This window comes from Mytilus galloprovincialis, chromosome 10 (assembly GCF_965363235.1).
Source record: "Mytilus galloprovincialis chromosome 10, xbMytGall1.hap1.1, whole genome shotgun sequence".
Classification (NCBI taxonomy): Eukaryota; Metazoa; Mollusca; class Bivalvia; order Mytilida; family Mytilidae; genus Mytilus; species Mytilus galloprovincialis.
In genome coordinates this window covers 375,304-519,482 of record NC_134847.1, presented here as the reverse complement: position 1 = coordinate 519,482, position 144,179 = coordinate 375,304, and the positions used below count along the sequence as shown (strand labels likewise).

The window sequence follows — 144,179 nt, the reverse complement described above, 5'->3', positions numbered from 1 at the left end:
CCATCGACAATCACTACACGTGTAACAGGTACATGGTTTTATTTATCAGTGTCAGAGACAGCAACCAACGACAATCACGTCACGTGTAACAGGTGCATGGATTATTTATAAGTGTGAGAGACAGCAACCATCGACAATCACTACACGTGTAACAGGTACATGGTTTTATTTATCAGTGTCAGCGACAGCAACCATCGACAATCACTACAGGTGTAACAGGTACATGGTTTTATTTATAAGTGTCAGAGACAGCAACAATCGACAATCACTACACGTGTAACAGGTACATGGTTTTATTTATCAGTGTCAGAGACAGTAACCAACGACAATCACTACACGTGTAACAGGTACATGGTTTTATTTATCAGTGTCAGAGACAGCAACCATCGACAATCACTACACGTGTAACAGGTACATGGTTTTATTTATCAGTGTCAGAGACAGCAACCATCGACAATCACTACACGTGTAACAGGTACATGGTTTTATTTATAAGTTTCAGAGACAGCAACCATCGACAATCACTACACGTGTAACAGGTACATGGTTTTATTTATAAGTGTGAGAGACAGCAACCATCGACAATCACTACACGTGTAACAGGTACATGGTTTTATTTATCAGTGTCAGAGTCAGCAACCATCGACAATCACTACACATCTAACAGGTACATGGTTTTATTTATAAGTGTCAGAGACAGCAACCATCGACAATCACTACACGTGTAACAGGTACATGGTTTTATTTATCAGTGTCAGAGACAGCAACCAACGACAATCACGTCACGTGTAACAGGTGCATGGATTATTTATAAGTGTGAGAGACAGCAACCATCGACAATCACTACACGTGTAACAGGTACATGGTTTTATTTATCAGTGTCAGCGACAGCAACCATCGACAATCACTACACGTGTAACAGGTACATGGTTTTATTTATAAGTGTCAGAGACAGCAACAATCGACAATCACTACACGTGTAACAGGTACATGGTTTTATTTATCAGTGTCAGAGACAGTAACCAACGACAATCACTACACGTGTAACAGGTACATGGTTTTATTTATCAGTGTCAGAGACAGCAACCATCGACAATCACTACACGTGTAACAGGTACATGGTTTTATTTATCAGTGTCAGAGACAGCAACCATCGACAATCACTACACGTGTAACAGGTACATGGTTTTATTTATAAGTTTCAGAGACAGCAACCATCGACAATCACTACACGTGTAACAGGTACATGGTTTTATTTATAAGTGTGAGAGACAGCAACCATCGACAATCACTACACGTGTAACAGGTACATGGTTTTATTTATTAGTGTCAGAGACAGCAACCATCGACAATCACTACACGTGTAACAGGTACATGGTTTTATTTATCAGTGTCAGAGACAGCAACCATCGACAATCACTACACGTGTAACAGGTACATGGTTTTATTTATTAGTGTCAGAGACAGCAACCATCGACAATCACTACACGTGTAACAGGTACATGGTTTTATTTATCAGTGTCAGAGACAGTAACCAACGACAATCACTACACGTGTAACAGGTACATGGTTTTATTTATAAGTGTCAGAGACATCAACCATCGACAATCACTACACGTGTAACAGGTACATGGTTTTATTTATCAGTGTCAGAGTCAGCAACCATCGACAATCACTACACGTATAACAGGTACATGGTTTTATTTATTAGTGTCAGAGACAGCAACCATCGACAATCACTACACGTGTAACAGGTACATGGTTTTATTTATCAGTGTCAGAGTCAGCAACCATCGACAATCACTACACATCTAACAGGTACATGGTTTTATTTATCAGTGTCAGAGACAGCAACCATCGACAATCACTACACATCTAACAGGTACATGGTTTTATTTATAAGTGTCAGAGACAGCAACCAACGACAATCACTACACGTGTAACAGGTACATGGTTATTTTATAAGTGTGAGAGACAGCAACCATCGACAATCACTACACGTGTAACAGGTACATGGTTTTATTTATCAGTGTCAGAGACAGCAACCAACGACAATCACAACACGTGTAACAGGTACATGGTTATTTTATAAGTGTGAGAGACAGCAACCATCGACAATCACTACACGTGTAACAGGTACATGGTTTTATTTATCAGTGTCAGAGACAGCAACCACCGACAATCACTACACGTGTAACAGGTGCATGGTTTTATTTATCAGTGTCAGAGACAGCAACCAACGACAATCACTACACATCTAACAGGTACATGGTTTTATTTATCAGTGTCAGAGACAGCAACCAACGACAATCACTACACATCTAACAGGTACATGGTTTTATTTATAAGTGTCAGAGACAGCAACCAACGACAATCACTACACGTGTAACAGGTACATGGTTTTATTTATTAGTGTCTGAGACAGCAACCAACGACAATCACAACACGTGTAACAGGTACAGGGTTTTATTTATAAGTGTGAGAGACAGCAACCATCGACAATCACTACACGTGTAACAGGTACATGGTTTTATTTATAAGTATGAGAGACAGCAACCATCGACAATCACTACACGTGTAACAGGTACATGGTTTTATTTATAAGTGTCAGAGACAGCAACCACCGACAATCACTACACGTGTAACAGGTACATGGTTTTATTTATTAGTGTCAGAGACAGCAACCATCGACAATCACTACACGTGTAACAGGTACATGGTTTTATTTATCAGTGTCAGAGTCAGCAACCATCGACAATCACTACACGTGTAACAGGTACATGGTTTTATTTATCAGTGTCAGAGACAGTAACCAACGACAATCACTACACGTGTAACAGGTACATGGTTTTATTTATCAGTGTCAGAGTCAGCAACCATCGACAATCACTACACGTGTAACAGGTACATGGTTTTATTTATCAGTGTCAGAGACAGCAACCAACGACAATCATTACACGTGTAACAGGTACATGGTTTTATTTATTAGTGTCAGAGACAGCAACCAACGACAATCACTACACGTGTAACAGGTACATGGTTTTATTGATCAGTGTCAGAGACAGCAAACAACGACAATCACTACGCGTGTAACAGGTACATGGTTTTATTTATAAGTGTGAGAGACAGCAACCACCGACAATCACTACACGTGTAACAGGTACATGGTTTTATTTATTAGTGTCAGAGACAGCAACCATCGACAATCACTACACGTGTAACAGGTACATGGTTTTATTTATCAGTGTCAGAGACAGCAACCATCGACAATCACTACACGTGTAACAGGTACATGGTTTTATTTATCAGTGTCAGAGACAGCAACCAACGACAATCACAACACGTGTAACAGGTACATGGTTTTATTTATAAGTGTGAGAGACAGCAACCATCGACAATCACTACACGTGTAACAGGTACATGGTTTTATTTATAAGTGTGAGAGACAGCAACCATCGACAATCACTACACGTGTTACAGGTACATGGTTTTATTTATCAGTGTCAGAGACAGCAACCACCGACAATCACTACACGTGTAACAGGTGCATGGTTTTATTTATCAGTGTCAGAGACAGCAACCAACGACAATCACTACACGTGTAACAGGTACATGGTTTTATTTATTAGTGTCTGAGACAGCAACCAACGACAATCACAACACGTGTAACAGGTACAGGGTTTTATTTATAAGTGTGAGAGACAGCAACCATCGACAATCACTACACGTGTAACAGGTACATGGTTTTATTTATAAGTATGAGAGACAGCAACCATCGACAATCACTACACGTGTAACAGGTACATGGTTTTATTTATAAGTGTCAGAGACAGCAACCACCGACAATCACTACACGTGTAACAGGTACATGGTTTTATTTATTAGTGTCAGAGACAGCAACCATCGACAATCACTACACGTGTAACAGGTACATGGTTTTATTTATCAGTGTCAGAGTCAGCAACCATCGACAATCACTACACGTGTAACAGGTACATGGTTTTATTTATCAGTGTCAGAGACAGTAACCAACGACAATCACTACACGTGTAACAGGTACATGGTTTTATTTATCAGTGTCAGAGTCAGCAACCATCGACAATCACTACACGTGTAACAGGTACATGGTTTTATTTATCAGTGTCAGAGACAGCAACCAACGACAATCATTACACGTGTAACAGGTACATGGTTTTATTTATTAGTGTCAGAGACAGCAACCAACGACAATCACTACACGTGTAACAGGTACATGGTTTTATTGATCAGTGTCAGAGACAGCAAACAACGACAATCACTACGCGTGTAACAGGTACATGGTTTTATTTATAAGTGTGAGAGACAGCAACCACCGACAATCACTACACGTGTAACAGGTACATGGTTTTATTTATTAGTGTCAGAGACAGCAACCATCGACAATCACTACACGTGTAACAGGTACATGGTTTTATTTATCAGTGTCAGAGACAGCAACCATCGACAATCACTACACGTGTAACAGGTACATGGTTTTATTTATCAGTGTCAGAGACAGCAACCAACGACAATCACAACACGTGTAACAGGTACATGGTTTTATTTATAAGTGTGAGAGACAGCAACCATCGACAATCACTACACGTGTAACAGGTACATGGTTTTATTTATAAGTGTGAGAGACAGCAACCATCGACAATCACTACACGTGTTACAGGTACATGGTTTTATTTATCAGTGTCAGAGACAGCAACCACCGACAATCACTACACGTGTAACAGGTGCATGGTTTTATTTATCAGTGTCAGAGACAGCAACCAACGACAATCACTACACATCTAACAGGTACATGGTTTTATTTATCAGTGTCAGAGACAGCAACCAACGACAATCACTACACATCTAACAGGTACATGGTTTTATTTATAAGTGTCAGAGACAGCAACCAACGACAATCACTACACGTGTAACAGGTACATGGTTTTATTTATTAGTGTCTGAGACAGCAACCAACGACAATCACAACACGTGTAACAGGTACAGGGTTTTATTTATAAGTGTGAGAGACAGCAACCATCGACAATCACTACACGTGTAACAGGTACATGGTTTTATTTATAAGTATGAGAGACAGCAACCATCGACAATCACTACACGTGTAACAGGTACATGGTTTTATTTATAAGTGTCAGAGACAGCAACCACCGACAATCACTACACGTGTAACAGGTACATGGTTTTATTTATTAGTGTCAGAGACAGCAACCATCGACAATCACTACACGTGTAACAGGTACATGGTTTTATTTATAAGTGTCAGAGACAGCAACCACCGACAATCACTACACGTGTAACAGGTACATGGTTTTATTTATAAGTGTCAGAGACAGCAACCAACGACAATCACGTCACGTGTAACAGGTACATGGTTTTATTTATCAGTGTCAGAGACAGCAACCATCGACAATCACTACACATCTAACAGGTACATGGTTTTATTTATAAGTGTCAGAGACAGCAACCATCGACAATCACTACACGTGTAACAGGTGCATGGTTTTATTGATCAGGGACAGAGACAGCAACCATCGACAATCATTACACGTGTAACAGGTACATGGTTTTATTTATCAGGGACAGAGACAGCAACCATCGACAATCATTACACGTGTAACAGGTACATGGTTTTATTTAGTAGTGTCAGAGTCAGCAACCATCGACAATCACTACACGTGTAACAGGTACATGGTTTTATTTATCAATGTCAGAGACAGCAACCATCGACAATCACTACACGTGTAACAGGTACATGGTTTTATTTATAAGTGTCAGAGACAGCAACCATCGACAATCACTACACGTGTAACAGGTACATGGTTTTATTTATCAGTGTCAGAGACAGCAACCACCGACAATCACTACACGTGTAACAGGTGCATGGTTTTATTTATCAGTGTCAGAGACAGCAACCAACGACAATCACTACACATCTAACAGGTACATGGTTTTATTTATCAGTGTCAGAGACAGCAACCAACGACAATCACTACACATCTAACAGGTACATGGTTTTATTTATAAGTGTCAGAGACAGCAACCAACGACAATCACTACACGTGTAACAGGTACATGGTTTTATTTATTAGTGTCTGAGACAGCAACCAACGACAATCACAACACGTGTAACAGGTACAGGGTTTTATTTATAAGTGTGAGAGACAGCAACCATCGACAATCACTACACGTGTAACAGGTACATGGTTTTATTTATAAGTATGAGAGACAGCAACCATCGACAATCACTACACGTGTAACAGGTACATGGTTTTATTTATAAGTGTCAGAGACAGCAACCACCGACAATCACTACACGTGTAACAGGTACATGGTTTTATTTATTAGTGTCAGAGACAGCAACCATCGACAATCACTACACGTGTAACAGGTACATGGTTTTATTTATCAGTGTCAGAGTCAGCAACCATCGACAATCACTACACGTGTAACAGGTACATGGTTTTATTTATCAGTGTCAGAGACAGTAACCAACGACAATCACTACACGTGTAACAGGTACATGGTTTTATTTATCAGTGTCAGAGTCAGCAACCATCGACAATCACTACACGTGTAACAGGTACATGGTTTTATTTATCAGTGTCAGAGACAGCAACCAACGACAATCATTACACGTGTAACAGGTACATGGTTTTATTTATTAGTGTCAGAGACAGCAACCAACGACAATCACTACACGTGTAACAGGTACATGGTTTTATTGATCAGTGTCAGAGACAGCAAACAACGACAATCACTACGCGTGTAACAGGTACATGGTTTTATTTATAAGTGTGAGAGACAGCAACCACCGACAATCACTACACGTGTAACAGGTACATGGTTTTATTTATTAGTGTCAGAGACAGCAACCATCGACAATCACTACACGTGTAACAGGTACATGGTTTTATTTATCAGTGTCAGAGACAGCAACCATCGACAATCACTACACGTGTAACAGGTACATGGTTTTATTTATCAGTGTCAGAGACAGCAACCAACGACAATCACAACACGTGTAACAGGTACATGGTTTTATTTATAAGTGTGAGAGACAGCAACCATCGACAATCACTACACGTGTAACAGGTACATGGTTTTATTTATAAGTGTGAGAGACAGCAACCATCGACAATCACTACACGTGTTACAGGTACATGGTTTTATTTATCAGTGTCAGAGACAGCAACCACCGACAATCACTACACGTGTAACAGGTGCATGGTTTTATTTATCAGTGTCAGAGACAGCAACCAACGACAATCACTACACGTGTAACAGGTACATGGTTTTATTTATTAGTGTCTGAGACAGCAACCAACGACAATCACAACACGTGTAACAGGTACAGGGTTTTATTTATAAGTGTGAGAGACAGCAACCATCGACAATCACTACACGTGTAACAGGTACATGGTTTTATTTATAAGTATGAGAGACAGCAACCATCGACAATCACTACACGTGTAACAGGTACATGGTTTTATTTATAAGTGTCAGAGACAGCAACCACCGACAATCACTACACGTGTAACAGGTACATGGTTTTATTTATTAGTGTCAGAGACAGCAACCATCGACAATCACTACACGTGTAACAGGTACATGGTTTTATTTATCAGTGTCAGAGTCAGCAACCATCGACAATCACTACACGTGTAACAGGTACATGGTTTTATTTATCAGTGTCAGAGACAGTAACCAACGACAATCACTACACGTGTAACAGGTACATGGTTTTATTTATCAGTGTCAGAGTCAGCAACCATCGACAATCACTACACGTGTAACAGGTACATGGTTTTATTTATCAGTGTCAGAGACAGCAACCAACGACAATCATTACACGTGTAACAGGTACATGGTTTTATTTATTAGTGTCAGAGACAGCAACCAACGACAATCACTACACGTGTAACAGGTACATGGTTTTATTGATCAGTGTCAGAGACAGCAAACAACGACAATCACTACGCGTGTAACAGGTACATGGTTTTATTTATAAGTGTGAGAGACAGCAACCACCGACAATCACTACACGTGTAACAGGTACATGGTTTTATTTATTAGTGTCAGAGACAGCAACCATCGACAATCACTACACGTGTAACAGGTACATGGTTTTATTTATCAGTGTCAGAGACAGCAACCATCGACAATCACTACACGTGTAACAGGTACATGGTTTTATTTATCAGTGTCAGAGACAGCAACCAACGACAATCACAACACGTGTAACAGGTACATGGTTTTATTTATAAGTGTGAGAGACAGCAACCATCGACAATCACTACACGTGTAACAGGTACATGGTTTTATTTATAAGTGTGAGAGACAGCAACCATCGACAATCACTACACGTGTTACAGGTACATGGTTTTATTTATCAGTGTCAGAGACAGCAACCACCGACAATCACTACACGTGTAACAGGTGCATGGTTTTATTTATCAGTGTCAGAGACAGCAACCAACGACAATCACTACACATCTAACAGGTACATGGTTTTATTTATCAGTGTCAGAGACAGCAACCAACGACAATCACTACACATCTAACAGGTACATGGTTTTATTTATAAGTGTCAGAGACAGCAACCAACGACAATCACTACACGTGTAACAGGTACATGGTTTTATTTATTAGTGTCTGAGACAGCAACCAACGACAATCACAACACGTGTAACAGGTACAGGGTTTTATTTATAAGTGTGAGAGACAGCAACCATCGACAATCACTACACGTGTAACAGGTACATGGTTTTATTTATAAGTATGAGAGACAGCAACCATCGACAATCACTACACGTGTAACAGGTACATGGTTTTATTTATAAGTGTCAGAGACAGCAACCACCGACAATCACTACACGTGTAACAGGTACATGGTTTTATTTATTAGTGTCAGAGACAGCAACCATCGACAATCACTACACGTGTAACAGGTACATGGTTTTATTTATAAGTGTCAGAGACAGCAACCACCGACAATCACTACACGTGTAACAGGTACATGGTTTTATTTATAAGTGTCAGAGACAGCAACCAACGACAATCACGTCACGTGTAACAGGTACATGGTTTTATTTATCAGTGTCAGAGACAGCAACCATCGACAATCACTACACATCTAACAGGTACATGGTTTTATTTATAAGTGTCAGAGACAGCAACCATCGACAATCACTACACGTGTAACAGGTGCATGGTTTTATTGATCAGGGACAGAGACAGCAACCATCGACAATCATTACACGTGTAACAGGTACATGGTTTTATTTATCAGGGACAGAGACAGCAACCATCGACAATCATTACACGTGTAACAGGTACATGGTTTTATTTAGTAGTGTCAGAGTCAGCAACCATCGACAATCACTACACGTGTAACAGGTACATGGTTTTATTTATCAATGTCAGAGACAGCAACCATCGACAATCACTACACGTGTAACAGGTACATGGTTTTATTTATAAGTGTCAGAGACAGCAACCATCGACAATCACTACACGTGTAACAGGTACATGGTTTTATTTATAAGTGTCAGAGACAGCAACCAACGACAATCACGTCACGTGTAACAGGTACATGGTTTTATTTATCAGTGTCAGAGACAGCAACCATCGACAATCACTACACATCTAACAGGTACATGGTTTTATTTATAAGTGTCAGAGACAGCAACCATCGACAATCACTACACGTGTAACAGGTGCATGGTTTTATTGATCAGGGACAGAGACAGCAACCATCGACAATCATTACACGTGTAACAGGTACATGGTTTTATTTATCAGGGACAGAGACAGCAACCATCGACAATCATTACACGTGTAACAGGTACATGGTTTTATTTAGTAGTGTCAGAGTCAGCAACCATCGACAATCACTACACGTGTAACAGGTACATGGTTTTATTTATCAATGTCAGAGACAGCAACCATCGACAATCACTACACGTGTAACAGGTACATGGTTTTATTTATAAGTGTCAGAGACAGCAACCATCGACAATCACTACACGTGTAACAGGTACATGGTTTTATTTATCAGTGTCAGAGTCAGCAACCATCGACAATCATAACACGTGTAACAGGTACATGGTTTTATTTATAAGTGTCAGAGACAGCAACCATCGACAATCACTACACGTGTAACAGGTGCATGGTTTTATTTATTAGTGTCAGAGACAGCAAACAACGACAATCACTACACGTGTAACAGGTGCATGGTTTTATTTATCAGTGTCAGAGACAGCAAACAACGACAATCACTACACGTGTAACAGGTGCATGGTTTTATTTATCAGTGTCAGAGACAGCAACCAACGACAAGCACTACACGTGTAACAGGTACATGGTTTTATTCATCAGTGTAAGAGACAGCAACCAACGACAATCACTACACGTGTAACAGTTGCATGGTTTTATTTATCAGTGTCAGAGACAGCAACCAACGACAATCACTACACGTGTAACAGGTGCATGGTTTTATTTATTAGTGTCAGAGACAGCAAACAACGACAATCACTACACGTGTAACAGGTGCATGGTTTTATTTATCAGTGTCAGAGACAGCAACCAACGACAATCACTACACGTGTAACAGGTGCATGGTTTTATTTATCAGTGTCAGAGACAGCAACCAACGACAATCACTACACGTGTAACAGGTGCATGGTTTTATTTATTAGTGTCAGAGACAACAAACAACGACAATCACTACACGTGTAACAGGTGCATGGTTTTATTTATTAGTGTCAGAGACAGCAAACAACGACAATCACTACACGTGTAACAGGTGCATGGTTTTATTTATCAGTGTCAGAGACAGCAACCAACGACAATCACTAGACGTGTAACAGGTACATGGTTTTATTCATCAGTGTCAGAGACAGCAACCATCGACAATCACTAGACGTGTAACAGGTACATGGTTTTATTTATCAGTGTCAGAGACAGTAACCATCGACAATCACTACACGTGTAACAGGTACATGGTTTTATTCATCAGTGTCAGAGACAGCAACCACCGACAATCACTAGACGTGTAACAGGTACATGGTTTTATTTATCAGTGTCAGAGACAGCAACCATCGACAATCACTAGACGTGTAACAGGTGCATGGTTTTATTTATTAGTGTCAGAGACAGCAAACAACGACAATCACTACACGTGAAACAGGTACATGGTTTTATTTATCAGTGTCAGAGACAGCAACCATCGACAATCACTAGACGTGTAACAGGTACATGGTTTTATTTATCAGTGTAAGAGATGATACAACACATCATCAAAACTAACTGTAAAAATTATTTGAAAAAATTAATAAAAAAAGACAATTGACACAAATCACCTATCTAGTATCAATAAGCTAATATAAAGAACACATTCAATTAATACATAAACTATTTGAAAATTGAATGTGTTACTATTGCCACTACAGAACAAATAACGTAGATATGTTAGCCTCTATAGCTAGGTCCATTTGGATTTTGGTCATTTGTTAAGGCCGTATGCGGTATGGTCATCTAGCTATAAATGCTTTTTTTGTGTCCATTTTGGTCTTTTATGGATAGTTGTCTCATTGGCAATCATACCACATCTTCTTTTTATATTACATATCTACATACATCATATAGTGAGCTATAATAGGCCCTGACATGACAAAACATAAATCAAAAGAAAAAAATACGTTATGCGTTTTGACGGTAACTTATACATTATGCTATGGCATAAACACTTTCTAAAAGCAACTATAAATGTTTTACACAATGCAAAACATATTCTGATTATATGTGGCGACATGAATCTTTCTGGTAGTACTGCTGAGATGTTTACGGTATGACCTGGATCTTTCTGATTGTAATGTTTTGTCAAATTGTGTGTGTGATGACCTTGATAGTTCTGGTTGCATTGACGAGTTGTTTATGTGATGTCCTGGCTTATTCTGGTTGCATTGATGAGTTGTTTGTGTGTTGTCCTGGATTATTCAAGTTGCATCGGCGAGTTGTTTATGTAATGTCTTGAATTACTCTAGTTGCATTGACGAGTTGTTTATGTGATGTCCTGGCTTATTATGGTTGCATTGATGAGTTGTTTGTGTGTTGTCCTGGATTATTATGGTTGCATTGACGAGTTGTTTCTGTTTTGTCCTGGTTTATTATGATTGCATTGATGAGTTGTTTGTGTGTTGTCCTGGATTATTATGGTTGCATTGACGAGTTGTTTCTGTTTTGTCCTGGTTTATCATGGTTGCATTGATGAGTTGTTTGTGTGTTGTCCTGGATTATTATGGTTGCATTGATGAGTTGTTTATGTTTTGTCCTGGTTTATTATGGTTGCATTGATGAGTTGTTTGTGTGTTGTCCTGGATTATTCAAGTTGCATCGGCGAGTTGTTTATGTAATGTCTTGAATTACTCTAGTTGCATTGACGAGTTGTTTATGTGATGTCCTGGCTTATTCTGGTTGCATTGATGAGTTGTTTGTGTGTTGTCCTGGATTATTATGGTTGCATCGGCGAGTTGTTTATGTAATGTCTTGAATTACTCTAGTTGCATTGACGAGTTGTTTATGTGATGTCCTGGCTTATTCTGGTTGCATTGATGAGTTGTTTGTGTGTTGTCCTGGATTATTCAAGTTGCATTGACGAGTTGTTTCTGTTTTGTCCTGGTTTATTCAAGTTGCATTGACGAGTTGTTTGTGTTTTGTCCTGGATTATTCAAGTTGCATTGATGAGTTGTTTATGTTTTGTCCTGGACTATTCAAATTGTATTGACGAGTTGTTTATGTTTTGTCCTGGATTGTTCTGGTGTGAATTGGTTATGGGATGTCCTTTGATTTTTCTGGTTGCATTGATGAGTTGTTTATGTGATGTCCTTGATTATTCTGGTTGCATTTACGAGTTGTTTATGTGATGTTTTGGATTATTCTGGTTGTTTTTACTAGTTGTTTATGTGGATGTTCTTGATTATTCTAGTTACATTGATGAGTTAAAAAATGTGTTTGAATGGTAAATTAGGACGGACACATTCAAACAGACGACATTAAGATATTAGAACAAAAGTTGATAAACATCTTTTGTTAATTCAGTTGTATTTTTCAATTAATTGCAAGTTAGGACGAATAATCCTTTAAAATTTACTCAATCGATGAATAACGAAATTGAACATGGAAATCGAGAAAAGGTCAACAACCCGACCGAATAGCAGAAAACAAAAAAATCATCTTTAGTGCAAAGGATTAGCGGCCCCTTTTAGGGCCATCAATATTTTGCAGGAAGAGTCCTGTGACGGATCCAGAACTTGTTATAAGAAGGGGAGATAACGTTGACTGTCCTAATTTGGGGGTGGGGTGGGGGTCCCGTCATGCTTAAGTGATCCCCTATGTAATCAACCACAAACGAGGGCCGCTCCCTTGATCCGCCTATGGAATCTACCATTGTTATATATACGGGAGATTCTTAGACGCAAACTATTAAAGGAGTAATTTCAGGGTCATCTGACGAAAGATTTTGACCACTTTTTAAACACTTAAGTGTCTATTTCATTTGAATCAATTAAGTTTATGTGAACGATTTTAACTGATTTAATCATAAAAATCGATCCGATTCAAGCTCAAATATGAAATATCTACCAAATATGCCGGAAAATGTCACTTTTCAGACGGTTTTGGTAAAAAATGAAAGTGGCCGCATCCGTGTTCATCCTCAACCTTTATAAATGTTATGTATTATCATAAAATACAACTTACATTTCAATATTAAGGATGAACACGAATGCGGCCACTTTCGTTTTACACGAAAACCGTCTAAAATTAAACTAAAATGCTAAAATTGTGAAGATTTCAGTTATTTAGCATGACTTAATGGTGCTAGTACCCGATATATGTGTATTGTATTGGCAAGAATAGCCCATATTTATGTAGCAGATGCACTCATCTGTCTAATAAATAACTAAAAGTTTACATTTTGACGATTTTGTAAAACTGCAATATTTAGGGGCCAAAAAGGGGTCTTACTGGACCTACTCCTTTCTGACGTAAGTGTCTTCTGATCTGTTACAGGCAAGTTATTTGTCAATGCTCAAATGACAATTCAACTTTCCGTTCGGCATAATAAAACAAATGAGGTTCTTAGAAGCGATGCATATCTAAAATTGGCAACGCTTAAAAGTTCGTCGTGCAACAACTTTTTTGGATTGACAATTTTGGATATCCAACTTTTCTATGCCATAATTGTATAATATACCTGTCGTTTAGTTATTGAAACAGCTTTCCCACGAAAAACACTTGTTTCAGTTTTAATTATTGGAATATTTGAGATAGCATTCCATCTTTTCATGTAGATATACAATAAAGTAACAACTGTACGAAGTTTTAATTAGTACTTGTTTCCAATAAAATACCTACATACATAAAAGATCAAGGGATACGGATTACAGAAAGTAATCCGCATTCCGATCTGGAGTTTCATACAGGATATTTTTATCATTAATGAACACATAACGTTTATATGGAGACATATATTGACCTATATAAGTACTACGGCTGTTGAAAATCTCTTAAAAAAAGAATCAACGTAAAGTATAGAAAAAGATCGAGAAATTTAGATCGCTTTCTAAAAGTATACATTAACATGTCGAAGTACACAGTAACATGTCATTTAATGTATATATATTATGTTTTAAGCCATTTGCCTATATGGGCGTAAAGTGATTTTCAATCAAGTAATTAAAATCACAGTGCAGAAACACTAACAAACTGGCAAGTGAATTCCCCTTTATTTTCGAAGTGAGACAGATAGATGTATCAGATTTATAAAGAAATCTAAAAAGGAATATAAATGAAGGTATGAGTTGTGGTAAAAAATGATCTTTAAATTAAAATGTTACAAAATGATATTTTTTTTTCACTAAGAAATATACACATTTAAGTTGTGCGCACACTATATTATTTTTCTTTGCATGTCCCTAGCGGGGCTATATTTGCACCGTAATATATATAATGCTGAATTTTCTTTTTTTTTGTAAAACCAACAGCTTTCGGCTAAATTAGTCAAAAGAATTATCTTGACTTGACATGGCAATGCAATGATCAGCAGACGGTCTTCTTTATGGAGATTATGATGTTTAAATGGCGATTGTCTAAGCTAGACATCAAAGATCGAGCTGAAGCTGAAGTGTCATTATCAATACAGACAAATCAAATGATATATAATGGAGGGATTATATTCATAACGGTATTTAAATTTATTATTTTAAGGAGATAAATGTTCAATGCTTAAAATGAGAGCGTGTTAGAATCGCCCTTTAAAGATCACTTAAACAGCGTCCACCTGAGGCATTGAATTCTCAAAATACCAGTTTGTGCACCTGAAGTGCATGATTAATCTGCTGGATATTCACATGTCACTTAGTGCAGTAAAAAATGAAAACTAAATTGACTTAATGCCCCTAAATCCCGCGAGAATATCGTCTTTTCCTTTTCACAAATGAAATAGGGAGAACTTAATTACTTATAAAAAAAAGGGGGGGGAGGGGTGAATGATTTTTGTCCGAGTAAGATTTTTTTTTATATATAGTTTTTTCGACGCTATCAATCAAATTATTTTTTTTGTCATCTGCTTGGCCACATTTTTTTTTATTTCATGAATATTTTTTTTAGCAAAAAAACCCATAACCCCCTCCCACAATTGAAGTTAAATGGTCGTTCCCTTTTACAGTTTTGAAACGAAGTTAGGGTAATGGAATTTATGTAGTCACAAGAAAGAAAAAGAAAATGAAAAGGAGATGATCAAATAATTGTCAACTGGTGAGTGTAAAGATATATATTCGTTCTATTTGATGTGAATTACATTACGTATTAGTAAAAAAAACTATACGGATAATCAACGCTAAAGTGCGTCTAGAGCATTATTGAACATGTTGAAGTCATCGAACTTCTTTTTTATCATCACTTAGTTTATATATAATTATTAGGACTAAGTTCATTCTTCTAACATTCTATACGATTCTTTATTTAGCCGGTTTTGCAGTTTATAACAACACAACTTAGTGTACAGCATTCCATCGAGTATATCCCTGTTTTGCCAGAACCTAATTTGTATTTAAAGTGTTTGCCATGACTTGTTAGCCTCTGAAAGTATCGTATTTTGCAGCAGAATGTATCGTGTACATGGAGTCATTGTATATTTCAATTTGTGTGTGTACACGTCATCTTATAGTATCACCATAATGTCATGCGGGGCCCAAGTTATGATTAGTTTTCTAACAACCGTTCATCATTCTAATCATAATAAAAAGAAAAAGATACATCTGGAAATAATTTTAAACGGTTAATATATTTTTTTCAAATTACCTCTAATTGTCTCTTTAACAATTAACTAGCAGGTGGTGATTATATCTTGGTATTAAATTTGTCATTGTTATAATTTTGACATCGCATGTTTAAGGTTCAATGTCACTTTTGTGAAGTGCAACACAAAAAATATGAAATTGTTAGATTGGTAACTTGAATAATTGGTGCCAGCCTGTGGCAATTTTGTCGGCCAGTAAAAGTAAAATAAAGCTCTAATGTATTAGCTTTCTGTCCACTTGAAATTCCGTGTCTAGAAATTTATTTCTTATTCAGTACATGAATTCCTTTTTCTCGACAAATCAAGCCTCAGTTACAAAGAAGACTTTGATACACAAATACTTTCTCTGAGTCTAAGGATGCTTTGACTCCAATAATTTACTCCCTTTTTTCATGGAGACTTTGATAAATTTTCTGTCTCTGTCTCCAAGGAAGCCTCGATACACACAATGTGCATCTGTCTTCGAGCATCGTTTTATTCTTACAAAAATACAACAACCCGACTGACCGGTGAGCTGAAAATCCCGAGTCCACCAATTAGTCTTCAACACGGCGAACAAATCCCAAGCCCGGAAGTGGAATACAGCTGACCCCGTAACAATAAAGTTTACTGGTTCAATGGAAAAGGACGCAAACTAAACTCCGAAACATGATTAAAAACATACAAAACTAACAAAGGTTACCAACGTAGATACAAGTATCTTGTCTTAGGGAGGGATAAATCCTACTTTGTAAAGGATCACTCTGATTCAAACAAAAAATTCTCTGAAACTGATATTATCCAGAGTCTTGATTTCTTGATTGACAACATATTTGTTACATTCGGAGGACTTGTTTTTCAACAGACTGTCGGCATTCCAAAGGGAACAAACTGTGCCCCTCTACTTGCCGACTTGTTTCTTTATTATTACGAGGCTGACTCCATGCAGGAACTTCTTAAGAAGAAAGACAAGAAGTTAGCAATATCCTTTAACTCTAATTTTCGCTTTATAGATGAAGTTCTTTCACTAAGCAATTCAATGATCGTTTTATTCAGTACCTCTTGCTAGCTTATTTCTTATACCTTTCTTTCGTTTTTTCACCTCAGAAATGTGAGAGACCTGGCCTGCTTGCACACTGGCGTCGTGTAGTGACAGTCGAACATATGTTCAAGACTTTAAAGCTAGTTCACGAATTCGAAGGAACTCGATCTCATACAGGTTATCACAAATTATTCAAAGATGTTGAGGATACTTTTTACGGCGTCCCGAGAAGCCTTTGTAAGGAATTTATTAAAGGATGTGTAAAATGTGCGTGTAAGAAACCTAAAAAAATATATCTTATCATGATATTGATGATCTAGAGCTTCTGAATAACACCGTAGATACATCAAAGTGGTCCAAGACCTCAATATCTCTGCACGCAGCTGCAAGGAAGGCTAGCTTTTCACTTGCTAGTAAACGGTGTAATTGCAAAGGTTCATGCACAACTAGGACGTGCAAATGCAGAAAAACTACGGTACCGTGTGGTAGCAAATGCCATCCTAAAACTACATGCAAGAACACAATTAGTGAAGATAACTAACTCGTGTAACTGTGGCTTCAATATGTAATGTTTATGTAAGATCATGTAACCTTTGAATCATTAAATTCATCTATTTTCATGTAACCAAGGTTGTGTTTTTTTTTAAGGTAAAGTTTATTGTATTATTTCAACGTTTCTTATGCATATTTGTAAAATACCTATATGGTCTAAATACGCATATGGTCCGACCCGTTAATAACCAAACGAGTATATACTCATATGGTCATGACCATACGCGTATGGTCCAGATACTCATATGGTCCGGAACATATATATTAACCAGGGAATCATATAATACGCTTTGATGTTTTCTACATCCCTTCAGACCCGTATAAGTATTTGTTACTTGTTACAAAAATTCCAATCAGTATACAGATATATATTTATTAACACTATAAATGTAAAAAAAACATTAGTGAAAAATCATTTGAACTTCTCATAAGAGATGTTAAAAGACTCCTTTTCGTCACGAACTATAGTATACAATACATTCTACCAGATGTAAAAAAAAACATTTACACCAATTAAATTGATTTAAATTTACCCTTTATTCTAATAGATGTATTGTTCTGATCCTAACCAGCTGTAACAAAAACTACTACTCTCTTTTCTTCTGGATCAAAGGTCAAATTCTTAAAAATCTGAAAAGCACGTCGCGTGCCGAGATATGAAGTCAAAGTTTCTTTTAAATAGTTTAACCGATGATGAATAGTTAATCAACTTCTTTGAGCATGTGATAAAGAGAAAAACAGCATTGTTAAAAAAACGTTTTACGGATCCATTGTCTGATCTTGCATTCAGTATTCTATGTCCTACCCACCGTGAAGGGATTCAAAACAGAAATATATCAAAGCTTATTGAAATAAGAAGTAAATTAAAAAAAATTAACAGTTTCAAATCTTTCAGTAACTTTATTTGATTTTACAAATTTGTCAAAAACAAGTATCGAGTGGTTTCTTTTAAGGAAACGGCCAATCAACTTCAAAAAGGGGTGGGCAGTGTGCTTGGGTATGTTTTTCCCTTAAAGTATACTCGAATCCCCAATAAGATAAAAAAAAAAGTGTGGTCCAGTAAATAATAAAACAAGAAATAGTCTGAATCCAGATTTCCCCAATACCTTATAGTGTTTAATTTCGAAAAAAAGAATTCATTGATAGCGTAAATACTTAGAAAAAGATTTCCGGCTGAGGCAAAACACCATAACCCCCACCTTAAAGTTAAATGGTTGCTACCTAAGAAATGACATGTATACCAACCAATAATGGAGGAAAAAATTGGGAATAATTAAGACAACCGGAACGCAGACATTGATAATTTATTAAGAAATTTCGCAAGAGTTTATAAACTGAAGTTAACCCAGAGTTCTGTTAGTGATATTATTTAACACATATGACAAACTATGAATTGATACTTAAACGCTAGCACAGACGCCACCCAAAGACAGATAATGTACTACAGTGGTACAATCTAGCATATTAACGGTTTGTTAGCAATACTTAAATGTTTAAACACCTGTTTCGGACAAGGCTTTCAATAGGCATGTTTCTCACAAAACCTTCAACAGACACGTTTCTTACGAAAACTTTAACAGCATGTTTCGAACATTACCTTCAACAGCTATGATTCTAACACAACCTTCATGTTTCGGACCTGTCGTTTAACAGGCATGATCAGACATGTTTCTTACCAAACATTCAACAGGAATGTTTCTGACATTACCTTCATCAGCTATGATTCTAACACAACCTTCATGTTTCGGACCTGTCGTTTAACAGGCATGATTAGGCATGTTTCTTACCAAACCTTTAACAGGCTTATTTCTGACATAGGCTTCAAAGGAAGTGTTTCTGACCTAACCTCCATCATGAATATATATAGGCCTTACTAAAAAGGAACAATAACCGAGTCTTGTTTAACAATTGTTAATTTCTCGGTTGCTGTTTGTGAATCAACACTATGAATCAACATTAATTTTGATTCTGTCTAAACAATCCAGCAACATTCCTTATATCTCTTGTCCAACCCTAGAGCCTGTGATTCAGTGGCTGTCGTTGGTTGCTGTCTAAACAATCCAGCAACATTCCTTATGTCTCTTGTCCAACCCTAGAGCCTGTAATTCAGTGGCTGTCGTTGGTTGCTGTCTAAACAATCCAGCAACATTCTTTATGTGTATTTTCCAACACTAGAGCCTGTGATTCAGTGGCTGTCGTTGGTTGCTGTCTAAACAATCCAGCAACATTCTTTATGTGTCTTTTCCAACCCTAGAGCCTGTGATTCAGTGGCTGTCGTTGGTTGCTGTCTAAACAATCCAGCAACATTCTTTATGTGTCTTTTATAACCATAGAGCCTGTGATTCAGTGGCTGTCGTTGGTTGCTGTCTAAACAATTCAGCAACATTCCTTATGTGTCTTTTCCAACCCTAGAGCCTGTGATTCAGTGGCTGTCGTTGGTTGCTGTCTAAACAATCCAGCAACATTCCTTATTTCTCTTTTCCCTCTTTTCCCACCATAGAGCCTGTGATTCAGTGGCTGTCGTTGGTTGCTGTCTAAACAATTCAGCAACATTCCTTATGTCTCTTTTCCAACCCTAGAGCCTGTGATTCAGTGGCTGTCGTTGGTTGCTGTCTAAACAATCCAGCAACATTCCTTATTTCTCTTTTCCAACCCTAGAGCCTGTGATTCAGTGCCTGTCGTTGGTTGCTGTCTAAACAATCCAGCAACATTCCTTATGTCTTTTTTCCAACCCTAGAGCCTGTGATTCAGTGGCTGTCGTTGGTTGCTGTCTAAACAATCCAACAACATTCCTTATGTGTCTTTTCCAACCCTTGAGCCTGTGATTCAGTGGCTGTCGTTGGTTGCTGTCTAAACAATCCAGCAACATTCCTTATTTCTCTTTTCCAACCCTAGAGCCTGTGATTCAGTGGCTGTCGTTGGTTGCTGTCTAAACAATCCAGCAACATTATTTATGTGTCTTTTATAACCCTAGAGCCTGTGATTCAGTAGCTGTCGTTGGTTGCTGTCTAAACAATCCAACAACATTCTTTATGTGTCTTTTATAACCATAGAGCCTGTGATTCAGTGGCTGTCGTTGGTTGCTGTCTAAACAATCCAGCAACATTCCTTATGTCTCTTTTCCAACCCTAGAGCCTGTGATTCAGTGGCTGTCGTTGGTTGCTGTCTAAACAATCCAGCAACATTCCTTATGTCTCTTTTCCAACCCTAGAGCCTGTGATTCAGTGGCTGTCGTTGGTTGCTGTCTAAACAATCCAGCAACATTCCTTATGTCTCTTTTCCAACCCTAGAGCCTGTGATTCAGTGGCTGTCGTTGGTTGCTGTCTAAACAATTCAGCAACATTCCTTTTGTTTCTTTTCCAACCCTAGAGCCTGTGATTCAGTGGCTGTCGTTGGTTGCTGTCTAAACAATCCAGCAACATTCCTTATTTCTCTTTTCCAACCCTAGAGCCTGTAATTCAGTGGCTGTCGTTGGTTGCTGTCTAAACAATCCAGCAACATTCCTTATGTCTCTTTTCCAACCCTAGAGCCTGTGATTCAGTGGCTGTCGTTGGTTGCTGTCTAAACAATCCAGCAACATTCCTTATGTGTCTTTTCCAACCCTAGAGCCTGTGATTCAGTGGCTGTCGTTGGTTGCTGTCTAAACAATCCAGCAACATTCCTTATTTCTCTTTTCCAACCCTAGAGCCTGTAATTCAGTGGCTGTCGTTGGTTGCTGTCTAAACAATCCAGCAACATTCCTTATGTCTCTTTTCCAACCCTAGAGCCTGTGATTCAGTGGCTGTCGTTGGTTGCTGTCTAAACAATCCAGCAACATTCCTTATGTGTCTTTTCCAACCCTAGAGCCTGTGATTCAGTGGCTGTCGTTGGTTGCTGTCTAAACAATCCAGCAACATTCCTTATGTCTCTTTTCCAATCGTTTGAACTGTTTTACATTGTCATATTGGGGCCTTTTATAGCTGACTATGCGGTATGGGCTTTGCTCATTGTTGAAGGCCGTGCGGTGACCTATAGTTGTTAATGTCTGTGTCAATTTAGTGTCTTGTGGACAGTTGCCTCATTGGCTATCATACCACATCTTCTTTTTTTTATATACATACCACATCTCATTATTTTATTATTTCAGTATTTCTTAAAACATGTATTTTAGTTGTTTTCGAATTCAAATATCACACAAAAAATCTCAGATCTTGCATCACCTGTTTGTTTTTAATTGAATAAACCATTTCATTATTCATTCTGCAGCATTTGCAACTATTCAAACTAAAATAAAAAACAGAAATGTTGAATAACATTTGGGGTTGTTAAATGAAAAAAAACCACTTCCATGTTGAGCAAGCGGTAATATGAATATTTCTGTTTCCAAACCAGTTCATTTTTGGGTCCACTTCACGGTCCGCGTTTCAACGATGTCGATTTCTTTGAGAAATCAAAGACAATGTTTTTGATTTTATTAACTAAAGTTTCAAGTGTTGGGGGTAATTTCAGGATAAAAACAATATATGTATATTGCCGGAAAATATGAAAATTACTTGTTCTCGCTACGAAACAGGGGAAAAGCTCGACAGAGCCTCGCTTTTCGTCCTGTTTCTAAAGCTCATTCAAATTTTATATTTTCCGACAACATACATATATTGTATATTTATTGCCTGCTTATATCGTGTCCATTTGCAATTTTTTCCTGCATGATGCTTACTTATTAAGGAAAATCGGTCCTCTTCCTTTATAGTGTAATTAGGAATATAGTTTGGTATCAAAAGTCAAGAACTGACCTGACTAATGACCACGAGTCTGGTCGTATTAATCTTTGACCTAACAATACCACTTAACAAAATCTTTCCACTTCAATTAACTGTATAAACGTTTCTAAGAGTATTAACGTTAACTAACCGTAAAATACTTTGGAATTGCATCTGTTCATTTTTTATGGGAATTAAAGAAAACATGATTTTAGTCGTATTCATACATAGGATAGCTCTCAAATTATGTTACGGTAATTAAATATAGAAAACCTTGTTGCCTCGACCAGATATACAGCATAATAAATGCTTTCACTTCGCACGATTTGAGTGTAAAGTATTACCGATTTTGTAAATACATTACTGGCTTAGACAAACTTAAAACAATAATTACCATTGAATGTATGGAACCATATTAAATAGTATGTTTTTATTAAAAAAAATCGTATATCATTATACATTTAATTTGTATAATAGTTGATCATTGTAAGAAAAAAACCATTTCATCATTATCATGACAAGTGTTTTTAATCAAAATTGTATATACTACAAGAAAGCTTAAAGGTTTCACTTTGTAAATACAGCAGTTTCTCAAACCACGCTTCTTTTGGGGAGAATATTCATAGAAAATTAATTGTGTTTACATACTGGTTCCCAGTTATGCTATCTGTGTTCCATCTCATAGAGACATAACTTGGGAATGTTACCAGTAAATATACATGTGCATATTGCCACGGTTTACATTGAAATCTATGGTAATCCTTCATTCGAGGATGGGGAAGTTAAGAAAATAAGTGTTAGTTTAAACTCTGAAAAGTTCAGGGCATATAAACGTTAAAAATATGCCGCACAGCCCTATATTTTGACCTTTGAATTTTTTTTAGTGCCTATGAACTTTCAATTCTAGGATAAGATTTTTTTCAAAACTTCATAGTAAAAGTGGTACAGTTTTAGCCGTAAAAGGAGTTCCTATGGGAAATTGCATTGTCAATATTTACAGAAATGCAACCTATAGTTGAACAAATAAATGTACACAACGGTGTAATTTTAAAAAAAAGAGACTATGTTATTTATTGACCTTAATATTTTCACAGAAAGTTCATAAAAGATTATCGTTGATTTCAAACAAGAATTAGATTGTTTAACTGTTCCTTGATTAGAGAAAATTGAAAGATATTGTTACAATTTGAAAATCTACATTATTTAAGATTATAGAAAATATAGATGATCATTAGGGTATAGAATAATATGCTGATTTGGCCGAAACCTCCGTATATATCACATTAACACATATCTTATTGTCCCCGTATACTATGCATAACGTTGATAAATTCGTTACAAAGTGTGCTAGTGACGAAATACGGTATATATGGGGTCAGTAAATTGTATATGAGGGCCCTCATGGGGTTTTTGATTATGTGATTACTTGGCCGTTTTTTTAATGATTATTTGATTATTAAGCCAAATATTTCATGATTATTTGATTACCTAGGACTGTATTTTTAGTTTATGATTATTTGATTACTAAAGATAAGCAAATATTTAATGATTATGTGATTATATTGGCAAAAAAATGGTGATTATGTGATTACTAGGACCCCCCCCATGAGGGGCCTCGTATATGGGGATCCGAGCTTCGCTCTCACCCCATATGGAATTTACTGACCCCATATATATACCGTATTAGTTCACTACCACACTATGTAACTTATAATATTGAACGGAAATATTTTTCGGTACTGATTAAATATTCAGTAATATTCCGAAACAGATCACGTTTATTGAATCTGATACCCCGAAGTTTCCCGAAAAACACGTAGAACGCGACAAATTTATTAAGAGATATTTTCATTTTCTGGTATTTTCGTAGGGTAAGAAGGGGACAAAAAACAGGGCTCCACAAATATAAAATAAGGAGATGGTATGACTACAAATGAGGAAGGGCTCCACAAATATAAAATAAGGAGATGGTATGACTACAAATGAGAAAAATATCCACTAAAGAGTGATGAAGTACACAACTATATATTGTTGCATTTGTTGAAAAGGTATTAAAAGGTGTATTAACGATCCGGATAAAACGAAAGACCTGAATACGATGATAGCAATCTATATTTTGAAATACTTTATATTTCACGTCGTGGTTTGACCTCAAAGTTACCAGTATATGTTAAACATCCGTTTAAAGAGCTAATTAAACAAAATTGAGAAGGAATTAACATTTTAATTTGATTTTTAACATTGGAAAGTGTCACTTTATCTAGAATTAACGTGTGTGCTGGTCGTTTAAATGAAATAAGAAATCCCAGTGGCGAATATATGGATATAACTATAAGAAATACTTAACACACTTGGACATGCAAGAAGTGTCCACCAATGGGCGGTTTCGAAACTGTTATCTAAAAAGACTTAGAGGGGGTATATACCGTTGTATACAATTACAAAAAGTTGACCATTGATATTTGCTTATAAATGACTAATAGGTAGATCAAATGATATATAAGATGTAAAGAATTTTATCACAATAACTCCTTATATTCAAAGATAATTGTAGATGTTAGACCTATACAGAAAAAACCCATACTACTAGCTATATAGTTTCTCTCTCTCATTTGTAGGTAAAATGACCTAAGGAACTAAGGAAATGAAAATAAGTACGTATTGGGTACTAGTAATTGATTTGTTGGGACATTTGGGAAAATACAAATTTGCATATTTGACCACCAGAGAGAAATAATTAACTGACAGAAATAATTCCAATATTCCAATGTTTCAACTGCATGTTAGATAGCCAAAATATGTTTCATAAATCCAAGTTTAAAGACAATAATATTTTCCTTTTTCAGTGGTAAGGCAAATACAAATTGATCGTGTATATATGTAAGACTCAGATCAACGTCCAGTCTCTAATCGACGTCCGTTCCTCCAAATCGACGTCCAAATCTGACGTCACAATAAAATATCTTTCCAAATCGGTGTCCAATTTTATTCCTATCTGATCGACGTCTATTTGTGGGGTTCTCTAATCGACGTCCAATTTCTAGCCTTTCTAATCAACGTCCGTTTTGGACACATAATACAAAATTGACCAGAACTGACAGTAGCCGAAATTTTTAGACCTTTAAACAAATTATGTGTGACAAATAGGATCTATTCAAACAAAAATGTTTTTTTTTATATTTATAACATACTAAATATGTAAATAGGTTGTGATATCACTTTTGTTTTAATTTTAGAGATTACATGAAAATAAGGAGATGTGGTATGACGTGAATAATGTAAACAAATCAAATTAGAAAATTTCGGAGCTAGCACGCGAAAAAGAGAGTCTTATTTATAAAAAAAATCTGAAAACACATATGACAGACATACACCAACGACAACCACTAGACTACAGGCACATAAAGAATATGACGGGGTTATACACATGTGTTTGAGCACTCAACCTAGAACAGTTGTGTAATAGCACAACATAAAACATGATGCCAATGTCTTGCGTATATGTTTCCCGCAAGGTGTAAAACTCAGAAATGTGTTGCAAAATATTTTAGAGAGTCCAAATTATAATACTCTCAAAACGATTGTACTTCTTTTTTGGTCTATTGTTGAAGATTGAAAATGCCCTCTAGATGTCGTTTGGTTGGGTTTTTTTGGTTTTTTTTTGTCGTTAGGGTGCTTTCTCCTTGACATCTATTTACATGCATGCCATTTATTTTAAAACATGAATAGGAATAACACGCTTCTATGTAGATAGATTCGATTATTTTTTTTATCAAGATAAACTTTAATAATATGCATGATTAAATTGAGAATGGAAATGGGGAATGTGTCAAAGAGACAACAACCCGACCAAATAAAAAACAACAGCAGAGGGTCACCAATAGGTCTTCAATGTAGCGAGAAATTCCCGCACCCGGAGGCGTCCTTCAGCTGGCCCCTAAACAAATATATACTAGTCCAGTGATAGTGAACGCCATACTAATTTCCAAATTGTACACAAGAAACTAAAATTAAAATAATACAAGACTAACAAAGGCCAGAGGCTCCTGACTTGGGACAGGCGCAAAAATGCGGCGGGGGTTAAACATGTTTGTGAGATCTCAACCCTCCTCCTATACCTCTAACCAATGTAGAAAAATAAACGCATAACAATACGCACATTAAAATTCAGTTCAAGAGAAGTCCGAGTCTGATGTCAGAAGATGTAACCAAAGAAAATAAACAAAATGACAATAATACATAAATAACAACAGACTACTAGCAGTTAACTGACATGCCAGCTCCAGACTTCAATTAAACTGACTGAAAGATTATGATTTCATCATATGAACATCAGGCACAATCCTTCCCGTTAGGGGTTTAGTATCATACCATCATAACATATATGAGAAGAACATAACCCGTGTCATGCCAACAACTGTTTTTAGAATAAATGTGTTTAGTTCCGATGCAAAGACCTTATCAGTGACTCAATATTAACGCCAAAATATGCAATCTTTAATGACTTGACAACAGTATCGTAATTATATCCCTTCTTAAGAAGTCTATTCAAAGGTTTTGTAAGTTTCTGAGGTGAATACTGACACCTTTGTGCTTTATAAAGAATATTTCCATAAAAAATTGGATGTGAAATACCTGAACGTATTAGAAGTCTGCAAGTTGAGCTATATTTACGAATGATGTCTTTATACCGATGATAAAATTTAGTAAATGTTTTGACTAGTTTGTGATATCGAAAACCCTGGTGTAATAATTTTTCAGTAATACATAAATTTCTCTCGTTAAAATCTAAAACATTGTTACATACACGAGCGAATCGTACAAGTTGAGATATATAAACACCGTAAGATGGTGACAAGGGAACGTCACCATCTAAAAACGGATAATTAACGATAGGAAATGAAAAATCATCCCTTTTATCATAAATTTTAGTATTCAGCTTTCCATTAGTGATATAGATATCAAGATCGAGAAAAGGGCAGTGGTCATTGTTAGTATTAGCTTTATTTAAAGTAAGTTCAACAGGATAAATTTCATTAATATACATACTGAAGTCGTCATTATTGAGAGCCAAAATATCATCCAAATATCTAAAAGTATTATTAAATTTGTTTATCAGATGTTGTTTCGATGGGTCTTTGCCTATTTTTGTCATAAATTGTAACTCATAACAATACAAAAACAGGTCCGCAATAAGTGGTGCACAGTTAGTCCCCATTGGAATTCCGATAATCTGACGATATACGGAATCCCCAAAGCGAACAAAAATGTTATCTAGTAAAAATTCAAGGGCGTATATAGTATCAAAGCATGTCCAATTAACATAGTTTTTTTGTTTATTGCTACTAAAAAATGACCTAAAAGAGTTTGAACATATATATTCACATTCTGATTTTTTGAATGCCCATTTAATTAGGTGTGTGAATTTTTAAGTCTCCCAAACAAAGTTTGGAGACTTATTGTTTTTGCTCAGTTCTTATTATTTTTATTATTCTTTTTTTTCTTCTTCTTCCTCTTCTTCCTCTTCTTCCGCCACTTTAAAAATGAACTTGTCCGCAGCGTTTCTCCAAAACCGCTTGTCAGATTGACCTAGAATTTCATCAAATGGTAGACTAATATGTCTAGGTGAGCCATCAATCTTTCGTTTGTGCATTGCGGTCTATTAAGGGGTATTTTTGGGGGGTGGGGGGTAGAAAGGAGGGAGGGGTTTACTATAGAACCCTATGGGATTTTATTTTCTAAAATTTTCAAATGAATATAACTTGAAAACTATAAGTGATAGATACATGCAGTCTTCAAAATTGATTATAGGACAATTAAACAAATCACATGAAATATAGGGGGAGTCCCTTGGAGTTCATCCCCACCCCCTTCAATTTGAGAATATGCTTATATCTTGTAAATGGTCCAGATCCCCACCCCTAAACCATATATATTCTTAAATGGGACGATAAAACAAATCAAATGAAATTAAAGGGAGGTCCACGGGGGTCATCCCCACCCGTTCAATTTGAGAATATGCTTATATCTTGTAAATGGTCCAGATCCCCACCCCTAAACCTTATATATTCTTAAATGGACGATAAAACAAATCAAAGTAAATTAAAGGGAGGTCCCCGGGAGTCATCCCCACCCCGTTCAATTTGAGAATGTGCTATTATCTTGTAAACGGTCCAGATCCCCACCCCTAAACCATATATATTCTTGTAGGGGACAATAAAACAAATGAAATGAAATTAAAGGGAAGTTCCTAGAGGGTCACCCCACCCCCTCCTGTTTCAAACCTGGTATCGGTCAACATCCCCACCCCTAAACCATATATATTCTTGTAGGGGACAATAAAACAAATGAAATGAAATTAAAGGGAAGTCCCCAGGGGGTCACCCCACCCCCTCTTATTTAAAAACTTGTAAACGGTTAACATCCCCACCCCTAAACCATATATATTCTTGTAGGGAACAATTAAACAAATGAAATGAAATAAAAGGGAAGTCCGGAGGGGGTTACCCCACCCCCTCTTGTTTGAAAACTTGTAAACGGTCAACATCCCCACCCCTAAACCATATATATTCTTGTAGGGGACAATAAAACAAATGAAATGAAATAAGAGGGAAGTCCCAAGGGGGTCACCCCACCCCCTCTTGTTTGAAAACTTGTAAACGGTCAACATCCCCACCCCTAAACCATATATATATTCTTGTATGGGACAATAAAGCTAATCAAATAAAATTAAAGGGAAGTTCCTTGGGGTAGCCCCACCCCGTTCAATTTGAAAATGTGCTATTATCTTGTAAACGGTCCAGATCCCCACCCTTAAACCATATACATTCTTGTAGGGGACAATAAAACAAATCAAATGAAATGTAGGTAAATTTCCTGGGGGTCACCACCACCCCCTCCTGTTTGAATACTTGTAAATGGTGGAGATCCCTACTCGTAAGCCATATATATTCTTGTATGGGACAAAAAATCAAATCAAATGAACAAGGGACCATATGAATGGCGAGTTATGGGAGCTTTGTTTGGGAGACTTCGTAACAGCATCCTGTTACAATTACTTCTTGTTTCTTAATGAGAATGTGAGAAAATGATACCTATTTTGGGTTGAAAAAATCTATATGGAAAGTATGTATAAATGTTTAAACCCTACAAAACATATACATGTATAAGTGTAAACAATTAAGTCTACTAATTTATCAATTATTGACATTGGACATCGATTAAAGACGACTACAATCAATCGGGCGTAGTTTTGTAAATATATGCCGTCACATTGGACGTCGATTGGGGTATTAAAATATTGGACGTGGATTTGAGAATGTAACGTCAGATTTGGACGAAAATTAGAGAAACAGCCGTTGATTTGAGAGACGGACGTCGATTAGAGGCCGGACGTCGATCTGAGTTTAACATATATATTTGACAATTTGAATCCATCTTTTCCGAACTAACTTGAACCTAGGAGTATGGTCTCTAATTGTAAATTTTATTTTATTGAGTTTAAATCGTTATTTAACCTGAAGGTTACATAGCCTAAGCGTAATTGAATAAGCAAGAGTAGAGAGAAGATGCCAAAGGGAAATAAGAATAAGGACGGGAGTTTAAATCCATAAGTCGACGAAAAGCAAAAGCTTGTATATACAGTGTACGTTTTGTACTACATGTTTTTTTTTAATAAGTTTCTTATTGTGAAAATGTCAGCATTGTAAAATTACTGGATACTTTATGAATAATTAAGTGTCATCATTTAGATAATTTATATTTGACTTGATTGTGATGGAAAGTCGGTAATGATTAGCTTAATACCGCAGGCAGTATTGTAAGTCATTGTCCGAACTGGTAAAACCAAACAATGTATCAACAACCGATACGGATACACTGAACGAGCCAGTAAAACCAGCTTAGGGAAACCAGTGCATTTTAAAAACATGTATATATGTGAAGTTAAGTTCGTTATTCGATATTCCATATTCAATATCCAACCGGCTCGATATTCAAATGAATATAATACAAACATCTAGTAACATTAAAAGTAATATAGTATATATATATATATTTATTATTTTCCAACTAACAAATGTGAATATCGAACTGACTGCTAACAGGCGGGTAGTTATTGAATATTGATTAACATTACTTCATATACAATTTCTTAAACATATCTAAAATAAATAAACAATCTTCTTTGCTTTTTTACATAGATTAGGCCGTTGATTTTGCCGTTTGAATGGTTTTACACTAGTAATTTTGGAGGCCCTTTATAGCTTGCTGTTCGGTGCGAGCCATGTCTCCGTGTTGAAGACCGTACGTTGACCTATAAATTGGTTTACTTTTACAAATTGTGACTTGGATGAAGAGTTTTCTCATTGGCACTACTACCACATCTCCTTATATCTATTCTAGTATTAAGATCAACAAATTATTTAATGATGTTATGTTCTTACACTATCTCTCTGTAATAACAGTTACAATCAATTGAATTATGATTATACTAAATTAAAAAGAGATGTGTCTTAAAATCAATTTTTGAAAGGTTAATATAATTATTCAAATTACCTCTAATTGTCTCTTTAACAATTAACTAGCAGGTGATGATTATATCTTGGTATTAAATTGTCATTGTTATAATTTTGACATCGCATGACTAGCACAGAGTGTCAAATTTGTCTAGATATGACAGAAGTACGCCACAAAAGCTGTTAAAAAGGTCAAAATTAATAATTTAGAAAATTGGTGCCAGCCTGTGGCTATTTTTTCTAACAGTTTACTATCCCATTATGTCCTTGTACACAAATGCGAAGGAATTAGATAGGTTTTTATAGAGAGAATTCTGCGCCTGTTCGGTGAAGTTACAATAATAAGGACCAGTGTATAAAGGTTTGGAACTCTCTTGGAAACTAGGTTCACAACGTCCACGCAAGTTCCAAAGCAGTCGTTTGATAACTGTGTATGAATGAAATTATTTTATTTTATTACATTGGTTGCAATGAATTACATTATTTCTTTCCATTCTTATTTCGGATTTAATTTTGAAAAAGAAGCAGTTTGTTGCATTTTCATTCTTTTTCATTCCATTCTTCCGTCCGTCCGTCTGTTCGTCAGACAGACAGACAGCACAAGGGTTGAATGAGTTCTGAGAAGTGATCTTAAGAAATTCAAAGGAAAGAAAAGCACCAAAATGTCACCTGAAAGCGAATTCAACTACGACTCAACAGTATTTTCACCACTAGACAATTCTTCTATGCATATTATATACATTTATATAACTGACAACAATAAACAATGAAAAGTTCCAAGACCAATTCTAGAAGTTTTCCTGCTGACTGATGTATGCAATGATTGAAGGATAAGGTACCAAAAACATCAATTTGTTTAGCAAGTAAATCCGTCTCAATCGTACATCCATAAAAACATGAACACCCTGACAAAATACTTCAGATCCCTTAATCTGTCACGCACAACTCCATAAAACATATCGCAACAGATGTAAAAAATGAATTTACACCAATTAAATGAAGTTAATTTAAGTTTTATTCAAATAGATGTATTGTACTACTTTTACAAAAACTACTACACTCAGTTACTGAGATCAGAGGTTAAAGTCATCAAAGGTCTTCGAAGGAACGTCGCGTGCCCAACATAATGAAAATTTGTTGTTCGGGTTGTTAAAAAGTTAATGAATTGTAAAGAAGCTTTAAACACGTGACATCTATAAGGATCAACGTTATATGTAGCAGGCGCGGACCCGTGATTTGATGCTAAGGAGGCGCTTCTCGAAATTAGGGATATGACACACAATTGGCTTAAATGTATATAGGAAGATGTGGTGTGAGTGCCAATGAGACAACTCTCCATCCAAATAACAATTTAAAAAAAGGTAAACCATTATATGTCTATGTACGGCCTTCAACACGGAGCCTTGGCTCACACCGAACAACAAGCTATAAATGGCCCCAAAATTACTAGTTTAAAACCATTCAAACGGGAAAACCAACGGTCTAGTCTATGTAAAAAAAAGATACGAGAAACACGTATAAATTACATAAACAAACGACAACTACTGTACATTTACTGTAACCGTTTTTCACATTTTCCCCTTTTTTTGACTCCGCGCTCCAACTCCTAGTCACGTCCAAATCTACACCTGTGTAGCGATTTCGGTGGAAATGTATGTAATATTTTTAGACAACAATAATAACAATATACTTTATTTGGAAACACTCAGACACATATTTACATGTGCAACAAGAGGCAACATACATAGTCATAACTAAGATAACTACAAAACAATGTTAAAATTGAGAATGGAAATGGGGAAGTGTCAAAGAGACAACAACCCGACCATAGAATAGACAACAACAGAAGGTCACCAATAGGTCTTCTATGCAGCGAGAAACTCCCGCACCCGGAGGCGTCCTTCAGCTGGACCCTACTGAAACAAATATATATACTATATAGTTAAGTGATAATTAGTCTGTTTCCCGGCCGTTATTGAAATTCTTGATAATATTTGTATATTCCGAAGGCATACTGAATGTTTTACGGAGGGGACCAACCTAAGTGATAATGGACGTCATACTAAACTCCAAATTATACACAAGAAACTAAAATTAAAAATCATACAAGACTAACAAAGGCCAGAGGCTCCTGACTCGGGACAGGCGCAAAAATGCGGTGGGGTTAAACATGTTTTTTGAGATCTCAACCCTCCCCCTATACCTCTAATATATTAATATTATAATATATATTAATTACAATATATTTTAACTAATTCCTTAATAAAACAATGATAAGTTTTAAAAGAACTTTGATATTGCAAAATGAAAACAGTCCTTTCATTTTCTCAACACATGGATAAATGCGGTAATATTCTGAAATATAAATTTTTCTCATATTTTTAACAATGTCAGATTGGCACTCAAATAAGTAGTGAAACTCATTTCCAATTGACAAGAACGCACAGAAATCTCATATAATCGGTCTAAAGCAATTAATAAAAATGTACTAAAATTTTTATTTTTGATTTTCCGTTTGAGTTCAACATATCAGGTTGCATGGTCTTAATAAATCTTAAATATCGCCCACTTAGTGTACATGTAACAAATCGACTATTAAAGTGTACATGGTCGTGCATAATTGACTCGTTTGTAATTTTATAAAAGGCCGATATTCACAAATTTTAGTGTTGTTGAATATAAAAATAAGAAGATGTGGTATGATTGTCAGTGAGACAACTCCGAGTACAACTCTTCTCAAGATACATAGAACTTATCAACTGTATTATTGACCTGTAACAAGGTCACTTAAGGTTAGCCTGCAAGGGAATGTTCTGAAATGGAGAGTTCTGATTCTGTACTTATGGATTTGATTTTGTAGCAGAACGGCTTTAAACCAATACTTATGTTGATTTATTTTTCACTAACACGTTGTAAGTACTTAGCAGAGTATGTAACAACGATTATATATAACAAAAGTTTAAATTCTAAAAGGTATTTGTCCTGATAATGTGTTGGTGGTAAGAAAAAAGTCCTGGTTATGTACAGTTTTCTGCTCTTTATTTAGATGATAAAAGGACCAAGGACCGATGATGCAGAAACTTTGTACAATTGAAATCAGAAATCTGGCATTGTTTTGGATGGTTCTGCATTATGTCAAAGATGCAAATATAAGTCCATTTTATAATATTTAGATTTTTAATAAGAATAGACATGTAATCATATTATTATTGACAAGTTCATTTTTCGTAAACTTGCATGACCTAAGACAAAAAAACAAGTGCAAAATATGCTATATAAATTCATCTACAATGTCTATACATTTAAACGTCTTTCTTCCTTGTTTTTTTTTTTTTTATTTTTAAATCGAATTAGCTTGTCGCAGTTGATTATCAAATTCAAATATTTTTGGATAAGCACATACTAGTATAATAAATATGACATTGTGTTATTTAAGTGTACAACATGAAACATAATGTTAATACAACATAATACATAATAGCAGACGATTTCTGATAAAACAGACGAGTTCATGAAATACATGTCAAATACAACCAACTAAAATGGATCAGCGATTTAGATTCTTTTTAATTCATATATATAGCTTTGTGCTACATATATGTATGCGAACTTAAATTCAAAATAAAGCATGTCTCGAAATATATATTTATGAATAAAATTGTATAAGGAACCAGTGACAGTTATTGTAGTTAAGATGGTATTAACCGGTCAGTGACCAATGCTTCCTACCCCGGCTAAGCTTGCCTCCCGGTATATTGTAGGACACCACTAAAGAAAACATTCAAGGACAGTGGCTGGTATTAAGAGGGTCAAAATATTGAACCAGACAATTAATTTTTATCCAGATTATCCATAAAGTTACGATTGCAAGAATATTTAGATATTGACTTTGAAATATAATTAGAACACCCTAGATTCACAAGGCTTAGCTTAGAACGCCTAAACAATTAGATTAATATTCTTATTTCATAAATGATACAAGTGTCTGGTATGGCATATACTTGGGCACTTAATCTGATTTTGATAGCGATTTTATTATGTTTATGAAGAATATAATAAAAAAAAATATTGGAAGTAGGTAGTCTTGAAACTTTGTTTTTTTTTGCTATATTATTCTTCCATTAAAACCAAAATCGAGCGCGGGTTTATGAGGGGGGGCAAGGGGGGTCCCCATAACAGCAAAACAGTGAATTGATTTGGTGAAAAACAGATAACAAGGAATTGAAAAGGGATAATAACAGATAACAGTAATGAAATATGAAAATAAATCTGTCAAAGACCAATCCAGTAGATGACTCGTAGATCTTAGTATATAACTTGTGGTATGGACCTAGAAAATTTGTGCAAACAAGACGTTTCGGCCGTTGAGGCAGTTCTGCCTTGGTTGATTTTTTCCCCCGTAACTTGGATGTTGAATTTTTCTGAACGAAATTACTAGTTTCTGTTTTTGATATAGGGATATTTTTAATCTAGGGCATTTGAGGGATCAATTTTTAATGATTTAGATTTTTTTAATTTAATTTTTGAAAATAGTGCAGCCAGTGACACTTTATTATCAATTTGATTTTTAGATTTTTTTTCTTTCTGAAAAGCAATATATATACTTTACAAGTAATAAAAAAAACATTGATGCACAATATATTTTTTTTATTTAATGACCTCATGATAAAACTTACTTATAAAATACAAAAATACCCAGATCAGTGGAGACAGGACATGTAACTGAAACACGCATGCCAGTTGTGGTTATTCTGATAATAGAAATTGACTCAAGTGACAATTCTGATAGTATAATAGAAATTGGACCTAGTAAAAATTTGGATGACACCAAGTGAAAACCAATTATGTATCTTATGTGAAATTATAATATATGGAAAATTTGGGTACAGGAATGGAGAAGCTGAAGGATTTTAAAAAGGGTATTTGTCGAAAAATTAAACTGAAGACACATCTGTATTTGCATCAATGGTTTCTGAGCTTCAATTTTCGCCATGTGAAGCAGCTAAAAAGCTTTTAAAAATATGGTGATCATGATTCTCTTTCATGTAAATGAAAAGAGAGGGAGTAGCACTTATAATATAAATGCTAAAAGAAAAAGATGTTGTATAATTCCCAAAGCCATAATTCAAACCCACACCACTTAGTAATGTAAAACAATTCAAATGAGAAAACTAACTGCCTAATTTATCCACAAAATAGTGAACGAGAAACTTAGTAACACAGTAACAAACTACAACCACTGAATCCAGGCTCCTGACTTGGAAATAGGCACATACAGAATGTGACTGCGTCAACTTTAGCATGCTAGTTGGTGTCCAATCCTCCCCAAATCAGGGACAATAGTACAACATAAAGATTATTATGTGGTCATTGAATAAAAAAATCTATAGGGAGTACCAATGCCTTTTATATAACAAAATCCATACTATAAGTTATTGTACAAGTAATAAGTGAATTATAATTTGTACAAACTGCTACATGTTCACAGACAATGGAATTTATTACAAAGGATAATAATAATATATGCTGGAATGGTCCTGGGTCCAATTGATTTTATATGTATATTTGATGTATGTTACTGAAATTCTTCTGCAAATACAGGTCCACCCAATATTACCAGTAGAAAGACCCCAATAAATATACATTGTTAAAAGATGCGGTAGACGTGCCAATGAGAATATCCATTCAAATCACAATTTTCAATTATCTTCAATTTCGACGGAAGATTGACTGTCAAAATGCTAACATTCCAATTTTCAATAACAAATAGATTCTCACAATAACAGATAACAAAATAGATAATAGTTCTATAACAGATAACAAAGAATAAGACAATAACAGCTAACAGTAAATATATTTTCAGAATAACAGATAACAAAGAATTAAAATGCCCCATAACAGCATAACAGTTAAACCCCTTGCCCTCCCCCTCGTTTATTACAGAGAAATGAAATTACAACAAAAACGACAGGTTTTTATTTGTAAATGCGGCATCTAGAATGAGCATTATGATTCAACAATTGTTTAGTGTAATGCTCACTCACTCACTGTGGTCTATTTCATAAAACTTTATTTTATATTTTTTACTTTGTTGCTAATTTAACAAATTAAAAAAAAAAAATTATAATTTGTATTTTTTCAGTACATCAGACTAACAAAAAAAAAATGGAAAACAACACGTTTTATAATTTATTGCGTCCGACGCGCTTTTCTGGATTTACCTTCACCAGGAACGCTCAAAGCCAAACATTTGAAATCCGAAGATGTGAAATTTTAAGTGTTGAGCAAAAATCTAAATTGCCTGGCGTGTTAACCAAACGTTATATCGTATTAACCCTTGAACTTATCTGACCACTCCAATACTTCAGTTTACTGTACAAACGAGTTAATTTAACTAACCGTAAACTGTTTTATTGTATGTTTTGAATATTACATCTGTCCAATTTTCTGGCTGCATTAAAGAAAAAAAGAAGAAAAGAAAAACAAGACATGGAATTAAAGACTTGTACTATATCCGCCTCACTTAAAACAGATCTGTTAAGCTATAAATTAACGAGATGAAAAGATGTTTTAGATCCATTCAACTGTACAGTCTGACGGGTGCTTAAAATACAGCTCTCATACTTCTTATACTAAGCTTAATATACAGCTCTCATACTTCTTATACTAAGCTTAATATACAGCTCTCATACTCAACTGTACAGTCTGACGGGTGCTTACAGCTCTCATACTTCTTATACTCAATACGTCGAAACAATAAAACACCATTCTAGTGATTCCTAATGCAACTACACAGCCATCAGGGGCGGATCCAGCCATTTTTAAAAGGGTGATTCCCAACCAACCCTGCCCCCCTAAATCCGTCTCTGTTAGCGTACTGACCGCACATATTCCACTCGAGTGTTGAATGCAGTTAGGTTTGATTTCCGTTCAGATCAAATTAAAAGAAATAAATAAGTTTTTGATGCTTCTCCGCTAAGCACACCGTGACGAGATAGGGGTGAGAGTAACGTTGATCTCAGAGCCATTAGTCTATGCGTAACAAGCATTTATGAATACAGATGATATGGTCGGACACCCTACCCCACTTATACGGATAGTTAACAACAAATTTCCTACGGCAATACTTTTTTCTGCACTAGGTGCAATATGATGCTGAGTATAGACGCCTTTTAAACATGTGTTTTTCTCAAATTCATTCAAAATAAAATATAAACAGCAAATATATTTAAGAATTGAATGCTTCTTTTTGTAACTTCATAGGGTTGTAAAAGCGTTGACCGTGCGCACATTTTTAGAATGAAGCGCTTCCGCGCTTCATACAAAATGTACTTCGGTCAACGCTTTTACACCCCAATAAAGTTACAAAAAGAAGCATTCAATTCTTAAATATATTTGCTGTTTATATTTTATTTTGAATGAGATAACAATTTTAAACCTTTCGTCGAGTGTCATTTTAATCGATACTTTAACAGCTGTCCAGGCTCGGGGAAAATTATCATAAAAATATTGTATATCATAATATTTGTTAAAGGTCTATACAACAAATAATAATCACCATTTATCATCGTTTCAAGGTCCATTTAAGCGTCTTCTATTTCAAATAAATTACAATGACAGTTTTATATCTTAAACAACATCTGTGCAGTTGTGAAAATACTGATCTGTATACAAAGAGGAATAACTCAATGTACTTTTGTCGGGTAACGTAAAGACTGAAGAAAAACACATGTTTAAAAGGCGTCTACATAAGACTCGTTCGTGGCGTTCGATGTTTAAGGGAAATACAGTTTTAGTTGGTGCACAATGTTATGATACATTGGAACTTTAATTTGTCTTTGATGTCCAGTCAAATTGATAGATATTATTAATGGACAATTCACTTTATTTATACAAATGCAAATCCCCGACTCTACCCAACAAAATACTGAAACTACATATCTCTCAGTATTCTTAGAAACGATTTGATTTAATTTAGTTCCTTAGAGTTTTTTTTTTTTTTAACAAATACGTTTTGGGAACATTGTGCAACTGTTTTCACGATATAAATACGATTGGTAAGCGGAATGTACTATCTAAACAATGTTCTATAATTTATTTAAATTACCAAGTGCTTTACAAATGGAACAACTTATCGTTCTTTATTATAATTAGTTTTTTTACTCGTTTGGATAAGATGTTAACAATAAAAGCATTGTTCCTTTTAAAGAAAAGTAATGATTTAAACGTCCTCTTTGACCTCTATTATTAACGTTTTTAAGTGTGGTATTGTGATACGATCAGTGATTTCACGGTTCGTCTGATTAAATTGACAAATTGACACATGCTCTCATTTAAAAATGCATGTGTAAAATAACGTGATAAACATAAACCTTTTGCTTATTGGAAAGAAATATAACAATTATTGCTATCTAAATTCTCCCTCACCTTGCTCGTCCGAAATCAAAGTATTCCTACTCTGAAATCAATTGGCTATAAATAAGGCAAACACAGTTATTTGTTTATTTTACCCTATAGTTTTTTAATACTGTCATTTGTACCCCTTCCCCACCGTTTCCTTTGTTTTTTGTTTATATAAGAAGAATTACTTGAAGAGTGAACATGATTTCATTCATTCCTCACAATAAAGAAACAGACCAAATCTTACAACTTCATGGGTCGATAGCACTTTGCTACATTCAACGCAAAACTTGACAATTGTGTAGCTTGCAAAATGTATCGCAAAAATATTAGAACGGTGACTGATACTTTTTATATTTGTGAAAAAAACATGGTAAAATCTGCATTTCGGCTAAGTGTATGAAAATTCTATCTGAGGAAGTATTTTGTGTTGATCATAACGCTAACATACAACTTAAATGCGCTATGAACGTTAGAACTATAACAAAAACTCAGACGCAGTAATTGAACTACAGGAGCATCACGCATACAATGTATTTAACAGATGACAGAACGAGTAGAAATTACCTTATATGTAAAGAACTATACGACTTAAGTTATTAAAACATATATAGATAAAGTAGCTATAAATAACCGTATTACTATTAATATATCATAACGTATGTTTTCAAACGAAAGAAAAAATAACACCAATGTAATCAGTTAGATCCAAAAACATAATAACAGAAATATTAAGTAGTCCTCTGTCCTTATATCGAATGAATGTTTAATAAATTTGATAATAGACCCTTCGCTTTCAACTTTTGAAAGACTAGAAGTAAAGCAAAACCAAGACACGGAATCGCAGCTATACACGAGGGAAATACTTTCATTAAAACCAAGACAAGGAATCACATCTATACACAAAGGAAATACCTTCCTCAAAACCAAAGCAAGGAATCACAGCTTTACAGGAGGGAAATACCTTACTCAAAACCAAAGTAAGGAATCACAGCCTTACACGAGGGAAATACCTTCCTTAAAACTAAGATTAGGAATCACAGTTTTACACGAGGGAAATACTTTCCTTAAAACTAAGACAATAAGTCACAGCTTCACACGAGGGAAAACCTTCCCCAAAACTAAGATTAGGAATCTCAGCTTTACACGAGGGAAAACCTTCCATAAAACCAAGACAAGGAATCACAGCCTTACACAAGGGAAATACCTTCCTTAAAACTAAGATTATGAATCACAGCTTACTACGAGGGAAATACCTTCCCTAAAACTAAAATTAGGAATCACAGCTTTACACGAGGGAAATACTTTCCTTAAAACTAAGACAAGAAATCACAGCTTCACACGAGGGAAAACCTTCCTTATAACTAAGATTAGGAATCTCAGCTTCACACGAGGGAAAACCTTCCTTAAAACTAAGATTAGGAATCACAGCTTCACACAAGGGAAATACTTTCCTAAAAACTAAGACAAGAAATCACAGCTTCACACCAGGGAAAACCTTCCTTATAACTAAGATTAGGAATCTCAGCTTCACACGAGGGAAAACCTTCCGTAAAACTAAGATTAGGAATCACAGCTTCACACAAGGGAAATACTTTCCTAAAAACTAATACAAGAAATCACAGCTTCACACGAGGGAAAACCTTCCTTAAAACTAAGACAAGAAATCACAGCTGTACACGAGGGAAAATCTATCCTGAAAACCAAGATAAGAAATCGCAGCTTCACACCAGGGAAAACCTTCCTTAAAACCAAGACAAGAAATCACAGCCTTACACGAGGGAAATACTTTCCTTAAAACCAAGACAAGAAATCACAGCTTCACACCAGGGAAAACCTTTCTTTAAAACTAAGATTAGGAATCTCAGCTTCACACGAGGGAAAACCTTCCTTAAAACCAAGACAAGAAATCACAGCTTCACACCAGGGAAAACTTTTCTTAAAACCAAGACACGAAATCACAGCTTCACACGAGGAAAATACTTTCTTTAAAACTAAGATAAGGAATCACAGCTATACCCAAGGGAAATACTTTCCCGAAAACCAGGTCAAGAAATCACAGCCTTACACGAGGGAAATACTTTCCTTAAAAGCAAGGCAAGGAATCTCATATATACACAAAGGAAATAAAATTGAGAATGGAAATGGGGAATGTGTCAAAGAGACAACAACCCGACCATAGAACAGACAATTAAAATTAGGAATCACAGCTATACACAAGGGAAATAATTTCCCGAAAACCAGGTCACGAAATTACAACCTTACACGAGGGAAATACCTTCCTTAAAATCAAGACAAGGAATTACAGCTTCACACGAGGGAAATGCATTCATTATATTCGAAAGAAAAATGCCTTCCTTAATCAAGTAATTCAAGCTATACTAAAGGGAAATGCCTCCTTAAGAATTCTGGTCATACATGAATGAACTACCTTCTGATCAAGGGATTCCAGGTATACACGAGGGAAGTGACATCTTTGATTTTATTTTTGAACAGCTTTTAATAATAAAAAAAAACCGTACTTGATATCAATACAAAAAGAGAAAGGACTGATCTAAATTTCGCTTCACCTATTCATGTATTTGGTACAGATAGGATTTACTATGACAGCAATATCTGTCATTTAGATGAACATGATTAATGTTCCTATATATTGTATATCATGAAAATGATGAGATTACATTGTGAGCAAATGGGAATTATATTGATACATATGTGTTGTCAACTTCTGAATGATAACAATCAGATTTATGCAAGTTTTATATTTAATGACTAAATGCATTGAATAAATTTGTGAAATAAGTTTTTCCTCCAGATTCACACGTTGATGTTATCGCGTCTTTTCGTAATTAAACGTTATAAAGATGTGTTGAAGTAGATGTTATTGAATTACTGAGTTTAACATACTTAAGATCGTACATCCTATTATTACTATATAGTGTTCACGTTTTACTATGGCTATAGAGTATGATGCACTACTACAGAAGATTGGGGGATTTGGGAGATATCAGAAAGTTCTTCTGGTTGTATTATTCTTTCCTGCCATTTTCGATGCTATGCAAGGCTTTCTTCCGAACTTCATTTTAGCTGAACACAAACACAGGTAAGAAAAGATATGTGAATACACGTAAATGTAAATATAAGTCATTGTATGCATAAATTAATAATACCTTCAACGCACAAATTTAACCTGTAGCTTAAGAGACATTCCACAATATAAAAAAACAATTACACATTATAACTTTCCAAACAGAATTAATAATAAAGAAGCTCGACGATCTTCAGTCAAAATTTAATCACTAAATCGCTGTAAATTTATAATTTATATAATGTTAGCTGACTATTCTAATTGTTGATTTACCTCCCTTGCAAATGAATTGTATATAGCGACAGAATAGTTTGAAATCAGGAAAATTTGAGACGAAAGAGAGAAACGGTTGAAGAACGTTAAAAAACATTAAAAGGATGGGATAAAAAAACAACAACCACAGCAGTTAAAGGTTGAAAAATGAAGTGTGAACCTATCATTGTTCACCATTGTTGTAATACCTGTGGACAAAACATATTGAAAAAGGAGGTTTGAAGACGACAAAACGTATTTTTACTCACATTTTTTCGTTAAACGTACAGTTGGAGAGGTTAGTCAAGCGGGGAGGACACGATAAAGCTAACACCGCCACCGTATATATTTCGATTTTGAAATGTATATATGTTCCGGACCATATGAGTATTTGGACCATACGCGTATGGTCATGACCATATGGGTATATACTCATATGGTCGGGGTAATTAACACTGTGTTATAGTTTACTTTTAATCCCTTCATATAAGGTATGACCGTTCATTAAAAAGATGCTATCATATAGGTAATTTTATTATTATAGACAGACAATATTATAATAAAAAGATAAGCTAAATTAAAATAAGAAGTTTCACATAGTTAATTTTACTTAATTTTAAAATTTATAGTAAACACATTTTATACCGAAGGTCATTACCGATGGTCATTACCGATTTGTTATTACGAGTGAATGGCAATATGTTAACTAAAAAAAATAAATTCCTAAAATTTCTTAATGAACTGTTACATAAGAAGTCACTGGAAAGTAACATACTATTAGTTTATTTAAGTTGTGTTGTGAATATGGTGTATTGTAGTAATTTTTCGATATTTGAGCTAGATCTAGAGCTTTTTAAAAACACCGTAGACTTCAGAATGGTCAAAGACCTCGATATCACTGTACGCAGCTACAAAAAGGCTTGTTTTTCACTCGAAAACAAAATGTGTAAATGAAAAGGATAGTGCAACAATTTCTTGAAAATGCAAATAAGCTGTGATACCGTGTGGAAGTGCATTTCACCAAAGCCTACATGCACGAATGTAACTAGCGATAAAAACTAACTATGGCATCAATATTTAATTTTTACGCAGTTTTTGGATTTTAAAATTAAAAAAATGTCATGTTTTAAACCATCACTGTTTTTTTAGATAACGTTTTTGTATTATTGAAACGTTTATAATGTAATTTAAAAAAAAATATAGAACTATATGGTCCAAATACTCGTATGGTCCGGCCCGTTAATAACCAAATGAGTATTATACCCATATGGTCCTGCCATACGCGTATGGTCGGACCATATGAGTATACGCATATGGTCATGACCATATGCGTATGGTCCAAATACTCATATGGTCCGGAACATATACATTTTTTTTCTTGATTTTGATCTTTCAGTTTCTAACGTAAACTCTACACAAACATTTACGACAAAAGAGACTATTTTCATTCCCTCTTGAACTTGTTTCTTGCACCCCTTACAATGGCGATTATCTTGCGCAACACTTAGCCTTTCTGGTGTCTCTATTGATGTTTTAGATTTTAATGAACGTAAATTACTAGTAAAACTGGTTAAATACAAATTCTGGGATTTCGTAGCAATTTGTTCCTTCAAACTTTCAACAAAATTTTTATAGATACAAAAACTTGATTTGAAATTATGTTGGATATTTAGAATTATAATCACAAGCGGCAAATAGCACATTTCAATTTCTACGGTACTGTTATGAATAATGTCAATAAATTCAGTAACGAGCTATTTTTAGTTACATATCCTTTGAATATACTTTTTTTAAAAGATATTATTTTAACACCATAGTAAGATCTTTAAATATGGTCTTTATCGGAACTGACATTAATTTTGTTTGGTCACTTTTTAAAAATTTATCCGCCTCCTTGTTTGAATTTATCTTCAGGTTGCCGCTGTTTGTTGTTTATCATATTGTTTTTCTCATTATTGTTTTGTCATATAGTAGGCCGTTGGTTTCTCTTCATTTTTTATTTTTACGTTTAGAATAAAAGGAATAAGTGCATTTTTTAGTTTCCATATAAAATCAGATTCGAAGTGAATTAACAGTACAATTAGTCCTGACCATCTGTTTCAAAAAGTATGAATAGAAAAACCAAACCCAGGGGAGGTTAAAAAGGAGATGAAACGGTTTAAATCTTCTATTCATCGACGTGTTTCTCAAATCCTAGGTTTAATTCCTCTATTCATCAATATGTTTCTCAAACCCTTGGTTTAAATCTTCTATTCATCGATGTGTTTCTCAAACCCTGGGTTTTATTCTTTCATTCATCAATGTCTTTCTAAAACACTGGGTTTAAATCTTCTATTCCTCAATGTTTTTCTCAAACTCAGGGTATACATTTTCTATTTATCAATGTCCTTCTCAAATAGCTAGGTTTAAATCTTCTATTCATTAATGTGTATCTAACAAAAATGGGTTTTAATCTGCTATTCATCAATTAAAATGTATTTCTCGAAACTTTGGGTTTACATCTTCTATTCATCAATGTGTTTCTCAAACCCTAGGTTTAAATCTTCTATTCATCAATGTCTTTTTCAAAGCGTTGATTTACGTTTTCTATTAATCAATGTGTTTCCAATACCCTGGGTTTAAATGTTTTTCATCTACTAGTATGTGTTTCTCTAAACCCTGGGTTTAAATCTAACTTAGTGAAAATAAAGCTCATCATTATTATTCTGAAATATCTTACCTGTTTAAGGGTTATTCCTTTATTAAAGAGTATAGAATACTAATGAGAGTCAGGAATAAATAGAATAATAATAGTTTCAAAGTATAGAAACAACTTCCCCTACAGTGATTTAAGTGAATTTTTCCAGGCATAAGAACTGGTCTTCTGATTTATGTAGTTAAAACTCACCAAATATTAGTTAAGGGTTACTCTTTTTATTATACTATAATAACTTTATCAAAGGAAAGATTACTTAGGCCGCATATCTTTCTAACCAAAATTTTGTAAACCTTGTGTCGCGTTTGTTGTTGTTTTCTAAACGCTACAAAAGTAGAAACAAATGCATCGTTTAATAAGTTTTGATTGACCCTGTTTGAACTTTCAATAATGCATGCACATGTTGTTGGTAACCGATTTTTAACAAATGTAGAAACAAATACTTCGTTTAATCAGGTAGTAGTAAGAAACAAATGTAGCTTTTGTACTAACAAACGACAAATGACAAACTGCAGACACATTTTTATCGTTTGCATAGTTTGTCAAAGTTTATGTAAACTTTGCAAACGTATGTTTGAAAGAAATGATCAAAACATGTTCGCGCTTAGCCGTTTGTATCGTTTGTGTAAGAAAAAAATGCACTCTAAATTAAGAGTGCATTTGTTTCTAACCCGAAATTTTGTCATCGATGACTATCGTTTAGACAATTGACAAGCTTTGGTAAATACAATTACTATCCATTAGCCTCCCACCCCGACAATATCAACTGGTCTTGACAAAATTAACTGGTCCTTACAATATCACCTGATCCTTACAATATCATGTGATACCGACAATATCATCTGATACCGACAATAAAACCTGGTCTCGACAATAAGTGTTTGGGCCATAAACTTCGACTGTATTTAAACATCGGTAACCTAATGTTGCATTCATAACATCCTGTTACAATTAATTAGAAGTAGATGGTTCTTTATTATCGAGTTTAACATACTTAAGGTTTGAAATTAAAGTATAATTTTATCATGAATACGTTTTATTATGGCGATCGAATATGATTATTTTAACAGAAGCTTGGAGTTTTGGTAGATATCAGAAAATTCTTTTGGCTGTTTTAGTTTTTCATGCAATTTTCAATGCGTTACAATTTTTCTTCCAAACTTCATCTTAGTACAGGTAAGAATAAAACATAATATTCACGCAAATGTAATTTTAACTCATTCAATTAAAAAAATCATTAATTTCTTGCTGAACAAGGCATTCCATGAAGGGGAGAGGATGGATGCTGGGGAGTTTAACACCATAATACTAGCAGTTACACATTAAATAGCATTATGAATTTCCTACCAAAAAATGGAGGTTTGATAAACAATATAAAACGTACTAAATGAATAACATTACAAAGATTGTTATAACACATTAACAATAATACACATTGTATGAAATACATGTCTCTTCACCTGAAGTCACGTGATTCCAATAAGTTTTAGGTCACAGGAAAGTAGTACAAACATTGGAGAAATTTGTCTTCATAAGTGTTATAGTATGTATATATAAAGAAAGTATAAAGAATGTAACAGTTGTATACCGCTTTTTAACAGTCATAATTCGATTAAGCAAAAACAAATCCGGGTGACAAACTTAAACCGAGGGAAACACATCAATCAAAAGCGGAAAACAACGTTACAACAGCAACACTGAACTGCAACAAAAGCAAACGCCAAACATATATAGAAATGGACTGTAGTTAACAACTGTCATTTAAAATGAGTGATTTTTTTTATCGTTTATAGTAATATAAGATTCGTAAATTAAGAGATTTTCAGTAGATTTGCAGTTTGTTTTTGCCAAGAATATCTTTGGTAAAACATAGTTCAGCATAGTGTATATTTAGAATCGTTAAGTAAGAAAATTTAAGAAGATACTTTTATTAGATAGTTTGGTTTGTCACTGTTAAATTTGATAAAAGAAAAGAGTACTTTGACATTTCTGATTTTTTTTTTATATGTAGATCTTATGAACTATGAAATATATGAAAATTATGAATTTGTGATGAACATAGTAATTATTTGATCATTATAATGATTTAGATGTAAAATTCCAAATGAACAAGACAGCTATGAACGAAATGTTACACATCATTCAGTCTACAATGTGTCAAAATGTTCAGTACAATACAATGGAACAAGTCAAGAGTGCACAGAATGGGTTTACGATCAATCCATTTTTACAGACAGTTTGATATCATCAGTAGGTATATGAAGTGTATTTACTTAATTCACGATTAAAGAAGAGATGCCACACTCATATAGTGTGCATTGTTCTCAGTCTCTCTAAATAATCCACAGACCTCAATATAAAAAACCCAACATATCCTTATCTTGTATAATCAATATTCTGAAAGGACCCTGTAGACCATTCTCCAACTTTCTAAGCTGCAAAACCTCTTATAAATAATATATAATGTCCAGAGTAATGCCTTATCACTAATTTAATAACGTATTGTGTCATTTGTCTTTGTGAAGGCTTATTTCACGTCCTAGTGAACATATCACCCTTATTGCCTCCATGACTTGTTATGATGGGAGAGACAAGAAGACAGTATTGTGGTATAAGTCGTGGTATAGATAGCCTGACTGGGTACAGGATATACAAAACACCTTAACCAGGAATAATTCACCAAAACAATACTTTATCATTTCGTCCATTCCTTTACGGTGGTAAACAATGTTTTCATCTTCATGCACTACTTACAGATTGGTCTGTATGTTTGCACATACTGGCCTGAACTCGGCTGTTTTATCATTTTGGGGACTATTGAGCATGCATAAAGATTGTGTACACTTTTATCATTCTGATATTATTACCAATTTTCTCATGATTGTGTATTTTGTCATTGGTTTCATTATTTTGAACTGTTATATTTTACACAGTTGAACATTGTATGTGATGAAAAAGAATGGCGTGAACACTTAATTCTAGCAGCCTTATTAGGAATGTTCTTTGGAAACATTGGTAACAATTTGATGTCTGATTTGTAAGTGTACGTAGTTATGGATAGATAATGAACTTTAATGACCATCTTGCTATGATGTTTGTAAGACGGGTATAGTGTAAATGTGATGGCCTTTTTGCATTGAGAGGTTGTTATATTAAGTAATTTGTCGATGCTAAAATCTGGCAAATCGATTCTAAAATAACAAATCAAGATAAAAAAAACTGAACTTCAAAAGGTGGGAGACCGGTAGTGTAGTGAGCGTTCCCGGCTAAGCGTACATCATCCACCATGCAAATTTACACTCGGTGAAATTACTGATTATAAGAATCCTGGGTATCTAAAGATATAAGATCACAAAAACATGTCACTAGCGAGTTGAGACAACGACAAATCGTACCGATCAACCAATTCGTGCTGGTTATTTAAAACAAATTTACGTAATAATTGAAATATGGAAACATCTTATTATAGTGCAGAGGGTAATTTACTTCTGAGAAAGGGATGTTTACAATTGGAAAGTGGAAATCATCACCTTTGGTATATATGCCAGTTCGAAGTCGCCTATCAGTGTTATTTTCTGTTATGTTTGATCAGGTATGGAAGAAAATTAACAGTATGTTTAGACCTTATAATATACACTATTGGGAGTGTACCACTACCATGGACGGAAAACAGAATAGCTCTGCTATTCCTCAGATTTCTTGCAGGCGTAGGTGGAGTAGGATATTACCAGATCGCTTTTATTTTAGGTAAAGTATAAATCATATAAACAACAGTCCACTGTAGTGAACGATGTATTATTAACCGATGTCGTAAACGAAAAGATTAATGGTACAGCTAATAGAAGTCCATTTGTCTGAGAACTAGTCGTTAAAACGGGTCTGCTGTACTCATAATGTTTGACATTTCTACCTGTTATGTCAGTTTGTTTTGATTGCACATTGTTATCAATATAATGGAAATCTTTGCGACTGTCGTGCAGGTCTAGCTAGATTTAGTTTAATCCATCATTTTCTAAGTGAGGAAATGTCTGTACCAAGTGAGAAATATACTAAAGTAAAAGATGGTTTCCGTTCGTTTGATGTGTTTGAGTATAGATTTTGTCATATGATGAGCGACTTTCCGTTTTGATTTTGCTTGGATATTGGTATTTTTGTTATTTTACTTTTATACCGAAAACATAAAGAATATCACTGGTCTTTAAACGACTTCCGGGCTTTCGGTTTTGGTCCAAAAAGGTGTAAGAAAAATGATGTGTGTATTTCTTTGAAGGCGCCGTCCGAAGTGAGAGACATTTAAATGGGTTGAAAACCTTTGACATGTACCATTATCCGAAAATGTTCATATTGATCTAGCATGAATTTTCCTATCGTTTTGTTTATCCTCAGTCACATTTGGTTGTTATTTGAAGTAATTGGTTAATAAAGGTGTCATAATATGTTTTTTTTATGAACTCTGTATAATGTCTTCGCACAGTAGTATTGACTGTGTCTTTAGCCAATATCTCTAACTTCGATCCAATACGACTGCAATTGAACATAATACGGGATTGTTATGAAAACAGCCATTTAATAACACTATGTTGAAACTCATTATAAACCTTGAAAAACAGAATTGCATGAATTTAAAACGGAGAGAGACCAAACAAATGAAGTGAACGTCAATCTCCGCATCAACCGAAATTCAGACTCATCATTTTCCAAACCATACATTACATATCATGTTCATTTGGATGACTCAAGAATAAAGAAAAACAAAATTAATCGTTAAAGTAATTCAGAGGAGTAAATGGAAAATTGCTAGGAAATCTTACCATATATATATTAATAACGTGGTATTTTAGCCAATGGGACGACTTTCCACCTAAGAACAAAATAACGTGGTATTATAGCCAATGGGGCGACTTTCCACCTGAGAACAAAATAAAGTGGTTATATAGCCAATGGGACGACTTTCCACCTGAGAACAAAATGACGTTAAACTAAATCAAAATTTGTTTGTTCCAGACATCACCGGTAATATCTAAAAATCAGAAAATGCAAATTGTACATATTAAAGATTTTTTTTCTGTAGGAACGGAACAAGTATCCCCTCAATACAGAGTGGCTGTGAATTTTCTGGAGCATTTTATATTTACAATAGGCCAGTTTATTCTATGTCTTGTGGCGTATTATCTACGCGATTGGCATTACTTAGCTATGGCATGCGGATTACCTTTCCTTGTCACTATATTCCATTGGTTGTAAGTATAAGAATGACTTTTTTAATCCATGGAAATGTAAAATCATGTACTCTTTCTTATTACAGGTTAAAAGTAAAAGATAGTCATAACTTTTCACATGTACAGCCTGCCATATCAACTGATTTCTTATGAAAACTGCACTAATAAAAACTTTATAGTATTATAAAGTATATGTAAAGCAGTTCCCCATCAAAGATAAGATTATTAACAATTGAAATAAGACCGCATCTACATGTCAGACAACCACAGTCACAAATTAAATCAAAGAGGAAGAGAGTATAGGCATTGTGCGTACGATTTAATAATATACCAAGGTATAAACGTTCAAGATCATAACCAGAATGACACTTTATTAATATACTGCGCACGATAAAGGAACCCCTTACCCATTTCTCTTCATCACCTGATGAATTGTTACCAAATTTTGATGGGGAACTGCTTTACATGTACAATAGTCCATTTACCAATTACCGATTTGATTCTGTTTTTACACACTTTTTAAACAAATTACTTCCCTTTGTTAATTCAGAGACTTATTCTATACCGGACAAAAGTGGCTTTTGCCAATGCAAAGTATGATAAGTTGAAAGTTATGTATCGGCGGTTTAACTTATTTTTCATGAAAAATAACTTGTAGTTACAAAAGTATTTAGCTAAACAACAAATTAATGTAATTAAAAGACTTGAAAAACTTCAAGGTTACTCACATTACGCACAGGTAAATTTGCTCTTTCCCCTAGCTTTCCACTGTCGATAAACATTTATGTTCCTCATAAGGGAGACAACAACAAAAGGGATCGCTAATTACAGGGTCAATTTCGGGAATTGGCAAATAGACTATTCTGACATAAAAAAAAAAAAAGATTCCGACTTTTACACGTACAATACTGAAATAAGAATTATCTATTCAGACACGTTATATGTACAATGCTGAAATAAAATGAACGGTTCACTCCTTAAATGAACAAGTTAATATAAGAGGTAAATAATTGCAATATTGTAACGACAATAATATTGTGAGTTCCCTTTACTTTTCCAGTTTTATTTACGAATCACCAAGATGGTTGTTAGCTAAAGGAAGAACAACAGAAGCATTAGAAATTCTGAAGAAGGCAGCAAAGATGAACAAAGTAGAATTTGATTTCGAGTCAGATGAAATAAGAATCAACAAAGAACATGCTGAACCGTTTCTTAAATCTTTTAAAGCTTTATTTGGCTCCTTCAGGCTGGTTAGACGTTTACTTATTCTGGCATTCTGTTTGTAAGTTGTCAATTCGTCTCCTTCAGGCTGGTTAGACGCTTACTTATTCTGGCATTCTGTTTGTAAGTTGTCAATTCGTAATAACTGTACATCTGACTTAGAAAGGTACTTAAATATAAAAAAAATATTTATTCCATAATTTTTCAACTCTTTTGGCTTAATATTTGATTTAATAGAAAACAAAAATTGGAATTATTAATTAATGGAAATCAGTGTATGTAAAGTGCGGATCCTAAAATACCATTTTCACTGTATATGCCATGCATTTCTGATGTACAATGGTAAATAAACAGACGAAAAAATTATGATTTTTGAAAAAAATGAAGAAAATTGTTCTCATGTACTATATTTAGTAATAAATAATACAAGTTATACAAAATAAGAGATGGGAACGGGTTTTTAACGCGCCGAGAGCCATCCATACGTGAAATTTATACCGAAGAAGCTGAATATTTAGGACGTTTTACGAACAAATCGTGCAGGTGATTCAAAAATAGCAGGGAAGATGTAGTTGCAAACAAATATTCATTACAACACAATTATTAATGTTGTATAACGTAGAATAGCTTTTGTTATTCAGTTTGCCCATATTGTATTGAATTCCACTATGCTGCTATCTTTATGCGAGTCATGTTTACTGTTGAATAATGATACTTTACTTTCATTTTCACTGTAGAGCGATTCATTAGTATTGTATATGCGGTGCATTTTCACTGTATGAATTTTATTAATTTTTATGCATTAAATTCCAAATTCAGTCGACTTGCACAAACAATAGTTAAAGTAAGAAAAGGATTTGATAGTGCTGACTTTGAGATGAAAAGTTTGATTGAACACTCCAATAAATTCAATAGAATTAATATTCATTTCAAATAAAACACATCGTTGTCATAATATAACAATATGTGGATCATTTCAGAGTTGAAAGTGTTTCTTAGATTAATGCAAAATATTTTCAAATGCAGGCCAATTTGATAAAATTCATGTTTCTGTAGTAGTCATTATACGCATGTGCAAACAAATTTTTACATTGGATTTCGAGTATGGGTCTATTTACCAATCAGAAGAAGCATGTCATAGAATTTTTTATAATTCATCAGAATCTTTATTTTAAGTGTAGTTATATTTATCCAATGCATTGAAACTTCATCACTGAATACGTACATCTCGCATGTCTATCGAAATAGAATGGGATAAAAACAACAATACTTTCTAATATTTTTTTTATAAATCACTTCTTGACCAATTTCAATGAGGTTTTGAAGTAAGATTTTTGATTTTGGGTACGGTTTTAAATTGGCCCATAGGGTCCAAAATAAAATTTGAGGTTCTTTGGTAGACTGAATCCATACATGATTGTGTTTATTATTATTTTATTTTTATTTTTGGCCCATTTAACAAGTTTGTGGGGTCCAAACTGTCAAGAAATAAATTCTTTTGGAATTCAACAACAGTTGAATATTTGGGGTACTATGGAATGCTGAATCTTATCTTATCGAAATGGTCCACATTGAGGCCCAAAGGGTCCGAAATTCAACTTTTTTTTGATTTCATCAAAAATGAAGTCTAGCTTGAATGTTGTGTACATACTTACCCCAAACTGTTCAGGGTTCTACCTCTGCGGTAGTATCAAGGGTGCTGTACAACACGTACATCATGTTCCAATGCAACTTTATCAGTATACGTTTTTGACAGATAAAGTTTGTCCTACACAACTTGACTTGCATTTCAAGCTTTAATGACTTTGGATAATTATATGTCACATTGTCGTTTCATTTTATACAGTAAAGAACATGCAAGCAACAATCGAGCTAAAAACTATCTTTCCTTCAGAAAATGGATGTTGAGGCATTTGGGGGCTCAACAATAGGGGAGGCAAGTGAAGATGAATCACAGAAAAAAGAAAGAAAGTTAAGGAGGGGTCTTCATACCAATGCACGTATTGTCCTTTCAAGACAAAATGGGTAGATAGTTTTCCTAGGCATAAGAAGATCCACACTAATGGGTTAAACAAATGTGACCAGTGTGAATTAAAATTTTAAGACTTCTCAATAAGCATAACAACTGATAGCATGGAGAAAGCCTGATTTGTACTCATTGTTCCAAACACTTCAAAAGCAGAACTGGGCAGTGGCGGATCCAGAACTTTTTTGTAAGGCGGGCCCGATGGCTGACCTAAAAAGGGGGGACGGGGCTCAAGTCATGCTTCAGTGATTCCCTATATAATCAACCAAATTTTTCCAAGGCCCCCTGGATACGCCTATGCTGGCATAGCTTACCATATGAAGAAAGCAAAAGGAACTTTTAATCACATCTGCTCGTTTTATAGTAAAACATTAAAAATGATGACCACAGAGATCGAACCCTGAACAGTTGGGGCAAATTTGGACATAATATTAAAGCTTGATACTATCTGAATTTGGATTGTGATCAAATTTATGACGTTATACAGGTTTCTGACACAAGGTAAATGTGGTCGAAGATCTTAAATCGTATGCGCAATACTGTGCTGTCAACGTATATTTGTTCCACCTAACAGAAGTTCCAATGGAAACTTTGTTATAAACATTGTCATAATATCTATTCCTGTTGGAACAAATATTCTATAACATTTATTCCGTTAGGAACATATATTGTAATATTTCTTCCTGTGGAAATAATATCCCAGATTATCTTTTCCTTTTGAAACTTATATTATGAAGGAACTTCTATTCCGTAACGGTGCAACTGAAGATTTCTTCCCGCCCATAACATTTTGTTTTCCTTCTAGGATAAATAACCATCAAACCAAATCCCACTCTTTCCTTTCTGGTAATGAACCTTGTAGTACAATTTTAGAGAGGTCCATACACTTGAACACAAGATATTGTCTGGAAACTAGAAAAATGTTTGTTTTGCTATTTCTTTTGCCCCTAATTTCTGCATGTTTGGGGCAATTATCCCCGAACAAAATCCCAGTCTTCCATTTGTGATAATGCTAAAATGATCCAAAAACGTCAAACAAGTAATTATCCGGAAACTACAAACATGATTGGTTGTTGTCCCTTTTTGTTCCTTCATTCCTAAACTGTTAGTACCATAACCCCAAAATGAAACCTAACATTCTACTTGTGGTATTGAACACTGTGGTACAATTTCAGAATAATTTAAATTCTTAAACACAATTTACTATCCTAAAACTAAAAACATGCTTCTTTTATGCCCCTTTTCGTAAACGGTTGGAACCATCATCCCCAACATTATCCCAACCTTCCTTTTGTGGTATTGAACCTTCTTTACAATTTAGAATCAAATTCATAACAGTGTGTTCGACGGTAAAACGTTTGTTAGTAATTATACTGAAAAATTCACCTGTAAATTGTTTGTCGTTGGCGATGATTTTATGCTCACTCAGTCTATCGGAGGCCTTCCAGTGGGGATTTAAATAATCACTTGTTAACACATTTTGATACATAAAATAAAACTTTCTTTTCACAAATCATTTAAGGAATTTGTTTTAAATAATTTTTTTACCATCACTTACTACAGTTTCACTTTTAAGAATGATAATGTTCAGATCTGATATCAAATAATAATGATAAAAAAAAGTTTATTCATTGTAAAAATAACCCCAAAAAACTTTTAAGTAATGGGGACCCGCGTTATTTCACAAAATATCTTATTGATTAAGAGAACAAAATTTTGTTGTTGTTATAAACCATAAATCGATCCGTTTATTCAGATATTTGTCAATTTGCCTTGGCTCTTCAATTCCAACACACAACTTCTCACGAAATTGGTATTTTTCTTACAAAAATTACATTCATGTGATGTATTCTTTTGATGGAGAATGAATGTTGCACCTTATTTTATTTTTGTCGTTTTTTTTGGTGTGCGTATCATTGACGTATAAGACAACCTGACTCCCCTTTATTCAAATTTAAAAACATACGAGATGGCATTCATGACAAAATAACTAAATTAAACTTACAGCAGAAGAAAGATAATTAACATCGCTTTTATAGTCCATAAATATCGAAGTGAAAGTGGTCTTTTTAAAAATTATGTTAATTTATAAAGGAAACAACAAACAAAATAGTTCGAGTATTTATATTGGAAAAAGTAACGGTGTGTAAATTATAACAATTATTTTATTTCAATTGAAAATCAAACTGTTGATTTTTTTCCGCTGCGAGCAATTTTTTACTTTTGGTCGCATTTGAAATTCAATAAATCTTGTATTCTTGTTGGAAGTTGCACTGTGTAGTTTATACTCTTGTATTTTTTAATGCCACACAAATCCAACACAGACAAAAAAATGCTAGGTTTAAGAAATAATCGATACAAACTATACTTAATTGTAGTTTTAACATGGGTAGGCATTATATTCATGATTATTTTTGCCCGAGCGATATCGAAAAACTATTATAAAAAGTGTACTAGTTCAGTGAAAATGTACGTCATACTTAACTCCTAAACAAATAAATGAACAAAAATTAACAAACATACAAGACTTCCAAAGGCCTGAGGCTCCTTACTTGGGACAGGAGGAACAAATGCGTCCTGTATGATTTTGTAAAAAAAAAATGCATCTTTTAAAAATAGTCGAAAACAATATTGTCTGTCCAATGGAAAAGTCGAGGCCCAAAAAAATGAACGGTGCATTATAGAAACATAGAAGCTGGTTGCAAAAGTTGACGACAAGATCTATTTACAACTTGAGTATGGCCTTATACTATTAACATGAAATAAATATATGTATAGCAATTCCCTTGATACGAAAGATCTACATGTTGTCTTGGGCTTGTTTTGCTCTTTGGTTGGGTTGTTGTCTCTATGACAATTCAATTCTTATTCTTATCATAGATATAACTGCATGTAAAAATAAGAATATGTGGTGTGATAGACAATCATACACATTCTTTCCAGGGACCAACAGGCGTTAGCAAACTATAGGTCCCCGTATGGTCTTCAACCATTAGCAAAATACACACTTTGTAGAATTAAAGTTCCAAGAGGTCTTGGCATGTAAAAAAGACACGAAAGTTGAGAGAGAGAAAAAAAAATAAGGATACCGCATGAAAATTGGAAAATGGTCCGCAATATTACTTTAGTCAACTCACTAAGTTGAAATTAAGACCTGGCGAATTTTAGCCTTTTCAATGGATGTGATGTATGTTTAAAAAAAATCATGGTTTGTTTAGACATTTAATTCAAGTCTTGGTTTTAAATCATATGCAAGTAAGTTTAAAGTCATTTAAAACAAATTATCACTCACAGGAAGACGTCAAATCCATCAACAAAAGAAAAAAAAAATGAATAGACGACCTATAACGTACAGAATATCATGGATGTGTTCGGGCCGTATGAGTATTTGGACCATACGTGTATGGTCCGGAACATATTTTATTTGCGATCACAAAATGCACGAAGTCGTCTATTTCTATGTAAATTAGGTCGATTTGAATATAAATAAGATGAATGCGTTTCTGTTGCAAAGTGTTTTTCACAAGTATAGTAGCAGTATAGCAGACCAGTTTTACCAATACAATACCGTAAATGCATGCAACTTTCACAAGGTTTAAAATAACTTTCTTATTTTCCAATAACTTTCAAGTACGAAAAAGTCAGGGCAGAAGTATATTTTGTCTATATGTTATGTATTTGCACAACTTTTGAAAGTGGATTATGCATTCGTTCTAACATTTTTTTTTAGACCAGATAAAAGTTAAAAGATGACATTATTCGACAATCGCAATTGTTAAGTTGCTTTAACGTCCGAAAAGATAATCAATCAACACATGCATTGCAACTTTTAAAGCCAGTAGGTCATTCTTTTTTCAAAACACAAATTCCTGATTAGTATTTCGAATTATTTTATTTAGGCGTTGAGAACCTTTGGTGACCCCACAGTTTAAATGTCTATACTAAGGACGTCGTGAGCAATGGGCGTTATAAACGAACGTTCACCTAATTTGTCCCAGTCAATGGGATATTAAAGTGCGCCAATCAGTGTCCACAGCCACACTGTTATGAATTCGATTCTATATAGATCCATTTACTTAAATTAAAGTTGATCGGAAACCAAATGGGTCTTCGGACGACGCAGACGATAACGACATCATAGCAATATACGAACCGGAAAAAAAAACATTGCGGGGAAACATTTCAGTTTACTGTTCACACATGTCAATACATAGCCAGTTTCTATAGACATATACAAGTTATGAATAGATATAAGTATTAAAGTAATCAAATAAGTTTTTCATTTGTTGCAAGTTTAATTATTACATAAATCTACAATAAAAATTCATCGCATTTTCGAAAATTCTACATCAGAAATGAATGCCATACAGTGATAATTCATCGCATCTATAGTGAAAATGGATCGCTTTTAATAACTGATATCCTATGTTATGTTGCTTTTATTACACATATTTGAACTTTAATACTGTTATTTTACATCAAAAAGACACATCATAATGAAAATATGTTAAAATTTAGTTTCAAATCAATTAATTTGGTATTTTCAAAACGTAAACAAATAAAGTTTTCCCATGATCCTTTATTCTACAATGAACATACTCGCATACAACAGTGAAAATGAACTGACTGGATTCGCACTTTATATACACTGGAAATAGCATACAAATAATTAAGTCATACAGACACGTTAATTTATTTATTCAGATGCCAGACCGTTTATATTCAAATATATATAATTAGTCCTTCGGGAAAGTAATAAATAAATGAAACTCCGCTCTTATTCTTTTCGTTTTCAGATGTTTATAATAACGACGGTTAATTTTTGCGTAATTACGGAAAACTATTTTGGTGAAAGATCTTTTTCAAATAGTATAATTGAACTTAAAAAATACACTTTCGTTGACAAGAAGAAAGTGTTCAGTGCATTACACAAACTTAATGTATATTTGACAGAATCAACATGTTGATATTTCTACCACTATTCAAAAATGACAAAGATGAATCCATCTTAAATGTTCAGTTGTCCGGCAGGAACCAAAACCTGAAATGACACGATTCAGTTTTAGGGTATTAAATTTACGCAAATGTTTGTCGAGTTGCGTTTTTACTTTTTTATGTTATTAATACATGGATTTTATTCAGTGTGTGAATATATAAGCCTAGATCAATTCAGTTTTTGAGTTAATCAGTTCTAGATAACACATAAAAAAACCGGCTACTCAAATATTTGTTTTATACTTTTGATTCTCAACCAAACCAAATTGTTTCGTTTTCAAAAATTAAAATCACAAAAATATCGAACTCCGGGGAAAATCAAAACGGAAAGTCCCTCATCAAATGGCAAACGCAAAAGCTAAGACTCGACTTTTTTAATCTCCAGGATACATTCAAGCATATTACGCATTCATATATCAAAGTGTTAAATTAGGCTACACATGTAGTTTCGTCAACATGGTCTATCTAAGTAAAAATATAGGTAACAAAATTTTGACGGACTAATCACATTCAATGATTGATCATTTTTGCTTTTTTACAGTGCAAACAGAACATTTCATGCATGTTTAGGTCTAGGACAACATGCAATAAGGGCTCAACCGGGATGATAAGCTTGACATTGAATATGCCACTTGAAAATGTGGTAAAAATTGAGCCTTGCAACAGGCCACCTACAAATTTACAAAAAGTTGTTGCAATGATTCGTTCATAGCAAGGCATCAGAGTTTACGTTTTTATTTTTGACCGTTAAAACTGCGAATTTTTACTAGTCAATTGGTGGCCAAACGTTTTAAATAGATTATTCTGTGGTTTAAAGAAGACCAAGAGATTACCTCATTTTTATGCCCTAGTTCATGTTCAATTGCATTCAAAATGTTACAATTTTATCAAAATGAAGATGTGCATATCATATGAGAATTGTGTTGTATCTTTTTAAGGCTTTTTCATTATATTTAGTACTAAAATAAACATAATGGTTTACTTTTATAAATTGTTACTTGGGTGGAGAGTTGTCTCATTGGCACTCATACCACATCTTCCTATATCTATTTTACTTAATTCCCCCTAGTACATTAAACAATAATTCTACTTTACTTTCAGTTTTGCTGTTAACCTGACTTATTATGGGATAAGCTTGAACATTGGAATTCTGGGAGGGAATATTTATATCAACTTTGCTATTTCTACGCTTATGGAATTGCTTGGTGTAACGTTTTCACTCATCACGCTGAACAGATTTGGTAGAAAGAAGATGCATTGTATATCATTACTGATTGGCGGGACTAGTTGTCTATGTACTATATTTACATCATTATATGCACCCAAAGGTAACGTCGTCAAACCGTTTGGTTCTTACTATTTAAGTTCAATGTACACATATTTATTATCTTTACTTGTACTCTTTACATATTAATGAACAACCATTTAATATATCAGCCTTTATTTGTACCAGACCAACGCACATATATTTCTAATCTTAGTTTCTACTCTTTCCAGATCAAGGAACAGACGTTTATTGTCTTAACATTTACTCTTAACATATTAATGAACAAACGTTTATAAGATAAGTTTTTACTCCTACTGGATCAACGAACACATATTTATAATCATAAATTTTACAGAACACCAAAAAGACATTTACAATCTCAGTTTTCAAATCGCACCAAGTCAATGAACACACATTAATTATACTAGCGTTTTGCTCTCTCCAGATAAACGAACAAACCTTAATTTTCCTAGCGTTTTGCTCTCTACAGATAAACGAACCAAGATTAATTTTCCTAGCGTTTTGCTCTCTCCAGATAAACGAACAAACATTAATTATACTAGCGTTTGGCTCTCTACAGATAAACGAACTAACATTAATTTTCCTAGCGTTTTGCTCTCTCCAGATAAACGAATTTTCCTAGCGTTTTGCTCTCTCCAGATAAACGAACAAACATTAATTATACTAGCGTTTGGCTCTCTACAGATAAACGAACTAACATTACTTTTCCTAGCGTTTTGTTCTCTCCAGATAAACGAACAAACCTTAATTTTCCTAGAGTTTTGTTCTCTCCAGATAAACGAACAAACATTAATTTTCCTAGAGTTTTGTTCTCTCCAGATAAACGAACAAACCTTAATTTTCCTAGAGTTTTGTTCTCTCCAGATAAACGAACAAACCTTAATTATACTAGCGTTTTGCTCTCTCCAGATAAACGAACAAACATTAATTTTCCTAGCGTTTTGCTCTCTCCAGATAAACGAACAAACATTAATTATACTAGCGTTTTGCTCTCTCCAGATAAACGAACAAACCTTAATTTTCCTAGCGTTTTGCTCTCTCCAGATAAACGAACAAACCTTAATTTTCCTAGCGTTTTGCTCTCTCCAGATAAACGAACTAACATTAATTTTCCTAGCGTTTTGCTCTCTCCAGATAAACGAACAAACCTTAATTTTCCTAGCGTTTTGCTCTCTCCAGATAAACGAACAAACATTAATTTTCCTAGCGTTTTGTTCTCTCCAGATAAACGAACCAACCTTAATTTTCCTAGAGTTTTGCTCTCTCCAGATAAACGAACAAACCTTAATTATACTAGCGTTTTGCTCTCTCCAGATAAACGAACAAACATTAATTATACTAGCGTTTTGCTCTCTCCAGATAAACGAACCAACCTTAATTTTCCTAGAGTTTTGCTCTCTCCAGATAAACGAACAAACATTAATTATACTAGCGTTTTGCTCTCTCCAGATAAACGAACAAACATGAATTATACTAGCGTTTTGTTCTCTACAGATAAACGAACAAACATTAATTTTCCTAGCGTTTTGCTCTCTCCAGATAAACGAACAAACATTAATTTTCCTAGCGTTTTGCTCTCTCCAGATAAACGAACCAACCTTAATTTTCCTAGAGTTTTGCTCTCTCCAGATAAACGAACAAACATTATTTATCCTAGCGTTTTGCTCTCTCAAGATAAACGAACCAACATTAATTTTCCTAGCGTTTTGCTCTCTCAAGATAAACGAACCAACATTAATTTTCCTAGCGTTTTGTTCTCTACAGATAAACGAACAAACATTAATTATACTAGCGTTTTGCTCTCTCCAGATAAACGAACCAACCTTAATTTTCCTAGAGTTTTGCTCTCTCAAGATAAACGAACCAACATTAATTTTCCTAGCGTTTTGTTCTCTACAGATAAACGAACAAACCTTAATTTTCCTAGAGTTTTGTTCTCTCCAGATAAACGAACAAACCTTAATTTTCCTAGCGTTTTGCTCTCTCCAGATAAACGAACAAACATTAATTATACTAGCGTTTTGCTCTCTCCAGATAAACGAACAAACATTATTTATCCTAGCGTTTTGTTCTCTACAGATAAACGAACAAACATTAATTATACTAGCGTTTTGTTCTCTACAGATAAACGAACAAACATTAATTATACTAGCGTTTTGCTCTCTCCAGATAAACGAACAAACATTAATTTTCCTAGCGTTTTTCTCTCTCCAGATAAACGAACAAACATTAATTATACTAGCGTTTTGCTCTCTCCAGATAAACGAACAAACATTAATTTTCCTAGCGTTTTGCTCTCTCCAGATAAACGAACAAACATTAATTTTCCTAGCGTTTTGCTCTCTACAGATAAACGAACTAACATTAATTATACTAGCGTTTTGTTCTCTACAGATAAACAAACAAACCTTAATTTTCCTAGAGTTTTGCTCTCTCAAGATAAACGAACAAACATTAATTTTCCTAGCGTTTTGTTCTCTACAGATAAACGAACAAACCTTAATTTTCCTAGAGTTTTGTTCTCTCCAGATAAACGAGCAAACCTTAATTTTCCTTGCGTTTTGCTCTCTCCAGATAAACGAACAAACCTTAATTTTTCTAGCGTTTTGCTCTCTCCAGATAAACGAACAAACCTTAATTTTCCTAGCGTTTTGTTCTCTACAGATAAACGAACAAACATTAATTATACTAGCGTTTTGTTCTCTACAGATAAACGAACAAACCTTAATTTTCCTAGCGTTTTGCTCTCTCCAGATAAACGAACAAACCTTAATTTTCCTAACGTTTTGTTCTCTACAGATAAACGAACAAACCTTAATTTTCCTAGAGTTTTGTTCTCTCCAGATAAACGAACAAACCTTAATTTTCCTAGCGTTTTTCTCTCTCCAGATAAACGAACAAACATTAATTATACTAGCGTTTTGCTCTCTCCAGATAAACGAACAAACATTATTTATCCTAGCGTTTTGTTCTCTACAGATAAACGAACAAACATTAATTATACTAGCGTTTTGTTCTCTACAGATAAACGAACAAACATTAATTATACTAGCGTTTTGCTCTCTCCAGATAAACGAACAAACATTAATTATACTAGCGTTTTGTTCTCTACAGATAAACGAACAAACATTAATTTTCCTAGCGTTTTGCTCTCTCCAGATAAACGAACAAACATTAATTATACTAGCGTTTTGCTCTCTCCAGATAAACGAACAAACATTAATTATACTAGCGTTTTGCTCTCTCCAGATAAACGAACAAACATCAATTATACTAGCGTTTTGTTCTTTACAGATAAACGAACAAACCTTAATTTTCCTAGAGTTTTGCTCTCTACAGATAAACGAACCAACATTAATTTTCCTAGCGTTTTGCTCTCTCCAGATAAACGAACAAACATTAGTTTTCCTAGCGTTTTGCTCTCTCCTCTCCAGATAAACGAACTAACATTAATTATACTAGCGTTTTGTTCTCTACAGATAAACGAACAAACCTTAATTTTCCTAGAGTTTTGCTCTCTACAGATAAACGAACCAACATTAATTTTCCTAGCGTTTTGCTCTCTCCAGATAAACGAACCAACCTTAATTTTCCTAGAGTTTTGTTCTCTCCAGATAAAGGAGCAAACCTTAATTTTCCTAGAGTTTTGCTCTCTACAGATAAACGAACAAACCTTAATTTTCCTAGCGTTTTGCTCTCTCCAGATAAACGAACAAACATTAATTATACTAGCGTTTTGCTCTCTCCAGATAAACGAACAAACATTAATTTTCCTAGCGTTTTGCTCTCTACAGATAAACGAACTAACATTAATTATACTAGCGTTTTGTTCTCTACAGATAAACGAACAAACATTATTTATCCTAGCGTTTTGTTCTCTACAGATAAACGAACAAACATTAATTTTCCTAGCGTTTTGTTCTCTACAGATAAACGAACAAACCTTAATTTTCCTAGAGTTTTGTTCTCTCCAGATAAACGAGCAAACCTTAATTTTCCTTGCGTTTTGCTCTCTCCAGATAAACGAACAAACCTTAATTTTCCTAGCGTTTTGCTCTCTCCAGATAAACGAACAAACCTTAATTTTCCTAGCGTTTTGCTCTCTCCAGATAAACGAACAAACATTAATTTTCCTAGCGTTTTGCTCTCTACAGATAAACGAACAAACCTTAATTTTCCTAGAGTTTTGCTCTCTCCAGATAAACGAACAAACATTAATTATACTAGCGTTTTGCTCTCTCCAGATAAACGAACAAACATTATTTATCCTAGCGTTTTGTTCTCTACAGATAAATGAACAAACATTAATGATACTAGCGTTTTGTTCTCTACAGATAAACGAACAAACATTAATTAGACTAGCGTTTTGCTCTCTACAGATAAACGAACAAACATTAATTATACTAGCGTTTTGTTCTCTACAGATAAACGAACAAACATTAATTATACTAGCGTTTTGCTCTCTACAGATAAACGAACCAACATTAATTTTCCTAGCGTTTTGTTCTCTACAGATAAACGAACAAACCTTAATTTTCCTAGAGTTTTTTTCTCTCCAGATAAACGAACCAACCTTAATTTTCCTAGAGTTTTGTTCTCTCCAGATAAACGAGCAAACCTTAATTTTCCTTGCGTTTTGCTCTCTCCAGATAAACGAACAAACCTTAATTTTCCTAGCGTTTTGCTCTCTCCAGATAAACGAACAAACCTTAATTTTCCTAGCGTTTTGTTCTCTACAGATAAACGAACAAACATTAATTATACTAGCGTTTTGTTCTCTACAGATAAACGAACAAACCTTAATTTTCCTAGCGTTTTGCTCTCTCCAGATAAACGAACAAACCTTAATTTTCCTAGCGTTTTGCTCTCTCCAGATAAACGAACAAACATTAATTATACTAGCGTTTTGCTCTCTCCAGATAAACGAACAAACATTATTTATCCTAGCGTTTTGTTCTCTACAGATAAACGAACAAACATTAATTATACTAGCTTTTTGTTCTCTACAGATAAACGAACAAACATTAATTATACTAGCGTTTTGCTCTCTCCAGATAATCGAACAAACATTAATTATACTAGCGTTTTGTTCTCTACAGATAAACGAACAAACATTAATTTTCCTAGCGTTTTGCTCTCTCCAGATAAACGAACAAACATTAATTATACTAGCGTTTTGCTCTCTCCAGATAAACGAACAAACATTAATTATACTAGCGTTTTGCTCTCTCCAGATAAACGAACAAACATTATTTATCCTAGCGTTTTGTTCTCTACAGATAAACGAACAAACATTAATTATACTAGCGTTTTGTTCTCTACAGATAAACGAACAAACATTAATTATACTAGCGTTTTGCTCTCTACAGATAAACGAACAAACATTAATTATACTAGCGTTTTATTCTCTACAGATAAACGAACAAACATTAACTATACTAGCGTTTTGCTCTCTACAGATAAACGAACCAACATTAATTTTCCTAGCGTTTTGTTCTCTACAGATAAACGAACAAACCTTAATTTTCCTAGAGTTTTTTTCTCTCCAGATAAACGAACAAACCTTAATTTTCCTAGCGTTTTGCTCTCTCCAGATAAACGAACTAACATTAATTATACTAGCGTTTTGTTCTCTACAGATAAACGAACAAACCTTAATTTTCCTAGAGTTTTGCTCTCTCAAGATAAACGAACAAACATTAATTTTCCTAGCGTTTTGTTCTCTACAGATAAACGAACAAACCTTAATTTTCCTAGAGTTTTGTTCTCTCCAGATAAACGAGCAAACCTTAATTTTCCTTGCGTTTTGCTCTCTCCAGATAAACGAACAAACCTTAATTTTCCTTGCGTTTTGCTCTCTCCAGATAAACGAACAAACCTTAATTTTCCTAGCGTTTTGCTCTCTCCAGATAAACGAACAAACCTTAATTTTCCTAGAGTTTTTTTCTCTCCAGATAAACGAACAAACCTTAATTTTCCTAGCGTTTTGCTCTCTCCAGATAAACGAACAAACATTAATTATACTAGCGTTTTGCTCTCTCCAGATAAACGAACAAACATTATTTATCCTAGCGTTTTGTTCTCTACAGATAAACGAACAAACATTAATTATACTAGCGTTTTGTTCTCTACAGATAAACGAACAAACATTAATTTTCCTAGCGTTTTGCTCTCTACAGATAAACGAACAAACATTAATTATACTAGCGTTTTGCTCTCTCCAGATAAACGAACAAACATTATTTATCCTAGCGTTTTGTTCTCTACAGATAAACGAACAAACATTAATTATACTAGCGTTTTGTTCTCTACAGATAAACGAACAAACATTAATTATACTAGCGTTTTGCTCTCTCCAGATAAACGAACAAACATTAATTTTCCTATTGCTTTGCTCTCTCCAGATAAACGAACAAACATTAATTATACTAGCGTATTGCTCTCTCCAGATAAACGAACTAACCTTAATTTTCCTAGAGTTTTGCTCTCTCAAGATAAACGAACCAACATTAATTTTCCTAGCGTTTTGTTCTCTACAGATAAACGAACAAACCTTAATTTTCCTAGCGTTTTGCTCTCTCCAGATAAACGAACAAACGTTAATTTTCCTAGCGTTTTGCTCTCTACAGATAAACGAACAAACCTTAATTTTCCTAGCGTTTTGCTCTCTCCAGATAAACGAACAAACATTAATTATACTAGCGTTTTGCTCTCTCCAGCTAAACGAACAAACATTATTTATCCTAGCGTTTTGTTCTCTACAGATAAACGAACAAACATTATTTATCCTAGCGTTTTGTTGTCTACAGATAAACGAACAAACCTTAATTTTCCTAGCGTTTTGCTCTCTCCAGATAAACGAACAAACATTAATTATACTAGCGTTTTGCTCTCTCCAGATAAACGAACAAACATTAATTTTCCTAGCGTTTTGCTCTCTACAGATAAACGAACCAACATTAATTTTCCTAGCGTTTTGCTCTCTCCAGATAAACGAACAAACATTAGTTTTCCTAGCGTTTTGCTCTCTCCTCTCCAGATAAACGAACTAACATTAATTATACTAGCGTTTTGTTCTCTACAGATAAACGAACAAACCTTAATTTTCCTAGAGTTTTGCTCTCTACAGATAAACGAACCAACATTAATTTTCCTAGCGTTTTGCTCTCTCCAGATAAACGAACCAACCTTAATTTTCCTAGAGTTTTAACAGTCTCCGGGACAAGTTTGCAATTCCGCTGAGTGCAAAAGTTGTCACCTTAATTTTTGGAGTTAAGTCAAAACAAAGTTGATAACTTGGTTGGTATTGGTTCCCTGATATTTGTCCTAAAATTTTTTGGATCTAGCACCACTGTTGAAAAAGTTATGCCCCTTTTTTCAACAATTTCCTCAGAGGAAAAGTACTTTTCCTCAAGGGAAATCAAATTTCCCTGAAGGAAAAAGATTTTTCCTCAAGGGAAATTGTTTTTTCCTCAAGGGAAAAAGATTTCCCTTAGGGAATTTGCTGCATAATTATTTCCTTTGAGGAAATTCTATTTCCTTTGAGGAAATTCTATTTCCTTAGAGGAAATTCTTTTTCCTTTGAGGAAATTTGCAGCTTCAAATTTTCCTTGGAGGAAATACTTTTTCCTGTGAGGAAATTTGTAGCTTCAAATTTTCCTTGGAGAAAATACTTTTTCCTGTGAGGAAATTTTTGACAAACACTTTTCCTTGGAGGAAAATTCAAGACAACAAATTTCCTCTAAGGAAATCATTGATCTTCAAATTTCCTCCAGGGAAATTTCTGAACATCAAATTTCCCTTAAGGAAATGTTTTTCCTCTATGGAAATTTCATAACAGTACAAACAGTATTAATATATTTTCTCCTAGACTGAATTATTGATACAAAAGATAATTAAAATTTTAATACTGTAATACAAATTTTCATGGTGAGTATTAAACATACAAAAACAAAAGGCTGACTGTTTAGCATGTTTAAGACAATACAATAATAAGCAAAATGCTATGAATATCATACCATTTGTGATGTTATTAATATTGTGCTCATATTTGCATATTAAATAAAATAAACACTTTTCACATGTTTCATGTCAAATTAACTTGTCTTCTGTTTCAGCTGATGTGTATTCGACCCCCTACATAACAGTTCAGTGCATAAATAATTCAATCCACAAGACATCTTCCTTCAATTGGTTGAATAAATTTTGGCAACGTATGTTCTTCAAACATCTTCTTTGTATATTTGATATGATGGAGCCATGTACATGAATTGATAAAGCAGGTGTTTATTTCGACAACAAACATGACAAAGATACTATTTTTTTTCTTAATTTCTCCATAATCCATCAGTTAATATGAATGTAGGTTGTTACATTTTACACAATTGTGTTCTTTGATAGTACTCCATTTTGTTTATAGCAATTTTGTAGGATTTTTTCTATTTCTTTTTCCAGAAAAACACACAGTTGAGTTCATTTCACATTAATAATCCAATTAGCACATTATGTAGAAAAGTATTAACAATTAAGTTTCCTCTTCAGTATAGACCTGCAGGACCTGTTGATGATCATAAAAACCAAGATATCTGACCTATAAATACACAAAATAAAAAAAAAATGTTATAAATGGAGAAAAAAACAGCAATATAAATAAGCTTATTTTATCATGTTTTAATGAACATTTTGAGTAACTTTCATTTGATATTCTTACTTGTCATGCTTATGAGTTCTCTTATTTCAGTGCTTTGTGTCCAAGATTTAATATTCGTTGTTTAGTGCCTTGCAGTGATATTTAAAGTTGAGCCACTTGCAATAGTTGTTATAGAATGTTCATATGTTGTGTTAATATTTGAACCACTGTCCTATATTATGGTCAGGTTGAGTGCTCACAGACATGAGGCCTAAATTAATATATTGTTTGTTTCCCTAATCCCTATTCTGACAAGCCAGGTGTGGGTAGGTAGGTAGGTAAATAATTTTATTTTTCCCAAAAGCCTGAATATTATCGGATGATACGGCAAGCCCGAAAATCAGAAATGAATAAAATAATATTTGGCTTAGTTTTGACAATAAAATTTTATGAGTAGGGCCATTTTTGCAGGGTCGGTCAGGATTGAAGAAACAAACAATATTTTATATTAGGCATGATTTTTTTTTATTAATTGTTATTGACTTTGAACATGTTGAACTAAATTGGATTGTTTAAATCTTTATATGTTGAGATCTTTAATGGATGACCTATAAAGGAAGTGTTTTCTCATTATTGAAGGCAGGCCCATGATTGGCCTTTAATTTCTTGCATCCGCTTCATTGAACTCTGGTGGATAAGTCACTCATTAACCATACCACATTTTCTTATTTTTATATGAGTCATCATTCAAAGGCAATTTCTTTTATTACTGTAATTCAGAAATTATCGAAACTCTTTAGTAATGCGAATAATGTGACTGGGTGAGTATCGCAAAAATAAGAAATCATATTTTGATAACAGAAACATATATATATATATATATCATGTAACTATATAGATCTTTATGCAGATTTTTTTTGTAATCACAATAAGTTGTCCCTTCCCTGAAAAATCTGAATTTACAGTATATAGAAGTGGTCTTACCATTTAGGCCTTGTTGTATTCTGTTTATCTTGTTTTGCGCTCATTTCTATTGTAACTGTTTATATTTTTCATCATTTTTCTATATTTCTTGTCCTATAAAACATAAAAAGGGTAAAAACTATTATAAAACATCAGTTTGTGTTTTTCTTTATATTCAGTTATATTTAAAAAGAATGGAAAATTTGTGCTATTTCATTTCACAAACTTTTTGCCAGTCATGACTTTCAAAGACTTTCACCCTGGTCAATAGTTTAAAAAACAAACATTCCCATACTTTTTCTTTGTGTTCGTACTAATTTTTCATTTGACAACAAAGACATGATTCAACTATTCTTCTAAAATTTGTTTCGCTTGACTACGTTAAACTCTGAAATATTGTTAACAGTATAATCTGTATGTGTCTCACTTGTCAAAATTTCAAATTAATATATAAATCAGATAAAAATGCTATGCATGGCTCAGCTTGATACAAACGTACAGGTTGAACCCAGAACAGTTGGGGCAAGTATGGACACAACATTCAAGCTCAATACAACTCTGAATTTTAAATTTGGATTGTGATTCAATAGTTGATGCAGCATAGGTTTCTGACACAGAATGAATGCGGTCCAAGTACTTAAAAATTTTAAATTGACAATTAACCTCTAAAATGGTCCAATATTCAAAATCTCAATACATCGTTAGATGCAGCATATCAACATGATCAAAGAACCCCAATAATTCATTTTTTGGTGAAATCAAATAAAGTTAAATTTTGGACCTTTTAGAACTCAATGTGGACCAATTTGATAATGGGTCAAAATATCAAAAATCTTAATGAATGGTTAGATTCAGCATATCAAAGAGCCCCATATAATCAATTTTTGTTGAAATCAAACAAAGTAAAATTTTGGACCCCGATTTGGATCAACTTGAATTTGGGCCCATAATAAAAAAATCTAAGTAAATATTCAGATTCAGCATATTAATCTGAACACCAAGGATTTAAATATTGTTAAAATCAAAATAAGTTTAATTTTGGACCCTTTGGACCTTAAGGTAGACCAATTTAAACAGGACCAAAAAACTAGGAATCTAAATACACAGTTAGATTTGGCATATCAAAGAACTCCAATAATTCAATTTTCTATAAAATCAAACAAAGTTTAATATTGGCCCCTATTGGCCCCTAATTCATGTAATTCCTAAACTCTGAACAAAACTCTGGTCACAAACCTTGTGTTTGAATTTCATAGATTTCTATTACTTGTACTAAAGTTATTAAGCGAAAACTAAATGTCCTGGGACAACGACGACTACATGATAAAATTGAGAATGGAAAAAGGGAATGTGTCAAAGAGACAACAACCTGACCATAGATTTGAGGGTTGGAATCCTTTTCTTTTACCGAGCAATGCATTTGAATGGGAGATATAGTTGGAACCCCTCTTTGCTCTTGGTTGGGACCCCCCTTTTAAAATGGCTGGATCCGCCCCTGAGAAGCATTATAGAAAAATCTATAAGCTTTAACTCAAAATAAGGATAATTTTATTTTTAAAGGGCAGGCACAGATCCAGAGGGGGATTCAAGGGATTGGAACCCCCCTTTTTTTGGATAATCAATGCATTTGAATAGGGACATGTAATTGGACCCCCCCCCCCCCTTTTTCCCCTTTTGTCCTGGGTTAGAATCCCACCCAAACCCTTTTTAAAATGACTGGATCCGCCCCTTAAGGGTCTATAATTAAGTTTGACAACATCAGACGACATACTACTTTATCAAAAAAAAAAATGCCACATTTCATCCAATTTAATTTCATCCCTTACTTGCTACATGTATTTCATCCATAATATTTAAAGAAATAAATTTGGGAGGAGTATGATTTTAATTCATTTGTAATTTGCAAGTTATTAACTATCCAAACTAGAGACCTAATAGCATGAATAGAGTAGATATACTTGACTAATTTAAATCAAACTTGGGGTGACTGGGAACAAAGATTTAAAGGGGCACTAGCTGTCAAATTCATTGTAACCGATTTGACTCAAATTCTCATATTTGGTTTATAACAAGGTAAAACATTTATCCAAACTATCAAAAGTCTAAAATAAACAGTTTACAGAGCAGTGGGTAGATAATATATTTGTTCGTTTCGTGTGTATTTTAGTCCAGACGCCACCTAATTAACTATCGATTTGACCTCAGATGACCATATTAGCGATGTAAACAAAAATAAAGATACGAATAGATTAAACCAACACGTGCAATTGGATTTTTATAGGTCTGTTTGATTTTATTTTATAGATTAAAAATAGATGTTTCTCATTGTTTTTAACCATATACGAATGATTTTATGTGCATCGAATTAGTAATCAAATGATTTGCCGTACTTTCACTTTCATTGTTGACATTCTTTTTCTTTAAATAACCAGTACACGTACAATGCATGCGTTGTCAATCTCTAGCTAGGGGTTAACTTGAAGTTCACATGAATACCGGTTAGAATGATGATGACGTTTTCACTTGCAAGTGAATCAGTCAAAAATTATGTTTAATCGCTTATTTCAACAAAATTAAAGGAAATTGTTTGCTCAAAGCAAATTATTATTTGATTATTCCAATTTGATTAATGATTGATCTAAAAAAAAATCATACTTTATTTTTTTATATATATCGTAGCTAGTGCTCCTTTAAGGGAATAGATGACAGTTTACCCACAATGACCTAGTTTCATAGCAATAGCATACATTAATAAAGACTACATGGTCATTCTTATGTTTAAACGTGGTTTAAACTTTGGGTGTTCATTTTTTAATGTTTAACATGTTTAAAGCTAACAATTTCAACTACATACATGTATCAAGATTTGATCCTACATTATTTAAATATTGAAAAAAATTGCTTTTTAAATTTGGATCTATATATAATTGTGAATGTCACATGGATGTATTTTAATGTAAAGCATCTGAAAAATCATTAGCCGTCTCATATTTATTTCAGTTCTTCAAAAGGCAAATTTATATGAGCTTATGCTGAAAATAGAGATTTCTTATTAAGGAGAAATCCCTGCCCCCCTTTTTGTGTGAAAAATTTTGTTGATTATATAGGGAATCACAGAAACATGACTGAGGCAAGCATCCCCCATCTGAACCCCCCCCCCCCCCATGAATATGTTTTTTAGCTTGTGTAGGTGTAAGTCAGTAAGGAGGCAACCATTTGATTTGTAGGCCGGGTGAAAAATGTGATTAATCTTGCTTTGTAAACTTGTGCTATAAATAAAAATTACCAATCCATTAAAATATCCGTGAGCCCAATCTCATCCAGTGAAATAGATTATAGTCTGTTTTCGAAGTTATATGGAAGTAAGTTAGTAGTCCAGATAATTATGACGCATTGCAAGGCATTTTTTCTAAGGAGAAGTGTAGAATGGGGGAATGGAACCAATATATTGATCGGATCCGAAATGTTCTTCCCAGTAAAGGAGCACCTATTATTTTGTAGGTAATTATTATTAGTGTCGGTGGTCTCACAAGTAAATCAGAGTGAATATTGCATGCACATTAAAATTAGCAGAGAAGAGACAATTATCAACTTGTGTATTATTCATTTTCTCGCAGTTATTTACGGTAAATCAGCTATATAGACATAGGAAGATGTGGTGTATGTATATTTATCATATATTTAGTACAAAATACAGCTATTTTGTATATCTAATAAAGGTTGTTTTTCCAGTCTGTATCACCTACCCTGTATCGCATACCCCATATCGCATAGCTAAACCCGTATCGCATACCCCGTATCGCATGGTAAAACCCGTATCGCATACCTTTTTTTTTTTTTTTTTTTTTTTTTTACATAAAGTTTTTTGTTTTTTTTTGCTTAAGAAAAAAATTCCTCAAAATAGGTCATTTTTTTAATGACGTCATTGTTTGGTATGTAACGTCACGAACGTCAAGTTTTCATATTGTATGTGACGTCACGAACATCAAGTTTGCATATTTTTTGGCACACTAAATGCAACTATAAAAAATACAAAACACTCAAATAAATACAATAATAAACAAAATATTTTTAAAACAGCAGCAGGCAAATGGTAAGGTAACCCAGGTGCTTTGTATAAGCAGTTATTTTAAGGCTTTGAACCAAGACAAAAGCAGAACTGAAGGTAACCCAGTGCTAATCTATCGGGATCAGAAAACAGTTCATATAATATAATACTCTTCTGTTGAAATATATGATAAAGCGTATAATACATGGCAAAATCCGTATCACATGCCGTATCACCCTCGACCAATATCATCCCTCGGGCCTAAAGGCCCTTGGGCTGATATTGATGTCTCGGGATGATACGACATATGATACGGATTTTGCCATGCATTATTCTCTATATATATATAATGATATATATATCCGAAAACAGGTGTTCGGTTCTAGTACTATAGTGGCTATAGTATATGACTTTTAAATAACAATTATCAATTATATCTGTATTCTGTGGCGGGTCGAAGGGGATGGAATCCGGGGTTGGCCTCCCCTAGCATTTTGTGAGCAATCATTGCATAAATGATAATCTCGGGAATCCTCTCAAGTTCCTATATACAAGGTGATAGGACGTTCCGTTGGAATAGGTTACCTGTGCATCAGGAAAAGTTTTAAGGCATAGCGTGAAAAGGTAACCTATTCCAACGGAACCGAACGTCCTATCACCTTGTATATAGGAACCTTAAAAATATGTGAATAGGTCGGGAAAAACTCTCTTTTGACACTTAGGTATTGCACTGTTGCATTACACACCAATCAAAACGCAAACAATATGGGAAAAGATAACATTTTAACCTACACAATATATGAATAAGGTATACACTTTTGAAATCTAAATTATATGAAAAGGGTGGGGTAACCGTAGAAAACCAGCGGCAACGACACCCCTTATTTAATGGAGACATGTAGTTGGAACCCCCTTTATCATGGCTGGATCCGCCCATGATTTTACATGTAAATCAAGCCCCGGGTATTTGTTGGCATAACGGTAACCACGAAAGGGGGGGGGGGGCTAATTAAAAGCACGAGGAATTATAAATATACAATTCAACAGGGGTAGAGTGCATCGAGGAATGGGAATTAAAATTGTCTCTTCACGATGATCGAAAAAAGTATCTTGCACGTTATTTTCATCATCTTGTCTGAAACACTCTGAATAATGAGCTTCAAGGCGAAAACAAGGCATGTGAAATACTAATAACATACACTTCTTTTTTTATACGTTGTATGGACAAACCCATAAATCCCTCAACAAAAATTGCTTGATTCATGTCATATCAAATAAATTACAGCGCGGAAAGGTAACTTTAATTTAATATCAAAACTAAATTTTTGTTATATTTTTCAATAAATTTATAAATCTTAATTAGGCATGCGTTGCGTGAGTTCCATTTCATGAGACCTACACAGATTTCTATAAAACAAATCAAAAATTATAAATACAGTTTTTCAATTCTTTCCGGCATAGATAAAACAAATATGTATATAATCTATATACGATTTGGTTGAATTATTTCACTTCATTTTAATGATAAATCCTTTAGTTCTTAAATTTTTAATTAAAATGAATTTATCATTTTGATATCTAACGATAAACTTTTTAAATTGAAGTGACATGGTCAGTAACCTAATTAGTTGCATGGCTGATTACCATCTTACAGGTGACCCAGTAATTTTCCATATGACAGTAGCGTGTACCCTCGGGGTTATATCGGGGTGTGTATAACTTATTTTCTGGGGAACATCCTGTCCACGTGTAGTACTTAGCATATATTGCAACAGATGACATTAAACAAATTTTCTTTGTAGCATCGGAGGCAATTTCATGTTCGACCACACAAAATATTTCACAAAAAAGATATGATAAAATCAAAAGAAAAAGATAAAGAAATATTAACAAATAAAGGTGGAATTGAGTAAACGGGGATTCGTGTTTTTATGAGCTTATTTTCAGTGGACAACAACAAATGGAAGTTTTTAACGACCTTGTGTGACCTATAGTTGTTAATGTTTGTGTCATTTTGGTCTTTTGTGGATAGTTGTCTCATTGGCAATCATACCACATCTTTTTGACTGGCTATATACATGATATAATATATATAGCACTTACACGGTCGGTCCAGTGGACATATTTCATACTAGATAACTTATACAGTAATTCTTTTTATATATATGAAAATTATTGTCCGATCTGATACACGTACCTATAATGTACAGAATTTTGAACAGCTGCAAATATATGGTGTCCGTAGAAACACCGCAAAGGACCTCCTTAGTGCACTAAGAACAAAAATGTGCACTAAGGACCTACTCCTTTCATAATTTTAAATTATATTTTTTCTAATGTTTTCTCGACACGTGCCTCAAAAAGTTGATTGTCACCTTTAGTATAATCGATAGCAATTCATGTTCGCTCAACCTTGGCCCGTGAATAATCTACTAGTATACTGATTAAACATGTATATGGTATTTCAAATTGTTCTCTATTTTTTTTTCATTTGTTTGTTTTTGCCGTATTTATTCTGTCTGCTATATTTTTTACTTCTAAATTAATAGCGTATTTTCAACTCTTTTCAGTTTGGGATTTTTCATCCTTTTAATTTTAAAAAGACAAATAATTGTGAACACTTCACGGAAAAGTGAGGATTGATATTTGGTTGCTTAACGTCCAGTTGCCAATACTTCATTCATTTTTCTAATGTTAAGAACTATGCCATTTATCAATATTTCGATTTGAGCGTTACTGATGAGTCTTGTGTAGACGAAACGCGCGTCTGGCGTACTAAATTATAATCCTGGTACTTTTGATAACTATCACAGCAATGTTTTTAAACATGTTTAGGAAAGGAACATATTTCTGATTCGATGTTTATATACAAATGCATTACAAGTATAAATATGTATAGGTTGATGTTTAGTCCCTTCGATGTTTTAGACTGTATATAAATTATGACCAATTTATTTCTGACATCTTCTTCATTTTTAACTTTTGTGGATAGGTGTTTCATTGACAGCCGTACCACATCTCCTTTCGCTTATTTTTGTTGTATATATTTTTTAATTCACTTTCCTTGTCTTTTAAAATATGAAGTAAGTAAGTAAATTGTTTATTATAGTGACATGTGTAAATCAGCATAAATTTGTACAAAATATAATTACATATATAATACACCCGGCCCAATGGACCAATAAGTCACCTTTTACTGTTAGTTCAATATAAATGTTCTAATATCACGTGTCAATTGACAATTTAAATTTAAATACAGATAATTATAGATTAAGAATTAACGATTGTAAAAGTTCATATATTATTCAACTAATGTTTGTGAAAAAGTTTAAGAATGTTAACTAGAGTAAACTGTTTGTTTTCTACGGAAAAGTGACGCTGCTAAGTATTTAGCTATTTTCCTTGGATGGTTCACCATTAGAAATGTTAATTTTCCCTGCTCATCTAGTTGCGTAAAGTCAGGCACCATTAATATCTCGCTAAAAACAGTTTGTCTGATATCATTATAAAATGTGCAGTTTATAAGAAAATGTAGCTCACTTTCAACATTTTGAGAATTACAAAATCGGCATAGTCTGTTTTCTACTGGTTCCCCAATATATCTACCAGTCTCAATTCTGATCGGTAATAATCCGCATCTAAACTGGGCTAGCACAGATCGCTCGTGTTTCGTAAGATTTAGTTTTACATAGTGCTCTAGTTCGAAGTATGTTTTAAAGTTTAAGTAAGATCGTAGCTTTGGTTTATTTATCAAGGACTCTCTCCATATATCACTGTAATAAGTTCGTACAATTTGTTCAAAAGATTTTAAATCCACCATTGTTCTACTTTCGTAATAATGTAACATATTAAGTTTAGTGAAACTATCTTTAGTGTCACTACACCAATTGTTTGTGCAACGATCATAATCCATATTGAACACCACTTTCGTTAATCGGTCGTCTTCAAACGATAAAAGCCTATTCCAGTATCGAATAATGTTCACCCAATGCCGAAACTGACTTGGTATCCATCCAGTATCCCCATACAGTGCTAGAATTGGTGCAAATCTGTGAACGCCTAAGTAATATCGAATTGCTCTGTTCTGTACGTTGTCTATTGATTGGAACTTCCTATATATTTATTCCATTATTTTTATTTGATGCCGAAAATAAGAATACGAAGTTAAATGCTATAAATAAACGAAGTAAAACAACCGTTAATAATTATGTATATGAGCATTATATCTATTTATAAAATATTTTAAATACAAGCAGACATACCATTTGTGACACCAATTTCATTTATTTCCAAATCTTAAAATCATACATTTCCGTTCTTTAGCGTTTCTTAATAATGGCAGAACGGGCTTAAGAGTCATATGATTAAGTTAACTAAATAATTTAGTTTTCCCACATCATTAGCGGATTTAGGGGGTTAAAGCGAGCCCCTCCCCCTCCCACCCCCCACCCCCGGTTGAAAATCTTAAAATATTTTTTGTATTAACCATTTCTTGTTTTAATGATATCTTTACTATAATTTGAATATCTAGCACTGAATAGGGTGACACGTTGTCGCTACACTTCTTTAAATATACACAAGTCATAATAACATTGGCCAGAGGGTAACTTGATAATTAGAGGACCAAAGGATTTAATTAAGACAATCCAAGGCTGCTATCTCTATATTTTATTATATATATCTTTATTAGCCTCCCTTAGAGTGATACAACAATTGCAAAACGGGTAGATACGATCTGTAATCAAATAATTAACCTTATAAAATTAATACTTAAAATTTTATTTAGAGTAACCATATGCCGGATGAACAAAAAGTGTGCCATTTATTGAAAAACATATGGTTTGGTATAACATGAAAACTTCTCTAGTGTTTTAAACATTTCTCACATAACCCCTCCCCCAAACCCCCACTTCAAGCTCTGGATCCGCGCCTGCCCATAGTGCTTATTACATTATAAAATAAAATGGTATTCATCTTCAATTGTTGAAATAAAGATGAATTGTTAAAAAAAAAAGCATTGACACCAGTTTAAAGTTATCGTTCATAGAAGACAGTTATGATTTATTCTATAATTCTCTTTTTAAAACGTAATATAATTTTACCTCTTGGAGTTTTTCTATATGTTACTTCTGTAATCGGATTTTGAAGAACCCCATGGACACCACATACTCTCAAATGTCTTTCAAGGAATAATGATAGTATGTAAACTCTTGTGTTGTTAGTAAGGAAATGAAATATCAAAAGCATTTGTTTCTCAATTTTTATCTCAAAATAGGGTTCTTTAAATAAAAAAAAAAGCTTGCATAGCAATTTCCTTAAAAACTAAATATATATAACAAAGGCAAAGTTTTAAAACACAAAATTTATTTTTTATTTTTCTTTCATAAACTTGAATTTATACCACGCTAAACCGTTAGGTTAACAACCATTGATTAATCAATAAGTAACGATCAAAAGACAATTGTTTATTGGATTAGGTTGATTGAACATGATGATTCGGGAATCTGCAATAAACCGTTGGTCACGTGGCGAGTGGCAGGCGTTGATTAAAAAGTCATTTAACTTCAAAATTACAAAATCTATTGATACCTAACTTAATAGATTTGAGGTATTTAATCATATCCTCTTATATTCATGTTCGCTGTGATCTTAAAACATCGTTTTAGTGTCCTTAATGCAAAAACTTTCTTCTTAGTGCACTAAGAAGTCTTTTGCGGTATTTCTACACCCCGAAATATATGGCCTTATTATTGGTAATATACCATATTAGTGTCACTAATGGCTTAACGTGTTACCAAATTAAAAAGAAGAAATAGGCTCAAAACCGCATTTTTAACTTTAGATTTTTTTTCAATCCCAAAATAGAGAAGAGGTCCGGTATACAGACTTATTAAAAGGTCCAGATGAGAAGTTTAACTTGCTTTTCTATTCCCGGCACTTTTAACTTAACGCATGCAAAAAAAAAATTCAGTACCTGGTTACAGTTGCGCATTGACAAATTATAATCTTTCGATTAAATGATCTTAAATCTATATGGTCTTTATTTTAAAAGTTATAAAATCTAAATGTAAAGTGATCTAAAATGTTCAATATAAATGAGTATTTTCGCTGTGAAATGAATCTAAGGTCGTCTTAAAGTGTATACATGTGTATTTGACCCGACTACTGACTACATAGTAAACTATTCATTATGTACCTATAAGGGGGGTCTGAGCGGGACTCGGGATTGTCGAGGCGTATTTTTTGTAAACGTGACACATGAAAGTCAAATTATGAGGGAGGGTAGGAGGGGTACTGATCCCGAAATCCCGAGCCTAAAAAACACGAAATCCAGAGGTCCCGAAATTCGAAAAAAGAATTATCGTATCCCGAAAGGGTCAATCCCGAAATCCAGAGCTTAAAAACACCCGATCCCGCAGTCCCGATATAGGTCCTATCCTCCCTCAAATTATTGTGCCGTGAAAACGCGAAATGAAGTTTAGCGGGACATGGGAAATTACAAAAATAGCAGAATTGTTCACTTACATAGTGTACACGGGATGGCATCATGCGAGAATCTAAAAAAATAAGTAGTAACTAAGCGGGATCCGTGAACAGAACCCCCAATGAGACCCCCATTAGTTGTGGCTTATTTTGGTCTTTTTAGTTAGTTTCTTTCCCCTACATTACTTGACCGTTTTTGTAAAACAACAGCACTCGAGGTCTGACAGTATTTTACCAAGAAATGCACAAAATATTCAAAAAGAAGGCCTAGAAAATTTAAATATTGGTATGCACACATGCTCCCTTATCAGCACAGACAATTATATTTTTGTAAAGGCGCCAAACTCGTTTCTAATATTTATAATAGAACCAAGGATTTGTATAGTAAACAAATCCTTGATCAATAGAACCGAAAAGAAAATGGAAATGGAAATGGGGAATGTATCAAAGAGATAACAACATGACCAAAGAGCAGATAACAGCCATAGGTCACCGATGGGTCTTCATTGCAACGAGAAAATCCCGCAACCTGAGACTGGGGTGGATAAAGTCATATAAAGGAGGGGTTCCTAACCCAGGACAATTTTTTTTTTGGGGGGGGGGGGGGGGGGGTGTGTCCAACTACATGTCCCCATTCAAATGCATTGATCGTCCGATAAAGAAAGGGGGTTCCAACATGTCCAACCTTCAGCCCCCCCCCCCCCCCCCCTGGATCCGTGCCTGTGAGGCATGCTTTAGCTTGCCATTAAACAAAAATGTATACTAGTTGAGTGATAATGGACGTCATACTTAACTCTTCAATATAAAAAAAAGAAACTAAAATAAAAATCATACAAAGGTCACAAAGGCCATAACTTCTGGCTCCTGAATTAGGAAAAGTGCAAAATGCAGTGAGGATAAAAGCCTTTACTGTAAATTCCTGAAATTACAATTATATAAATCATCTCACATCTTTGTGCATTTCTTGAAATTGGTCATATTAATAAATGCATGCAATATTTTCAGAAAATTTCAATATATAGGCTTTTAAAAGTCAATCTTGTGCATGATTATCAATGATTATACTCCCACAATTAACACATGTGGTTCTCAAAACTCAGAGGTGTCTATGCTATTTATGGCAACATTTTAATCAAGTATAAATTTACAAAATATGTTAAAACTATATGATTTTTAGGTTTTTAAGCATAGATATAGTAGGTCAGGATCTGCGAACTCTCACTGACTGACTGAGCACATGAATTCAACACTAGTTTTTTGGTGATGTTGGTGTTGCTTAGTGTTTTGTTTTGTTTTTCTTTTCTGCATCTTATGTTTTGCCTTGGCATTGTCAGTTTCTCTTTCATTGCCTTTGTTTTTTTTTGTTATGTTAAATAACAAGTCACAAGAGAGAAAAAACAAAAAAAATATGTGAAAAAAATGGCTTAGTTCAGTATATATTAAGGACAGAGATAACAAATAGCTAAATAAGAAAAAAGAAAAAAGAAAATTCCTTTTCTATGTACAGTCAATTGTCTGATAATCTAGAAGATAGCCTGATTTGGTCTAATTCTCCTGAATTCTAGCAGGTACTTTATTCCAACTTTTTTAATTCAAACAAACCATGTCTTAGATAGTCTTGGAATTAGAATACATTAATCATAAAATTTTCATAATACTTTGGTGAATTATCTATTGATATAATCATGATAATTAAGCTCCTTTTTAATTTTTAGGGATTTTAAATTTTTAATTTAAAGTTAGGGATTTTATTCATAAAAGCGGGGATTTTTCCAGTACGTATACTATTAATAATGCTTTGAGCAATTTTCATGAAACTTGGTGAATTATTTTTGTATAACATAAACATGATAATTTTCCTTTTAATTTAAAAAAAAAATCTGATTTATGTCATTGTGCTATCATGACTTGGGATTAGGATAGTCTCAAGAATGCTTTCACAAATTTTTATGAAACTTTGGTGAATTGTTTTTATATCTTGACAAACTCCCTTTTTATTGTTATGACCCAAAGTGGAGGGGGCATAATGTTTAACACTTGTCAGATCGTTTGTCCGTCTGTCCCAAAGTTGTTTTTTGTTCTCTTACAGTACTTTAGTTTGCCTCAACCAAATTCAATTAAACTTTTACAAAAGCTTGTTATCACAATTCTCATATCAAGTTTGAATTTTAGTGATGTCAGTGTTACTGTACTAGAGTATCAGAGTTATGCCCCTTTAGAAATGGGGAAAATCTGCTGAATTTTTGGTTTCCTGTTCTCTAAAATTTAGTTTGTCTCAACCAAATGTTATGAAATCAATACACAATGCTTATCATCACAAAATACAGATTAATTTTGAATTTTGGTAGTGTCTCTTTTACTAAATTCTATAGTTATGTTCTTTAAAAATGGAAAAAAATGTTTCGGCCTTCTAATTTAAGTTTCCCTCAACCAAATTTTATTAAACTTTAAAAAAATACTTTTTATCACAATTTTAATCAGATCAATTTCAAATTTTGGTAGTAAAAATTTTATCGTTCTTTTAAAACTTTAAATAATATGCAAGCTGGAGTATCATTCCCTATTTATCATGTATATTTTTTTATAAGATGCAGAGTTAAGGAACTTTAGTTGTTGCAAAGTTATTTTAAAATTGTCCATTTTCAAAAACTTTGAAAGGTTTTAGAAATTTATGGATTTGTTAAAAAAAATCACAGCCTTAAACTTATAGTCACTTGAGATATATATCTATAAATGGAGCCAAATTATATACATGTTTTATGTCAATAAATACCACTGTTTGTGCATGTTTTGTTTTTTTTGGAGGGCAGGGGTCTTATTTGCACAGTGCTCATAGTTTTTTAGTCGATCATTAAAATTCATTTAAAGCTTAAAGACCAGCTATAAGGGCAAGAAGCTTATCAAGCACTCATGGTTTAGATTTTTATTAAACACACATTAATATACATAATGTACATTAAACAGAAAAAAATATTGATGCAAGATGTCATTCAACTTTTACTCTTTTATGTATAGGACAAGAACTATAGAAGATACAGAGAAATTATATACAGCAGAAATGATAGGCAATGTATAATTTGCAAAAGCCAACTAAACCTAAATGGTAAGGCACCTTTTAATTTAAAAAAAGTTATTGAACTTGAAAGATGATTACTAGTATCATGATTACTATAAAAATTAAAAGATGTGGTATATTAAATATGAAAACTATCATGGCTTTGAGAAAGCAATTGTAGGCCTGTTACGACCTTCAATAATGAGAAAATCCATACCCTATACTATAGTCAAAGTAGGCAGCTATAAAAGACCTAAAGATGAAACATTGAAACAATCCAAACTGTAAAACTAATCATGGTAATTGCCTAGTTTATAACAAAATAAATTACAAAAAATAAATATGACCGGTATGAAACAACAACAACAACAACCACTAAATTTTAGTGTCAGACTAAACTGACAAAAGCTACAGGCTCTGAACTTTGGACAGGCACAATAGGAATATGGCAAGGTTATATAAAAATAAGATGTGGTATGATTGCCCATAAGACAACTCTCCACCAGACAACCAATGATGTAAATTTCCTGCAAACAGGGACTTGACTTCTGTAAATCAACTAATTTTTCGTGAATACTTTATTTGGCATTTTATACTTTCTAGTCTACATCGCAGTTATTTATTTTTCTCGAGTTCAAGTTTACTTAATGTATTTTAATAAGGAAAGATACACATGAAAAACATTTATTGCTGTTTCTCTCTCCATTTATAACATTTTATTTGTTTATTTTGTGTATTTATAGGTGATCAGACATCTTGGTTTTCATGATCAATAGGTCATTACTGAAGAGGAAACTTATAGTTGAAATTTATTTACATAGTGCATAATTGGATTAAATTGAAATGGAATGTGTGCTTTCCTTCAAAAAAGAAATAGGAAATTTCAACATTATCACATGATAATGACCATAAACAAAATGCAGTTCTATCATAGATACACAAAAACACTATTGCATAAAAGCAACAACATATATCTTAATCAAAAGAAAGGAGAATGCTGAACAAATACTATTTTGTTGTTGAAAAAAGGAACACCAGTTTTATCCACTCATTTACATCGCTCCCTCATATCAAATATACAGAAGAAGATCATTGAAGAACAATTTGCAAAAATGATTTCTCTTAGAATTGAAGGGAATTGTTTAGTGAATGGAATAATGTATTCACTGAATTCTTACGTAGTGGATTGAATAACTGTACACAAGCTGAAACAGAAGAAATTCTAATTTAAAATAACACGAAAAGTGTTTATTTTATTATTTAATCTGCAAATATATAAACAAATTCTTTAGAACACCACAAATGGTATGACATTCAAATTGGTTGCTTATTAATGTATCGCACTGAAACAATTACAAAGAAAATAGAAGCATTTGCTCCAAAAAAAATTATAAATCAAAGTTAAATTTATAAAAACAGTATAAACAATACCTAGATCTAAACAGTCAGACTGTATTATTTTCAATGTCATTAAAATGTTGAGTCAAACATTTATTAAAGTTTTAAATATCATTTGCATCAATTATACAGTCTTGTTATTATTATATTCATACTGTTTGTATACATGGTGTAGTGAAGAAATGTTCAACAAGTAAAAATAAGGGAAAACATTTCCTTAAGGGAAATTTGATCTTCAGAAATTTCCTTAGAGGAAATTTGAAGATCAATGATTTCCCTAGAGGAAATTTGTTGTCTTGAATTTTCCTCCAAGGAAAAGTGTTTGTCAAAAATTTCCTCACAGGAAAAAGTATTTCCTCCAAGGAAAATATGAAGCTACAAATTTCCTCACAGGAAAAAGTATTTCCTCCAAGGAAAATTTGAAGCTGCAAATTTCCTCAAAGGAAAAAGAATTTCCTCTAAGGAAAAAGAATTTCCTCTAAGGAAATAGAATTTCCTCAAAGGAAATAATTATGCAGCAAATTCCCTAAGGGAAATCTTTTTCCCTTGAGGAAAAAACAATTTCCCTTGAGGAAAAATCTTTTTCCTTCAGGGAAATTTGATTTCCCTTGAGGAAAAGTACTTTTCCTCTGAGGAAATTGTTGAAAAAAGGGGCATAACTTTTTCAACAGTGGTGCTAGATCCAAAAAATTTTAGGACAAATATCAGGGAACCAATACCAACCAAGTTATCAACTTTGTTTTGACTTAACTCCAAAAATTAAGGTGACAACTTTTGCACTCAGCGGAATTGCAAACTTGTCCCGGAGACTGTTTTTTGTTCTCTCCAGATAAAGGAGCAAACCTTAATTTTCCTAGAGTTTTGCTCTCTACAGATAAACGAACAAACCTTAATTTTCCTAGCGTTTTGCTCTCTCCAGATAAACGAACAAACATTAATTATACTAGCGTTTTGCTCTCTCCAGATAAACGAACAAACATTAATTTTCCTAGCGTTTTGCTCTCTACAGATAAACGAACTAACATTAATTATACTAGCGTTTTGTTCTCTACAGATAAACGAACAAACATTATTTATCCTAGCGTTTTGTTCTCTACAGATAAACGAACAAACATTAATTTTCCTAGCGTTTTGTTCTCTACAGATAAACGAACAAACCTTAATTTTCCTAGAGTTTTGTTCTCTCCAGATAAACGAGCAAACCTTAATTTTCCTTGCGTTTTGCTCTCTCCAGATAAACGAACAAACCTTAATTTTCCTAGCGTTTTGCTCTCTCCAGATAAACGAACAAACCTTAATTTTCCTAGCGTTTTGCTCTCTCCAGATAAACGAACAAACATTAATTTTCCTAGCGTTTTGCTCTCTACAGATAAACGAACAAACCTTAATTTTCCTAGAGTTTTGCTCTCTCCAGATAAACGAACAAACATTAATTATACTAGCGTTTTGCTCTCTCCAGATAAACGAACAAACATTATTTATCCTAGCGTTTTGTTCTCTACAGATAAATGAACAAACATTAATGATACTAGCGTTTTGTTCTCTACAGATAAACGAACAAACATTAATTAGACTAGCGTTTTGCTCTCTACAGATAAACGAACAAACATTAATTATACTAGCGTTTTGTTCTCTACAGATAAACGAACAAACATTAATTATACTAGCGTTTTGCTCTCTACAGATAAACGAACCAACATTAATTTTCCTAGCGTTTTGTTCTCTACAGATAAACGAACAAACCTTAATTTTCCTAGAGTTTTTTTCTCTCCAGATAAACGAACCAACCTTAATTTTCCTAGAGTTTTGTTCTCTCCAGATAAACGAGCAAACCTTAATTTTCCTTGCGTTTTGCTCTCTCCAGATAAACGAACAAACCTTAATTTTCCTAGCGTTTTGCTCTCTCCAGATAAACGAACAAACCTTAATTTTCCTAGCGTTTTGTTCTCTACAGATAAACGAACAAACATTAATTATACTAGCGTTTTGTTCTCTACAGATAAACGAACAAACCTTAATTTTCCTAGCGTTTTGCTCTCTCCAGATAAACGAACAAACCTTAATTTTCCTAGCGTTTTGCTCTCTCCAGATAAACGAACAAACATTAATTATACTAGCGTTTTGCTCTCTCCAGATAAACGAACAAACATTATTTATCCTAGCGTTTTGTTCTCTACAGATAAACGAACAAACATTAATTATACTAGCTTTTTGTTCTCTACAGATAAACGAACAAACATTAATTATACTAGCGTTTTGCTCTCTCCAGATAAACGAACAAACATTAATTATACTAGCGTTTTGTTCTCTACAGATAAACGAACAAACATTAATTTTCCTAGCGTTTTGCTCTCTCCAGATAAACGAACAAACATTAATTATACTAGCGTTTTGCTCTCTCCAGATAAACGAACAAACATTAATTATACTAGCGTTTTGCTCTCTCCAGATAAACGAACAAACATTATTTATCCTAGCGTTTTGTTCTCTACAGATAAACGAACAAACATTAATTATACTAGCGTTTTGTTCTCTACAGATAAACGAACAAACATTAATTATACTAGCGTTTTGCTCTCTACAGATAAACGAACAAACATTAATTATACTAGCGTTTTATTCTCTACAGATAAACGAACAAACATTTACTATACTAGCGTTTTGCTCTCTACAGATAAACGAACCAACATTAATTTTCCTAGCGTTTTGTTCTCTACAGATAAACGAACAAACCTTAATTTTCCTAGAGTTTTTTTCTCTCCAGATAAACGAACAAACCTTAATTTTCCTAGCGTTTTGCTCTCTCCAGATAAACGAACTAACATTAATTATACTAGCGTTTTGTTCTCTACAGATAAACGAACAAACCTTAATTTTCCTAGAGTTTTGCTCTCTCAAGATAAACGAACAAACATTAATTTTCCTAGCGTTTTGTTCTCTACAGATAAACGAACAAACCTTAATTTTCCTAGAGTTTTGTTCTCTCCAGATAAACGAGCAAACCTTAATTTTCCTTGCGTTTTGCTCTCTCCAGATAAACGAACAAACCTTAATTTTCCTTGCGTTTTGCTCTCTCCAGATAAACGAACAAACCTTAATTTTCCTAGCGTTTTGCTCTCTCCAGATAAACGAACAAACCTTAATTTTCCTAGAGTTTTTTTCTCTCCAGATAAACGAACAAACCTTAATTTTCCTAGCGTTTTGCTCTCTCCAGATAAACGAACAAACATTAATTATACTAGCGTTTTGCTCTCTCCAGATAAACGAACAAACATTATTTATCCTAGCGTTTTGTTCTCTACAGATAAACGAACAAACATTAATTATACTAGCGTTTTGTTCTCTACAGATAAACGAACAAACATTAATTTTCCTAGCGTTTTGCTCTCTACAGATAAACGAACAAACATTAATTATACTAGCGTTTTGCTCTCTCCAGATAAACGAACAAACATTATTTATCCTAGCGTTTTGTTCTCTACAGATAAACGAACAAACATTAATTATACTAGCGTTTTGTTCTCTACAGATAAACGAACAAACATTAATTATACTAGCGTTTTGCTCTCTCCAGATAAACGAACAAACATTAATTTTGCTATTGCTTTGCTCTCTCCAGATAAACGAACAAACATTAATTATACTAGCGTATTGCTCTCTCCAGATAAACGAACTAACCTTAATTTTCCTAGAGTTTTGCTCTCTCAAGATAAACGAACCAACATTAATTTTCCTAGCGTTTTGTTCTCTACAGATAAACGAACAAACCTTAATTTTCCTAGCGTTTTGCTCTCTCCAGATAAACGAACAAACGTTAATTTTCCTAGCGTTTTGCTCTCTACAGATAAACGAACAAACCTTAATTTTCCTAGCGTTTTGCTCTCTCCAGATAAACGAACAAACATTAATTATACTAGCGTTTTGCTCTCTCCAGCTAAACGAACAAACATTATTTATCCTAGCGTTTTGTTCTCTACAGATAAACGAACAAACATTATTTATCCTAGCGTTTTGTTGTCTACAGATAAACGAACAAACCTTAATTTTCCTAGCGTTTTGCTCTCTCCAGATAAGCGAACAAACATTAATTATACTAGCGTTTTGCTCTCTCCAGATAAACGAACAAACATTAATTTTCCTAGCGTTTTGCTCTCTACAGATAAACGAACTAACATTAATTATACTAGCGTTTTGTTCTCTACAGATAAACGAACAAACCTTAATTTTCCTAGAGTTTTGCTCTCTCAAGATAAACGAACAAACATTAATTTTCCTAGCGTTTTGTTCTCTACAGATAAACGAACAAACCTTAATTTTCCTAGAGTTTTATTCTCTCCAGATAAACGAGCAAACCTTAATTTTCCTTGCGTTTTGCTCTCTCCAGATAAACGAACAAACCTTAATTTTCCTAGCGTTTTGCTCTCTCCAGATAAACGAACAAACCTTAATTTTCCTAGCGTTTTGTTCTCTACAGATAAACGAACAAACATTAATTATACTAGCGTTTTGTTCTCTACAGATAAACGAACAAACCTTAATTTTCCTAGCGTTTTGCTCTCTACAGATAAACGAACAAACCTTAATTTTCCTAGCGTTTTGCTCTCTCCAGATAAACGAACAAACATTAATTATACTAGCGTTTTGCTCTCTCCAGATAAACGAACAAACATTATTTATCCTAGCGTTTTGTTCTCTACAGATAAACGAACAAACATTAATTATACTAGCTTTTTGTTCTCTACAGATAAACGAACAAACATTAATTATACTAGCGTTTTGCTCTGTCCAGATAAACGAACAAACATTAATTATACTAGCGTTTTGTTCTCTACAGATAAACGAACAAACATTAATTTTCCTAGCGTTTTGCTCTCTCCAGATAAACGAACAAACATTAATTATACTAGCGTTTTGCTCTCTCCAGATAAACGAACAAACATTAATTATACTAGCGTTTTGCTCTCTCCAGATAAACGAACAAACATTAATTATACTAGCGTTTTGCTCTCTCCAGATAAACGAACAAACCTTAATTTTCCTAGAGTTTTGCTCTCTACAGATAAACGAACCAACATTAATTTTCCTAGCGTTTTGCTCTCTCCAGATAAACGAACAAACATTAATTTTCCTAGCGTTTTGCTCTCTCCAGATAAACGAACTAACATTAATTATACTAGCGTTTTGTTCTCTACAGATAAACGAACAAACCTTAATTTTCCTAGAGTTTTGCTCTCTACAGATAAACGAACCAACATTAATTTTCCTAGCGTTTTGCTCTCTCCAGATAAACGAACTAACATTAATTATACTAGCGTTTTGTTCTCTACAGATAAACGAACAAACCTTAATTTTCCTAGAGTTTTGCTCTCTCAAGATAAACGAACAAACATTAATTTTCCTAGCGTTTTGTTCTCTACAGATAAACGAACAAACCTTAATTTTCCTAGATGTTTGTTCTCTCCAGATAAACGAGCAAACCTTAATTTTCCTTGCGTTTTGCTCTCTCCAGATAAACGAACAAACCTTAATTTTCCTAGCGTTTTGCTCTCTACAGATAAACGAACAAACCTTAATTTTCCTAGAGTTTTGCTCTCTCCAGATAAACGAACAAACATTAATTATACTAGCGTTTTGCTCTCTCCAGATAAACGAACAAACATTAATTATACTAGCGTTTTGCTCTCTCCAGATAAACGAACAAACATTATTTATCCTAGCGTTTTGTTCTCTACAGATAAACGAACAAACGTTAATTATACTAGCGTTTTGTTCTCTACAGATAAACGAACAAACATTAATTATACTACCGTTTTGTTCTCTACAGATAAACGAACAAACATTAATTATACTAGCGTTTTGCTCTCTACAGATAAACGAACCAACATTAATTTTCCTAGCGTTTTGTTCTCTACAGATAAACGAACAAACCTTAATTTTCCTAGAGTTTTTTTCTCTCCAGATAAACGAACAAACCTTAATTTTCCTAGCGTTTTGCTCTCTCCAGATAAACGAACAAACATTAATTATACTAGCGTTTTGCTCTCTCCAGATAAACGAACAAACATTATTTATCCTAGCGTTTTGTTCTCTACAGATAAACGAACAAACATTAATTATACTAGCGTTTTGTTCTCTACAGATAAACGAACAAACATTAATTTTCCTAGCGTTTTGCTCTCTACAGATAAACGAACAAACATTAATTATACTAGCGTTTTGCTCTCTCCAGATAAACGAACAAACATTATTTATCCTAGCGTTTTGTTCTCTACAGATAAACGAACAAACATTAATTATACTAGCGTTTTGTTCTCTACAGATAAACGAACAAACATTAATTATACTAGCGTTTTGCTCTCTCCAGATAAACGAACAAACATTAATTTTCCTAACGCTTTGCTCTCTCCAGATAAACGAACAAACATTAATTATACTAGCGTATTGCTCTCTCCAGATAAACGAACCAACCTTAATTTTCCTAGAGTTTTGCTCTCTCAAGATAAACGAACCAACATTAATTTTCCTAGCGTTTTGTTCTCTACAGATAAACGAACAAACCTTAATTTTCCTAGCGTTTTGCTCTCTCCAGATAAACGAACAAACGTTAATTTTCCTAGCGTTTTGCTCTCTCCAGATAAACGAACAAACATTAATTATACTAGCGTTTTGCTCTCTCCAGATAAACGAACAAACATTATTTATCCTAGCGTTTTGTTCTCTACAGATAAACGAACAAACATTATTTATCCTAGCGTTTTGTTCTCTACAGATAAACGAACAAACATTAATTATCCTAGCGTTTTGTTCTCTACAGATAAACGAACAAACATTAATTATACTAGCGTTTTGTTCTCTCCAGATAAACGAACAAACCTTAATTTTCCTAGCGTTTTGCTCTCTCCAGATAAACGAACAAACATTAATTATACTAGCGTTTTGCTCTCTCCTGACCAACTGAGAGCAGTAAACAAACATTTTTTCTCCGCTATATAGATGATGTTCTCTCACTAAATAATTAAAAATTTGGTGACTATGTTGCACTAATCTATCCCATCGAATTAGAGATAAAGGATACAGCAGATACAGTTAAGTCGGTCTGATATCTTGACGCACGTCTAGAAATTGACAATGAGGGTCGGTTGAAAACAAAGCGTTGCGACAAATAAGATGATTTCAGACTCCAAATTGTGATCTTTCCATTCTAAGTAGCAACATTTCAGCAGCGCATCCATAAGGAGTATATATATCTCTCAATTAATACGATATTCCCGTGCTTGTATAGACGGTTGCTGCTCAGAAGAAAGCTATTAAACCAAGAGTTCCAAATGGTGAAGTCGAAATCATCGCTTCGTAAATTTTACGGACGCCATCACGAGTTGGTTGACCGTTATGGAATTGTTTCACAGATGATATCGTATATGTTGCTTACGTCGTAACTACAATGCCCTTCCCTTTTCATGAATGTGACCTACCGAATTAGATTATTTACCGGGCGAGTAATAATATGAGCAACACGACGGGTGACACTTGTGGAGCATGATGGTTGGGTTAGTTTTCTATACTGTGTCATGTGTACAATTATTTGTCTATTTGTCTTTTTCAAATTTAGCCATGGCGTTGTCAGTTTATTTTCGATCTATGGATTCGACTGTCCCTCTCGTATCTTTCGCCTCTCTTTTACTCATTCCAGATTATTAAACATACATTTATGATCATAGCTTTTATTCTTTCCAGATTAATGAAGATATATGTATGATCCTAGATTTTACTCTTTTTCATATAACAAAACCCACAGGTGTAATCTTAGCTTCATATCAATTTTAGATCTTTATTGGATAACCATTGCTTTAGCTATGATTGGTAAACTAGCGGTGACCATTAATTTCTTTGTGGTGTACACATTCACGGCAGAACTGTTCCCTACCGTGCTCCGAGGTGTGGCTATGGGTATGTGTAGTACAACTGGTAGAATTGGTACAGTGTCGTCTGCATACATAGGTGCTTTGGTAAATAATTATTTAATACGATCCTAGTTTCCGAAAAGAACAATCAAGGGGGCGACATACAATTTTTCTTTTGCTATTTGAAAGTGTTTTAAAAAGGGGCACTAGCTCCGAGATATATAAAAAATCTAAAATATTATTTATTTGCTCAATCATTAATGAATTGCAAATAGTAAAATTATATTTGGCTTTCATCAGCAGTATGGTTTAATTTTGTCGAAACAAGCTAAAAACATTGATTATGAATTATCATCTTGCAAGTGAATAATTCGACCTCATTCCGTAATTATGTGAACTTCAATTTAACCACTACGCTTGATATGCATAACACGTGAATTGTATGGGTAAAGTGATGTGAAGGAAGAGAATGTCAACATTGAAAGTGAAATAAAGGTAAATAATTTGGTTGACTGATTCGATCCACAAAAGAATCATTCTAACACAGGTAAAAACGATGATAAACATTATTTTTTTCTATCTATAATATTAAATAAAATAGACCTAGAATATTCAAACAGCACGAGTTTACTTAATATATTTATATAGGTTATTCAGTGTACTTTTCATTGTGACTTAAAACTTAGGTCAACAATTAAATCTGATACAGAAAGCTGAAATATAAATATGTTAAGTTAATATAATGCTGATAGTCTTTGCATGTATACATATTGCATTATGTTGAGAAGTTTTGAATTTTTAGGGAAAAAATCTTGAAACAGACTTCGGAAGTGCTTTACCACTAATTATATTTGGATCAGTTGGTTTGATTGCGGGCATGATCAGTCTTATATTACCAGAAACAACAGCCAAATCTTTACCAGAAACTGTAAATGATGCTGCTACATTACTGGACAATAAGTAAGCAGAATGTATTATCAATGACTAAATAGAACAATTACATATTTATATATTTAATTGTTTTGCTGAACTTTAAGAAGACATAGAAACTTTTATTTACTTTAAAAATATATAAGAAGATGTGATACGAGTTCCAATGAGACAACTCTCCTTCTAAGTCACAATTCGTAAAATTAAACCTTTATAGGTATTCAACAAGACGCTTTAGCTCACATCGAACAGCAAGCTATAAATTGTACCAAAGATAACTAGTTTTAAACCATTCAAACGGGAAAATCAACGGTCTAATCTATATTAAAAAAGAGAACTGAGAAACACTTATGCACCACATCAACAAACGTCAACTACTGAACATCAAATTCCTGACTAGGGAAAGCATAAAAAGACTTTTTAAAGGCTATATTTTATTAGTCTTAACATTTTTCACACTGTCCTGAATATTTTCATGGACAAAAGTATAGATTTGAGTTTAAATGTATTCAATTGCTTTTTTTTTAAATTCGAAAATAAATAAAATCAAGTCAAATTCAAGGGGATATTTTTTTCGACCTTCTTTCGTATACAACCGGATGTAACGTACCATGATTTGGTGGTATTACACCTTAAAATCTTCATTTTGAAAAATTATATAAACAAATTATCACAGGAAATATATATCGTTGATCCACCGTAAGAATACAACTGATAGCACTATGGCAAATATCGACACACCGCAAAGAAACAGACAGACAACATGAGTCATACCCATATATTCGGTTGAACCCATGTACTTCTGAAATGAATCATGCCATGATCTACATGTGTCATGCAACGTGTTGTTCATGCAAATACAAAGTATAAATTAGGAGATGTTTCTCACTTTCTGATGTCCCAATCACTGCAAAAAGGACGGAATTTGGATTATGTAGTGAGCACAGTTGAATACAAAAATTTGATATAGTCATACAAATGTTTAAACGCTGTATTTTGCTTAATTCAAGATAGAGGGTCCGAGACCACAATTGTCGTCCCTTGATTTTCGTTTCGTTGTTCACAAATATAGTCCCTAGTGTTGACAGTGGGTTACTTGTCATTAATTTTTATACCCCTTCCAAATTTATTTCTCCATGTTTAATGCCTCAAATTGCAAGTAGGGGGTGAAATTACACTGTAAAGGAAAGTAGTGATTTGGTCCAGGTGAAAAAGGTTGAAAAATAGTGCTTCGGAAGCTGTCAAAAGATTTCAAGACGCCCCAAAGATAAGATTGTCCATATTTTAAGTTAGAGACGATGAAGTTTTCTATAATTTTGATATAATTTGTCCAAAAGTAGTACAACACACTGTAAAAGTTTCTTTGAGAAAGCGCAGGTGGTATTTTTTTTATTTTCATTTATGTTCTGAAAGAAATGCACTACGAAATAATTGTGGTCTCGGATCAGAGGCAAGCAAAACACAACAAACGAAAATATCACTATGATAATTGGTCATGTTGGTATGCTAGACCAGCAGATCATGATATGCAATGTAATTCAAACAACACCTGCCCTCTATTTCCTCGTATATCAAGATAAGAGGATCGAAAGTTACCCTCTAATTAATTGTGAAGAATCGTCAAATATACCAGACGTACAATTTAATGTACACTAGACATGCGAAACAATATACAAACCAAATTAAATTCAAAGTTAAAGAGCATTAAAACCGCCTTTTAAAAAAAAACGTTTTTGCCGAATACAAATAAGCAATCTATTTATGTTACAGATAATGCATATTTTAAGGTTTTTCTTGTTGTAGAACACACCTCGGGGTGTCAGGGTTGATCAAATGAAAGACCGACCGGAGGGAGGTCTTTCTTTGAACAACCCTGACACCCCGAGGTGTGTTCTACGACAAGAAAAACCTTAAAATATGCATTATCTGACTTATATACCGTCAAAAAAATATTAATTTTATAAAGATATGTAAAATTTAGTATCCTATTTTACCGACAACACTTAAGTGGGATATTCCTGTCTAATGCATTTTGATACGCGCTGCGGCTCATTTAGAATGTGCAATAAAACTCACTAAATAATTTAGATATAAACCTTTTAAAAATTATTATCCATACACAGATAAAATATTACTGTAACTGCATGAAGTAAGACACAAATGTATTGTTACCATCCGATAACCGTGTATGACAAATACAAGACATATTGTAAGTAATTTATTGTACCACTTAGCTTATGGAAAAGGGGGAGGGGGTATGTTTTTTGTCTCTCTTTGTTATGTCATTTCTTTCGCGGTAAAGTGGTTATTTTTTTAACAATTTTACTTGAATCGAATGAAAAGTTCAGAAAGATTGTCTTTTGAATAGCAATACATTTTATTAAAAGATAATCAGGATATAATTATATACCCTCCGCACCCGACCCTTTCGTGAGTTACGTTAATGTTATTCAATAGAATATAAGATTATCTTATTAGTTGATCATTTGATAGAGTAAAAGGTATACATAAATTTTAAAAAGTAAAGAACTGACACGAAGACGAATATAAATACATGTAGGTCACAGTATGATTTCATATTCAGCGTTTATCGTCCTGAACATGCATGAAATATTTGCCACTGGACGTTAAGCAAGCAACCAAAAATCAATCAACCTATTCAGTTTGACTCAATAAGATTTTCAAATCTTACACAAAAAATATGTTAAATCTGGATTTATTTTATAAAAGTCTAAATTAAAATTCATCTGACATATATGGTAATGTTTCTTTATTGTAGCGATAACAAAACTTCACGTACTTCATGTTATTTGTTTCTAAAATTAAAATGTGGGACTACAATGACGGTTTCTTTTACACCTATCATCGATTGAACTTTAAAAAATAAATTTCCAAATCGGCAACAAAAAACTATTAGACGAATAAAGATTTGAAGTAAATCATAGATTGCATGTTTATCAAGGGAAATAATGACCTCACACAGGTCATTATTTTAGGCCTTGGAGCATATATCATTGAAACATGGTATCGTCCGGGTTGATTCTGAAAAAGAATGACTTGTCGTTCTGAAAGAAAATGACTCCATAAAGGTATAAAAGGTGGTATCCTATCCGGAATATAACAAAGATAGTTCATGTCAACACACTGACTACTAACCTGATGATATAATCGGGGCGAAACGTTCAGCAGCAGTGGCATTCACCAAGTGATTTAATAGCTTATGAAAAATTCCAGGCTAATAATAATAAGTACCACAGACGCATGTTTTGTATACATAAGAATTGTTGATAACACTCGATTCAATAATATTTTACTAGCATCGTAGATAAATATGAATAAAGCAAGACAGACAAAACAAACATTCTCATAGCTGGTAAAAAAGTCTCAGAACCTTAGGTTACAATATTCAAGGCAAGACAAGATTTGGCGAGACAAGGCAATACAAATAAACTGTAAACACTGGTAATCCAGAATCGTAGATGAACAGAGTCATTGCAAAATAAACAAAACTCACACTCCTATTGCTAGTAATCCAGAACCATAGATCAGAAATTGCAAGTCAATGCCAGTCTAACACAGCTCACATTCCGTATTATAAAGAAAAAATATAATTAAGAAGATGTGGCATGATTGTCAATAAAACAGGAAAACCATCTTTGTAATCTATATATAAAAAACGAGAAACACTAATGAATCACACCAAAAGACAACAATCACTGAGAAACAGTCGTGCTTACAGGTGTATACAACATGCAGCGGGTTTAAACGTTTTAACAGGCGCCAACCCTCACCCTAGCATGAGACAATAGTTTAACATTTTAACATTTAAAGTAGAGATGTCAACGAAGATTCGAGAATCGCTCAAAAGTTCCGAGTATCAAATACCGAAAATGATACTAAACAGGTTTCTGTGTGAATGTTGTTGTCTTCTTATTAAGGGCGTCTTACGGTAAATTATAAATGAAAATTAAATACGCTTTATTTTTAGCGTTTAATTGTCATTTAGAATTCCCCAAAACAGTTGAAGGCTATGAACAAGAAAACCTTCCAAATCTTACACGTTTAGCTAATGGTGTCTTTGATATAGCATCACCTTTATTTCACAGCAAATATTTCGGTCAAAGGGACTGTTAGTTACCTCACAAACTCTGGAAATCAACTCGTCCAAAAATAGTTAAAATTGTAATATTTCTAAATAGGAACAAATTAGTTGCACCCTATGACGACCTTTAAAAGAGAGGAACGAAAGATACCAGAGGGACAGTCAAATAACGCCATGGCTAAACATGGAAAAGATAAACAGAGAACCAATAGTACACATGACAAAAAATAGAAAACTAAAGAATAAGCAACACGAACCCCACCAAAAACTAGGGTTAATATCAGGTGCTCTGGAAGGGTAAGCAGATCCTGCTCCACATGTGCCACCCGTAGAGTGGCTCATATTTTGAACTAATCCGGTAAATAGTATAATTCGGTAGGGCACATTCATGAAAGGGAAGGGGATTGTAGTTTTGTAGTTACGACGTAAGGAACATATCCGATATCATTTGAGAAACGGTTATTCCATAACGGTCAACCAACTCGTGATGGCGTCCGTAAAAAAATGAGAACAACATGTTTAATAATTTAATGCGTCCGACGCGCTTTCCCGGATTTACCTCCATCAGGAACGCTGAAAGCCAACCATTTGAAATCCGAAGATGTATAAGTACTGTAACCTAAAAAAATACCTAAAATAAATAGCCAAAGCCATCTAAAGCCAACTTTGCCTGAGGGAGTTGAAACCTTAGTTTCTTAATAATTTCAAAATTCATAAATGGACAATTTGAGTAAAGTTTGTTAAATTATGTCAGCACCCAAGTACTGACTACTGAGCTGATGATACCCTAGAGGACTGATAGTACACCAGCAGAGGTATCGACCCAGTGGTGTAAAAAATTGAGAACAACACTTTTAATAATTTCTTTCGTCCGAAGCGTTTTCTGGATTTACCTTCATAATAAATACCTATAAGTTTTAAATTTACGAAGGGATGTTTTCAACTTCACCATTTGGAACTCTTGGTTGAATAGCTTCCTTGTGAGCAGCAACCCTCTATAAAAGTATGTGCAAAGCCATCATTAAATTCTAATCAATACCCTTTGTTAATCATTTAATGTTTTTACGACTCACAAACACGGTTGTATAATAAAGTAAACATTTATTCATAGATGTTTATTGATTGATTAATAAGATTATTGCCAGTTTAAATAATTAGGGCATGTAGTAAATGAACTATTTATTTCAGTATACGATTCCCGGGACTATTATCGAGTATAAGGTAATAATGTTGAGGGTTTACGTCCATAAGACAACGCCAACAATGTGTAAAATGGGTATATGTTTTTATTTCCGTTTTGTAGATGTTTTCACGAGTTAGTACTTGAGTTCGGTAAATCACACGAGTACTTGATCAGTAAATAAACTCATCATATATACCAGGACTAAATTTTGTATATACGCCAGACGCGCGTTTCGTCTACATGTAAATGTTCTCCGAGTTGACATCCCTAATTAAAAGACACACTATGAAATATCAATTGAAACAATCAATAGTTCTGTATTGTTCTTGTTATATATTAAAAAATGTTAAGCTTCCACTTTACTCGTCTTCTTTAATTTAAAGTACTTTGCATTTTTTTGTTTTCAAATGTAGGAGTAGTGATGTCTCAAAAAACGCTGCAGGTTCTGCCACTGAAATGGACCCAACAAATTCTACACGTTTGTAACACCAGAGTCCACTCAAATAAGATGCAAGGTTTGAATGAAATGGATACACCACATTGTAAACAGTTATTACCTATTCTGTTCCACAAACGTTTCAGAGCATGTGAATAGTTCATAAATATGTTACTGACTTTTTCTTATTTTGATAAAAAGAATTCATGATAACCATTATACAATTGATTTGATTTTAGAAACTCCGATTTCTCTGCTTGAGAAATGAAGAAAGTATTAAAATTTGTGTGTTTGTTGGGAAATTCGAAATAATAAGTACAATAGTTATCAAAGGTACCAGGATTATAATTTAGTACGCCAGACGCGCGTTTCGTCTACATAGTGCAATGATAACCAGATTAATAACCTATTTGAAATGGTTCTCATGTCTTGAAATCTAACAGTTAAAAGTACTTCTGGATTATTTTCATTAACAATGAGCTACAAAATCAGTTTGTTTGAATTCTAGGAATTGTCAATTAAAAGGAGTAGGTCCCTTTTTGGCTCCAAAATATAGCTGTTTTACAAAATTGTTAAAATGTAAACTTTTAGTTGTTTATTGGACAGTAGAATGCTTCTGCTACATAAATATGGGCTCTGTTTGACGATACAATTCATATATATCGGGTACTAGCACTATTAAGTCATGCTAAATTACTGAAATCTTCACAATTCTGGCATTTTAGTTAAATTTTAGACGGTTTTCGTGTAAAACGAAAGTGGCCCCATTCGTGTTCATCCTTAATATTGAAATGTAAGTTGTATTTAATGATAATACATAACATATATAAAGGTTGAGCATGAACACGGATGCGGCCACTTTCATTTTTGACAAAAACCATCTGAAAAGTGACATTTTTCGGCATATTTGGTAGATTTTTCATATTTGAGCTTAAATCGGATCGTTTTTAATGACTAAATCAGTGAAAATCCTTCACATAACCTAATTGATTCAAATGAAATAGACACTTAAGTGTTTAAAAAGTGGTCAAAATATTTTGTAAGATGAACCTGAAATTTGAGGCCAAAATCGGCCCTTACCGGACCTACTCCTTTATTAAAACAAAAAATATATAATTTGAAGTATGAAAACATATCAACGAAATGGTACATCGATATATTTCAGACACATAGAAGGTTATTTCAGGCAACAAATAATCATTTTAGAGTAAAAGTTAGATAAACATAAGAAACTTATACTGATTGTTAAAGAGCCACTAAATATTTGTGGATGTAGATGACACGCATAGAAAATGTTTCATAAGTAGTTCTGCTCTAAAATGTTGTGTTTAAAAGAACGTATGACCCACAACTACTTTAATTTAGGTCAAAGGCAATCCTTTTGGGTTAAGTACTTCATGCGTACCGATGGGTCTAGCATTTGGTAATATCTGAAAAAGAAAGGTCACCGATCTGATATGATAAGAATTACTGACTGCATTACGTGTATCGTAAAAGGACAAAGGGCACATTTTGATTTTAACAGGAGAGGTATTGATGGTAGAACTGTTATGATAATTTAAGTGCATCCAATGTTCATGGCGGTGTTCATATACTACCCCTAACCGTAACCCTAACCCTAACATGACGTTTTCTTATCTCTCTCTCTCTCCCTCGATCGATCGATTAATCGGTTTTAATTTTGTTGAAGTCTCAGACTTCTGTACCATTTACCTTTGCTTTTACCATGTAAATCATCACCTACAGATGTCGGAAATATTCCCTTGTCATCAATTTTTATCTAGATAATCGTTAGCGTCAGAGTTATGTACCCTATTCATGTCAAGACTTTCTACTTGGTGTATCATTAACCTCCAGTTATGGGCTGTTCTCATGTCAAGACTTTCTACCAGATTAAATCACCAAGCTTAAGAGCTATGCGTCCTATTTCTGTCATATCTTTCTACCAGGTTAATTATCAAACAAAGAGTTAAAGATACTGCTCCTGTCATGACTATCTTTCAAGATAGTTATTATACTATGAGAGGTGAACTGTACTGCCATTAAATAGTTATCAAAGGTACCAGGATTATAATTAAGTACTCCAGACGCGCGTTTCGTCTACATAAGACTCATCAGTGACGCTCATATCAATTTTTTTATTAAGCTAAACATGTACAAAGTTGAAGAGCATTGAGGGATCCAAAATTACCAAAAGTTGTGTCAAACACGGCCAAGATAATCTATGCCTGGGATAAGAAAATCCTTAGTTTTTCGAAAAATTCAAAGTTTTGTAAACAGGAAATTTCTAAAAATGACCACATAATTGAAATTCATGTCAACACCGAAGTACTCACTACTGTGCTGGTAATATCCTCGGGGACGAAAAGTCCACCAGCAGTGGCATCGACCCAGTGGTGTAAAAGTTTATCAAAGGTACCAGGATTATAATTAAGTACGCCAGACGCCCGTTTCGTCTCCATAAGACTCATCAGTGACGCCCATAAAAAATATTTATAAAGCCAAACAAATGGAAAGTTTAAGAGCATTGAGGATCCAAAAGTCCAAAAAGTTGTGCCAAATACAGTGTCACCATTTTACATACAGGGCTAAAAAAAGAGGGACGATATATACCAGAGGGACAGTCAAACTCATAAATTGAAAACAAACTGACAACGCCATGGCTAAAAATGAAAAAGACAAACAGACAAGCAAAAGTACACATGATACAACATAAAAAAAACCCAAAGAATAAACAACACGAACCCCATCAAAGACTAGGAGTGATCTAGCTAAATCAAGTACTTTCATTTTGATATTCCAAAATTGATTTAACTATACAATTGAGAATGGAAGTGAAGAATGTGTCAAAGAGAAGACCAAAGAGGAGCAGAAATAGCCGAACTCCACCAATGGGTCTCAACACAGCGAGAAAATCCTGCACTCGGAGGCAACATCAGGTGGCCCATAAACAAAAATGTGAACTAGTTCGGTGAAAATAGACGTCAAACTAAATTCCTAAACATATAAATAAACTACATAAAAAACATGCAAGAAAAACAATGGTCAGAGGCTACTAACTTGAAACAGGCGCTAAAATGCGGTAGGATTAAACAAGTTTGGTGAGATCTCAACCCCCCTATACCACTTGTCGATGTTGAAAAAAACCAGCAATACGCACAATAAAACATGTAAAACTCAGTTTTAGAGAAATCTGAGTCCGATGTCAGAATATGTAACAAAAAAACCTAGGCAAAATGACAAATATACATACATTAACAAAGGACTTCTAGAAGTTACTGACATGGCAACACGAGACCTCAATTAAACTGATTGTAATATCATATCATCATCATATGAAAAAACAAGCACAATCTCTCCCGTTATCAGTTTAGTATCATACCATCATAAAATACACGAGAAGTACATCGTGTACATAGCCCGTATCATGTCAACAACTGCTTTATAATACATATGTCTATTTCGGAGTCAAAGACCTTATGATTGAATCAATATTAATACCAAAATATGAAATCTTTAATGACCTGACAACAGTATCTCAACTATGTACTTTTTGAATTGGTATATTCTAAGCCTTTGTAAGCATTTGAGGTGAATGCCTTTTTGAGCTTTGTAAAGAATATTGGATGCGAAATACATGAACGTCTACGATGTCGGCATGTTGAATTATATCTTAGAATGATGTCGTTGTACCGACAATAAAATTAAGTAAATGTTTTGACTAGTATTTGATATCAAAAACCTTGATGTAATATTTTTCAGGAATACAGTCATTTGTTTCGTTTAAAATCGAATACTTTGTTACATACCCGGCGAATCGAACAAGTTAAGATAAATACACACCATAAGATGGTGACATGGGAAAGTCACCATCTAAAAATGGATTATTTACGAAAAAAAATTGAAAAATCATCTCTTTAATCATAAAGTTTGGTATTAGGCTTCCCGTTCAGGATACAGATTTCAAGAAATAAGAAATTGCAGTGTTTGATGATATGTTACTTGTATTGTTATCTTTATAAACTTAAGGATACTAGGGCTTAAGGTGGTATGGGTGTCTTCCTCCATCTTGGATTGTAAAAAACAGAAAACCAAAGGTCAAGATTTTCTATCAAGTTTGCAAAATTTGATGCAGGAATGCAGATATTTAATGTGAATTTTCATTTAAAAGAATCAATTCATAAGAATATAACTTATAAATATTAATATTTTTGAAAATGATGATTATTTTTGGTTGTTTTAAAAAACAATTGAATTGGCATTTTAAGGGGAGGAAACTCTAAAACAGTGCATTTTCTGAAGGATTCTACATGGAATTTTCCTATTTTGTATTTAAGCTGGAAAAAACGTACGGTGACCCTATCTTTTCTTTTGATATTCCCAAAGCATTGTCTGAAAGCTATCTTTTCCTTAAGTATTTTACAATTCTATCATTTTGTTTAGTTTATAATCACAAAATGGTGTTTTTTCCTGTATAATCCATACAAAATGTGTCATTTTGTCACGTCCTGTAGCTTGAGAAAATGCGCGGTGACCTATCATTTTTATTATATTTTTCAATATATATCAATAGATACTACGTTTTGGCAAAGAATGAACAAATTCTATCATTTTTATATTAGAATTCCATTCCACCTTAAAGGTGTTGTATAATGCAGTGAATACAAAATTACCCCAAAAAAAAAATAAAAATCTTAAAAATTCATTTCCACCTGCATGTGCCTAATTAATTCTCCAGTTTTGGAAAGAATGTTCATTAGATACTGTATGTTTGTCCACTCTCGCTGTTCAGATATTGTACATTGACTTAAGTAGGGTACATACATGAGCTACCTAAACATCTGAATGTTAATACTATTGTGCCACCTAAACGTTTGCGACATCATACTAGTTTGTGAACTTTAGGGGAAAGTGATGATATAATTTTGGATTCTGCAACAGTTTAAAGATTAGTTTCAGGTATAAAAAAGACTAGGATCGGGTTATAAGATATTTTTACAGTTCAGTTGTCATTTATACTTGATAAGATGTCTTGTAAAATGCATTACTTAACTTGTTAAACTTATTATACAATTTTTTCCTTTTGTTGGCTGAAATTTAAAGGTGAATTTTGGACATAACAGTGTTTAGCTTCAGTAATGTGTGTTTGAAACAACTGTTAAACGCATAAACAAACATAACTTTTATACATGTTGAAAGCCTCAGTTTCACAGTTTACCAGAACAGAAATTATCAGTGCGTCGACATATTTGGCGTCTCCTGTACTGCATGAACCACCAGCCATATACATCCACACTCAGTGCATATAAAAACGCGTTCTACAAAGAGCCTTTCGCTCATTCCATTTTAACCGAGGATTTTGTTTAGTAATTTGACATGAGATATTATTGACAAGTTATGTAATTTTAGTAATAAAACATTTGTGAAAGTTAACAAAAAAGTTTTGGGAAAAATGATCCGTTTTATCCTAGAACATTTAACTTGATAAAACAGTTTTTTTATAATATACTCAACAGGCTAACGATAACGTCGAACTCTAAAATAAATATAAACATATTTCTACTGAAAGATTTTTTCGCTGTACATTTTTTGTCTACAAATACATAGATCATGTAAGAATAATGTAGATTTGTAAGTGCAATATTTAAAAAAACAATTCGTCTTTTTGTGTTTGTTTATTATACCACATGTATAACTCGATATAAAATAAATACAAATAATGTTATCGATTAATAGACTTTTATAGTATTATAAACAATTATAAGAATTGAACAAACTGATTTGAATCCCCCTTTTAACACCTCTACAGTCTTACATATTTTATATCTCATGGACACATTTAAAGTTCCCAAAACAAACAAAGCCGTATTTAAAATTGATTTTACTGTTTTAGGGTACGACGATTTGATTTAATTATCGCATTGAACAAAACTTCCCCCTGATCAGGTCATCTTAAACACGGTAGGAAATAATAGATTAATTGGGTATAGATTTAATTAAACATTTGGTGTGTTAAAATATAAAATACTCTTAAATAAATCCTTATGACAGCATACGCGATTGCGATAAGAAGAATACATCTTAGTAATCTTGTCATTCCACGTAAAGACGTACTGACCTAGATGACGGTAAGTTTTAATGTTCTACTATTCAACACTATAAAGTTGATCAAGTCTTATAAATGTTGTAAAACAAATTGAGAAAGACACAAAAAATTAGTGTTTGTATCTATTAGCACTATTTCCTTCATATCGTATTTTAACCACCGACCAAAGAGAAACATTAGTTTGACTTTGCCGCATTGCCACAGCCAATACATGCTTAGATTGAAAGGCTGTTCTTAACAGCTGATATTTTGAATAACTTTTAGATTTTTCGATTTTAGCTTTGTACTGATGACATGTATTTGAAATGGTCAATTGATCAACAGTAAAACCTCTTTTCACAATTAATTTCAATGACATTAAAGGTAGATCATTGAGCATAGTAAGTTACTATGTATGAATAGTCATTTATTAATAGACCAGGTTAAAACCACTACTAAAATTTTATTATCATTTAAATTCTCATCATTATAAATAACTCTCCGTTAATAAACTCAAACATTATTAAAAACTAAGATAAAAATTCCACCTGCCAACTTTAAGCTTGGATTGATTTTGGATTTTATTTTGTGTATAGGTTCAACAAGTATTCAACCGTTTTGTTTTCGGTTTTACGTTGTGCAATGATTTTAGATACATTTCTTCATGTAATTACTTTTAATTCAATATTTTTGCTTAAACAAATACTGTCATGATCTATACATGTAGGTATGGAACGCCAGCACTGTCTTGTTATGCCTATTTACATTACATGATGTGCACTTGTCATTTATATGATGTGCAAATATCCTTGTATGATGTGCAAATATCCTTATATGATGTGTAAACATCCTTATATGATGTGCAAATATAATTATATGATGTGAAGAATACTTATATGATGTGCAGATATTCTTATATGATGTGTTCAAATTGTTTATATGATGTGCATTTATACTTACATGATATGCAAATATAGTTATAAGATGTGCAAATGTACTTATATGATTGCCAAACATTCTTATATGATATGCAAACATTTTTATATGATGTGCAAATGTACTTATATTATGTGCAAAGATCATTACATGATGAGCAAATATACCTATATGATGGGGAAATATACTTATATGATGTGCCAATATCCTGGTATGATGTGCAAATATCCTTATATGATGTGTAAACATCCTTATATGATGTGCTAATATCATTATATGATTTGTATACATACTTATATGATGTGCATATATACTTATATGATATGCAAATATAGTTATATGATGTGAAAATGTACTTATATGATTTGCAAACATTGTTATATGATGTGCAAACATTCTTATATGATGAGCAAATATGCCTATATGATGAGCTAATATACTTATTTGATGTGCAAATGTACTTATATGATGTGCAAACATTCTTATATGATGTGCAAACATTCTTATATGATGTGCAAACATTCTTATTTGATATGCAAATATACTTATAAGATGTGCAAATATACCTATATAATATGTACATACTAATGAGGCTCATATCTGAAGATATCATTTGGAAAATGATTGAGACTTACAAGAGATAAACCTTGGCTTGTTATTACCTCGTTTTAAGATATTGTTTGAAAATTGTCAAAATATAAGATGTGAATTACAAAGTGTTATTGAAATCGACGGTTCTACGAAAATAAAATCACAGAGTTTACAATAATAAACATACGGGTAAAGTTATTAAATTTAAGAAAAATTGTTTTTTGTGTCATGCTCTTTGCTCATTTTAACAAGGGACGGCATTATATTTGTCGATTTCTGTATACCTAACGTTTGCATTTTGTCAATAAGAAGTTAATACATGAATTTGTATTATGTTCATGTTTGTTAATTTTGCTTTGTTGATCAGTTTAGCTGTTCGAGTTTCTCTTTATATATTCTCATGATAGACACAAACAATGGGCAAAAATCAGACTTTGATAGGGTAATGGCTCATATAAGGGACCGGCCATTTGTAACCAAAAAAAGGGGGATAGGAAGAAGTAAAGGGGGCCTTATTTTTTTTTGAATTGAAAGGTGGCATTCAATTTTATATACTGTGGATCCATTTATTTTCGTGGGTACCAATTTTCGTGGATTAAGAAAAACTTGCATATTCATGGATATTTAATTTCGTGGTTTTGCTGAAGTCTGCATACAAACCTATAGAAAAATTATCATTCGTTGAATATTAAATTTCGTGGTTTGACTGTGCCCACGAAATCCACGAAAATTGGTATCCAACGAATAATAATGAATCCACAGTAGTTATAGATTTGTCGCGTTATAATATTATGGCGATGTCTTCGTCATCCGTAGTCATCAATATTCACGCCTCGTTCGGCTCGCTTGAATTGTTAAAACCTGAATCTTTAGTTTAAACAATTTCTTCTAGCAGATATTTTTTGATTTGATGCTTATATTGAATAAATGTGTGATAAATATAAATGAGACCACAACCGGGAAATCCAAATTGAGTTCCCTGAAGTCGCAAACAACTTTCACACTTCAGTACATTTGCTTATATTTGTTCTTGTCTATACCTTGCAAGAAAAGGTTGCTCTTTTGATAATTTAACAAAATAAAAGCCAATGAAATAACAAAACTCTGAAAAGCCATAATTGCCCCCCAAAAAGGCCTTTACTTTAGAGTATTTTCAGACACATTGCACTATTTTTTTTTGTATAAATCTTTTATAGTTTCTAAGATAAACGCGAAAAATAAAAAGCCGCTGTCGTTAATCTTCACTTTTTAAAATGCAAAACTCAACACTCTATCTGTAAGAGAACAACAGGTCCCAGTAAACAATAAATAAATGCAGTGTTTTAAGTTCATATGGACACCAATTTGATTTGATTACAGATATTGCGTGTTAGTTAGATAGATAGTTTATTCTCATTAAACCAGGCAAGTACAAAGGTTACAAGCTTTTTGTGTTACGCCGATTTGAAAACGCTCAATTCACGACCATAATGATTTTCTGTTTTTATCAGATTGCTCCACACAAAATAGAAAGGCTAATTTGATTGAGTATAGAGGTGTATATATGACAATGTATGATCAAGTTTCCCACGAAAACCTTAAATTGAGGGTTACTGCATGTCTAGTGGTGGTGCTCGCCTCTAGTAAGGAAGGTTGTGAGTTCGGCCGGGTCAAAATAAAGCCTTTAAAATTGATATGCACATGCTGCTTCCCTTCTTTAAACGCGGGATAAAGGAATAAGAGCTAAAGCTGGTCGGCTTTGAACCAGAATAATGTGTTCGGGTAAGGTGACATTTCTTCCTTCGGAATGTTAACTTGTGAACTAGCATGTTAAAAATCCAGCTCATGATGTCGGTCTCCCGCATGTGGCAGGTAAGCTCGACTCAAATCTTAATTGACCAGATTTGTCAGTTTTCCAACGAAAGGTCGGGGATCTCTCCGGGCACTTATAGTAATAATAACAGTAAACCAATAAATTAATTAAGCAATCATCCATATCGGTACACTTATGGCCTGTAAATCTAAATATTTATTCTCAAAAAGTCAATGTATGACATCAGTACAGATATAACAATAATAACTATTGACAATATATACAAAACAAGAGAGAGAGAGGTTTCAAAAGTTCTTCGCCAGGAGGACAAAAGCACGTGTTTATATATACGTTTTATAAATACACAAAGGTTCTTCAGGACTGGTTTTCGAGTACTCAACATAAGTTCAGAGAATTTAACCGAAGTGTATCATATCGTATAAAATTGGAGAATAAATATTATTTACGTTTTTGGTAAAAGAAATGGTACACATACATTCAAATATATAGTGATACTCGTCTCTAATTTTCGATGGTTACATTGATGATAAACATGGTTTTATCTTGCCACCTTCCTGTTTCAATCGGCAATTTGTTATTAGTTATTCAAAATCGACAGAAAAAAACCGTCATGTTTAAAGTTCAAAATATTAAAATATTCCTCAAATTCCAGGTTTTTCTTAAATTTTGTAGTTGATAGCTGTTGACTAATTTTCGATTAGCGAATTACATTTCTGAAACTGAAAAAACTTGTCTAACAATCTTTGTTTTATACATGTAACAGTTTTTAGTTCACCATATAATTTGGTTTAGAGGATTTCAGATTTAAAAGTAATTTATAGAATTTGAAATGTATATTTTCTGATAAATAATTATTACTAAAATTCCATACTTTGCACTTATACACTAGAATGGGCTTGATATATTTTTCAAAAGGATCAAGTTGACATTTTACAGAAAGCTGAAAGACCGATTATGTCTGTTTTGTTCACGCATCGTTATAAAAATAACGGAATTTGATGCGACTTTCATAAAAGTGAGAGGTTCAGCGCTATAAAACCAGGTACAATCCATCATTTTCTACATTTGAAAATGCCTGTACCAAGTAAGTAATATGACAGTTGTTGTTCATTCGTTTGATGTGTTATATCCTTTGATTTTGCCATTTGTTTTGGGACTTTCCGTTTTTGATTTGCCTCGGAGTACAGTAATTTTGTGTTTTTACTTCATACGTCCTTCCCATTTTGCTTTAAATGCCTTATCGGATTAATGTTTTTGTCATATTAAAAAGTAAAATCACAAAAATACTAAACTTAGCATAAAAAACGAATGGACAAGAACTGTCATTTTCCTGACTTGGTACAGGCATTTTCAAATGCAGAAAATGGTAGATTAAACCTGGTTTTATAGCGCCAACCCTCTCACTTTGATGACAGTCTCATCAAAATCCGTTATATTTACATTGATGCGTTAACTAAACAGGCACAATAAATAAAATAGTCAAAATATGGGTACATCAGTCATCATCGTATAACACTTTTAAAAGGAACAATTTAACAGAACACAAAAAATCTATCTACAAACACGTTCATTGATTTACCGTTTTAGAAAAAAAATCAATTCCCAAATAGTTATATTGTTTTATTATCTTAATGTAAGTGTCATTGTAAAAAAGTCGGAGATTTTTGGCAACCCTCCAAAACAAAAAACTAAGACTTTGATTTAGTCAGCTTTACTTTCAAGTTCAAAGCCTTACAACAATCATGGAAGCCTTTAAGATGAGTCTGCAGGTCCTATATTGTTTCGGCCAACAAAACCATGTCACCTTCGTACAATATAACAAAACACTTAAGATATATTTCTAATTCTCTTTCCAGATCTTCTATATAGTTCTGTTAAGTCATGTAATATTTTTAACCTCTAATAATTTTTTTTAAAGAGACGAAAACGTGGAACATAACGTAAAAGTCGGGTGTCACCCTTTTTATCTCGGTTGGAAAATAAAAATATTATATACCCTAAACTGGAAAAATATCGCAGAGTGTGATTTTCGGTGTTTTTTTGGCCCTTTTAACCCAATAACCGTATCGGCTACGTAAAATCCGTTGACATTACTGAAAAGGGGCCAGAATTATTTACACAACGGAAAACATCACATTTAATCGGATGAAAAATTAAATCTAAACTTCTTCGGGAATCAGCCCCTTGTATCTCAGAAAATTTTGACGCTACTCCAAATTTGTTAACATACTCAAGGTGCAGAATTTTATAAGCAATTAAAAGAAACCCCCATCCAAATAAGTTGAAAATAAACAATCTGTATATGCAAAAATGTGTTCATTGTTGCAGGCCGTACGGTGACCAATTGTTGTTAATTTCTGTGTCATTTGGTCTGTTTTGGATATGAGCGTCACTGATGAGTCTTATGAAGACCAAACGCGCGTCTGGCGTACTAAATTATAATCCTGGTACTTTTGATAACTTTTGGAGATATGTATCATAGGCAATCATATCACATCTTCTTTTTTATAATTACCCAACCAGGCCATTTCGCATTTCGTGGGCAGTATGTCGATTAAGCATGTGGTCTCCGAATTTGGATATTTTCTCACAATATTGGCCTTTTCTGTGGAAAAAAGATTGTTTCATAGAAAAATTGAAGAAGTAAAGAACACTACACGTATACGTCATGTCACAAATATTCCCGACTATGAATGGTTTAAGAGGAGTTGCGGCTTAATGAAATCAGTATCTTCTTTTAGTAGGATATAGTATATGATATATTAGATTTGATATCACTGCTCATATTCGATACTACAGTATACATATTACCAGTTATATAATTCAATAAGAATTTATAAAACAAACCATCTCGTACACATATCCTCAGTGATTGATATAATCTTGCATCCAGTTCATGTTAAGTTATGGGCATAGAAAACTCTAGAGGAAAGAACCGAATACAAGATAATATCTTAACGTTTCAGAAACCAAAATGTGGACTACCATGCACAATGTAATGCAGAAGAGCTCACTGGATATAGTGCACAGTTGTTTTTCAGTTATAAAACTACTCTGGAGCTCATAAAATGAAGCATTATAATCAACATTATTGTCATCCGAGATATATAATCTTATTTTTACCATTGTAATGAAAAAGCAAACACAAACATGCCAATACACTTGCCCTAATTGACCTTTCCCTTGAAAATCGATAAAGTGAAGGTTTGTTTTGTCAACATGATCCAATGGTAATGCTCATGTTTTTCTAATGTTGTCTCGTGCTCATCAACCCAAAATGCATACATGTAATACCAATATTGAAATATAAATATAAAAACATATCCACATTTTGGTACTTATGGGTGGGAGAGGGGGGAACTTATCAAGAACCTCATCAACCCAAACAGGCAATACATATGTCCAAACATGGCCCTTAAACCAACCACCACTGGGATATTGAAAGAATGAGGATGTATCACATGTACTTCCGCCAAAGATATCAACCAATGAGGTTATACACATATCCTCAGTGATTGATATAATCTTGCATCCAGTTCATGTTAAGTTATGGGCATAGAAAACTCTATAGTCCATACAGCATATTTGCAGGCCAATCTCAAAATACACCACTAGCAAGGCTTTCCCTTAAGAAATAGTATTCCCAATACTCAAAACAATTTCAACACTTTTATTAAATATTATTCCTTTTGAAATTACTTCAAAACACTTCTAAACATTTAAAGATGCATGTAAACAGTTCTTTATAAATCGTTCATAATTCAATAAATTCTCATGAATTTGACTACATACGGACTTTTAAAAGTTGAGTTAAGGCAAAGAACTCATATCAAAATGAACATTGTCATTATTCTAATAACATTTTCAGCATGTTGAAAGCTTGTAAGCAAAGGGACTTAACCTCCAAGTGTAAACTATGCTGGCTTGTCTCTTTCTTTACTGTTGTTGAATCAAACACACTCTTTACTTCATAATCAGGAACATTGACAATTGTATTTCCACTCGTTTCTTCACATGTCTGCTGAAAATATATTAACCAATAACAAATTGTTTATTTGTACTAAAGACAGCATTAGTCACACTTTGAAAAGAAAAATCCCTTTGCCTACAATCCACGTGGAAAACCACTAGGGAATCAGTGTCCCTCGAACTGTAGACAAAGAAATTTAAATTAAAAAATTCAACCATACATAAAATTTAAGTATACATTTGTACTAGTAGTATACAAAATCATTCAACATTATATTTATTTATTAATTTAGATAAAACAAAACAAAACAAAAATATTGCAACCATTATTTAATCTCCCATGACAAAACGATTTTTGTGACATATTTCAACACACCAATGAAATTAAATACACATCCAATAGAAAACATCATGAAATTACGGAAAAATTATTAGCATTACTTTTAAATAGGTTCATTTGAACATAAAGCACAGATTTTTTTTTAGTACCGTGCCATATTGGCATCTTCTGCCTTTCTCAACACAGACATACATAATTTAGTGTAGTATCAATATTTTCCCCATTCATTATTTTCCTATTTTCAGAAATCAAAACATTACTTCAATTGCAATTTGTTCTCACCATATTCCAATTAGAAAAAATCCTTTCCTTTTAAAAAGTTTGTTCGAACTCATTGACATGAATCATCTTGCAATGTCATATTACTTCTCCTTCATTCGTCACCCTGTCAAAGCTTTAGGTAACACCATCTGAAAACAAAAACATTCTATTCAATTATATGTACAATCAAACAGACCGCTGAACGCGGACCTCGACGAAGACACCTTATAATTCAATACACATCACTCCGATAAAAAAAAAACGAATATCAAGTGACATGTCACATTAAACTATTCCACTTTCTCAATAATTCTATTCTTTTCTAACAAAGTCTTTAAATAGCATTTCTATCAGTATATACGATGTAAAAATAAATGAAAAGTCCACAACAGAGTCAAAAGTAACAAAAGAAACTATTTACCCTATAAATAATTTATTATTCTTTTTTCAACTACAATTTTCCAAAATGGCCAGAGCCCCCACTTCCACATATATTTTATATAGCGATAGCACTTTACCCTGCGTTTAACCGGCGCACGGCATAACAAACATCTGACCACCTGGTTGATAACAACTACCTAAAGTCTAAATCCCAAAAAAATTTGCCACCAAGGTCAAACATTACCATCTAGTTCTATCAAGGCGAATGTAAATGACCACCAAGGTCTTGACGCCCCCAAGGCTAGTATTTTTAATTCATTGTTGCCATCAAGGCAAATGTAAAAAATCATAAAAATTACCACCTAGGTCTATTGCCACCAAGGCATATAAAAATGACCACCTAGGTCTATTGCCACCAAGGCATATATAAATGACCACCTAGGTCTTTTGCCACCAAGGCATATATAAATGACCACCAAGGTCTTAAAGCCACCAAGGCTATATTGCCACCAAGGCAAATGTAAGTAAAAATTAAAGAATATAGTTACTTTGTCGACAACACGTGGAGCACGACCTTCCCACAGCTTGGATATTGAAAGAATGAGGATGTATCACATGTACTTCCGCCAAAGATATCAACCAATGAGGTTACCATATTATGCATGAGTAAAAATTTAACATAGGGGTAAAATGCACTTTTTGGCTGTTAACTCAAAAACCAAAGCATTTAGAGCAAATCTGACAAGTGGTAAAATTGTTCAAATTTTCAGATGAATCGGACAACCTCTTGTAAGTTGCTGCCCCTGAATTGGTAATTTTGAAGGAAATTTTGCTGCTTTTGGTTATTATCTTGAATATTATTATAGATAGAGATAAACTGTAACAGCAATAATGTTCAGCAAAGTAAGATCTACAAATAAGTAAACACGACCGAAATGGTCAGTTTACTCCTTAAGGAGTTATTGCCCTTTATAGTCAATTTTTAACCATTTTTCGTAAATCTTAGTAATCTTTTAGAAAAATCTTCTTCTCTGAATTTACCGTGCCAAATTAAACCAAACTTAGCCACAATCATCATTGGATTATCTAGTTTAAAAACTGTGTCCGGTAACTAGGCCAACCAACATAGATGGCCGCCATGGCTAAATATAGAACATAGGGGTAAAATACAGTTTTTGGCTTATAACTCAAAAACGAAAGCATTTAGAGCAAATCTGACAGGTAGGGACACTGATGATCAGGTTAATACCTATCTGCCCTGGAATTTGCAGATGAATTGGATAACTTGTTGTTAGGTTGCTGCCCCTGAATTGGTAATTTTAAGGAAATTTTGCTGTTTTTTGTTATTATCTTGAATATTATTATAGATAGAGATTAACTGTAAACAGCAATAATGTACAGCAAAGTATGACCTTAGAATAAGTCAACATGACTAAAATGGTCAATTGACCCTCTAAGGAGTTATTGCACTTCATAGTCAATTTTTAACATCAATTCTCTGTATGCATCAACCAAGAGCTGGTCACATAAAAAAAATAATGTGATAGAAAAACTACCTCTAACATCAAAGTTAGTTGTATTATTCATAAAAATCAGTTTAAAATCTTATTCATCCCAGTTCTTCTTGTCGGTTGCTAAGGAACATAAATTTCCTTAGCAACCAAGGAAAAATGTACCTCAAAATGACCAAATTTCAATTATGAACAGCTCATTTATTATGACAGATAGCTTTACATAGTTTATCATTAAATGAACAACAGAATATGCTTTATAAAAATATATTTATTAAAGTAAATCATGTACGATAAAAAACAGTATAAAATATCAGAGCTAATAGCTATTTTAGGTACTGTGGATCTTAAGCAAAAAGAGTACAATTCGACCAAATTTGGTCCCTGAAACATTTTTTTTGCAGAAATATAGCCAAAACATGACTCACTACACTTAAAGATTAGATATTTAGCTAATCATTAATGAAAAAATATCTCTGGGTAAACATATTTTAAATCAATGGCGGATAATTCAAATTTGGTCATATTAGGTTGTAAACTGTTCATGTAGGCCAATTTTTCATATGTTTGCTATCATACCTGACAATTTCAAACATATAAACCAACTTACATGTTATATTGATGTTGGTGTTTGTTGAATATGTTTGTTCAAATGACTGACCTATGGTTGACAATAAAAAAAAACCTTCAAGAAAACCTTAAAAAAAGAGGAAAAGGGGGGGGGAAGGGGGGGGGGGGGGTAGTGACATAATTTAAAAAAAAAAAATTTGCACAAAAAAAATAGAAATAGAGAGGCACTAACATCAAATAATTTTGGTATGGATACTTTTCTTTAAATACAGAGATAAACAAAATTGGTTCATTACTAGGTTCATTATATTTATGGAAAATTTGGGTTTTATGTTAAAAATTTGGGATTTTGAGAATCAATTTATTTTACAGGGTATACTTTGAGTAATTAAGTAAAAGCTCTTTTGAAACAAGACTGAACATAAAACTTGTTAATTTTTTTTCTTCAATTCAATTTAAAGTAAAGGTTAAAGGACAAAATACTACATCTTTGTTGAAAAACCGTAATTTTGGGATGAAGTGTACTTTAGGCAGATGCTAATTTGCTAATGGTGTTCTTTCGTATTCATACTTGAATTATTAAAAAAAAAAAGGTTTTGGTATTTTCTTTTAAGTGTTTTTTTTGTTTGTTATATATATATAGACAATTGATAATTGCCTTTATAGATACTTATCGTCTTTGGCCCAACATGATAAGTTCCTCATGTATTCAAGTTATTTTTAATAAATGTGTTAACTTTAAATTGCTTGAACTTTAAATCATTTTGTATTGAAGGTCTGAGTCAATACCCATTTAGTTCCACATTAATATATGTATCATACACATGATACAGTTGTAAAAATATTTTTAAACAATATATTTTATAAAAAAGAATACGAACTAGAGGCTCTTAAGAGCCTGTGTCGCTCACCTTGTGCACATATCAAACAAAGGACACAGATGGGTTCATGACAAAATTGTGTTTTGGTGATGGTGATGTGTTTGTAGATCTTACTTTACTGAACATTCTTGCTAGTTACAATTTTCTCCATCTATAATAAACTTGGCCCTTTAGTTACAGAGGAAAATATTTTGTAAAAATTTGCAAAAAGAGGTAGGGCCAATTTGTCCGGATTTTTTTCACAGGAGGGCCAATTTCAAAAAGTGCCAACAGAGTAAAATTTACTGTAGAAACAAAAAAATGCTTTTTGATCAATATCTCGATTTACATATATTATGATATGTGTGATAAATATTTAATTTAACCCTCAAAAAGGATGAGAGTTCAATATGCGGAATTAATGGTGTTTTTAGGTTGGAAAAACAGGGAATCCCCCAAGAAGAACATTTCAAACCCAAAAAACAGTTATGTTTTTCGTGACAATTTATACTACATTGTCTCTCCAACATGAAATTGGTTTAGTGTGTCCTTATTATATAAAAACAAACATAAAACACAAAAATAAAAAAAACAAACTTTTTAATGGAAAAAAAATGTAACATCTCTAAATTGTACCGGTATAGCTCCTTATTAAGAATCTTATGGTCAAGAACCGCGGTGGCTCAATCACTAGAGCATAGAACTACAAATGAAAGATTGATTTCAAGCTAGGGTTTGAATCTCGTTAAGACATTTTGCATTTTTGTGTTTTTATATTATATTTTAATGTTTCTATCATATTTTTTCGGATGTTTGTTTAATTTATAGAGGCATTCTGGTTCATTTTGACATTCCTATGAATGTCCATACTCTAATCTATATGTGTTTACATTGATAACATATATGCAAGGAACAACTGCCGTCAAACTGAAGAAGTACCCGTGCCTGTACATAACCTTTCTTAATTCTTACTACCTTCCCTACACCGGTACCTAAGTCATCAGAAAATACGACAACACCACAGAACAAATCAATTACACTACAAATCGTGATTGCCAGTAGGTAAAACATCAAGAAGCTGTTGCATCTGTATTACAACGAAGGGTCGATTTGTTAAAATGCAAGAAAAGGCCATAGGACATGTGTTAGTAACACAAGGTGTTCTCTGGCCAGCTGATGTAAGATGTATTTCAATGTAATAAATGTCATAAATTATGTCCGAAAATTGTTTTAAAAATAGACAGGCAAAATTTATAATTAGTATGTCACTATGTGTGGAATATAGTTTTTTTCTATCTCTTGAACGAAAATTTTCAAATAGGGGAAAGAACTCATTTTTCAAAATTACATCCAAATTAGTTTGAGCATGAAATTTGCAATTGCTGGGATATGTTATATCATATAATTACCCTTAACACATCTAAAAATATTTTTTTTCATAAGAACGGACTATTTTATCATGAAAATATTCACATGACATATTTATTTACAAATAGAGCCTAAAAAAGGGCGAATTTCAGGGTAAATTACAATGACTAGAATTCCTCTTTTGGCAATTTTCTGCAACATTTACCCAAAATTTTTTTTGCACAATTTTGTTGACAAAACATCCATAATTTTATATTTTATAGTCTTTTATGTGAGGATTTCTGCGTTTTCGGTAAATCAGGTGTGAAAAATGCCAAAAATCGGCAAAAATTATGCCGATGTTTGTGTTAAGTGGACCACCTTATGTATCAAAAAACTGTTTTTATTCGAAAAATGTGTCAGTTAGCAGCTTAAATGATTGAAATGGTCTCTTATACCAATGAAAATAAAAAAAAATGGTATGCTTTATCTCATTTTTACCATAAAATACAATGTTAGCCATTTCTCCTTGCTATACTAATATATACATATGCTGTCACGTTGTTTCCATGGCAACCAGACTATACAGATTTTATTTGTTTATTTTTTTTCAATTTGACCGTTAGTTTGGACCATTTCAATTTAAAAAAAAGTAATCGAATAAAAATAATCTTGCCAAAATTTTTCATATTTGGTCTATTATTACAGAGAATTGATGTTAACAATTTTTCGATAAAATTTGTAGATTTTCACTAACATTTTCCACTGAAACTACTGGGCCAAGTTCATTATAGAAAGAGATAATTGTAAGCAAAAGGAATGTTTAGTAAAGTAAGATCTACAAACACATCACCAAAACACAATTTTGTCATGAATCCATCTGTGTCCTTTGTTTAATATTCACATAGACCAAGGTGAGCGACACAGGCTCTTTAGAGCCTCTAGTTCGTAAATCTTAGTAATCTTTTACAAAAATCTTCTCCTCTGAAACTACTGGGCCAAATTAATCCAAACTTGGCCACAATCATCATTGGGGTATCTATTTAAAAAAATGTGTCCGTTGACCCGACAATCCAACCAAGATGGCCGCCACGGTTAAAAATTAAACATAGGGGTAAAATGCAGTTTTTGGCTAATAACTTAAAAAACCAAAGCATTTAGAGAAAATCTGACGGGGTTAATTGTTTATCAGGTCAAGATCTGTCTGCTCTGGAATTTTCAGATGAATTGGATAACTGGTTGTTAGGTTGCTACCCCTGAATTGGTAATTTTGAAGGAAATTTTGCTGCTTTTGGTTATTATCTTGAATATTATTATAGATAGAGATAAAATGTAACATCAATAATGTTCAGCAAAGTAAAATCTACAAATAAGTAAACACGACCGAAATGGTCAGTTAACCCCTTAAGGAATTATTGCCCTTTATAGTCAATTTTTCGTAAATCTTAGTTATCTTTTAGAAAAATCTTCTTCTCTGAAACTACAGTGCCAAATTCAACCAAACTTGGCCACAATCATCATTGGATTATCTAGTTTAAAAACCTGTGTCCGGTAACTAGGCCAACCAACATAGATGGCCGCCATGGCTAAATATAGAACATAGGGGTAAAATACAGTTTTTGGCTTATAACTCAAAAACGAAAGCATTTAGAGCAAATCTGACAGGTAGGGACACTGATGATCAGGTTAATACCTATCTGCCCTGGAATTTGCAGATGAATTGGATAACTGATTGTTATGTTGCTGTCCCTGAATTGGTAATTTTAAGGAAATTTTGCTGTTTTTTGTTATTATCTTGAATATTATTATAGATAGAGATTAACTGTAAACAGCAATAATGTACAGCAAAGTAAGACCTTTAAATAAGTCAACATGACCAAAATGGTCAATTGATCCCCTGAAGGGGGCTCGGCCCATTAACAGTGCGCATATTTTTTTTGTTACGCATGTTTCGTACGACGAGTGCCTTGGAAACGGTCGCTTTTAGGGGTCTTCTCAAAAATAGCTTTGACGACCTTGGAACGCGGGCGTGTATTATAGCACCCTTGATCATGTAAACAAATGATGCAAAACGTTCTTCAAAACAGGAAATATGTATGATCAGAAATTCAGAGTGCTTTCTTCATTTTTCGCATAAAAGTTAAAAAGGACAGAAATATACATGTTATAACATTAAAAAAAAAAAGAATATAAAAATACTGACATGTACGACATCGAAGGTATTCCATTTAAAAAAAACAGATTCTCATCTTGCACGTTCGCTCCTTGGGTCTGTTGGCACCATATTTTGAATTCACCTAAATACAGGTTGAATTAAATGATGTCTATAAGATTTATATTTGAAAATATTTTGGCATTGACGCAATGATTAACAGAAAACAAATGATAGCGATGTAAACAACTGCATGTCATCGTACAGCTTTAAAAACAAATAAAACCCGTATAGTATGCTTTTTCAAGCTATCCGTTTGGCATTTTATAATATATGTTACTGTCATAAATCTCTTTTTTATTTGAAATATCTTTATTTCCAAGTCATGTTAGGATTTTATTCCCGACTATGTGAAATATTTTTCCACTGCAAATTTTTTATAATAGTTAAGTATTTTTATTTTCTTTAAACAAATTTGAACATGCCAATATTCTAACAAATAAAATAAAAGACTTTTAATACTTGACAGACAGACGTAACATTTTCATATAAATATTTGCTAACTTTATCAAAAAATGAGCACGAAAATCATCTAACAAATTTTCTCGTATCACAATTTAAGGATTCCCGGAACACTAGTCCTATAATCTAAGACATCGGGGCCAATGTTTTCTATTTTTATGATATTTCCTATTACTTATTTTGCTAATTGTTATTTTGTTAATCTGCAATTTTCTATTGTATCTATCAATATGTCAACCGAGTTCACATTTAAAAGAGGAAATATCAGCATAAAAACTAGTATAATTGAATCAGAGAAAGGGTTATTATAATAGACCAATCGATCCAGCAACTTATTTCACTAAATTGATTATTTGTTTTACGCAGAAATAAAACGACAGTTAAATAGTTCGCTGTTTTTTGCCTTTCATGTAAATGAAAATTGATCAATTGTAACTGGGACCCAGTATTCCGACCTTATATATCGGTATATGATATAATGCTCAATACCGCATGCTTTGCGGAGGACCGCAAAATTTTTGGTTTCACAATGTCGAGGATTCTGCCTATAGGTCACACACCTGCAGACGGACGTTCCGGGCAGTCCCAAACACTACTGTGTTTTTCAAAGGCAAGCTTTTTAGGATAGTTCTTGATTTAAAAAAAATATAGTGGAGTGACGCATTGCGGCAAAACATGTGAACGTCAACTTTCTATGTGAACACAGATTTGTCCTAACTGTTGCAAAGAAATCTTTACCGGTAACTAATTATCGATCTGTGTGTCGTGATAAAAGGAAGATATTTTTTTATTTATAATTTTGAATTTTAAATTTGAACTTTGGTAGATAGTTGTTTCATTGGTAATCATACCACATCTACTTACAGCTGGATGTATACATACGAACCCGCGTAGGGTAAAAAGGGGGAATTTTGCCCATACTTGTACAAAGCATACATTATCCATTCATCTTCTTATGGCAGTCCATATATCTAGCTCCTCCTTCTTTGCATAAATTTCATAATATGATATTGATCTATATGTTCTCATTCGTATTATCCTTGAAATATTTGCCAGTGAACATTCGGCATGAACGAATTAAATTTTTGTTATGTGCAATATATACAAAAGAACGTAATGTCTATGCCTTTTATTTGTTTGACTACGCGGTATAGGTTTTTGGTCATTGTTGAAGTCCGTACGGTGACATATAGTTGTTATCTTCTATACATAAATTGGTCTCTGGTGGTCTCTGGTGGAGAGTTGCCTCATAAACAATGATTACCCATTTTTTTTTTATCTTTTATATTTCACATATCTATCTAACCTTAGTAAATAAAATTTGATGTGGTAAAGTTTGCCGAAGAAGTTTCATTTGTCATATAGAGGCCTTTTATACCAACTATGCAGAATAGGTTTTACTCATAGTTTAAGTCAGTATGGTGACCTAATTATTTCTGTGTTATTTGGTCTCTTGTGGAGTGTCTCATTTACAATCATATCACATCCTCTTATTTAATATATCAATTTATTATAATATATTTAATAATCATTCCATACACCAAATATACATGAAGATGACCTATTGATTACACAATATAGCATATTAAAAGAAGACTTACTGTTGACCAATGTACCATAAAAATGTGGTCAATGACAATTGCCAGACAGACATGAACTCCTTATATTTATAAATTATGGCATGCAAATAGTTTATCTACAACATATACTTTTTACTCATTATTTTAGTATTTATTATTCTTAAGTATATGTCTGACATGTTGACAACGGACAGTCAACGGTATACCATAATACGTCTTGAAAACTTAAACTTAAGTTAAAGGGCGTAAAAAAACCCAGCTCGACTAAAATCAAATTTTGGTACAATATTGGTTATATTCCTTAAATGTCTACGAGATCAAACTTATAAAACATTTATTAACATTGTTAATTTCAATGTACTAATATACATGTAAGAATTGTTGCCATTTATACATCCTGTTAAAAATAAATGTATATGTACAATCATTAGCTGATCAGCTCTGTATTTTCATAATTTTTATGCTTCTTCAGTGCTTTTTTATTAGACTCAATATATATATATTCATCATTCAGACATGTAGCTGAAGAAGGTCCTTTTGATCAGATTTTTGTAAGAATTTTGACAGCACTAAAGCATATACATCATGAGTTGTGTACATGTAGTTCCAAAGTACAGTTCATCTTAGCTCCTTAAGTGGATTGTGGCAACACATTGAATAAACAGCACTTTACACATAATTCCCAATTGCAAGACTAGATGATACTGGCTTCTCATGAAATTCTGTCAGTACCTTTTCAAATAGTTTCCAAGTAAAGTTGAACATTCCAAGATCACTCCTTCCATTTGCATGTACATGTACAAATATACTTTCAGCCTGAGATAAATATCAGAGTAATTCTGTCAGAAAATCAACAATTATATACATTCAAAGGCATATAGATGTAGACTAGTTCATAGTTTTAATAAATGGGGAAAGGTCCATGGGACACAGATGAGCAACCGCTTGCATATAAAGAACTGAAAGAGTCACACCACCCAAATTTGTACTTGATCTGAGTTTTGTTGTAGTAAGCTTTGTGTATAAGTTTCAGAACATTTTGATGAAGCAAACTTGTGTTAGAGAAAGGAAACAAAAACTCACCAATTTTTCAATTTGTAAAGGGGCATAACTCTAGAATAGTAAAGGTGACACCACCAAAATTCGAACTTCATATGTGTTTGTTGGTAATAAGCATATGCATTAATCGTGTATTAGTTTCATAACATTGGTTGAGAAACCAAATTTCAGACGTACATGTAAGTTTGTTAAGACTGTCAATGTTAGGGTAAAACTTAATACCTAATGTCCCTGCCGCTAAAGAATTTGTGACCTTAATTCTGAAATGCAGCTGAGCTGGGTTAATTGTAAACAAATTGACCTAATTCATGTGATTTATCAAGACAAATCCAGAAATACAATGTATACCGCCTTGTACTGTAGGGGTTATAATTTACAAAGTAGGCTAATTATATTAATAAATTCTGAAGAAAACAAACAATTCAATTAAAGCCTTAATGGATGGATAGGGGTAAGTGAACATGGGATTGAGGGATCAGGGTAAAGGAAGTATCTTGGAAATATATTTTGTATTTTTTATTTTATCTTGGAGCAAGGAGATGGAAGCGCAAGTACATGCATTGAAGTTAGGGGAGAAAATTTTAGAATAAAAGTATGAAAGGGAAAGGAAAAAGTTGGGGCTAAGGAGAGGAAACTGTCCGAGGGAAGTTATAGGGCACCACGTACATCTGACCTGGCTACGTAATTACATAGTACAATTGATGATTAAAAACACAAGACTAATTTGGCAATTACGGTTGCGCAAAAAGGAGAGATGTCCATCCCCTCCTCTTCGGCTTTTTGCACACAGATATATTTCAAAACAGGCGAAACATATTTACAACTTGTCAGTTAAGGGTAAAATAATTACATAAATAAGATACCAGCCATAAGATTTAACGTGGAACAGCAATTTAACCTGTGCAAGATTTCAGCCGTAGTGATTTTCAACAGTAGCGAGTACTTTGAGACAACCCCCCATTTTGTATTTTTCGTGATTCTGATAACATTTGGCTGCCTAATATATCGAAATCTATGTTTTTTTATGTAATAACTCTACCTTCATCGTTGTATATTCGACACAATGTCTGTTATGCATCTACATGGTCGTATTCATCAATGTACTATGCTGCTCGTCAATGACGACCTTGAAATTCTTGTTGTCCGATCATGGCGCCAAATTAGAGGGAAGCAACTCGCGCCAAACAAGATTACCGTATTTCACCAAAAAAAAATTTCGCTTTTTGATAACAAACAGAAATACGATAACCACATTTATATTCAGCTATCGTTCATTAATATAATTACAGACATTATTTTATTAAAGCCATCAATAAAAAATTAACAATTAAGTAATTAATAGTGTGAATTGAAATCAGACCTCATGGGGTAGAGGGGTTAAACAAAAGCTTGTTACTTTTTTAAAAGCCTGGTGACCCCCATTTTTTTTTACCTTAAAATATCTTTGACATATCAGTTTTAAAAAAAAAATCTACCGGGGAAATTTTACGAAAAGTCGATTTTACCTATATTTTTTGCCTTATACTGAAATTAGAAAATGCAAAATTTAGACATACAATGTATATCTGAAAATAAAAGGATTTTTAAGTATAAAACAACCAAGGTTAACGTTTACATTTTAATTTCTAATGTTTTTTTCACATAATAATCATACTGACTTGGTTTTAAAAGTCTTTGAATTTGATGTAACCGTTATTGTTGAAAGGGTGTACATGTTTGGAAATAGGGTCAAAATCGCACAATTCGCTTCAATTTGAGGGGAAAACGAGCCAGGTGACCCCCTTTTTTCTTTGCATTTTTGGATTCAGCATAAAAAGATCTACAATAGTTATCAAAAGTACCAGGATTATAATTTTATACGCCAAAATATGTGAAAATAAAAAAAATCTACCGGGGTCCTTATTTGGGTGAGCCACCTTAAGGAGTTATTGTCCTTTATAGTCAATTTTTAACAATTTTCATAAAATTTGTAAATTTTTACTAACATTTTCCACTGAAACTTAACTGGGCCAAGTTCATTATAGATACAGATAATTGTAAGCAGCACGAATGTTCAGTAAAGTTAGATGTACAAACACATCACCATCACAAAAACACAATTTTGTCATGAATCCATCTGCGTCCTTTGTTTAATATTCACATAGACCAAGGTGAGCGACACATGCTCTGTACAGCCTCTAGTAAACAATTTTAAGGCTATGCCATAAGCTGCGAAGTAACTTAGTATATCGTATAGATGTTGTGCCAAAAGTTACAAGTGAGGGATCATTTAAATAAAGGCAACAGTAGTATACCGCTGTTCAAAACTCGTAAATCTATAGACAAAAAACAAAATCGGGGTAACAAACTAAAACTGAGGGAAACTCGTTAAATATAAGAGGAGAATAATGACACAACATTAAACTGTAACACACATAGAAACGGACTAAACTTCGGGATAAAACAATTATTTGTTTTAGTTCAATCGTTAAGGAAAGTGAAGTAGTCAAACAATAATTCGATTTTAGGAGAAAGTATGGTTCAAAGTTGACAAAATAAGATAAAAAAATCGACCTCATTTAAGATGTATTTATGTAACCTTCAATTTAATCCCTTAGCCGGAAAAGGGTTACGCATGAAGTAAAAGAAGTTCAATTATTAAACGGAAAAGAAGTGATACAAACGTAAACCATATGCTTGAAATATTCGATATAATTCTTATATATACCCCTGAAAAAAAGTATTGCAACGCTTGATTTTTTCCATTAGACAAATTTTAAAACCTTACGTGTACCATTTCCCCCTCTTAAATATGGTTAAATGTTCATAGTTTTGGGGTGAATTAGGTCTTTTTAAAGCTGATAGACATGTTAAACACTAAAAAAATTCAAATTTAATCATACAACAATTTTATTTTTAAAAAGACATCATTTTTTAGCACAAATGCACTGTTTACAACAATTGGTCTACGCTATTCCAATTCCATCGGACAACTTCGAGTTGATGTCAAACACACCCATTTTGGTTCATGTTGTCAATTTAAACCGGAAATTTCAATATTTAGTATAACTTCCGTTCACACGGATCACTGCTTCCAGCCGCCTGCTCATACCACCACATAACCGTCGTATTTGTTGTTGTGTTAACTGTTGCCATTCATGGTGCAGTTCATTGTCCAATTCTGCAAGATTTTGTACAGGAGGTGTCATTTTTTGCACTTTTCGGTGGGTGATGTCCCAAATGTGCTCTATCGGGTTTAAATCGAGGCTACATGCTGGCCAGGGCAATGTCTCCACTGACTCGTCGTGAAGATACGCTGTTACAGCCCTCGATGGATGCGGTCGTGCATTATCGTCCATACAAATGGGTCTTGTTTGGTGATTGTCAAAATGCGGCACTACACTTGCCTCAAGGATTTCCTGCTGGTATCTTTGCCCATTAAGGTTACCAGGAATAGTTTTCAGGTCCTACTTGCCGTTATAAGACACGCATCCCCACACCATAACGGAACCACCTTCGAAAGCGACTGTCTCAACAATGTTCCTTATGGCATATGCGGTATTTGGCTGCCGCCAAACACGAACTCGGTCATCCGTGACATGCAACAAAAATCTGCTTTCGTCCGACCAATGCACCCTTCTCAAAGATTCCAAATTCCAGTGACGACGAGCTCGACACCACCGTAATCGTTCAGCTTTGCGTCTAGGCCTTAACAATGGCATTTTCACGGGCCTTCGGGAACGGTTTCCTGCCCTTTTAAGTCGATTTTGCAAAGTTCTTCAGGAGAGTGCACGATGTGGAAACAACTGTCTTTTCGATACTGTATTGTTAATGGAGGGTTTCTTCGAATAACTCGGCTAAGAGCTCTGTTTATACGATTGGAAGTTACTGAAGGTCTTCCAGATCTGGAAAGATCCTTCACAGAATTGGTATTTTGATGTTTACTTACAATTCTGCTGATGGTTGAATGGTGGTGGCCCACGCGTCGGCCAATCTGCCTTAACGACATTCCAGCTTCTCGCATGCCAATAATTTGCAATCTAACATCAGACAAGCTAATATACAGCATACATTTTGACCTGTACCTTAAACTTGACTAAAATTTAAGTGACGGCAACGCACCGACAGCTCATGGGGAAATGCATGGGCGAAAAACAATTAATTTAAGGTCAATAAGTAGTTTAGGGTTAGGGTTAGGGTTAGGGTTAGGGTTAGGATTAGGGTTAGGGTTAGGGTTAGTAACTTTTTATTATTTGAATATAAGTTTAAGTATGTTATAAATAAAATGTGAAAATTTGAGTTCAATCAGCGAAAATGAATTTGATAGCTATTGCGCTTTTAAGTTTCAAGCTAAATTCTCATTTAAATTCATGTCTGTGGTAGAGTGGAATATTTGCAATTGTTAATTTGTATGTATCAAATTTATTGGAATATAATGAACTTCATTTAAATGATATTCATAGTTACAAATTGAATGGTATATAATTCAATCAGTCTGAATACAGTTTACCTGTTGTTTTCCGATGTTATCTTAATTTCTATTTTTAGAATCTTAATTATAGTGCCTTAAGAGATTTTGTGAGGTAGACGAAACTGACCTTAAAACAATCGTATTCAACATGTTTAACTCTGATGTCTGAAAAAGTCAGATCGGACATATTTAAACTGACTTTTTTTGTTTGGGATTAATTGTAAGTATAAGATTATAATGAGACAATTGTTTGTTTGTGTTGAGATAAAGAAAGATTCTACCTGGTGCATTAAATGTATTTCGCTTCAAAAAATGACTAGTGTAATTAAAAAAAAAACGTCTGTTTCGTTTTTCCGAAGATTTATCTACTTTATGTGTGGAAAATTTGTAAAGATTTAAGAGGTTGCAATTCTAATCTCTCAAACCTTAAGGTTTATTGATAAAGAACAATATGGACCGGTCCAGTGTCCTGTTTGAAGGTCATGTAAGTTGCTGTTCACATTCATGCATGATCTGATTTAAGCAATACACGCGTATTGAATAAAAATGTACAATTTGAAGGAAAATTAATGATAGCCAAATTCAATAAAATTGCATAATATTCCCTAAGAATGACCAGACCACATTTTAATAAGTAATAGGGGTACACTGGGTAGGGAGAATTTTTCAATATCGAATTAACATTTCTCTACCAAAATTGTTGCTAAAAGTATGTCATTCTGTATTTGTAAAGATTTCGGAACTTTCATTTGTGTATTTAAGACAGAAAAAAGTTTGGCCTATGACAGTGTAGATACTTATTGACTTTATACATACATTTCGCCTTTTAGCATGATTAATACATTCAATGTTTCACAAAAAATACATAGATAAAAAGTAAAATCAATTCTTAAAACACTGCAAATAAAATTCATTCTGATTTGTATAGTGGTATAGTCATAAAGTGGGTTGAAATTAATCGTGGTATAGCAAACGTCAAATTTCCTCAAAAAATGTTTTACGCACTACAATAAATATATAAACTTGTCATAGATACCAGGACTAAAATTTTACAATTACGCCAGACGCGAGTTTCGTCTATAAAAGACTCATCAGTGACGCTCAAATAAAAAAAATGTTTAAAAGCCAAATAAAGTACGAAGTTGAAGAGCATTGAGGTCCAAAAATTTCTAAAAGTTTTGTCAATTACAGCTTAAGTAATCTATTCCTGAGGTGAAATAAGCCTTAGTATTTCAAAAATTCAAAGTTGCCGTATACGGTGCAGGAAATGCTTACCCTTCCGGAGCACCTGATTTCACTCCCGGTTGTTAGTGGAGTTCGTGTTGTTTCTTAATTATTATTTATAACTGTTGATGTAAATGTCCTTTGGTTTTGTGAGTCTTTGTTTACTCCTTGGTTTTGGTTGTTATTGTCTTGTTAACTGTTAATTTATTATTATGAAAATATCAAAACAGAAGTGCTGACTGCTGGCCTGGTGATGCCGTTGGGGATATAAATCTCCACCAGCAATGATATAATTCTATATGGCTAGTGATTTAAGTCACATAGTTTTTTTCGGAGGGAAAGTTTTATTATTAACACATTCTTATTTCATATAACTCACTGAACAGTTTTGTTAAATTGCTTGATGTATATTTTGTTATACTAAAGTAGTTGCATCTTTAGAAATCTCTTATTATTACTTTACAGATTACTATTTAATGATGTACATATATACTATGATGTACAAATAAGCATACATGTAGACATGTGGCCTTCCAATTTCTTCTTGATGTAAGCTAAGAGTTGTATAATATAGTTTTGAAAAGGAGGGGTGAAAGATACCAGAGGGACAGTCAAACTGATAAATTGAACATAAACTGACAACGTCATTTAATTTTGTTAACAAGTTAGTCAATAATTTGCTTAGTCTGCTTTCTATAGTTTGTTCAGTTGTTGCATGTAGATATTTTGATGCTTTACCATGTTTACTGTTTTACTTTATTGGCTAATATCCATAAATTTATGTCTAGTATATGTTTTATTGTGGCAACAGAGTATTGATAGAACTTAAGTTTATGAGATTATTACACTAATTCATGTAAGACATAAGTTAAAGGTGAGTCTGAGACAGAAAATATAGATGTCAACAAGTCTGACAATATTACTTTACTTATTATGTTATACAGTGCAAATGTATAAGTTCATAGAACGTCAAAATTATTTTTCTTCGTACTAGAAATTATGTTATCATATGATCTACATGATGATGTTTGTAGGGTCTTTATATAAAAAAAAGTTCATTTGTTGATGTCACCTTAAACTTTTAATAAAATATATACTTATTTTTGCAAGCGCGTGCTTGTACTCATACCTTTTTTTTTTTACCAAGTTTTATATCTAAATCATTAGAGCCTCTAGTTACTTTCACCATTATATTTTCATGTTGATCGATTATTTTTTCAGGTCAACATAAACCGTTAAGTTATGATGATATAGGCTTATACGAATCTAAAATCATGGCATCTCTTTCTGAGGAAGAGGAGAACTATGTCAGGTTAGCATTATTATCGAAGGGATTGGCACCTAGAGCAGTCCGTACTTATTTTGACAGAGAATTTCCACCTACGTCTCTGTCGTCAACACTTGCTACAAGCCACAACACTCTTTTGGACTTAAAAGTAAAGAGAATCATAAACCAGGCTCAGTGGAATCGTTTGATTCCAAGAAATGGTAGGTCTTGATGTGACTGCAGAACTTTTACTTTTTAACATGAGGTTCACAAAATTAGTCTATTTTCTGATGATGGCTACTAAACAAAGAAAAGTCTTATTGATAAGAAAACATCTTCAATGAGTGAGTGTGTTCTATGCTGAAACCACATATTGGATGATTACACGCAAGGGCATTTCTAAAACAAATAACTTTAAAAATGTACCACTACACAAATTATGAATTATTCCTAATATACAAAGATATCTAGGTAGTAGCGTTTGTCTACATAAGAAAATGCCTTTACCAAGTCAGGAATATGACAGTTATTTTTCATTCGTTTGATGTGTGTGTTTGAGCTTCTGATTCCGACCTTTAAATAGGGTGTTTCCCTTTTGAATTTTCAATAGATCAGTATTTTTGTGATTATACTTTGTATGTCAAATTGTGTTCATTATTGTATAATTTTTGTCTCGCCTGCGACGAAAGTCACAGTATCATTATGCAAAACATTGGTTATAAGTTAATTGATCTGTCTAATTAATTACCACGACGACAATTTTTAAATAAAACATAACTATTAAATGATTTCAACATGTTCAATACAAATTTATATCAAATCTACCAAAATTGAAAAAAACGTCCAGTTAACCGGTTAGCGATTTTGGTATTCGGTATTCGGTCGTTCGACCGGTGAACCGTTGACAACACTAGTTATAACATAAGGGTGAATTAATAAACTTTTCCTTTATTTTAAAGAAGATAGAATACCTACATGCTTCAAACCTTATGTACAGATACCTTATGTCTACAACGTCGACATGTCCGCCAGGTGGAGTTTCCTTTACCATGACCTTCTTAAATTGATAAGTAATGAAGGTTTAAGTTATGTGCTGAAGTCTGTATCTCAGATACTATTAGCAATAGGTCAACCATAATTTGTATATGATGTGTATGGAATGATTTTTGGGTGTATATGTCTCACTGACGGAATTCACCTGACTTTGATGTCAATTTCATTGCTCATTTTGCAATAATAATTTTCTGTGGTTTGGTACATTTTTAAGATACTATGAGCATTAGGTACACTATGTTTGGTGTATGGAATGATCGTCAGGTCTACATAAAATTGAGAATAGAAATGGGGAATGTTTCCAGGAGACAACAACCCGACCAAAGTGCAGATAACAGCCGATGGCTACCAATAGGTCTTCAATACCGCGACAAAATTCCGCACCTCGAGGCGTGCTTCAGCTGGACCTAAAAAGTAAAATGACTAGGGACAGGTTCAAAAATGTGATGCGGTTAAACATGTCTTTTGAGATCTCCACCCTATCTTTTTACCTCTAGTTAATGTAGAAAAACCTATCAATACGCACAGTAAAACTCAGTTCAAAAGAAGTACGAGTCGGTTTCAGAACAGATAACAAAAGAACTAAAAAAAAATGACTATAAGACATCAATTAACAAATGACTACTAGCAGTTAATGACATGCAAACTTGAGACCTTGATTAAACATTTGTTAAACTGATAAAAATGTTTATTTTCGATGCATAGACCCTATATATGAATCAATATATCAGCAAAATTTTGACATCTTCAATGACTTGACAGCTGTATCGTAACTATATCCCTTCTTAATAAGTCTGTTTAAAGGCTTTGTTAGCTTTTGAAGTGAATAACGACATTTTTGTTCTTTGGAAAGAATATTACCATGAAAGATTTGATTAATATTTACGAATTATGTCGTTGTACCAATGATTAAATTAAGTAAATGTTTTGACTAGTTTGTGATATGGAAAACCCTGGTGTAATAATTTCTCAGCATAGATTTCTTTCGCTAAAATCTAATACGTTATTACATTCACGAGCGAATCGAACATGTTGATATATATATTGAAACCATAAGATGGTGACAAGGTAACGCCACCATTTTAAATGGATAATTAACAATTATCCAATATTTTGATATTATGCTTTCATTTATGATATAGATATCAATATCACGGAGAGTGCAGTGGTCATTATAAGTTTTAACCTTTTTAAAGTTAGTTTAACAGGATAAATCTATTTTGTGTACATCTGGTAGGTTTTATCTTACTTTAAGGGACAACGATACAGTTCCCGGGCAGGTAATGACGTTGCTAACGTAAAATGTTATTTTCGCGATGTCAAACTATGACACATCGGGAAAAAATGCATTGTTCGATCGATTTTAACATTTCTATCATTAAAACTTATTCAACTTGAATACGATTTCATGGACCCCTCATTTTTAGAATTACATTTTGTTTGATTACGTATGAAGATTATTTGTACGAATTTTCATGAAAAAGTTAACAATGGTATTTTCGAAATTTGAAAAATATACGGCAAAAAATGACGTTTTTTTTACATTCATCAACATTTGATATATATGTGTTTTTTTTAGAAACAAATGTTCATTAATTTATGTAACACAGAAAGTACAAACGATTTAACAAACAACAGCTTGAATTTATCTTTAAGAACAAAAAAGTTATGTATTTCTGCCGAAAGCAAAAATATGTCCACAAATCCGAATTTTGAGCAAAAGTCTGAATTAATAACTTCATTTTACTAAAAAATTAGCACACGAAAGTATATTTTTTATTTCATATTTATTTAATCAGGTAAAAGAGGGACGAAAGATACCAAAGGGACAGTCAAACTCATAAATCTAAAACAAACTGACAACGCCATGGCTAAAAATGAAAAGGACAAACAAACAACAGCACACACGACACAACATAGAAAACTAAAGAATAAACAACACGAACCCCACCAAAAAACTAGGGGTGATCTCAGGTGCTCCGGAAGGGTAAAAAATAGCCGATATACAAATTTGCATCAATATTTCATTATGCGATTAAAACTGTAGCGTACATGTATCCCCTTTATCTAATTTTCATGATTCATTGGACAATGTGTAAAGACAGAGCATTAAAACAATGTTAAACATGAACTTCACCAAGTTGTTTAAGACTCTATTGAGTCACTCTAGACAGAGGGTGTTTGTGTTTGACAACAAAAAAATTTCAATTAATAATAGGGGAAAAACTAAGGAATTGCGATAAAAAAATTGTAATATGGCCGACATTTTGTACTCAATATACAGCCATAAAAGTTCCTGCTGGTGTAATTGTTTGTATTTTTGTCATATTTTTTGTATCAATGAGATCCATAATTCTAGAGATTTGGATACCATCAGGGTACATATTTCAAGTCACAAAATCATTGCATCAATAAAAAGAATCAAGAAATTTGTGATATACATCGATCTACGTGTTTGAAACCTCATAACCTTGATAATTTATGCACTTCTCTTAATCAAAGTCTTTTCTCGGAAGATGATTTGTGTCATTATAGATCAGCAGAATGTGTCAAATTAATCAATTTGGGAAAATATTACTAGAAGAAATGCGTAAACCGAAATTTGAAACAGGAAGTTTTGAATGAAATGCTTTTATCGGGGGTTGCCGGTATGGAATCCGGAAATTAATTATATTTGTGTCTAAAAAAATACTATCGAATGACTGGAATATTTCACACAAAAATTCTTTAAATAAAGGCAACATTAGAATTCCGCTGTTCGAAAGTCATTAATCGTTAGAGAAAAAACAAATCCGGGTTACAAACAAGAACTGAGGGAAACACATCAAATATAAAAGGAAAAAAAATCGAAACAACAGAAACACTTAAGTGCATCAAATAACCAAATAACCATGCAACCATGCAGAAACGAATCATAAGATAACAATTGCGATTTTCCTGACTTCGTTCAAGACATTTTATGGTAATGGTGGGTTGAACCCGGTTTTGTGGTTAGCCAAAGCTCCCGCATTTATGGCAATAATAAATATAACACTAAAATGACAAAATTAAATGACATGAGAACAATACAAATAAAGTGAAGAACACACAGGATAGAGAAATACACAAAAAAAAACCAAAAAACAATACAATAGAAAATAACGACATGCTAATGGTTATGAAAGGTACCAGGCTTATTATTTAATACGCCAGTCCCGTGTTTCGTCTACATAAGACTCATAACCGACGCTCAGGTAAAAACAGTAAAGGAATCAAACAAAGAATAAGAGCATTGATGACTCAAAATTCTAAAAAGTTGTGCCAAATACGACTAGTGTTATATGCCTAGGATAAACATATCCTTAGTATTTAGAACAATTTATACTTTTGCAAACAGTAAATCTATAAAAATTACCATATTAATTGATAAACATTTAAAAAAAGTAATATCGCAAAAATACTGATCTCCGAGGAAAATTGAAAACGGAAAATCCCTTATCAAATTGCAAAATCAAACGATAAAACATTTCAAACCAATGGACAACAACTGTCCTTTACCTGACTTGGTACAGGCATTTTCAAATGTAATTAATGGTTGATTGAACCTGGTTTTATAGCGCTAAACCTCACCGAATTGATGACTAACTACAGAATAAAAACGAAAAGGTAAAACAACCTTGGTCCGCACATTAAAAGAGCACAGCCGAACCACGCATTGGATGTCGATGCACAAAAGTGACGTCACAGATGAATTTCTAAAAAAATTCTAAAAATAGGATGGAGTTCAAGATTAGATTTGTAATAATGATATTCGATTTATCTAATAATAATGAAAATTACAACACCATTAATATAAAAGAGGGACGAAAGATATCAAAGGGACAATCAAACTAATAAATCATGTTTAGAAATTAGATAATTAGCTGTATTATCTAGCTATGTCGGTATATCTTCTACCATTAAAATAATTAAGTCCTTAAAATATCATATTACAGTAATATTTTTGTCAGCATTTTAAAGGAATATTTTGTCTGTAAAAAGTTAAACTAATATTGAAACTGGTGGTTGGAATACTAAAGCATAACATTTTTTAACACTGATAACAGGACTATAAATGATACATTTCTGTAGCTTTTGATTTGACAGGGGTTCCAGATTCCAGAACATTTGATGTAACGTTGATGATCTGTTTGATCAGAAACTTGACATCTATAAGTCCTCCAATCAATGGATTTGACAGTCTACCACTACAAAGAGAAACAACTCCAGGCCCTGATCTAGCCAGGATAAAATATTATAGGAATAATCTAGCTCATCATGATAGTAATATAATAGACACTGTTTATTTCAATACAGCATGGAGAGATATATCAGATGTAAGTTTGTCTCGACATTTATACTTGGAGTTATATATATATAAGACTGGATTTTCATGAAAATGATTCCATTGTCAATAAAAACTCAAGTTAATCAATCTTGAATAAAGTAATCAAATAGTCAACACAAAGTGTTTAATACTAGGTAGTATTGATCGCCGTTATGTGTAGATGACTATATATTAAAAAGGACATGTTGATTTAATGATTTTTATAGGAGTTATGGGACTTTGACCATGTTTAGACAAGTGTTATACAATGACATCTTATTTAGCCTATTAATAAAGACTTTGATTCATGCTACTCCTCTGATAAGGTTCGACAGTGAACTTTCAGCACATTAGATCACTCCCATTTTTAGTGGGGTTTATGTTGTTTAGTCTTTGATCAAAACTAAAAGACAAATTGAAAGAGTTGGTATTACTTTGCTTCATAAAAAAGAATGGCCAACGTAGATACAAGTATCTTGTCTTAGGGAGGGATAAATCATACTTTGTAAAGAATCACTCTGATTCAAACAAAAAATTCTCTCAAACCGATATTATCAAGATGCTTGATTTCTTGATTGACAACATATTTGTAACGTTCGGAGGACGTGTTTTTCAACAGACTGTCGGCATTCCAATGGGAACAAACTGTGCCCCTCTACTTTCCGTTCTTAATGTTCTTATCCCGGGCATAAAAACAATGCCGTATTTTGCGAAACCTTTTCAACTTTTGATCTTCAGTGCTGTACAACTTTGTACTTTTTTCACTTTCGATCTTTTATATCTGGGCGTCACTGGTGAGTCTTGTGTGGACAAGGCGCGTTTTTGGCGTATTGAATTTTAAACCTGATGCTTTTTGTTATCTATTAATCATGTTTTTCTGTGTCTAATATGTTCTCCTATTTATTTGTATTGTAGTCCTGTAATATTATGTTGTCATTTCAATGTTATATTTAACTTTGCCATTAAAGTGCGAGGTTTGGCATGCCTTAAAACCAGGTTCAACCCACCACTTTTATTCCCCTTTTAAAAGTGTCCTGTACCAAGTCAGGAAGATGGTCATTGTTATAATATTGTTCGTTTCTCTTTGTGTTGCATTTTAACGTTCAGTCGTTTGTGTTTTCTCTTATTTTTGAGATATTGAGATAAGACGTGGCACGGTGCTTGTCTGTCCCAAATTCATGTATTTGGTTTTCATGTTACATTTGTTATTCTCGTGGTGTTTTGTCTGATGATTGGTCTGTTTCTGTGTGTGTTGCGTTTCGGTGTTGTGTCGTTGTTCTCCTCTTATATTTAATGCGTTTCGCTCGGTTTTGGTTTGTTACCCCGATTTTGTTTTTTGTCCATGGATTTATGAGTTTTGAACAGCGGTATATACTACTGTTGCCTTTATTTTTCCGACTTGTTTCTTTATTATTATGAGGCTGACTTCATGCAGGAACTTCTTAGGAAGAAAGATAAGAAGTTAGCAATATCCTTTAACTCTACTTTCCGCTATATAGATGACGTTCTTTCACTAAACAATTCAAAATTTGGTGACTATGTGGAACGCATCTATCCCATCGAATTGGAGATAAAGGATACTACAGATACAGTTAAGTCGGCTTCATATCTTGACTTACATCTAGAAATTGACAATGAGGGTCGGTTGAAAACAAAACTTTACGACAAAAGAGATGATTTCAGCTTTCCAATTGTGAACTTTCCATTTCTAAGTAGCAACATTCCATTAGCACCTGCATACGGGGTATATATCTCCCCATTGATACGATATTCCCGTGCTTGCATTTCCTATCATGATTTTCTTGATAGAGGGTTACTGCTCACAAAGAAGCTATTAAACCAAGAGTTCCAAATGGTGAAGTTGAAATCATCCCTTCGTAAATTTTACGGACGCAATCACGAGTTGGTTGACCGTTATGTAATAACCGTTTCACAAATGATATCGGATATGTTCCTTACGTCGTAACTACAATCCCCTTCCCTTTCATGAATGTGACCTACCGAATTAGACTATTTACCGGATTTGTTATCACATAAGCAACACGACGGGTGCCACATGTTGAGCAGGATCTGCTTACCCTTCCGGAGCACCTGAGATCACCCCTAGTTTTGGTGGGGTTCGTGTTGTTTATTCTTTAGTTTTCTATGTTGTGTCATGTGTACTATGGTTTTTCTGTTTGTCTTTTTCATTTTTAGCCATGGTGTTGTCAGTTTGTTTTGGATTTATGAGTTTGACTGTCCCTTTGGTATATTTCGTCCGTCTTTTGATATCTATGTTATGTCTTCTTTACTATTATTTGCCTGTTTGTTTTTTTCAGTTTTAGCCATGGCGTTGTCAGTTTATTTTCATTCTATAAGTTTGACTCTCCCTCTAGTATCTTTCGTCCCTCTTCTCTAAAACTTGGTAGGATTATTTACAATATTAAACCGTCTTTGTAATTGGATAATTTCATAGGAGTTATATATATGGGACATTTGCCATACAATGCCACGTTGTTGATATTCTCTACTAAACACTACTCTTCTGATACTGCTTCACAGCGAGCTCTAAATAAACTTATCATAGATACCAGGAAACTTGAAGGGGTGTGTTTGTCATCATGGGTAGTTGGACGTATTAATTCGTCTTGTTTGTGTAAATTTTGTTTTTTTTTTTTGAATTTTGAGCCTCAGCTCATAATTTATAATGCAATCTGTGATTCGTCGAACGACTTTATACTGTACACACTATTTAATCCTCATGTATAAAGCAAAGCCTTATTTAAGAATGATTATCATACATAGACATGATAAAGAATAATGTTTTGAAGAATACAAAAATATCAGGTATCGAACTATTTCAATGTAATTGGTCATTTAAGATGGCATATTTTGGCTCACATATTGATTCACTTATAGGGTCTTTGCATCGGAAATAAACACAGTTATTCTAAAACAAATTGTTGGCATGATACGGGTTATGGTCTCCTCATATATTTTATGATGGTATAATACTAAACCCCTAACGAGAGGGATTGTGCTTGACATTCATATGATTAAGACATAATCTTTCAATCAGTTTAATAGTAACTCTTATGTGGACAAAATGCACTTCTGGCGTATTAAAATTTTCAATTTGTTGCCTTTGTTAGCTATTATTCGTGTTTCTTTGTCAATTGTGTTCTCCTATTTATTTGTATTGTAGTCCTGTAATGTTGTGTTGTCATTTTAATGTTATATTTCACATGGCCATACACGAGGGAGGTTTGGCATGCAACAAAACCAGGTTCAACCCAACATTTTTCCCTTTAACAATGTCCTGTACCAAGTCAGGAATATGGCCATTGTTATATTATAGTTCGTTTCTGTGTGTGTTACATTTTAACGTGGTGTTTCCGTTGTGTCGTTTGTTTTCTTTTATTTTTGAGTGTGAATTCACATTACTATAAGACGTTTCACGGTACTTACCTATCCCAAATTTATGTACTTGGTTTTGATGTTATATTTGTTATTCTCATAGGATTGTGTCTAATGCTTAGTCCGTTTCTGTGTGTGTTACATTTTAATGTTGTGTCGTTGTTCTCCTCTTATATTTAATGAGTTTCCCTCAGTTTTAGTTTGGTACCCCATTTTGTTTTTTGTTCATAGATTTATGAGTTTTGGACAGTGGTTTACTACTGTTGCCTTTATTTAATTGAGGATTGGAGATGGCATGTCAGTAACTGCTAGTAGTCCGTTGTTAATTTATGTATCATTGTCATTTTGTTTAGTTTCTTTTGATACCTATTCTAATTTTGAACTCGGACTTCTTTCAAACTGAGTTTTGCTATTTTTGTTGTTGTGTGTATGTTTTGTTCTACCTTTCCTAGAGTATAGGTGTAATACCACCATTGATTTTCCGCTTTTAGTCTTTGTTAAATTTGCACTTTTCAAAAAATTGTCCAAAATTTATCTGAGTTTTAAATAAAGAAATACTTGGCATAAATAAGGTTTTATCCTGTCCGGTACTGAAGTAAAAATTTCACATTATATTTCATTGCATATATGAAAATAACTATCAATGGAAGTTAACCAATCAAATTCCCCCCTTATTTGACCTGAATACAAGGTAAAATCACCATGTAAACAAAAAAATTTCAAAAAATTCTATAAAAAACGAAATAAAAACATAATGGTGCTTTGAAATACCCAAGATATATGTTTATTACCTAGAAATGTTTTACTGCAATAAAATGTATGATTAATGGCCTACAACTATCAAATTCATGGGATTGTATGCCGACCTATTTTCGTATACAACTGGATGTGACGTACCATGATTTGGTGGTATTACACCTATAGGGGAGGGTTGAAATCTAAAAAAAACAACATGTTTAAACCTTGTGCAATTGTTTGCGCCTGTACCAAGTCAGAAGTCTCTGGCCTTTGTTAGTCTTGTATGATTTAGGATTTTATTTTCTTTTATATATTTCGGAGTTTAGTATGACGTCCATTATGACTGAGCTTGTATACATTTTTGTTTAGGGGCCAGGTGAAGATTCGGATGCGGGATTTTTTTTTATGCAGGGTTCGGGTTAGAAGAACCATTGATTGCCTTCGGTGTTATCTGCTCTTTGGTCTGGTTATTGTCTATTTGACCCATTCCAAATTCCATTCTAAATTTTACTTCCTAATAGGCTGTACGTCGCTTAGGAGGCCAAACAATGTATCAAGAGTGTCAAGAGTTAAAGGTAAAAATCTTAGACCAGTCGAATCAAGAAATTATGTTGGATATCAAACACACACTGGAAGAGATAAAAGAACTAAAACTAACAATGGACAATTTGAGGATGGAACATTCAAAAGTTATGGAAATTGTGAAAGACCCAATACCAGGGAACATCAAAGGTACATTATACTTATTGATGCAGATAAAAGTAGACTATCAATTGACAGGGAAAATATTTACCAATTCTTCAATTTGTCATATATATTACAAGTTTAAATCGTACATAATATATAATGATCAAAACAAATATCAACATTCCTTACAGAAATGGAGATGATATGATGTTTTTTGGGTCTATTTATTAATTATCATAAGCAATAGGTCAACAATATTTTGTGCATAAAAAAGGTGTATATGTCTGTCTGACTAGATAACCCTTCCGGAGCAATTACGCCAATATATTTGTTGTATCTGATGACTGTCAGTCGTACATGTTATTTGACCTTTTACTTCCTTTTCATTGTTCATTGGACAATTTATAGTTTTTGATGTTTTGTTTATTTCTCAGACACTATATGCGATATGTCATTTATTTTTGTTGTATGGAACAATCTTTAGGGTGTGCATATATATTTCAGGGTTATGACCTTGACCTCATTGTCATGGTTCTATGGTCAATAATAAGTTGTCGTAATTTTGTCAATTTAGAAAGTACCATATTCAATAAGTCAATTTAATTTGGTGTGTGGAATGATTTTAAGGTGTACATGTCTATGTGGCAGGGCTCACATAACCTTGACCTCATTTGCATAGTTCATTAATCAATGTTGATATTTTATGGTTTGATCTGTTTCTCTGGTACTATTACAAATAGTACCACTATATCTAATGTTTAGAATGATTGTAAAGTGGAAAAAATACATGTCTGGCTAGCATGTTTAATATGACCGTGACCTCTTTTTCATAGTACACTGTTAATGGTAAGATGATGAGATACTGGTATAAAAACCAACTGACTTATTATGGTATCTATGATGAGTTTAACTATGTTAAAACGAATAAAGGTTGCGCGGAAGCCAGTGTCTCGGCTTCGATTTTCAGTGTGTTAAAGGAATGAACATAATAGATTTACAGGTAATGAATAAAACGTTTAAAATGTATGAAAAAAGTTAAGCTTGTAAAAATTAAATACATTTTGCAATCGAATCTATAGATTTATAAAAGACTTTAAACACCAGTTTATTGAATGAACAAATCATGCATAGATTATTTATGTGCAAATAAGAAAATTGTGTGTTTAAAAAAATATATGAAGCATTTCCCACCATAAACAACATTTTCAATCATTATAGGGTCAATCAAATTAAAACTATTAACGGCCAGGTGACATAAATATGAATATATGAATTTATCTATCAAGAATTAAATCGTCCTAAATAAAAAAGTAAAGAAATTGTAGTTATGTCATTTGCAAAGAACCCGAAAGAAAAAAAACCGGGATTTCAATTTTTACAAAATCTACTTGTAGATGCTTTCTTTTGAGCAAATACAAGCTACTGTCGTCCAAGGTGGTTTAAGATATAGGATAGTTTAAAAGGTATCAAAATTTTAAAACTTTTAACCACAGAGTGAATATTTGTGGACGTCACCACCGTCTCTGACGGAATGCAGAATCACTATGTTTCGATTAACAAATGGGTTACTGTGGATTCATTCATTTTCGTGAGTACCAATTTTCATGGATATGTAATTTCGTGGTTTTGCCAAAGTCTGCATACAAACTGGAAGCAAATTTGTACTTAGTTGAACATTTTAATAACGTGGTTCACCTGTACCCACGAAAACCACGAAAATTGGTATCCAACGAATAAAAATGAATCCACAGTATAACCATAACCCAAAATGGGGAAACATATTCTAAATCATCCTTTAGAAACTATCTATTGATTGTGAGAAGCTTCTTTTCAAGTTAGGTAAAATTCCAGGTTGGTTTCTGAATCTAATGAATGTTTTGAAAATTTTAACTGCAAACTATGTAATGTTGACTGAAAGGTCCAGTTATAAGAAATATATGGATAAACAGGAAATAATTTGTTACAAAATTTTCTTTAATAATATGAATTTAAAATATCTTTTTTGTCGACAAATGCGCTCTTGTTTTCCTGTCCAAGAAATCAATGAAAATTTGCCTATTTTCATTGATGTTTTCATGGAAAATCAAACTACTATTTTTTCGTCATAAATAAAATGCAAGAGCGTAAATTTTCAACAAAAAGGCTAACTCTATAACAAGACATTGATCTAGCTATGATTCATAATGACATTGGTCAAAACATTCTTATTTGAATTTTAAGCTTAAAAAAGGGCCAATTTAGGGCCTTATCGAACCTACTCCTTTCAACTGCAATATTTCTGTAAAAAGAAAGATATCTTGGACCTCTTGAGAAGCTGCATTACAAGGTGCTCTTTAATGTATGTAAAAATACAGGGAAATGAATCTCACTTTGGACAGCTTCGAAACAAGCTATCATACATATATTCAAGTTTGCAATATTGGCAGACGAAATTAAGAAAAGGCTACCATTACCGCCTACCGGAAATGAAATGTGCAAATTGACTGAGTAGGACAATGATACAGTCTTGTTCTGTTTAACATACACTTGGTATGAAGGGGTATTACTATATCATTGTATGAAGATATTGTGTTATGAACGTCATATGCCCTTTACCTTTGATCTGATGGCCAAGTAGGTGATTTTTGGGGACTTTTAATGTTTAGTAAAATAATTCACCACATAAAGACAAACCGTTCAATACCTTGACAAATGACCATTCAACTCAAGATCGATTACTAAAGGAACCCACAATCATGAAGTTTAATGTTCTTTGAAATAATTTTACAACTATTTGTAGTATGTGATGAGTTTATTTAGGAGGAGGTTCGATGAGACCCTAACAAATTATTTCCTATTTATGCGTATATTTCTTATAACTGGACCTAATTTTACCACGAACATATGTTTGTGTCTAGTTAAGTATATGTTTTGATGTTTTTTTTTTTAAATTAGATTATAATAAAGCAAGCATATATGAAAAAATTGCCAATGAGAAACATACTGTAAACCAACTTATTTTTTGCGACCGATTTATTTTGGCGACTTTTGCGTGTAGAAACATGACGCGAATACAAGTCGTCGCGAAAATGTAAAACTTGGATCTTTCCTTATTAAACTACATAATATAAATTGAAAATATATAAACTGAAAATCTCGAAATTAAGTAACCGCGAAGTGGAGTAAAAGTGTAATACGCGAAATAAAGTATCCCCGAAAATAAGTTGGTTAACAGTATTGACAAAAAGTCTAGCAGGTATACAACCACAGGTAATCATTTATCATTCAACATTGAGTACAACATACCATAAAAATTTGAGATAACGAAATGTGAAACAACTTAAACCCAATAAACTTATTCCATCATTCCATGCCGGTTTTTAATTATGATGAATATTTCATATAAATTGCAAGTTTATTATGTCTATTTAGCTAAACTACATATATTTTTCAGACCTAATAAAAAAACAAATAGACGACTGGGAGGTAAAAGATAAGATGTTTGTGTCCACAAGAGCCAGTGATTA

General features: G+C 33.4%; 1 protein-coding gene and 2 long non-coding RNA genes across 4 annotated transcripts; 2 read left to right on the top strand and 1 right to left on the bottom strand.

Annotated features, from left to right (window-relative positions):
- The first annotated feature begins 42,528 nt into the window (after positions 1 to 42,528).
- LOC143049616 (organic cation transporter protein-like) lies at positions 42,529 to 99,749 on the top strand. The gene is made up of 10 exons (XM_076223212.1): positions 42,529 to 42,727; positions 47,750 to 47,909; positions 48,593 to 48,696; positions 49,252 to 49,406; positions 50,731 to 50,899; positions 51,939 to 52,160; positions 60,222 to 60,448; positions 92,809 to 92,990; positions 93,688 to 93,845; positions 99,514 to 99,749. Exons 1-10 carry the CDS (start codon positions 42,579 to 42,581, stop codon positions 99,584 to 99,586), a joined length of 1,599 nt encoding a protein of 532 aa, XP_076079327.1. The 5' UTR covers positions 42,529 to 42,578; the 3' UTR covers positions 99,587 to 99,749.
- On the bottom strand, positions 68,514 to 81,591 carry LOC143049614 (uncharacterized). Of its 2 annotated transcripts, none has more exons than XR_012970271.1 (3): positions 81,366 to 81,591; positions 70,022 to 70,114; positions 68,514 to 68,998 (listed from the first exon to the last, which is right to left on the bottom strand). It is a non-coding gene; the product is annotated as an uncharacterized LOC143049614 (long non-coding RNA). The 2 variants fall into 2 exon arrangements; XR_012970270.1 differs by lacking the exon at positions 81,366 to 81,591 and adding an exon at positions 73,287 to 73,653.
- On the top strand, positions 80,574 to 84,456 carry LOC143049615 (uncharacterized). Its single transcript, XR_012970272.1, has 3 exons — positions 80,574 to 80,817; positions 83,547 to 83,634; positions 84,330 to 84,456. It is a non-coding gene; the product is annotated as an uncharacterized LOC143049615 (long non-coding RNA).
- Positions 99,750 to 144,179: the final 44,430 nt, after the last annotated feature.

Bases quoted from the DNA above. Each gene is read 5' to 3' on its own strand.
- LOC143049616 (XM_076223212.1), top strand. From the start codon at position 42,579: ATGGCTATAGAGTATGATGCACTACTACAGAAGATTGGGGGATTTGGG. The intron at 50,900-51,938 runs GTAAGTATAAGA...TTACTTTTCCAG, and splicing joins GTCACTATATTCCATTGGTT to TTTTATTTACGAATCACCAA. The intron at 92,991-93,687 runs GTAAATAATTAT...TTGAATTTTTAG, and splicing joins CTGCATACATAGGTGCTTTG to GGAAAAAATCTTGAAACAGA.